Source organism: Lutjanus erythropterus, chromosome 21 (genome assembly GCF_056507025.1).
Source record: "Lutjanus erythropterus isolate fLutEry1 chromosome 21, fLutEry1.hap2, whole genome shotgun sequence".
In the NCBI taxonomy this organism is placed as follows: domain Eukaryota; kingdom Metazoa; phylum Chordata; class Actinopteri; order Lutjaniformes; family Lutjanidae; genus Lutjanus; species Lutjanus erythropterus.
The window spans coordinates 3978967-4123145 of record NC_139337.1 but is presented as its reverse complement, the minus strand read 5'-3'; the positions used below and the strand labels follow the sequence as shown (position 1 = coordinate 4123145).

At 39.7% G+C, this 144179-nt stretch overlaps 1 protein-coding gene across 1 annotated transcript; it reads right to left on the bottom strand.

Moving 5' to 3' along the window:
* Window positions 1-30277: 30277 nt before the first annotated feature.
* tgfbr1b (transforming growth factor, beta receptor 1 b) lies at window positions 30278-125211 on the bottom strand. The gene is made up of 9 exons (XM_084747184.1): window positions 125125-125211; window positions 75803-76054; window positions 65597-65866; window positions 59891-60121; window positions 57385-57552; window positions 53239-53395; window positions 43738-43862; window positions 43363-43493; window positions 30278-31960 (listed from the first exon to the last, which is right to left on the bottom strand). Exons 1-9 carry the CDS (start codon window positions 125186-125188, stop codon window positions 31835-31837), a joined length of 1524 nt encoding a protein of 507 aa, XP_084603310.1. The 5' UTR covers window positions 125189-125211; the 3' UTR covers window positions 30278-31834.
* Between the last annotated feature and the right edge of the window lie 18968 nt (window positions 125212-144179).

The window sequence follows — 144179 nt, the reverse complement described above, 5'->3', positions numbered from 1 at the left end:
TGTATTGATGTTTACCAGCTGTTGAAAGTGAATAATGGTATGAAACGACAATAAAGAAAGGGTTCTGATAATCCTATGCCTGTATTGTAATAACTGAAATTTTATCTGGGAAGGCCTTGACTTAAGACCTACAGCGAAGATAAATGAAAATGTAAAAAAAAAAAAAAAAAGCCATATATTTATTTTTTTACAATGCCACAAGGAGCCACTGGAGAGGGGCAAGAGAGCTGCATCAACCCTGGGAAACCAATTTTCTTGAACAATGTTCTGCCAGGTACCAAACTTGCTCATCTGTTATGAAAGCACAGAGTTTAGGAAAGGTCAGCAGACTACATTTATCATCTGCACTGACCCATCAGCCATGTAAAAAAGTTTTACTTTCAACAGGAATTTAACACTAATTTAATTGAACCTGTTAATCCTTGGTAGTCCTATACTCTGTAATGAAACTTCTGTTTATAACAGCAGAAATACATTATTAACATCCCCAACATTATGTCTGGTTCCATCTCAGAATAATTTGGAAGTTTAGAAGGACGTCTGTTGTATGTGAATACAGGCAGACATTATCACAACACCTTTTTTGCTTTTCATGAGCTCTGAAGTTAGACTTGAGGTTTGAGGATTCAGTTGTACCACCGTTCTCAGCTTCCACAATTTTTCTGTCAATGACTCCATGTATTTTTAGATCTTGTAACCCACAACAACAAACAACACCAACAAAATATACCATTACAATGATTTGAGCTGCTGTAGTGGTATGAAATGTCTCTACAAAGAGCACCTCTTTCCCTAAAGTGCATCTCTTTGTTTCAGCATGATTTTACAGTAAAAAGGATCTTTGTGCAGAGAAAGGAGAAGGGGATTGCAACTCAGTTTCCTTCCCAGGGATCAATGGAGAACAATCAATTTTAATCTGATTCTGACCAATCCAATCAAATGGCAGATGGGTGGAGGAGAGGCTGAGGAAGAGGAGGAGGAGGGTGGATGACAGATGAAGGCCTTTTACATGGCAGGAATGTTGGCATGTCACAGCAGGAGAGGGCAAAGTATAATTTATAACATTAATAGTGGCTGCATTCCATTTCCGTGAGCTAGTCCCAGGCTCATTGTATCATGCATGCTGACTCCATCCTATCATTTGTAGAAATGGAACGGAGCCATGTCACATGACATGACAACTGACCACAGTCCACAGTCTGTGTTGTGATACAAATTCAAAATATGTGATTGTGGACGCATTCATCTAACACTGATGCTGTAATGAACACTGTGCATCTCGTCCTGTGTCCAAATTCCAAACCGCAGCCTAATTATACACAGTATTTACAATATTGATTGCTTAATTGATTAAAAAGTCATTATGAGCAACCCTTCCTTTACAGGAGTTCTCTGGTTACAGGAACATACAAATAAGAAGTGTGACAAAAGAACACACACTCTGTACTCAAGTAGAAGTACAGATACTGTGTAAAAATTACAAAAAAAAGGCAATCAGTAATATGCAATTTGCAATTTGTTTCACTTTTTCTTGACACTTACTACTTACTTATAGTTTGAGTCTAAAAAATTGAACAGTATTCAGCTCATAAAGAATTTTGTCAAGCTGTTGTGTATCACACTGAGTTTTTAGACTCAAATTTCAGTCTGTAGTTATACAGAGAAAAAGTATCCACACATTTCAGCCTATCCTCATACACATGTGTGTGTCCTCATTGATTGATCAGTTGATCTGAAAATAGATAAATAAATTCTTTGCCTTATTTCAAAGAGGTGATCAACTGAGTTTACCCTCAACGGTACCCTTGATTACATCTACTGTGAACAGAAAATTCACCTCTGATCTTTCATGTGAAGTCACATATAGAAAACTTAGCACACAATGACATTCATGATTCCTGTTCATTACTGTCACTTGGGATATTATTTGCCAATTTAGTAGACACCACAAGCATAACTTTTCATAGGTGGAATATACATGTCCGTCTGACAGGTTTTGATCACTGAACGGATCATTTTGCATGTGACAGCTCACATGACCAAACAATGTTTAGAAGTAGAAGCATCAGAAGTCTTAGAAGTCTCAGTGTCGATGAGCAGCCATATACAAGTGGTCATTGTGCAAATATTTTCTTACTCTTTTGAACACATGATAAAATGTGTGCAGATGGCTTGAATGAATGAAAAATTCAAATCTGCTGTGAACAACATATGAGTTGTTCAAAGATTTGAACTTTATGTTTTGAAAAATGGAATTCTCATTTAAGAATTGAGCCTAAATTAATTTAAAAAAAAAACCCTGCTGTACCCATTTTTGCATGTGTAATTACTACATATTGCTTCTTTAAGCTGAAAATGCAGATGAGTGCTCCTGAGATAAATTGCCGTTTTCTTGAGAAACTGGCATTTTGTTTTCTCTGGATAAAAAGAATGAATTAACCTCTTATTACAAGAAAACAAACAGCATAATAAAACAATTAAAATGCGATCTCCAGAGAGCAGTATTAAAAAAAAACTGCAAACACAGCCGTTCTCAACTTCTGTACACATAACACTGCCACCAAGACAGAAATAAAGAGAGTTTATAGGTTTTTAAACGGTACAGTAATGCTCAGTATAGCTGCACCAGTAAAGAAATGAATGTCACTGTGATGTACTGCAGGAAGTCTGCTGCTTTTAGGAATAAAGGTGGTGCATGCATACCACCACTCTGAACCAGAGAGGGCAGTGAAGCACTGTGCTTAAACACTCAATATTCTGTTTTGCTGCTGTTCTTTTCCCTCCAGTATGTGTACTGAATAACAGCACAGTCAAAAATCAAGTCTGGTTCTACTCTGCACACCGACTGTTTTAAGTTTTTGTCATTCTGTCACTTTTCCAGCCTGAACACACTCCGTACTTTAGAAGTAGTGCAGAATTAAGACACAGCTTTGGTCTTTATGAACCGTTTCATAATAATGTCTCATGGACTGTTTTGTATGGACGCCCATGTTCACTAATGTGATGGGAGAAAAAGATTCTGTAAGTCTTTATGATGTGAAACATTCTCAAAATAATGTGTCGGTATCATAAGTCATTACTTTGATGTTTTTTTCATCATAGTAATGGAAATAGTCGACTTGGCAGCAATGTGAACCCAAAAATGCTTCAAAGTTTCATGTCAGAAATGTAAAGTGTCTTCAACATTATGAAACTGCTGCATGCAAACCTGTACATGTTGGGCAATCTGCATAATTAACATTAAGTAGCAACTGCTTGACTGATTCTTACAATACTAAGCATTATTAGAGTGGTTTGGGGGGTTATTTGGGACGCTGAGTTAATTTCTGACATTTAAAATTCTTCAAAAATGTTAAAAAGGTCTCTGCACACCTGAATGTATGACAGGTGCGTTGGAGGAAGATTATTATTATTATTATTGTTATTATTAAATATACCTGGTGAAGGTCGTCCAGACTGAAATGTTGTTGGATATTTAATAAATCAACAGAAAGCGAGACAGTGTGCTGGAGTGCTTTCTGACATTTAAACCAGGAGTAGTTGTATTCCAGCTCCTGTCGGGACGATCTTGATGAAGTTTCTGTTATGATTTTACAGAGACAGGGGAAGAGGATGGACAAAGTGGAAGAATCCTGGTGGCAAAGTCAGAGAGAATGGTAGCAGGGAGCGGAAGCAAGGTTTTGGAGGGGAGGGGGTAGTTGCTGGAAAGTGAGCAGGCAGGTTGGCAGGCTGAAGCTTCAAGTGCTTGGGTGCATGTGGCTGCCAGAGAGGGCAGGCTGACTGGTCTGCTGAAGGTGATACTGAGGCACAGAGAAACAAATACTAGTTTCCAGCTGAAAAAAAAAAAACACATAACATTCACAACTCTAAGGCGGCTAAGAGGCAACAATCTGAAAGAGCAGCTGCTGGACTGATGAGTTGATGGATAGCAGGCGTCCTGATAATCAGACTGGAGTGCAGGTGGTCAGGTGCTCTGGCAGCCACGAGGAAGAGGGAGAGCCACGCCTAGAATACACACACACACACACACACACACACACACACATACATGCACACACACACACACACACACACAGAGGCCCAAGTCCAATCTGGCCCTTACACACTCCAGTTTTTGTCCTTTTTCTGAAAAAGACAATATTCCTCCTATGCTGTTTACATGGCTATTGAAAATGAATATCCCTTAAATATTCCTGTGCATATTGTGTTTCTTTCATCAAAACAGTATTTTTTCAAACGGTATTTTTTCAAAGTCTTCCACTGCTGACAGATTTGTTTGACCTTGCAAACACAGCCTCCCTCTTTCATTCATTTAACAACGTTAACATTGTGATATTTGTGCAAAATAGAAAAAAATCAAATGTTTAAAATAATGTTTAAAAGTAGGTTGGTTTTTCCCTCCGACCACAAATTTGAGATTGCACTCATCTCTGCCTCAGTCCTGCAAACTGTTGGCTTGTTGGTTTGTTAACAGCACAGAGCAGAAGAGGTTGTGTGTCATAAACTGCTGTAAAAAACCCAACAGAGATGTACATTCTGAATTTACATGTCCAGAGAATGATCCTAAAACCAGAATAATACTAGTGTATCCCACATGTCTAATATGTTTTATTTATTAATTTAATCTTTTTCTTTTTTTGCAAGCTCATGCCTCTTACATCTTTGTCAGTGTTGTTTATAAAATTTTCATTTTGATATTTATTCAATTACGATCTCCATCATGATGAATGTTCCAGAAGAGCGAGGGCTTCACAAAGCTTGCCGGTGTGTGACTCCACACCGGACATGGGGAGGCCCAAGGATTAAACACAACAACTGATGAATGATGGGACTGCACAGATATTTACTGAAATAACAGAAATAATTTCAACTCTGTTACAAATTATAGGATGTGTATGAACACAAATGAAATTTGAATTTTATTTAAAACTTAAAATGGCTGTTTAGCCATATTTCAAATCCTGGTGGGATTTAGCAGTTTTTGTTGATGCTGAAAATCAGTTGAACTTATTGAAATAAGTGAAAAATATAACCTTCAACATGGTTATAAATTGTAAGATCTTTATGAACACAATTATCTAAATCATGCCTAACATGCACCACCCATTACACTGTGATGTGACTCACAACTGGGTATCAGAGTTGACAAAGTAACCAAGTACCACGCCAAACTAGTATAATGTGACTAAATGAATAATATGAATATCCTCATTTAAAGAATTAAAAGAAAACTGTGTATAATACAAGTAAATTATGTTTAATTTGTAGAACAAATGAGTCCTGGCACAGGTTTAAAAACACAGCATTACCTTTGGGTAAAATGGAATTCCACATTTATGTAGATTGTTTTGTAATTGGGTGCATCTTCATTTTAAGATTAGCTAAATCAGGAAAAATATGTATTTTTCTTACAATCATTGCTCCAAAAATCTTTTGACCAGAAAAAAAAATGGAAGAAACCTCAAACAGAGCCGCAGAGGAGGAGAGGAGGGATCCAAGTGCCACTTCTTGTAATTTCAAAATGAGCCTCTTAATTGTGTTTTACAGCTGGCAGGAACCCCGACTATGTTGCACAACAGCAGTGAGGTTGCACTTGATTATCTGAAGTGGCTGCAGATATTCAGCTTCAAGTCTAGTTGATTTTGATGAAAAGGCTTCAGGCCACGGCTGGAAGGAAGTAAAACTGTCTAAAATCTGACTGAAAAACTAGTTAAGAGTGATGTGAGATGCACTCGGTGTAGTGTTAGGATTAAAACAGGCAGAAATGCTTGGATGGTCTAATAAACGCTCACACACAGTGATGTGATGGACAGCAGCGCCCCCCAGTGGTGAATTCCTGTGACTGCAACGAGCCGACCATGAACCTAGTGACCACAACAGGTCAATACTGACATGTACAGATTATTAACAAGCCCACTGACTGAGCAGAACAAAAGATATACTGGTAGCTGATGATGTTAAATCATAGTGAGAATAATGGAGATGAAATAATTAGTCCATTATTCAATTAAGTTCACTGGCAGAAAAAAAAAAGTTTATTTGCATTTGCTTCCCATTTGAATTTGCTTTTCAATCGTGAATATTTTCTGCTTTTCTTCTGTCTTCTATTATGGCTCTCTGAAGACCTTTTGTTTGTTATCAGACAAATCAACACATTTTAAGATGTTCACTTCCCTGCTCTCACAGAGTCAGTGCAGGAACGTGTTGTTGCAACTGACAAGTGAGTGTTACTGCCAGGATGTTATTTTAAATGTCGCTGCTGTGTTGTTCCAACATTTCCACAACTTTCTGGAGATTATTTTTTAGCAACGTTGCAGTGATGTCATTAATTAAACAGTCCCTCCAGGATTTCACAGGCCTTTTTTGTGATTGTTGTGGCCTAAAATGTGAATGATTTCACAGCAGCTTTCCTAAAAAACTGCAATGCACTCTGCAATGTTTTTAGGATTTTTTTTTGCAATTTTTTGAAATTGTAGGACCAAGTGAAAATTGCAAGTTATTACTTTTTTTTCTTTTTTTGTATAATTTATTGAAATGAAATGCACCCACACACTGTTCCGGGTGTTCTTTCTAACCTTAATGAAAAGGTTTAGAATGACAAGAAAACTTAATTTTATAAATGAAGTGCACACAGAGGGTATTCTACAAAGAAGCAGAATCTTTCTGGAGCTCAAACTGAGTCAAAACAGCCAAAATTCTAAAATGAAAGTGCCCAGAACATTAATAAATGTCAATGACAAAGGTTGTGTTCTTTTCAGTACTTGTGACAAAATAAAAAAACATATAAATCCAGAAAAGTAGTGAGTCGGTTCACTGAGATGTACATGTATGATGTTTGCACAGGGGACTGCTCTGATTGGTGGATCTTACAAAAAGCTACAGTGATCGGTCAAATTTGCAGACAAAATTACAAGGTTGTAAAGAATTCACAGGGATTGGTTAAATTTGCTGTTGCAGTCACAACATCACAGCCTCCTGAAGGAACTCATACGAAGTACTGGAAAACTGTCATGCAGAGGATGTTGAAAAGGCGTTGCAAAAATACCACAGAATTCCTGCTATAACATTTCAACAATGTAGCAACAACACACCTGCAGATAACTGTAATGTTGCAGAAACGTTATGTCACAATCACAATATTGCAGGGACGTTCTGTGTTTGTAGAGTTAGGCTCAGGGAAACTGAGATGATTATTTTATATATTCTGACAGTTTCTAAAGCAAATAATGAATCAATCAAATAAGAAAATAGTCAGTTGAAAAATCAGTAATGAAACTAGAAATTAGCTGCAGCCCTCGAGTGAATATTATTTTTTCTCTCACTGACAGTCCATTAAATAATCACCCCTGGCTATAAGAAGCCCCGAGCTCAGGGCTGTTTCAAGCCTTTTTGGTTCACTAAGTGTTCCAGAGCAGCTCCTGTATATCACATGGTCACAAAACTGTCCACCTACACCTACAGCAGAGGTTCACAGCCACCAGGACACAGTCCTGCCCTGAACCAGAAAACATTTGCTGCAGGGACGTGACGAAACAATTCAGCAAACTGATCCAGCTAAAAAAAAAAAAAGATGAATAATTATATAACTTTTAAAGCTAGTTTTTCTCTAACTGTCTCAGTGCTGCATTTTTCCTCATCAGCCCCCAACAGCAACATATTCATCACCTGCAGCACTGACACACAAAATTCGCTGAGGCCTTCAAACTAAACTAAAGGGACAGTTCACCCTCAAATCAAATATATATCGATATATACAGATATCGGCTGTAGAGATATCTGCCTTCTTGTGAGATTGTTGTAGTTGATTCAGCTTAACACAACTTCACTTCATATGCACACATCTACACAAAGAAGTAACCTTACATCAGTTGCACACCGCTGGAGTCAATTGGACTGTACCTTTCATAGATAAATCTAAATACAGCAGACAAGTTAGACAATTAATTTAGTTTTACTAAACTTTCTCATACCATGCCACCTTACATGATATCCATACGTTAACAAATCAAAACAGACAAATGATATAATTCATTTACACGTCTGGTTTAACCTCATGATGTCACAAATGATGTCGCTTATCACACATGCTAAGTGACAAAGAAACAGTTGCTGTGAATGAACTCATGCACTACAGACCCGATGAACTTGACTAAACTATACTGTGTTACTTTAACCAGAATGTCCATGTACATGAACTGTAACCAAATATAATGCAAAACACAAAAACCCAGGATAGCATGTAATTGCAAGTTACAGATGAATGATGAAATATGGCTAAAACAAACAATTAATATGCATCAGTCTGAATTATAGGAATAACTGTAACTAATAACCCACTGTTTCACGCTTCTCTTCGACATAATGGATGCAAATGACACGTCTGGGTTCTCTTACCTGCCAAGGTGAGCAGCAGAAGTTTGTGAACACATCGACTGTTTCACCTGATTTCATCATTAAACTAATACCTGCAATATAATAGAAAATTGTGCAATTTTGGGAGTCACTGAGTGAGGAGAGAGTTGATAAACTGTTGTATGGTCACAGCAAATTCTGAATCATTTCTAGTAAAGTCAACATTAAAGTCCGTTAACGGTAGTTTGTTACAGAATTGTTGTGCTAGTGGCTTCTCTGTGAAGTGCATCTACATGTTAACATTTAGAAGCTGTTTAACTGAATCACACTCAGTTTATGAAAGTCCATAAACATGACGCGCCATGTGTCTTTCTCCGGTCAGTTGTCATGGGAACAAGACGCTCTGATGGTGGTGCACATTTAGACCATAATACATCCATGGTTTGGAGCAGAGACAAAACAAACGTGTGTGAATATATAAAACGGAGCTAAAGAATGAAACAATAAGTTTACACCAATGTCAGGCCCCTTTGACCTCAAAGCCCATGTGGAATACAGCCCAGTTACTTCACTGTGAAAGAAGACAACATTTTATTTGGGTAAAAAAATTTATAAATGGTAACCAATATAGAGAAAGTCTCCAGAATCCCTTGAAAAATCGTGCAGTTTTGCGAGTTGCTCAGTTAGGAGAACTGTTATAAACTTTTACAGATGCTATTTATGACAGATTCTTAACTATTTTGGTCCTCTTGTACATTCAGCAAATGTTATATATTAAGATATTTATTTCTATGAATAAAAACATTGTGTCAGTTTGTCCCAAACTGTGCAGGTGTGTTTACTGTCAGACAGAGCACGGAAGTGAGATCCAATCAAGTGGTCACTCAAGATCACTTGATCATATTTACTTCTTTTAAACCTACTTTTGCTAAACTCTGATTAGAACTCATCTAGGATTAAACTAATCTTTGTTGATGCGAGTCATTCTGTGTGTTTTAGGCTCTTGTCTAGTGTGTGGCGATGCTGTAAGCCAGATGAGAGCCACAGGAGAGTAAGAGCTGCTGTTTCACTGTAATCATACCGCCCTGCTGTTATTTAAAGGAGCAATATGTAGCTATGGCACACGCAAAAAATGAGTGGCTGATGAGTGAAGGCTGATTAATAGGAAATGGGCAAAAAAAAAGTCATATTTTCTTGATCTCTGATGACATATTATGGGTATTTTATGATTTATTACAGTAAATATATTACAGATTCCTCCTTTAAAAATAAAAAAAGATAATAAAAGCATATAGTAAGCATGTACAGTATAGGGTGTATAATTTTGCTTCATGCCATCTTAAGTTTTCACTTGACCTCTTGAGTACAGCACACACACTGCTCCATCACAAACTGTATGTCACTGCTTTAGTTCAAGACAAATACTGTAAACTGATGAAAGAGTTTGATCCTTTCATTTACAGGAGCTGTAGCCTGTTTTTGCAGAGCCCTTATATCTTGTGTGTTCATCAACATCTTGAGCACACAAGTTCTTCACCTTGAAGGAAACTTCTTTTGTTGTTTTTGTTTTTTTACCCCTTTACTCAGCTTTACAAGTCTCACATGTTTCTGTATTAAAACTTTCAAGGAACATCTGAAAGAACTTCAAATTAATTAAGGGCACTTTAAATAGTTTGTCGCTGACCAGAAATCACACACTCTGTTCTTCCAAATTATAGTTGTGAATAAGTATTCACTTTAAAATGGAGTGACCTTTGATTTTTCGGGTGTTTACATTCACTACTCTTCTTTTGTGTCAACCCACCCTCTGACTGGATCTGGTGACTAACCAAAACTAACAATGTCCTCCAGCCTTCACCGTCTGCGGATCTCAGAAATAACCATGTCTATGTAAAAGGATGTTTTTTTTCTTCTAGAGCCATTTTCCTCCAACACTATATAAGCTCCACAAACTGACACACAAACAACACCGACTACTTCAGTGACTCTTTCAGTCCAAATGAGCCCAGCAGTTCACTTCAGCTCACTTCAGTTCCAACACAGAAGAAAAAAGACACTGTCACCGTCCTCTGGCTCTGGTGGCTCAAACATGTCTGGACATGTCCAGAGTGTCCATGTTTCAGATCAGTCACTAGTCGTAGTGGTGTTTGAAACTGAGCCAGTGGAGTCAACACGCCCCCAGTGTTTCAGAGCAGAGAAAACTGCTCTTTTTCATGATTTTAAGACCTAATTTTATAAACCTAGCCATATTTAATCATTCATATTTGTCTGTGTGGTAAATAACACTGTCTCTGTGGGATGACGAACTCAGAACACACATTTATTGTTGCTTTACACAGACTTAAACTTTATTTAAGTTACATTATTGTTGTAACAGCTGTGCTGACTTTTTAAATGAGTTTACACTTGCTCTGATATGATAATCCAACAGTGCCTTTAAGTAAAGCAGACTGTATATTGACTGTGATAGATTACACAACTCCAGCAAGAGTTTTCTCATTGATTTTAATTCTGCAGGGGAATGATATACAACATATAGAAAAATGAACCCCAAAAATGAAAAACTGCTATATAGCACAGTGCATTTGAATGTGCTCAGCAAAAATATAAAGTATAGATGGTGCAGAATCATATTTGCTTCTTCCTGGATTCTTTCTGACAGCACAGGACTCTGTTATTTCTGAAAAAGAAAATAATCTAGAATAATTATTAATGCATTAGTTGCACAAACATCTACATGATTTATTTTTCATAACTGTTGCAGCGAGACGTCAGGCCTCAGCCCTTCGGCTCGCTGACAGATGCTGCACTTTGTGTGTGTGTGTGTGCGTGTGTGTGTGTGTGTACAGCAGCAGCATCAGGCCAGCATCCATACATCACTGTCGATCTCCACACAGCCTGTCAAGCTATTCTTAGCCTCTGCACAAACAGAGCGAGGAGGAAAATACAGGAAACTTACCAGTCCCCAGCCCCTCCCTGAGGCCTGTTCAGTGTTGCAATGCAATGCAGGTGAAATATCATCATTACCAAAAAGTCCAGCGTGAAGGCTGCCGAGCTGCTGGAGGATGATTCAGAGTGTCAGAGCTCTAATCAGACCATTTGGGAATGATTTATGGGTGTTGCTGCGGCCAGCGCCCCATGAGGAGGAACTTGAAATGGTTAGTATTAGCAGAGGACGATGGAGGAAGAGCATGCAACATCACGCACTGATGTGATTACTTCAAACACACACACACACCCAAGCAGAGGAGTGTGTTTCTGCATGTTATTACATACATCTCGATGCACACCACGCTCATGCAGAAACCTGCTGCTGCAGCACAGTTTTCATGCCCTCCTGGGAACTCAGCCTCTGCAACACCACACACACAGAATATATATGTATGTGAATCCATATGCCCCCCCCCCCCAGGCTCAACTGTACTGTGCACTTTTCTACCTGCTGCAGTGCTCAGTGCTCAATGGCTCCTGGGCAGAGCGTCCCACCGCAGCGCTGCAGTGTAGTGTCGGGGCAGCAGCAGCTCCTCGCCTAATGATTCACTGCATCGATTTCCTCATTTTGCTATTGACCTTTCATTTCCAGTGCTTGCTCTGAGCCTCGACTGTGACACACTCACAAAAACGCACAGACAGAGAAGAGAGGGAAAGACACAGCATGGCTGGGCTGCACCAGCAACCCGATTTAAACCTGAGTAAATCATGGTTTACCTAAACTTTAAGTTATATTGCATCAAACTTTTAAAACTATCTTAAAATTCATGTGGATGTCTAGTCAGTGTAGTTAATAATTTCCTCAGTGCTGCTACACTGACCAAGAAAACTGAGCTCTTCTTCTCACAGAGCTCTGCAGCAGTGTCTACGTGTACCAGAATGCATTATGGGCAAGCTACAGATGCTCACACCCATGTCGCAGTGTTATCACCACCCTAGCCTATAGCTATTACTTTGTTTGCCAGAACATAGCATTAGATAACAAAAATACTAATCAAGCATGTCCCCTGGCTACCCAGAGATGATGAAAGCCTGTAGGTCTTCCTTAATAGAACTAGTCCTTATTTTAGGCTAAAATAATCCAGAATGAATCAGGAATAACTCCTCACCCATAAGGCCTCTATGCAGACTTCTGCTCACTTTTGATAGTTAAGAAGCAAAGGGCTTTGAATCCATTGCATTTAAATATGTTTCTATTAATATTCCACAGTCAAATGAAGACGAACTAAAGAAAAAAATAACATTTTTATCCTCACCTAGTAACCAGAATTTCAAAGCAGTATCACTTTTCTAATCAAGTTCACATAGCCAGTTGTGCATCTGATTTTTTTCTCTCTTCTAGACTACAACTGTAACTGCAAATCTGATGAAAACACACTGAAATACAACAGTTTCAGCCTCTTTATGTTGGCTGTTACTGTGAGTTTTACTCAGTAACATGATTTATTTTCATGGAACCAAGCTGCAAATCACAAACCTCCAAAAAACATTGACACACAATGAATGCAGATGAATATAGATATATAGATGAAACTGTTTTTAATTGTGCAACAGACTTCTGCTTAATTTTAAATCTGAATTTTAATTTAGCTTTGCTAAATTCTGATTAGAACTAATCTTGGATTAAATGAATCTTTTATACAACCCAGTCTGTTTTTTAAGCTCTTGCTGGTTGTGTGGAGACGCTGTAAGTAAGATGCGAACCAATCTGGGCCCCGTTTCCCAGAGCCTTCGTAACGCTACGTGTGTCGTAAGTTGTATTTTAAGGTCTCCCTTAGGGTTGTCCCAACTCTGGGGAACAGCCCGTAACCTTAAAGGAGACCTTAAAATACAACTTACGACGCACGTAACGCTACGAAGGCTCTGGGAAACGGGGCCCTGAACATTTCACTTGATCAAGTTATTCATGGTGATCTCCTGAGTGCAGCACACACGATGCTCCATAATGTTCGTTCCTGCTGTAGTTAAAGGAAAACGCTGTAAACTGATGCTTTCGTTCACAGGAGCTGCAGTTTATTTCTGCAGAGCCCCCACAAGTTATTCACCTTTAATTAAACTAAGTAAGATAAAAACTTTGCTCAACTTTACAAGTCTCACATCTTTCTTTCTTTTTCTTCAAACATTCAAAGAACACCTCCATACACTTCAAATTAATTAAGGACACGTTAAGTAATTTGGTGCTGAAAAGAAATTCCACACTGTGTTCTTCCAAATGTGCTGAATTATAAGAAAAAAAACATGTTTGTCTCTGTTGTAAGAAAGGCTCTGTAAAGTGTTGGTGGCTGAACATAAAAAGAATCCAAGGCACTCGGTTCTGTGCCAGAAATTTAAAAAGCCTTTATTGGTTCATGGTGAGACAAAAAAACAAACAAACAAACAAAAAAAAACATGTTCCAGCTCATAAGCGCCTTCATCAGGGTGCTAAGGTTGTGAAAATACATGTCATTATATAGTAACATCCATCAGCAATAGTAAAGTATACAGGACATAAAGAGAGCAATATATGAAACTAGTAAACACCTAATGAATAAAGAGGAAAGGGAGTGTGCTCAACATTATCCCTGCTATATGGGAATTTCTTTATCTTAGTCCTCGGGGAATCATTTCCTCCCTCCGGTAGTCAGATAAGAATAATACGGTGCAATTCCAATTTCTTCTCTTTCTCTGAAAAATCTCTGTAGATCAAGATAAAGCTTCAATAAATCAGTCGTCTGTGTTAGACTCTGAACACAAATATGCAATACATTTTAAGAATCCTCAGGACCCCGTGGATAATCTTTTTACAGCAGGTTGTCCCTGAGCAGACAGACTCAAACACCTCCTCCAAAGGGAGACCCCTAACCCTTACACCCTGGGTACAAGACACTTGTTTGTTTACATAATTCATATTCATTCAACTTGTCTCACTCTTTATTTCTCCCCTGCTCCCCACGCCCCCCTGCAGTAGCTCTGTGCCCCCACAAAGGGACCCGCCCCCCATTTTGGGAACCACTGCATTAGGCTATTCTCTTCTAATTCTAATTTAAACCTCATTTTTTACCAACTTTGTTTCAGAAATTAAAGTGTTACTGTCCTGAAAACAGTAAAATAGTCCAATCAGTTTTTTTTGTTGTTGTCTCTAGGCAGAGAAAGGGTCGAGCTGAGTCACTCATTGGTTAGAACCTCATCACTGGGATAGAAGTCCACAACCTGTGTGTTTGTTTAAGAAGTAACAGGTGAATTGTTTGCTCAAAACCAAGCAGTCAAGACCCACATTGTTGCTAAGTGGCTAATTTGATAGCGTCACGTTTTTCAAGGTGGACTTTCACAGCGTAGTGAAGGATCTGCAGAGGACTGAATTATTTAGGAGACTGAAATTGCACTCGACCTCGAGTCTGCTAGAAAACAATTTTCAGACACTTGAAACTTCTTTTTTTAAAGCTCCTTCCAACAGTGCAGCAGCAGACAAAGCTGAGTTAGTAGACAGAAATAATAGAACTGGAGATCTATGCTACATGTAACTGTGTGTGTGGTACTGAAACAGAGAAATAAAAATGATAAAAACAAATTCAGAATGATTCATATAGATTATTACAGCTCTTCGTATCAAACATAATACAATTATACAAATTATCCAGACAACAATAACAGAGTAAATGATAGTTATTTACTGTTTAATACAGTGGTTCCCAAAGTGGGGGGCGAGGGGGTGGGCATGGGGCACAGAGCCACTGCAGGGGTGGGCGCAGAAAACCAGGGGAGATAATATGACCTATGAGGAAATCAACAAACAAGAGTTTGCTGATTCTGTCCTGTTAAACGTTATTTAACGAAAATTCAACTTTTGAATCCCGTTTTTTAGTATCAGTTCCAACCCCACTTATTGTTAACGATTGCTAAAAATTGTGGGGGTGGGGGCTGAACCTTTTACAGCTTTGGAAGGCGGCGGGGGGGGGGGGGGGGGTTCTGCCCTCTACTGTGTTTTTTGTACATGGAAACTACACACTACAAACACGTCACAAGCTACCTGCTGCTTATTCCAGGAAAATCTTTTTCCATTTTGCTGCATTTGTGGTGTGTGTGTGTGTATATATACACATATATATTGTAGAAGCAGGTCATTCTCTAATTAATACTTGTATGTGATAATGTATAATCCTGTGTGTGCTCTGTATATACTGTGAACATTTATTTTATATGTTTTTTGTCTCATTTAACAGTTAATGTTTAAAAATTTTCTTTCCAGTAGGAACCTATTTTTCTTTTTCTTTATCTCCTGTATACTTTTTTCAAATATTTTTGCTGATTGACATCTCTATATAATGACATGTTTATTCACGACCTTGGCACCCTGATGAAGAAGGCTCTTGTGAGCTGAAACGTGTCGGTCAGTCTGTGATTTTTTTTGAAACTTTGTCTAGTCATGGAACAATACAGGCTTTTTAAAGTTTTGGAACTGAGCAGAGTGCCTTGGATCCTTTTTATGTTCATCCGCCAACACTCTGCAGACGTTTTTTCACAATGGAGACAAACAATTTTTTTCTTATTGCTTCATCTAACCCTTCCCAAAGAGCACCTATTTATTATTCAGACTGAAAATATAGTGGACCCACGCAGCACATTGATTTTTAACATTAGTTGTTAATAAGTATTCGCTGTAAAATAGAGAGACTATTGATTTCATACAATGTATGAATGTAGTTCAACCTGTCCTCTGGCTGGATCTGCTGAATAACCAAAACCAACACTGTGTTCCAGCCTTCACTGTCTATGGATCTCAGACATGAGCTCACTGGTTCCTGCTGCCACATATACATGGTTTCAAAAGCTGGTCACTACACTTTTTAGCAAAGGTCACTCAAACAGGATGAAACAGTCAATTAAAGGTAAAGGTCAACTTCATTATTTAGGGACTATTTTCAGCAGCAAATTAATCCACATTTAGGTCATTCTACAGTTTAACACGTGCAGATTTTGGTGCTAATTCCATTATACACTATTTAGACCTGGTTTGTTTCCATCAGGACACAGAGTTTGATTTCAGGCTTTCATACAGCATTCATACCATCATGCTGGGAAATAAAACTAAATAGAATAAAAAGTCTTCATAATGCTATATAATTTAACATAGATTTTAAAGGATTTAGCAGCATCTAGCAGTGAGCTTGCATATTGCAAACACCTCAACTCACCCTCAAATGACAATATACATATATGATACATATAATATCAATTATTATTATAATATAACAATTAGTATATATATAGTATATATAATTCTTATACACAAATGAAAACATACTGATGAATATTCTGTACCTTTAACAAAACAGTGCAGTGACTTTTAGTTGCACACAGGGTGTAGAGGATTGCAGAAGAAGAAAAAAGACAGACAGGAAAAGAACAATGGATGTGCAGAAATAGCAACAAAAAGGTAAAAATAAAGTAGGAGTAAAAATAGAGCAGAAGAAGAAGAAGCAACCAGTAAAAGTTTCATCCTCTCCAGCTAAGATGAAGGAAGTGTGTGTGTGTGTGTGTGTGTTAAGAAGTTCAAAGCTGTAGACGAGGGCCTGTCTCTGGCGTCACTTTGTGTTTGGTGGCCTGTACATCAGAGCTGTCAGCCGGCTGCTGTTAATCAGCTGTGTTAGTGCGATCAGTGCAGCTCAGTCTCAGCCTCACTGAGCATCACAACAACCTGCAGTCAATTCCACTCACACATGAGCTGCTGGCCTCCAGTTAGTCAGTGTCAAAGGAATCGATACGTGGATTAAATGCCGGTTTTAATGCTTCGGTCCGCTAATAAACGCATATTAACAGTTTATTCAGAGGTAATAGGTGACAAATACCTCTGCTTACACAAAGGAAGTCACTCTGCAGCCTCCTCACTGCTGCTGCTCTCTAATAGTGTGGATTACAGTCACTCACACCTTTATTTATCCTGGCAGGAGACACGTTCACACCTGGAAGGTACCTTGTGCAACTACAGTCTGGTGATGTTGTTCAGCAGTCATTCCTGAGATCTGGGACAAAACTGTAGACTATTTTTAGGGGGGTTTGATTTTTACTCTTCAATTATGCTGGAAAATATTGTAACAGATCAAACTCTTGGTTATTAAACCTTGTACCGTGCAAACCTCTGAGTGATTTAATGTATTAAATAGTTTTTTATATGCCTGAGGACTTGACTTTTGTCAACCCTGTCAGGCACAAAGTCATTCAAATGTAACAGGTAGTGGCAGGATCCAATTACAGCACCCAGGAGACCAGAAACAGTTGGTCATGACTTTTAATGTCAAACTTGGTGGATACACGGCTGAGCAGCTAAAGCAGCACACATCACAGTTCAGCACTCGCGCAATGAGTCTCCTCAGAGTCTCCGTTTATCTGGTTAGTCTGGTGGGCTGAACCAAACCCAGATACAAGTGAGTGGGTGACGACATGCTGAAACACAAATGCAGCACAGTTCAAGTAAAGGCAATGGTACTGGAGAGGAGGCAGATCCAGAACCAGGTGAGGGAACAGTCCAAGCAAACAAACCAGCAGGAGACAGACGAGACAGAGCGTCAAGAAGCCAGCAGGTAAGTGCTCCCAGGATGCACGCACAAAGGCATGTGTGGCGATGTGGAGAGAGTCCCTGAACCACGTGCAGCCACAGGTAAATAGACAGGAACACCAGGCAGCCACAGACAAACAGGAATCAAGGACACTGAGGCAGATCTTGAGTTTGGGGACGGAAGGCTGGTGTGTTTGCTGTGATTCAGACACGACACGTAGGTGAGAGGCAGGAAGGGTCAGCAACAGGAAATCAGTCTTGGAAAAAGTGCTGGGGAGTCTTGCATGAGCGGCGAAAAACAATCTGGCAGTGAGTGACTGAGGGAGCAGGAGCTTGCTTGGTTACTGATGAGCTGCAGATGTGAGCACAGGTGAGTGGAGTTGGGCTGATGAGGTGGGAGCAGCTGACGGGTAGAGTGGAACAGTGGCAGAACAGTGGAAAAGTACTGGTTGAGGGAGAGCAGGGCAAACAGAACTCTGTCAGTAACACAAAGAACACACATGAGGTGTACCATGAAATTTTTATGTCGACATAAACTGATTTTTATGAATCCTTATAAACATTTACTGAATGAATATAGTAGAAAAAAACAACTTCTCAATGATGGAGCTGACATACAGGTGTGTCCAGATTTTTTTGACTGGGTGGCCCAAGCATTTATTATGATTTTTTATCTTAATTAAATTGAAAAAGCTAAATTATTCAGTTATTACAGAGATTGCCTGTGAAATATTGAAGATCCATGTGGAAACCAAAAAATCCAGCAAAATAATCAGTAAATAACACAGCAAAACCAACAGCTTTCAAGTTTGAAGTCGGGTCATGAACAGCTGATATCGATCCATTCTTGAGTTTCAACTGTTAACAGCACTCGAATCGCTTGTCAAATTTTATAACGCATTGATTCATTCCTTTAACGTGCTCTGCAGTGTAACGCAAGAAAAAATAACAGCCTCATGAAAAAAAGAAAAAACCTGGACATAGCAGTTGTGGTTGCTTGCCATTCTCTGCAGTTGGTCTTGTCAATAGTGTGGTAATTTAATTTTGGGGTTATTGCGACAGTATGAAAACTCAGCCTTCATGCTTCCCTTACATTCTGTTGGTTCCTTGAGTTTGCATTGATCACTCCCTGTGTTCCACTGGCTGCTCTGGAGTCATCAGACACTCACAACAAACTTAATCACATTTTAACTGTTCTCAGTCAACTTTATATTCCAGCATATGAGTTCTGTGAGTGAAATGAAGCCCACTGTCATCACCCTCCCTGGTGATATTTATCCTCAGTGGTATCTGGGCAGTACCTCAGACTCAGGCAGCCTGTACACACCAGTTGCTGCCACACTGCTGTATTGTCAGCTGCCTGTTGGGCACTTTTCTCTGCCCGGCAACCACCTGCGGCCTCTGTCTCTGACATTCCCTGTGGGGGATTTGTATCGATCGCTCCCTGTGCTCCCATCTGCTGCTCAGCGTGCTATTCTCAATCAATACCAAGCATCTAACTGAATGTATCCGCTCTTTTTACACTATATTACTCTGATCATAAATAGAACTAGAAGAGGTCACACAGTCGAGTGCAGATCCCCTTCAAGCAGAAGGTGGTGAAGTCTTTACCTTAAAATGTAATGATTTTTGTTATAGGAGCTTGTGTTTTTTTCCCCAAAAAGGTCTCCACAATGCGACTATTATATAAATATAATGTGATGCTTACTAAAATGTTCTGTAGCAGATGATCTATGACAGATCAAAAAAAAAAAAAGCGTATGCATATTCCTTTTTTGCCATCGAGTCCAGTGCCTGTTGAAGAGTTTTTGGATGTGTTTAACTCTCTTCTCCAAAGTACTTTTGAGCCATTGTGTGACATGTGACCTGCAGTTTTGAGTTGGCTGCAACCCCAAATTTATGGTGTACTGATATACAGGGAAGGGCGGGTACTTTTTTGTATTTTCCTCTTGACATAGTGATGTGTTCATTTAGAGTAAACATATTTTAATGTGAACAACATACGCATGTCCTCTACCAATACCAAGATTCTTTTTTTTTATTTTGGATAAATGAGTCAGACTGGAAATTGCACGTCGTTACTTTAGTGTCCTCTGTCTGGACCAAAGAAACAGGAAGGAGACGGAAGTATCTGTTGGATAAATCAACCACAAAAAGTACTTTAATTTTTTTTTTTTTTTTTATATTTACAGTCTTTAATGCTTCAGTTAGTCCTCCAACCAAATGACCATGTTACTCTCTCATCAGTGTATCATGTTAAATGATACAGTTGGTCCGATGCCTCAAAGTCACCTCAGAGCATTATCACCTCTTACAGACTGTCTAACACACCTCTGGACTGCTGAGACCTCTGTTGGTCTTCCTCACCCTAAACCTGAGCACTTTCTGCAAATATAATGAGCAAAGAAATACATCTTTAATAAACAGAAAATGAAAAGTATCACAGTGTTACTTTTGTGCCTCCACTGTCTCTGGCAACTTTACCCTGGCCAGTATAATAAGTTAAACCTTCACTGACACTTAGCCTATGGATACTTCTAATAAATAATATACAGGTACACTTTTCAATAAATAAACATGACATTATTGTTTTGTATTTTTAACTTTCTAAGTGAAAGTGCCGTCAGAAGTGCAGTTTTTCTGATGTGTCTGGCAAAACTTTTGGCCGTGGACTCAGATGGGATGTACATTGTGTGGAAGAGAAAAGGTCCATGTTGCAACCATCCCTATTACTCTCATCTCATCTCATAGTGAAGGTAAGTATTCACAGGTAATGCACAGGTACATGTTTGTATCAGTGCCTGCTGTACCGCTACACAATCTGTACAAAAACACAGTCAAGTGTTACCAATTTCATTCCAAGCAGACAACTATTTCTGCATGACACTTAAGACAGCGTATTACCTTCAACCACCTCTTGCGACACCAAGGTGGACAGTCCTCCCAGGATGTTGGGATTGCAACAATTAACACAAAGTCAACCAGTCTCCTTGAAGTCTGCATGACTTTGTGATCCAATCACAGCAACATTTCCCCAAATTTGACCAATCGTCGCTGCTTCCTGCAAGTCCCACACATCATAGCAGTTCCTTGTGTAGATGTCATACATGAACTTCTCTGTTTTCTTATTAATTTTTTGTATTTTTTTTTTTATATTTTGTCAGGTGCTGAAAAGAACAGTTTGTCAGTTACTGACGATGCTCTGTGCACTTTTATATTTTATAATTTTATTCATGCTGTTTGAGATTGAGCTCCAAAAGTTTTTTTGCTTCATTGTGGAATACCCCCCAAGTGTACTTCTTCATGTATGAATAAAAGCATAATTTGTTAAAAAAAAATTAATACTGAGCCTTTTTTTCTGAGTACAGAAGAGTGTGTTTTTATTCTCCCTGGAACAAGTTGCCTTTGATTTGTAGAGAATTATAAAGACACACAAACACACTAAAATTTTGTTTTGTTTTGCTACTTTTACTTGCTCCTACAATTTCATTGCAAAAAACACTGCAACACGCATCACAATTTTTTAGAAAGCTGCTGTGAAATCAAGCATTTTAGGCTGCAATAATCCCCAAACAAGCCAGAGAAATCCTGGAGGGACTGACTGGACCAGCAAACACACTTCTATTTTTCCTGAGAGACTGAGATGCAGGCATCACTGCGAGGTTTGCAGTGACTAACAAATGAAGCAGACAAAACACAAATGCTGTAGTGAAACTTTGTTTCTTTATTCACACCATTTTATACTCCAGCTATGTTAGAAGTTAACATAAGTGTCAATCCTCTATTCCTATGTTGATCTCTCATTCATCTGTACACACTATATAAAAAAGTCAAGATTATAATATGTTTAGAAATCCAAGAGGGTCGTGAGGTGAGGAGGGTTCAACAGTTGTTGAGGGGCTCTCGCTTTACAGTCCCGCCCCTCACTTCCAGCCTCCTCCACCTCCGCTTTGACTCGTTTTTTTCTTTTTTTTTCATTAAACAAAAGAACATATTGAACAAGGCATTTGTACCAGAGCTCAGAAGGGGGCTTGGACATTTTGTAAAGCGCTTTGACTGTACAGCTCACGCAGAACACAACCAACAGGTCATATACAGAGCATGGTAAAAGAGGAATAGTATACTGCTTGGGCACAACACAAACACAATACAATGCCATCTGACAAAAAAAGTACCATTGAAAAGAAAATAAAATTATTCTCTTCAACTTTTTTAAGCATTTCATAGAAACAAAAGAGAAAGATAAATTGCAAACTTGGAGTAAACAAATCGAGAATATATATACAGTGAGGTAAAACACATTGGTCTTTAAAAGGAGGTATTTTCTTTTTGATTAAGTGACCTTTTTAATATGTTAATTATGCTTTTTAAGATACTTCTCAGCTTTTGGATGACATCTATAAAGCAGGTAATGCAGACATCAATGCAGACACACAATCACATGCAGTCTTGTCATTCAAGGTGAAAAGTAAAAGAAGTCTTGTCAAACTTAGGCACCAAATAAAACATGATAAAGCTTTCTGCTACCCTTGTTGCCACAAAGGCCTCACTGCAGCATCGAACCGGAGAAGAAAACTGTTCAAGCCGAGCAGAGCCTGAACCGCTTGGTGACCCAAACCGCTCCCCGCATCAACCTTAACGTTCGACCGCTGCACACAGCAGCTCTCTGAGACCATGGAGGGCAACCATGACGGGAGTACGTGATAATCCTTTGACCCTAACGCATTAACATCACAGTGTGTGGATCATGCTAGCATAGATAGGTCTTTGAACCTGTGTGATCCAGAGGGACTGAGTGGGCAGACGTGATTGGCCCAGACGTTGCATAACAAGAGAAAAAGACAGAGATAGAAACAGACCCGTGCGGTGGATATTTGCATGCTGCCATGACCTTTGGGCTGAGTTATGCAGGTTGTGCTCGGATTGGTTGGAGACTCTGAGAGGGCCGATACATTCACAGCTGTGGGAATTACTCAGTGCGTGGTTTGAAGCGGTAGAGCTGCTGGCATAGTTTATGTTACCTCCCTGTTGTGGCCCTCCATCAATGCACGCAGAGCAGAGCAAGCTGCCCGTTTTGTACCTTTCTTGGCGTAAAAAGAATGGCATGAAAAGGCTGCATATTTGACCAAAGAACAGAGTTCAACTCATTTGTTGGGTTTGAGTCACAAAGCGGCTCAGACATATCACTGCACCCATTCGCGACCTTCGACCAGTGAAACGAGGTTTGAAATTGCATGGTGGCTGCATATCAACAGAGTAGAGTGACCTCCTCCCACCTTTGATCTGAGCTAAGGACAGAGAAGGCAAGGTAAGATTCTCAAAGAAGAGGTACAGCGTTTTCTTCAGAATTTTTTTTTTAAAATGGGTCATGGTCAAGATCGTGGTTGAATTACCAAAGCAAAAACTGCTCGCCAAACCCAAGGACCCGACAAATGAAGGAAGGAAAAATAGGATTTACAAGTTCAGTCCCAATCTTTCTAGACAAAGGGAGGGACAGCCTGCAGTTCAGCCCCTTTCATAACCCCAAGGCCTTTGGATGTTCCAAACAGAGTTTGTATTACGGTCATGTCCAAGGCAAAGGCTGTTCAAATGTGTCCACGATCAGAGGCAGGGTGAAGAGCCTGCCCTCAGAGAGACAGGGCACACTTTCAGAACGTCTCCTCAAAGACAATTACGGTGTTTGTTGTCATTGTTGGATTGGTGGTTTCAGAAATGTGCAGACTGTTTCTGTTGTAGCATCAATTTCAAGGTCTAAGGACACAGTATGGTCATCCACTCAGGACAGTCCTTAAAGGGCTCTCCACCAATTTTACACATTAAAGTGTGTTGCCAGGTGTACTTTCCACATACATTTTGTCATCAGAGGGTTTACGCCTCAGCTCTTTGTGGACATCCTCCTACCTCCATTTTTTTGTGACTGCGTAGGCTTGTCTGCAAGGCCACTATGCTATAACAAACTATGGAACACAGCCTCCAAATGGACTCAACAAAGTAGCACAAAAAGAACTAGTTCTGCAGCTGTCTATGTATGTGTCCATTTGGGAGGATATTCAGGTCTTTACAAAAGAAGTGAGCTTAGCAGAATTCTGTAGCCCTCTCTTCATCTGTGCTTAAGGCTAGCAGCTTCAGGCCACATTCTCCACTACTAGTTTAACACATACAAATCTCTGACTCAACAGTCTGTGGGTGAGTTGCATTATGGGTGATGTAGACAGCAGGAACAAAAAGGAAGAACGTGTTGAAGAATTGTGGGTCTGACAATTTTATGGGAGTGCTACACTAACCTTGGACATTTCTAAAGAAATTGTGGTGTGAATGTTGCTGAAACGCTAACGCTGAACTGCACTGCTGACTTTGAAAGTTGAAAAATATCATTAATGTATGAAAGATGTGGAATATGTAAAAAATTGGTGAAAAGGTGACACTGAATGGAATTGCAGGTTTTTAATGTGTTTGGAGGAGCGGCTGAAGGAGTATGAACAGTTAGAAAAGTTCCTAATAGTATGAATGGGATTTAAAAGTTGAATAAAAGTCACAATATATGAAATATGTGGAACATTGTAAGGTTTTAATGGAGTTCCTTTTCCCAAAAGGTATGAGTACACCAGGGTCCAACAATTTTTGGAACTTTCTGAAACCATCAATCTGATAAAAACACATCCACTTCAGCGACTTACAAGGTATGGTCAGGTGAGAAAGTTTGAACTTTCTGACTAATTCTTTTCACAAACTGACAGTTGTTCTGTGCACAAACATGAATGTCTTTGAAGAGAGACTGTCAGGAAGTGTGAGCCATTATTCCCTATTTGTACGGTTTATTGCATCCCACAAACTAGTTCTGTTTCAAACATGGCTCAGCCTTCAGGATCTGAGTTTAGAGGGATATAAAAGTAGGCAGGCATGGATGTGAGTTGGTTCCACCTGGTATAGAGCTGTGATGTCGGGGAACCAGCTGCAGTGAAGTGTGGCCCTTGTAGCTAGATATCTGTTAAGTCAATTAGAGAACATGGAATGACAAGAGAGAAAGGCAAGATTGAATCAAGGACAGAAAGACTGCTGTATAAAGACCACGGGAGAAGAACATCTGGGTGCAAACATGTCTTTTTACAGTTAAGTCATCTTGGGTTTTTGAAAAGAAAAAGTACAAGGCTGCTGGTGACTTTAAGACAGAATGAAGGTTGTCCTAGTAGAGGCATACCAGAGGTGCTGTTGAGTTGAGCTTTTGTTGTTGCTAATGTCCCAGAGAATGACATTGCTAATGGAATACACATACTATACAGTCCCAATCCCACCCAAAGGCCCAGCAGGGCTAGCCAGGGCTTACTTAAAGGGATACTTTTGAGATTTTGAAATTTAGTTTCCCCACCACCATCAAAACCCCCCAAACCCACATGGCTTAGAAAGATGGATCCTTGGCCCTGGTCTTCCCTGGCAAGCCCCAGTTTTCCCTACTAGTTTGACCACTTTTGTACACATTAAACATTTAATTCAGCATAGTCTGTCACCCTTTTTGTATTCAACATAGCAGCGATATCCACTTTACTTTCTTCAAATATCAGGATAGCTTTCTTCTTTTTGTTTACTCCACGAGATATTTACAAGGCTCATCTGCCACCGCCGACCATTTCTACAAAGTTAAGAATACTTCATTCACAAGAACGACTCAACAGTGGAACTGTAAGGGTGGGTACATCACAACCTGTCTGCTTTTTCTCAAACTTTGTTTTTTTATGTAACAAAGGACGACAAGGGGATCACTGAATAGAGCCTGTAGCAACTGATTATGTAATTTTAAAGGAAATGGATTTGTCACATTGGAAATGTTTTGTACAGTTTAAAATGCTACTGGATATTGCTGGTGAGATGTTTTTTTTTTTACTTTAGCCAACTAAATATACAGATTCTGTCTTGTTCTTCAAATGTAACAGCATTTATACATCGAGAGACCAGCAATTCACTCTTCTTTTACGGCAGTGTCTTTCAAACACTGACTAATTTGGAAGGATTTTCGAGTGCTGCCTGAACAGAGGTGGAAGGAATTTGTGGCTAAGTGACGAAGAGGCACAGAAGTTACTGAGGTGACAACCTGGAAAAAATGCAAACATTAGCATGTCAGGCGTCATTCCATCTTTCCATCACTTCCATATAAATACCCCTGACTACAGCAGAGTCATTTGACCCAGGAATAAATGCTGATTGTACCCTTTTCCTACTGAAGATATAGGCAAGACATTAGTGTGTATTAGTGAGTTTTCTGTTCAGTGGGAAAGTAGCTTAAAGCCCCAGTAGGGAACACTGTTTTGGTATAATTGAGAAATAATTTCATAAAAACCGTTCAGCAAATTGTAAATCAGGTGTTTTGGGAGAGAGCTACACTTCTGCACCTCCTCTAGAGGCTCGTTTTCAGCATTTAGAGAATCTGCCCTGTGACGGTAGACTTAAACCAATCACAGGTCTTTTAGGACTTGGGAGGCTCCTCCTACTGGTGCAGCTGTACATGCACGTTCCCTTAGTGAGACTCTGAATCAGTGACGGAAACTGAAAAGAGCCAGGGAGCTCTTCAGAGGAGGGTCTGCAGCAGACTGGCGCTTCTGGAGGAAAAAAACACCCGAGTTGCTGTGATGAGGCTACTTTACTGGCAGAAAAGGAGCTCAGGGTGTATATTTCAAACTTTTGGGATTAAAAAGAGGATTTATCTTCACTCCTTTGTTTACAGGATAAGTAAATGACACCGTGCTTTTGTACTGACAATTTGGCCGCGCGAGTCAAACTGTGTTGCCACCGAGTTGCATTTTGATGACCGCTTATATCGCGGCGAGCTGCGCCCGACATGAACTGTGAGCCTGACTCACCTCCTAGAGGGCTGCAATTACGTTGCACTGACTGTGGCCCAACGGTGGCGAGCCTCATGTCTGTCTGTCTCTGCTTGCTCTCGGTAAACTGTTCCTTGCGCTCATGAAGGGCGTGCTACTCGTCTAGTGGGAGGGGCTGAGGATGCAGAAAACAAAACTCAGATGAGACTCAAGAATCAACCGTTTTCAGGCTTTCTACCTACTGCAGCTTTACATTAGATCACTAGATGTTCAAATTGTACTTAATTCTAAGCACTTTTCATCAGTAGCGTACATAAAGACATCAAACATCAATGCTGTACATCTCCTACATTCACATGATGGTCCCTTCCACGAGTTGGCTGACTGAACTTCATCCATCTCTAGAACAAGCGAGTGAGTAGACCTTGTTTCTGAGGTCAACAACGAACTGCTACACTAAAACATTCCTTTGTTTGTTTCAATTTGATTTGGAGCGGTTTTGTTTTATTTCACTGTTGCTGTGATTAAAAATTCAATCAACCAAAGCCAGAATTGATATTGACAGATAATTAATAATTAGACAGACGTGCCAGAAGTGATGAACTGTTGACTAAAAGAGCAGCCTGCAGAATGACAAGCAACCATTGCCTTAAAAGAGGAGCACTGGAACTGCTGTTACATCATCTGCAAATTAAATGCTCAAAATTCTGACATTTCCCATTTGCTATTACATTATCAGTTGCTATAGGAGCATCAACAGGGTTTTTTTGTCTTAGAGAGAACAAGCATTTTTCACTAAATAAACCACTACCTCAAAAATAATTGGGTGTATTTGTTCCCCTACCCCCTCTTCTACACTTGGGAAAAATAAGTCTCAATGCATTTCCAACCGTGTTTCAAGTGTGGGCATTGAAGTAGAGAGAACAAGCTACTGTGGTGCCCATCGATAGATTGGCACCGTGGTTTTCAACCATGGTCCATGGAGGCTGCAGCTTTCCATTCTTAATGGAACACTAAAGCAGCTGACTGAGGAAGAACTCATCACTGACATGAGCTGCTGCAGTAGGTGGTGGGCTGGGCTCCTGCGCTTCCATGGACGCTGGCTGACAACAACTCTTGAACGCACTTCAGCAAATCTTCGAGAGGACTGCCTACCAGATGACGATGGGCTGGATTTGCGTCAAAGCAACATGGCACAGAATGATCAGATTCAGGCAATCTGAGGATATTTACATCCAACGGCAGCTCTCACCTCGACTCGGAAAGCGAGGTGGACAACTAAGTAGCAGCACATCAATACATTATGTATTCATAAAGAAAAGCAATGGAGACAGACGGACTCACCGACATCCAAATTGCCACACAGGTAAACCCCGCAGTGGTTCAGAAGTGCACTTATTGCTGAACAATCAAGAGACTCTGGGATTTCTTTGCCAAATCACTGTCAGCCGGATCTAATTTACCAGATAAAGTGTAACTGTTTGCACTCTTTGAGCATTTAAACTGCACGTAATTATGAGACTTGTTTTTGACCTGTGTAGTAAAAGACAAGTGCTTTTGATGAACACAAGCCGATCTGTAAAATACCAGTAAGATGAAATGGGTTTAGATGTATGGCAATTTTGGCAACAGGACAAACACTTGACTGAAACAAACTGTTAAATCAGGTGCTACATAGATTTTTTTGTCCTTTAGATAGAATAATGACACTACCTTTATCATAGTAATCAATTATATATATATATATATATAGATAGATATCTTTTTTCTCATAAAAAACAAAAACAAACAAAAAATAAGAGTAGATCCTGACTCTTATGCGTTGGTCCCTTAAGGCTTGCTAAGCTGAAATGACAAAATTGTCCATTTGACGCATATTTTTTTCATCTTTTGTTTGTCGTAAATGTACATTCTAGTAGAAAAAGACCTTGCCACAAAAAAAAAAAAAAAAAAAAAAAAAAAAAAAAAAAAAATACACGACCTGGAAAACCTATGGCTTAGTAAATATCCATTTGCTATATTTAAATGAATGTACCTCATTTTTGTTGATTATCCTACAAAGAAGAAAACGCTTGAAAGGTTGATTCGCGCTGCTGCGCTGTCAACGGCGCAAACACGTGAGAAGAACAAAAATCAGATATCCAAGAGTTTACATTTATAGGGCAACATCAGTAATGCTTACAAGTCTTTTTGTCTCTTTTTCGAAAGCCGCTGTGAGCTTTTGTGGCATCGTTTTTTTTTTTCCAACTAAACACAGTTTCGGTGCTGGAGCTCAGTTTCCAGACTCTGTCCACCGGGAGGAGAAGCTGTACGATGAGTTGTTGCTGAGGTGGTCGGGTGTTCAGGTGAGGGGGGGGGGGGGGTTTGACGAAATGGCACCAGAGAGTCGGCTGCCTTGTGGGTGCTGTGACGTGCGGTGTGTGTGCCCCTCCTTGCTTTCCGTCCCTTACTTCTTCTTGGGTGTGCATAGTACGAGCTTGCTGTGTGCTCGGCATGGCTCCCGCGGGCCTCCTCTGACGCACACACGTGCACGGAGCTGCATACACGCGAGAGCAAACGCACTCCACGGCAGCCGACATGAGAGGAGTTGGGTTTTTAAAGCACTGGCACTTTCCGGTAACAGCTGGCTTGGAAGGCATGGTGGCAGCTGATTGTTGGTGTTGTTGTTCTTGCTGTTTGTGGTTTAGCAGAGCAGAGTATAGAAAATAGACACATTTATCTACTGTATATTGCATATGTTGCAGCATGTTCGCCAAAAATGAATGAGGTCATCATGTCCAGTTTAGTTTTGCAAAAAAGATCCCCTGCCACCAGAAAGAAAATTCAAAAACACAATAAATTAAACTGACCTGTCCGACTCCCTGCCAGCACGCAGGGAGACGTGGAAATACAACAGTAACAAATGAAAAAAAACAGGTGCAAAACTGTTGCAGAGATGAGAGATTCTGCTTACAACTCGACTAGATGAAGAACAGATGAAGCCATTGTTTGTGTGGACCCCACAGGGCAGCTCGCAGACTGTCCCAGAACCCCCAGGTCCTCGTTTCAGTTCCCACAATGCTACTGTAGCACGACTCAAGAGTAGGGCTGCAAACACCTTCACATCACAATCATTTTCACTACTACTATTCATGTTAGCTGATAATACTTTTCATCACAGCTGAGCGACTGTTAGCTCAGAGATGAAGAGGAATTGTGTCAAGTAGCCCTGCCAGTGACTGCACACCAACAGCCATGAAATCAATAACTGCTTTCTGTATTTGAAGAAAATGTGCCGTGCAATGTGAGAAAATGTAAAACATTTTATCAAAGACCTGTTAATCATCCATTCCACGACATCCAATAATCTAATACAGCTGTTGTAGAAGCCATGAAGGGCTATTATAACAACAATTTTATCAGCAACCTTATATCTTCATTTAAAAATGTATGCTCATTTATGAAATTTAGTCCCCACTGATTTGATAGCACTGAAACATTTTACTTTGAAAATTATATCTGAACTCATGTGATAACTTCATTTAAAAAACAAAAACAAACGTGTCTTTATCTTACAACTTACAGAATGTAGCCTGATGGTGCTGGCAGATTTTTGTTTCTGACCCAGACGAACCATGTTTCATGTGTCTGCCATCATTTAAACTACTTTTTCTACCCACTACTACTTTTTTCCCCCAATTAAAAGTTTGACTATACTCCAATGAATCAGGCCCTTCTCTCCTGCAATTAGCCTGTTACTGACATTAACAGAGCACTGAGTTGATGACCCCGCTGAAACATTTTTTCCAATTTTATTCACTCAGATTTGCTAAGTTAAAAGCCGAAATCTGTTCATTTCAGTAAATGTAACCACGTTTTTGGTTTAGTCAGAAGTTACACTGATAAAACAGAAAACTGGGTGTGTGTCTTCGTTTTATTGGATGGATGATTAAACCCCATCAGACATCCAAAATCAAAAACCTGGCCACTTTTATGAGGATCGGGCAGGTTTCTGTAAGCACTGAAGCTGACAGGACAGGTCCAGCAGATTTCATCCACGCTTGGTTTCTAACCCTTCATCTTCAATTTCAGTGGTTGAATTTCATCAGTCCAGTTTAGGTTTCCTCATCTTTTTAGGAAAATTCAAAAAACCTCAATTCAGACAGAAGAGTTAAAATATTTAAGTGCTACCAATTAAGTGGGAGTGAAATTTCAACATTAACTATTCAGCAGTGGTTAAATTTAATAATTAGGTTGTTCCTTAAGGCATTTCTTTGCTCTCATACATGTACTGTTACATGGATATTTAAAGAGGAAAGGACCAGTGATGCCTTCCAGTACATCCCTCACTGTAAGGAGGAATGTAAACTCCAGTAATCATTAACCTAAAAACACGACAGTGAGCGTGGTAACATTCACCACTGAATGTACTGGGCTCATGACAGGTTGGATTTTTCTAAAAATGTCATCTTAATTTAACACATTTTTGTGTTTGCAGTGAGAGGAAATTCACAAAATGATTCAAAGATGTAAACAAGCAACTTGCAGCCCTACTGAAGAGTAGCTTAAATCTCTGAAGTGAAGAATGAAATGCTAATATACAGATGAGAGGGTGATGATGATGATGACAAGAGATGAGAGCGAAGCTCCGGCAGCTCAGAGCCCCCCTCCAGGTGATTCCCTGTCTCGCCTTTTGTTTACCTGATGGGGTCTGAGCTTGTATTGTTTGGGTGTGTGATGAGCGGCGGAGGCGGGACTTGAGATGGACACTGGTTGCCCCAATGGGTCTTTCAGAGACTTCATGTGATGGCGGTAGTAAAGATGGAGGATAATGAGTGGAGGCTTCCTTTAACACCTCTGTTATCCCCTTCAGGCACAACCATCCCCTCACTAGATCCATCCATCCATTCATGTGTGTATGTCAGCCCAGTGCAACACACACATACACACACGGCTCCTCAGTTTCAGCTGCAGGACTGATCAGTTTGTCAATGAATGAAATGGGACATGAAAAAAAGAGCACAAGGGGGAAATAAAGTCTTCACTCCCCTTCAAGCCAAAGGGGAGGAACAATTGATGAATAATAATGAAGATAATAATGCTGTAATGCTAACGATATGGATGCCAGTCAGAGGTGTGTGTGGGTGTGTGTGTTTGGTAGTTGTGTCTACATCTTGATCCCCTCCTGTTGGCTGAGCTGAGACAGGGTCTTCTTGATTCGCAGAGCGGTGAGTCGGGCGGCACTGTTGGCATACCAACACTCCCTCATTATCTTCGCCATCACCCGCAAGGCCTGAAGAGGAGAGAGACACGAGACAAATTACTAGCACTTCATTCAAACATGATTTTGGGACAGTCTGATGTCTTATCCTTCACACACAGCACCTGTCAGTTTGACTGTCCTTAAGCAATATAATACTATCATATTCAGTTTTAGGTATTTGTGAATCACTGTCTGTATTTCACAGAACTGGATTGACATTTTTATTTTGATCTTCATTAGCTGTCATCAGGACAACAGCTGCTTTTTCTTGGCTCCACATAATTTGATGAATTTAAAACATGTTATTTAGTAAGCTAAAACAGTGTCTGAGATTTTGTTGGTATGTCCAAAACCAAACGAATGCCAGATGCACACTATTTTCAGAGAAATATTACAGTATGCAAGTACTAGACACTACATAGACCTATATATCCTACAATGCAATGCAACAGTGATGACAACAACAACATAACAGACAATGGCAGGCGGTTAAACGGATAAACATCAACAGAGCTTCAATTCAAATGCAAGTAAGGGTCCACACATGTCTCTAACCAGCAAGGAGGCTCTCAGGATGTGATGTAATACACACAGCACAGTGCCAGTATGTTGAACAACAGTGTACATATTGGGTATGTAGTGCCTAGTATGTGATTTGAGATGCAGCGTTGTTGATTCTGTGTGAGTTAACTGGTCTCTGTAGTCTTCACAGAACCTTTAATGGTTCTGGATCCCCTGTTATAGAACAGAGGGTGACGATAGCAAATCCTACTTGTTTAAAATCTTATATTAATATCTATATTTTCAAATAATTTTCCCAATTGTTGTAACTGTGCTGTTTTAAGTCTCTTTTTCCACTTATTGGCTTACTTGGAGTCCTCCAGAAATCAGGCAAAGACATTTTTAACATATAAGAAGAGTACACTTGACTGAGCTTTTTGACTTGAAAATACTTGATATCTTCTTCTAAGCCCCAAGATTAAAAAGTGGTATTTTAAATGTGTGAATCCACGATTTAATTGATTTTGCCTCATTTTCTGAATCACCTAAAATTAACACTATTCGATGTCAGCAAGTCAACACTTAATTCTCCAGATCCACTTGGTTTGAGCCAATCCAACAGCATCCAATCAAGCTGTAGAAGAGAATCATGAAGAACTATTGTTATATTACTGAGCTCCAGCTGGAAAAATATGATACCAAAGATTATTTTGCTCCTGTACAAAGAACATGTGGTGGTCAACAAAAAATTAATTGCAGTATACAAAATGACTGGGTCCAAAATAACAGTGTGAGACACAACAATTGCCAACTTTGTTCGATATTTAAAGTTAGACAAAAGACAGCAAGCTGAGGCTCTGAAATTAAAATGGCATTTCATTTGTTGAGGAATCAAATCTCAAAGTTTAGAACTTCGGACTTGTTTGCAAAGACTTGTGACCTTGTCCCTGCTCTGCTTTAAACCATAATAGAGTAGGCGTGCTTAGTTGCATCAATTAGGCTGATGATTTCCCTTGCCTTAACTGATCAAACGACTGAATATTACTGAGAAAAAGACATGAAAAAAGCTGCTGGGTTCTTGAGTGTTCAATTAATCTGGAAATTAAACCTTAACTTTTAGACTTTAGGTGTGTAGGTGTTTTTAGAATTTTTGGTGGATATAAAATAGATCCAGGAACGTGGCATTTTTGGCTAATTTCTTTTTAGGATTTGTGCTCCAGTTTTCATTAAACTGTAGAGGGGGAAACAATCCATCTTGATGTTAACTGGGACATTTAACCAAATACTGTCTTATTATAACTGTTTCTATGGCTTTTTTCCTGAATCCATTCCATGCCATAAGGTTTTTAACAAGTTCTTCTTTGCATGGTTAGGGCTACAGCCTTATGACACAAGACTTCTGATCCAAGAAATGTTGTACTTCCAAGGTATGAAACTAATTAAATGAAAAACAAAAACAAAAAAACATTTCATCTGAAATTTGTCAGCTGACACATTTACTTGCTTCCGCGGATGGTTTTAAAGAAAAACCTAAAGCTTGAAACAGTAAATGGGTATTTGCCTTTTTTTCCAGTCAGTTCCAGTCAGTTACTTCATCATTGCTTGGTTTGATCTTTTATGTTCTGGGAAATGTGGTTGGATCTAACTTTTTTCAAAGGAAAAGTTTTTCCTTTTGCCTCACTGAGAGGCTGGTCCTTGCAAATAAGCTTTGAAATAGGGCTTGAGCCTCCAAAGTTTACACTAATCCCTGGCAGGGCTGTAAACAGCATCTGGTATGTATGAGTCAACATGTCTGTCTCAGCTCCAGTCTCTCACAGATCTGCTGAGATGCTAGCACTCCATCTATGGAACTTCCTACAGTGCTCATTAAGACAGCCGACACATTCCAAACCACTATTCATCAGGTGGATCAGGGCCAACTCTACACCGCCACGGACAAACAGTCTGCCACACACACACGCACTCATCACATTACCACGGTCTCCAGAGCTAGCTGAAGCTCATTTCTTATGTAAAGGCTTTCAGATTCAAATGCTCTGAGACACAGCTTCATTTACTTTAATCTGCCATTCTGATTTACGGGCTAAATGGTGAGCAGAGTGAAAAAAAAGTCCCTTCTGGGAACGCCACTATTTAAACCAACGCCTTGAACAGTAATAACAGAGAAACACCTCTACCAGACTTGACTCTGAATGAGTCCGTCATACACTGGGGGATCTTAATTTCCTGTCAAGGATCCTCAAACAGACCTAAGTTCAACCCCGTGGAGTCTGACTTGAACACATTTAGCCACAAGGACCCATGTGGGAACATTTCAGTTGTCAGGTTTTATTTGTACAAGGTCAGAGTTATCCTCAGTACCTCTAGCTAGGTAAATACTGGACGTGCAGGCACACACTCATGCCTACAAGCTTAGCTATTGCTCACACTACTTGATGTCTAGGGGGGTGTTATCTTGTTATGCAGCATGGAGGTTTGCTAGACTAGACTTACCGTAAAGTCAGTGCATGTAAGATTATACTTATTATTTATCTATCTAATAACTTTGAGTCAAGTCGTGCAAATGGTGGCATTTTTGAATAGTCCGCGGTTCACTGCATTAATGCCATCAGTATTGTTTCTGGGTCTTTATCTGGCATTGTAGAAAAAAAATTCAATTATTTTAGTAGAAATATATATATTTTTTTCTTTTACAGCTGGTGCTCTGCAAGTATTTTGGCATATATATGTAAATGCATGTCCTATGACAAAACCATATTTTGAAGCAGTTTTGATTTTTACTCTTCAATTATGCTGGAAAATATATCTTACAAAAAGATCAAACTTTGGGCTACGTTTTACAGAGTTGATAAAATGTTACACTTTTTCATTTCACAGCAGAGTTGTAGTGAGCAGCCATTTTATTTTTCAGTCTCAGAGTCTCTTAATACTAATCAAAATACACATTTTTAAACCATAATTCTTATTTAGCTTTGATTTAGAAGGACTAGTTGACATGTTATGGTTGAGACACATCTGATAGAAATATTATTTAATGAATTTGTCTACAAGTAGAAAGTTTACCAGCATTTGAGCAGTATTCCTGCCAGGAACCAGGAAATGAGACAGGAATTAGAGTGTTGGGATTAATAATTTTTTTATGTTTTCTTTAAGAGGACATGAGTGGTCCCACTTCTCGAGAATGTGTGATAAACATGTATGTGTTTTGTGTACAAATATATGTGTGGCAAATATGAAAGGTTACCAACATAACTGCAACATATCAAGTGATTATTTTATGTGTGTTTTCAGCACATATAGTACATAAACTACTACTCACTTTTCTTTAATCTCTAAATATCTATATCACTCTTATGTTTGAGTTATGAGTTTTATGAGATGGTGTTTGTCCCTTTGAATGTTTTTAAGTGATTATCTGAAAATATCAATAGACCAATCAGCGAACAGTATAGTGTACAGTGGAGCTAGTACAGTCTGACTCGTGTATATGTGTAGAGATTAGAAAACGTTTTGTTGCCTGCATTTTTCAGTGTTCTGTCTTGTTAAAAGCCTGCAACATTTTGTACACACTATTATTAGAAGCCTATTACTTTACATGACAGGCTCTGATTATACTTCCTCAACGTCCTTGCTGAAGTCTGGTGGCTCATTAAGAGTTTTTGTTGCAAAAGGTCACAATCGTTTTTGGCAACAAAAAATATTCTGCAAAAACAGGTAAACACTTGACAGTGCATCAACCTAAAGAAACAGCGAAAATAAAAACCTGCCAAGTCCTGAAGTTCTTCAGTTTGGTCAAATGTTTGGAGGGAGCAGAGTGCCACACTCTCCATTATTATGCTAATAATAGATGAGCTGGGTTTCCAAACACTCCCCAGGTCTGCATCTGTGGCTACTGTCTAGTTCAAACTTGTTAAACCTGTTGGTCTGTCTGGATGGATATAATTGCTGCAGTCTGTGGTTCATTGTGCATCGCTGCTGTGTGAACAGCTGCCCTTTTTGTGTGTGTGATGAGTGTAAGTTTACCTCCAGACCAGACAGTGAAACCAGACCCCAGCTTCATATACTGTACCAACAACGTCTGGAGACAGTAGTGACACAGAGGTTGGCCTGATGACAACTGCAGTAAAGATGAAAGGCTCTCCAAACAAAGGTCTTCACTTTGGAAGAGTACATGCACACGGTCTATTTCATGATAATTCAACCATTATTAAAATATACTTAAGTCCTGGTTTCAAAGGGTTTTGCCCAACAGTGGTGTGAATGTGCACAACAGATTTCATACCACTCTTGCCATTACTTTGTGGGCTCACAGACAGACAGAAGCAAACTTCAGGCCCATGAGGTCAGAAAACAACAAGCTACTCAAAGTTTATTGATGTGTTTAACAGAACATATTAGAGGTGGAACACAAAAGCTGAAAGTGGGCTGGGGCTACACCAGAAGTAGCTGGAATAAGTTAAAACTTTGTTTAATTCTGTGTTTCATTACTTTATATTCATGTTCATTCATCTTATGTATGAACTGTACTTGGAGGTGTGTTTATTTCCTAATTGATCACTCAGACAGGTCATACAATCACTGGTTCAATCTCATCTTGACTACTAAAAGTGTAAGGCTGAAAAAATATCTAATTGAGGTAACGATCATTTTTACATCATTCTTATTTTGATTGAAAAAAAAGTTAAAATGGCCATTTTTGCAAGAATCTGTACCAAATAAAGATGAAGTCTGTAAAATCTGATGTGTAGGACAGGCCTTCACATTTTCCCTTCAACAAATATTGCACCTGAAAATTTTACAAAGCCATATTGCGATTTTGATAAAATCTCGATTAATTGTGCAGCCCTCGTCAAGTGTGACTAAAAAAGATTTTAACAAGCTGCATGCATCATTTTCACTCCTGGCTAAAAGTTGAGGATAGATTTTTTTGTATTATGGCCATACCTACATATACTTGAGGATTTCATACATTTCTGACAGACACAGTCAGACTACCAGGTCACACAGTAGTTCCTACAAAAAGAAAAAAATCCAACTAGACAAAATTGTTTCAAAAACAAATAAAACGATCTACTCTTTCTGGACAAGTAAAGAAATAGTTTCTGCTGAGACTTACTTGCTAACTGTGTTCAGGTGTATCTTGTATCTCTTGACTTTCTTTTTGTGGTGTGGTGTGATGTTCCTTGGTTATCTCAGAGCTCTATCTTCCACTCTAAGTGCTTTACTTACAGGTGAAACAGAGCTTGGTTTCATTGTATTTTATTTTTAATTCACAATTATTTTGTTTTGGCTGAAGTTATCAGAATCATTGTTGTTGGTGTATCTTCCTTGAATATGGCTGGGGAATATATTGCTTGAATAAATTATATTGGTATTGTTAATACCAATATTGATGCTGATATTTTCTGCCACTTTCCATAATTTTATGCAAAAGGGTTGTGGTAATCTTTTGAGCAAAGGAGAAGCAACTTGTCACTAAATGTGAGTAGTTGGTCCACCTTAAAGGTCAGCCCACCTTAAGTACTGTCAGTCAGTGTTGAAGTTGTTGCTACTTCAGAGCTAACCCCCTCCAGAGGCATTCCAGACACGGGAACTTGGCTTGGATCTTGAGGAGCTGTGGCATTTATTCACAGACAAATAACCTAAACTGCCCACACGCTGCACTTCACTGCTACAGTCACTCTCTGTCTCTGTCGTCTCGACTGCACACTTGCAGGGCTGTATTAGCAGGAGGGGATGCCAAAAAAACAAAACAAAACACAGCAAATGCGTAGGAAAAGAGTCAACTTTTGGAGAGACGCAGCAACTGTGTCCTTGCTTGGTTTATTTCCTGTACCCAGCTTTGACGTCCGTGTCTGGCTGCAGTTTGTGCCGCAAAACAGGGACACCAAGAAGCTTTGTTTGGTTTGTGTCCATGTGTTTGAGAGGGAGACAGAGGGGAACAGACTGAATGCTGAGAAACAGAGAATCAGATAAATAAAACCTTATTTCCTGAGTTTTTCACAGCAGTTATGTTCTAAGAACAAATAAACACCCCCCCACACCACCGCACAACCCTGCAGCTGATCACTGCAACGCCTCATTCTGTCTGAATTTGGCCTTCAGAGCAAATTTGTGCTGCTTAATTACTGATAGCAGCACAGTTTGTCCAGGAGCTTATCAATCATTTGGTAACGATCAATCAGAGACTGATACCAATTTAGTAGCAGCCCTCGATACCCTCCCTATTTATACTGAATGCAGCAAAGCAATTTACTGCTATTTACTAATGTTATTAGAATAGATATAGTCTTAGATATGTAAGGGTTGATGTGGGGGTTGTGGGTAGTCGCTGTGTTCAAATATGAGAAAGCTACAGACAGATGCAGAGGATGAACCTCGCTGAATATCTGAATATTGAACCTAAAGCGATTAATATGTCCATTTGTAGCTGATATTTGGTCACATTTTGGCAAATCTCCACCATGAAAAGTCAAAGCCTGTCCCTGATGGAACTGTAACCACGGATATGATGCTGGGTTTGATATTGAAGGTAACATCTGAATTTGCTCATCTGTAGTTCTAAGGAGAACCTTTCTGTACAATTTTTTCAGTTGTAGCAGTGTGAGCATAGTGTCTGTGTGTTCTGATTTGTTTTTGGCAGTGATGGTACAGAAAAACTGTGCCACTGGTTGTGAGACATGTTAAGTAAGTAGAAAAAAACCTTGCTCTATTTTAAATGCTGTTCACATCAGAACTGAACACATCAATTATGTATTTGTATTCTGTTCCCTCTCTAAATCCAATTTAGTTTAGAACAAAAAAAAGGAAAAACATGTCATGCTGCATCTTTTCAGAGTTATAAAAGAAACACTCCACAGAGAAATACATAGCAAACTGAAAGCTGCTGGAACAAAAGTGGACCCTGAACATTAGTTATCTATTGACTGAGAGGATTAAACATGGGGAGAATAAAGCCCTTATTGGTTTAATTAAAATACAAGGTAGTCATGTTGTGAAGCTCACTGGGCACACCAACCGCTGGTGCAGTTTCAGAGACAGGGGACTGCCCCTCAACTCAGATAAGTCTCATTACCCCAGAGTTGAGGGGGTTGTCTTCGGTTACATGGTCATTATGCTACAGAAGAGGCTTCTGTATGAAACTGGAAGTCCAATCAAGATATTCACACTTGAGGAAAGGCAGATTCACTCCAGATCACAGCTGTCTGGATGCTACCAGACACTAAGGTAGCTCAGGTCAAAGTATACAGCAGAGTGTAAGTTCTAATATCACAATACACAGTTGGCTGCTAATAACAGAATCTGTGTTTGTAAAGTGGTCTGGTTTGAACAGCTGAGAGGTGGAGACTATTTGTTCCCGTCCAACACAAAGCAAACCAACTCGAGCTGGGGCTCCATCTACTATCAGGCTACTTGACTCGGCAGTAGTATTTATGCCGACAACAAATCACACAAGGACAAATATTCAGCACTACTGGACATGACAGTCACTGAAGTATGAGCGATTTAAAAGTACAAACAGGAAAACCGTTGTTTTCATAGCTGCGCTCTAGGGCCAAATGATTTTGGAAAAAATATCTAATTGCCATTATTTTTACTGATATTGCAATATTGGAGGGAACGATAATTTTTGCATCATTATTCTCATTTTCATTGCAAAACATATTAAACGCTTGATTTTTGGGGTAATCTGTACCAAACGATGCATAACTGCAATGACTTGTTGATTTGTCGAGTAGTTGTTAACTATTAAATTACTTGACAGCAATTTTGATTGATTCAATAAATCAGTTTGGATCTTTTTCTTTTAAGAAAATTGTTCACATTTTCTGATTTCAGCTCCATGAATGTGACAGCTGTCTAGTTTCTTTACTCATCTCTGACTGTAAACTGAATATGTTTGAGTTGTGAACAAAACAAGACATCTGAGGACCTCATCTTGGACTTTAGGAAACACTGATCAACATTTTCTGACATTTTATGGATCCAACAACTAATCCTAAAAATGACTGATGAAAGTAATCATTAGTTGCATTCCTACAAAGTCTGTCTGTAGAATCTGATGTGTAGGCCAGCACGTCTCTGGAGCACCACAATAATTTTACAAACAATTGGTTTTATCTGAAGATTGTAATAGACCATGTTGTGATTTTTAAAAAGAAAAAAGATCAATCGTTGAGCCCTACTGCGCTTTTAAGTCCGGTTAAATCAGACTTTGTTTTTTTTTTTTCACCTTTGTGCGATTCATTTGCAACCCCACACTGGTGTGGAACTAAACCACACTAAGAAAAATTAGAAATCAAACAAGGTATTTTTTGTATGATGAAAAAAGTTAACATAAATACCCTGCAGATGTTCTCTACACCTGATGGTCATGTCTCTGCCTTCACACAGTGCTGCTGATGATATTTACCAGAATGATCTTAAATTAAATTGTAATGACTCCCAATGCAGTAAACAAACCAAAACCACAACTGTGTGTCAGCATGTGTGTGTGTGCGAGAGCCTGGTAAGACTGAAACCAGAGACGGCACCAGAAACAACACACACGCTTTCTCCTCCCGCGAGCTGAGTGGTTGCTTCCTCTCTGGGGACTGTGGCAATGAGCGTGTCTGTGTGTGTGTGTATCATATGATTGAGCAGCGTTATTGAGAAGGCCTCCAGGGCTTCTAGGCTCAAACTTACTGCTGGATACAACTGGACTGCCTAGACTGAAAATAACACAATTCTGGACACCTTGGCAGACCAACAGACTTCTGTATGCATATTTTAAACAAAAGACAAGGGGTGGTGGAGTTTTTGCTATTCATAAAAACAGTAGAGGGATAATAATGCTCTAAGTCAGTGGTTCTCAAACTGGGGGTGCAGAGCCACAGCAGGAGGGGTGTGGATGACCGGGGGAGAAATACAGAGTGAAACAAAATTAAATGAATATGATTCATATGGGGGAAATAAACAAACAAGAATGGTGATATAGCTCTACCTTCTGCAACTACAATTCGCAAAATTCTTTGGGGCTATAAAGAGGATATATAGAGGGGTGCATGTGACATCACAGCATGTGGAAGTCAATTTGGTTGCACCCACTGAGCGGCAAAAAGATGACAGAGTGGAAGCATTAGCATTCAGCCTAAATGCCTCAAAAACACATCTAAAATAGGAAAGTGCTGCTGCACGACTGACTGAACAAAGAAATTCAACAAGAAATCTGAGTGATCTTTTTACAGACTGCTATAGAAAGCTAAAGAAGAGCTCCAGCACTCAGGCATGTTGGATTTCTGGGTAAAATAATTCCTTAAGTTATATACTGTATTAATTAATGTTGATTGTCAATGACATATTTAGCATCTTTCATTTAGATTCCATGTAAACTGAACCTTTTGTTCTACAACCATGCATCCTCACTCTGGGCATCTCTGTCTCTCCAATAATATCATAAAATAAAAACATCTGTTCACAATGATTAGTCAATGTAGTCGACAAAACATTAGCGACCTGGCAGGGACAGGTAAACAATCCACAGCAAAATGGCTAAATTCTGGGGGCACTTCACCCTCAACACAACAAAGAAAAGGGTGACAAGATCAATAAGGCAGACCTTGCTTATCATAACAGCATGTCGGTAATGCACAAACATTTGAAGAGGAGGGACATGTGGACGATGCAAACTCAGACTCTCCTCGGTAAGATCGCTTGTTAGCTTGCTTGCAGTTAAAAGCCAAGACAACTTTGTCTGTACCTGCATGCAGGAACCCAGAATCAAGAACAAAAAATATGGTCTGGATGTCATATTTTCATATTTTATAATGTGTTTCCCATACATTGATTTATTTGTGGCGATCTGACACATTTAAAACATGGGCCGACCTGAACTGACCTTCTAATTTTGGAGCTGTGCTGCTCTCTCACGGTCGTGTCCATTGTTGAAATCAGTTGGATATAAATGTCAGGAAACCCGAATCCTGGCCACAAGTCAATATCTAACCACCTTTGATTGAAGCAGATAATCGTTTGTTTCACTCCCAGTTATGCAGTTTGCCCTACTAAATGCTGCCACGTTGCAAGATGTTAGACCAGTCAGACTGTCAAAGAGGGCCTGCTCCAGTGATGTCAGTGCATACCATCTATAATGCTGCCATACAATCAATTCCTTGTCTTGTGGCAAAGAACTTGAGCCCCATTTCATTTTACAGGCTACATTTTTTTACATTTTGGCAAATATGGCACCATTAAAAGTACGCTGAGTTAGCCATTGGCCATTCCTGTTTGCAGTGTGCCTATGGATGTACAGACAACTATCACTGAATTACTAAACTGAAGAAAATTGATCCTCGGGAAGTGTAAGTAACACTGAATCTAAAAATATGTCGATATCAGATCGATGTGTTCAGATTTGACTGACTAACGACTCAGAGAAATGTGATATCTGATGCAGATAGTGGCAATCTGGCACCAAGGGTTTCAAAGTATTTTAACTGCCTCCATGAGCTGTGTGTCAGCCACTGCTGCTGCAACTGCCAACTGGACAGGACATAACAGTGAACCAAACTGTAACAGCTAACCTCCTGCTGTTTGGAGAACACCAGTATGAACCTGTTCCTTTTATCTCACGCAGTATCTTTGCTTCATGACTCAAACTCTGTGCACTCAGGGGGAAACGTGCCTCAGTTTAAAAAGCTTTGATTTGCTGAGGACAGTGCAGCTTGGTAGTATCGTTTGGGAGACATGTAATTAGCATTTAGCAACCGTAGGTGAAGTTGAATAGAATGATTGATAGCTGGTGGATGGTGAAAATCAGTCATTGGTGTTTAAAATGAGTGGAAATCAGTGTAAATGGACTGAAGCCTATCTAGAATCTCAGCCCTGCCTCTGTGTTGGGGGAAAGGAATTAAGAAAAATTTGAGACTGAGATCCAGTGACACGTTTCCTACCTCACAGCTCTGCCAGCGGTTGGGAATGTTGGGCCGAAGCTTCTGCTCACACACCACCTTCCTCATCTCCTCCACTGATGGATCTGACTGAACCAGGTCGTAGTAGGGCAGCTGGTAGTCCTCATGGATGCCTGACAGAAAAATAGGATGTCAAAATGGCTTCACATTGAGGTGGCCTGCATGTTACATGTATGCATCAGTGTGTCTCATCCTCCATCTATCCATCTATACTGGTATGTCAATATTTCCATAATTAACTCTCTTCCTCTTCTGCTCCATTCATCCATCACTCCCCTCCATTAATCTGTCAACCTCTCCCTCCTTAAAATAATGAATCACCCCCCCCCCCCACCCTCCACCTCATATGATCCTCACCTCCCATAGAGCAGCGGCTGGCGATCTCCCAGAAGACCAGGCCCATGGCGTAGATGTCAGCTCGCTTGAAAGACTCAAAGTGTTTCATGTTTATGGAGTCGTCCAGGACCTCTGGCGCCATATACCTGAGCAGAAACAATGGATCGTTATCAACCTATTTGTCGGTTATGCCATGGCACTTCTTGTTACACAAGTACACTGTAAATTATGTTATTTTTTTGGTATGTTGCTCAAATAAAAGCACACACTTTTTAAAGACGGGATTAGTCATCCAGCCAGTACTGAGCTTTAATGTCCAGCACCCACTTTTAAAAAAGATAAGCTGGAACAAAGTGGAAATGAAGATAGGGGCTGGAAAGATTAAAGACTAACAAAACATGCTATGACAAGTTTGTATTTTCTGGATACTGAATAGCACTTTGACTGTCAGTCTGCTATTTTCTTGTCCAGAGCACTGAATTTTGCAAAGGTGATTTTGATTTATAGGAATAAACTGGCTTTTAAACTTTGGTCGTGTGATTCTATCTTAATGGTTTGGTAACCATGGTGGTGACCCGATTTAAGAAGAGAACTGTTACAGATGAACAGTTGCTGAGTCAAGGTTCCTATCCTAACTAAACTGTATTACACAAGCATCCCAACTTGCCAAAATCTTAAATGAAGTCTCCTAACTTTTGAATTTTTCTACCAGGTACTGTTAGCCTGTAACTACTTTTACACAATAGATGTCAGATACAGTGGAGACTGTGTCTGCTGTCTTACCCCGCTCTCTCACTCTTATTTCTCAAGTGAACGTGATTGTAAATTTCCCAAAAAAGAACATCTTTGGGTTTCTCTACAGATGTTATCAGCACCTCTAACTGTCTAAGTCCACCTCCAGTCATGTTTAAAACATAAAATGCTCTGCAAGACAATACCTTGTTAAAGTACCTCATATATAGCTCTACACCTTGCCTTCACTTAGTATGAATTCATGAATATGCAAATAGTAGTTTTAAAGAAAGACATGCTCAGACATGGTGTTTACTGCTTATTTAGCTCCTGGTATGTCTTGTAACACATGAAAAACACCACAAGGACATGTTAACAAGGTTAAACACATGATTTTCACTGGAGGGTGTCTAAGTGCCTGCTTTTTTTTGCTCCACTTTTGTATGTTTCAGTGAAGAAAAACTAATGGTTAGAAAGTTGTTTAGCTCAGTAAAATGGAGAACAGTATTGTAAGTTGCTAGGTAACTGAGATAAAATGGGATTAAGTAAGATAAAATGGGATTCCTGAAGTTAGTTAGGATTTGCTTCTGTAACACCAAATTAGGAAACTTTAATCTACCATAATCTTAAGATTTATGAAGATATTTTGGTGGTGGTGGTGGTGGGCGGGGCATTAAGACTAGACTAGGTATTAAGACTTAAATCTTGAGACTAAGGTGAAAAATCAATTTTAGACATGAAAAAACAAAAACAACTTAATACATTCTTAGAAATGATTGTAGATTAGGTGCATCAGAAGCAGCTATGTAGCCCACACGAGGAACCACAAACTACATGTTTCACTGCAGTCTTAAAAGTCTATATTTATACTTATAAAGTACTATGATGACCAGTGAAGCTCTCTACACAGTGCTGCTCGATGCAAAGTGAGTATTACTTCAATCTGAAGAGAAGCCCCAACCAAACACAAACAAAATCATGAATTAAACAATTACTGACTTCTGCCATGTGTTGCATAACCTCTCACTGATTCAGATCTGCCAGTTTCTGTCGACATCATCCTCCCCTCACTCTTCTTTTCATGAAATCTGCTATCGTCCAGACAGCAATAATCACAGTAATGACTTCAGCACTTTGATGGATTTCTTTCCTTTTTTTTCCCTTCTTGGTTTCATCAAAGTGAAGGATCGTTATCTATTACAGCCTGATTTATTAATCTCCTCTGTCTGAAATCCTGCCTTCCTGTGTTCTGCTACTGTGTGTATTCTTTGAAAGACAATTTCCATTTGTGTTGAAAGGTCCACAGAGGATTTATAGTCTGTTAAAGGGAGTCCTGCTGTAAGTATCTATGGAGTAGGTTTGATTTGTGGTTGAGCATTGGATTTCATCTGCTGATAACACCACTGCAGAGCTAGACTGACTGGATCGTTCTGTAATTACATCCTCTACACAGACTACGTTAATATTCTTTAATTGACTTCATGATATAATGTGACTGTAGGTTACACACACACTTATAAAACTGGAGTTATTTCCAGGTTACTTATTACCGACTACTGGTGTGTAATTATGTTCATGTCATTCCTTCATACAGAGCAGCACATTACGCTATTCACTTAAAGTATAACTCCGCCTAAATGAAGAATGTTTCTGAACCGTTTTTATTCATGAAAATAAATCATGAACCACAATGGGTCTGTAATAAACTCTGACCTCCTTTTAGGCTATTTCTCATAGATGTTAAAGTAACATTTATACAATAATTAAATAAACTTTCTTTAATGAATATAATTAACGGTGCTGTTAGATTAGTACAGGTGCTGCCTCCCTTTCTGTGAGACAAGCCACAGGGCAAACAGCTCTGTGACTGCAGTGAAACTGTTGTTTTTGAAAGGGTCTGGAATTATCTGAAATGTTTCACACACACACAAACTCTGTTCAGCTCCTCTATCAGCTGTGCCAGTGAGTCTAGTTAAAAATACAGGTGAAGTTTGCAGATGTTGCAGCTGAATCTGCCCATGGATTTTTTTAACAGATATCTTGAGTGTGTATGTGTGATATTTATTTAGTTTGGGAAAACTCAGGATCTCTAGAATTGACTTTACCTCAACATGGCTGCTGACTCAACAGGGACGAGAAGTCGTCTCTGTTGCTGGTTGTTACTAGGGGTTGGACTGCTTGCTGGAGGAGTAAACTAGGTTTTATTACACATGAGTTCTAGTGACAAGACTGATTGTTTTCAGTTATTAGTCAGACCCCGTGTGCTTACATGGAAACAGAAGTAACATTCTCAAAAAGTTTTTTTATTTTGGGAGTGAATTGCCCCACAAAATGAATAAATCTCATACATTTTGTCTCTAACCTGTTGTGTAATTGCAATATTACATGAAAGGGTGAGCTTTAATGTGATTATTAGCACTTCAGTGTTGTGTAAAGATCTGACCGCATCATGGTCATGCCAGTAATCATTTTACAGCACACCCTAAGCAGACCCTTTATGCACATGTGTAATCCATCTTAACACAGAAATAACGACAGAACAACATCCAAATGAAACTGTCACAGCTTGATTGGGTAATTAATTTATGATTAAGACCAACATCTGCATCAAGCACTCATATTTCAAATATCTGGACATTATTCAGCACATTTCTAGGCACACTGTCCAGCCCTTTCATTTAAATAAGAGTCATTTTGTACATATTTTCTCAGATTGTTTTTTATAATATTTATCATTTTGCTGTCAGTTTCCCATTTCCCTATTTACGCTCTTTGTCTTGCAGTATTTTCTTTCATCGTTATTTATTTTTTTCTTCTACTGTGTTTTTGTTATGCACCAACATACCACAGAAAATTCTTTGTACATTCTCAACTGAACATGGTGACACAAATATTTTCAGTATAGCGCATGGATAGTGTGTTCAGCAAACATTAAGAAGCTAAACGTGCACCTGCTCTTATGTGCTGCTTTGGGTAACACTCTTTCATCTCTAATATTAATAGTTAGAGGAAAACAGGTGCTGTGTCTGTCACCTGTGCCACGTCACCTGACCTGGCTATTAATTTCTTAATGAGTTTCAATCTCTGCTCATGCAGAAATCAGATAAATCTAGAAGAACTAAACCCGTGGGCACTGATGTGCACACAGTCTCTGATGATCTGTAATGAGATGGATTCAACAGTGTAATCAAATATCTGCCACTCTGGGCATAAGAGAGCGAGTCTTAATTGAATTCTTTATGGAAGCCTCGTTAGCAAACTGCTGCTTGAGATAAATGAGAAAGGGAAACCACCATGCCGAAAACAAAAGACATGATCCATCAATATTTGCTAAGAAACTCAGAGGAAGTCAGAGGAAGTGTAATTATGAGCCAAACAGCAATGGGGTGAGTTAATCAAATTTAAAAAGCCAGCTGTCTTTATTTGCATCTATTTTTACTAATCTGAAACTGTAGGCGAGGATTTTTAACAAGATTGTGTTTGAAGAAAATCAGCCTGAATATGATCAACTAAAGGGTACAAGCTTGAATTCATCATTCTTTAGACAAATGCAGAGGAACAGTCTTTCTGGTTACTGGGATTCTTCAGAAAATGGCTTTTACTAAGATACACTGACTGCAAACATACTGGACTGTTCCTGCCTTGTTTCTTCACCATTTCTAAATGTACGAGATGGAGCATGTGAGACTGAGGTCACTCTCAAGACTGGAGTTCAGTCCACATAGTCTGGGCCAAAAAAAGAATGAATCGTTTCCTTTTAGTTATGAGTTCATGTTACATACAAAATAATGAGGAGTAATGGTCCCATGGACTGACAGGTCAGTCAATCACTGGACTATTTTGATGATGTCATCCTGCATGAAACTACAGTGGGAAGTCAAGTTCATGAGCTCATGAGTTCTTTGTGCAGTAGAATTTACCAGAACTAATTTCTTTTCTACTTTAAAGAAAGTATTTTGTACATGAATCTGCTCATAACAAGGCCTGTGGAATATCCTCAATAACCAGGTCATGATTTTTGGAAAGAAACACTGGTTTTGAATTTTTCAACTGTATTTTTTTTTTATTTTGAGCACCACAAGCCGAGTGCCATTTAGTCCAATTATATTGGAGAGAAGGCAGACATCTCTATGGACAACACTGCACAAAACTCTGCAGCTCACACCAGAACAATCTACATGGATAAACAGCAACTACAGGCCAAAAACATATGTATTTTTAATTTTGAGATGAACTGTCCTTATCCTTAAACACCCCCTTCAGTGAAAATCAGTGGTTTTAACCTTGTTAGTATCTCCATATGGTGATTTTCCATATGGTGTTATAAGACATAGCACAAGTGAAATAAACAGTAAACACCATATCTGAGCATATCTTCCTTTGAAACTGCAGTGAGCAAGGGCCGTCTCAAAAAACAGATTCAGTCAGGCTGGGTATATATGATGCATTAACCTAAGAAAACAATCCTGTTAATGAAGGGGGTGCTGCTGTACATATTATTAGCAGCGATGCCCGGCCCACAGGAGAAGCTGGATGTAGCTAGTTAGTGTGAGTAGCTCACAAAACAGAGGAGAGACCAGGTGCAGCTACTCTGGGGTAGGGGTGGGGGTTTGGGGTGTGGAGAGGGTGAGGACTCTTTGCATATTCATGAATCCTTGACTACTAAATAAGGGTAAGGTGTAGAGCTATATGTGAGCTATTTTAACTTCTTTTGCCAAACAAAAAAAAAAAAAGAGAAAAAACAAAAACACATCAGACACAATTTATTACATCTTGACGTGGTTGTACATTCCCCCCCCCCAAAAAAAAAACATTGTCGGGTTTCTCTACAGATGTTACCAGCACTTCTGCAACTACAAATTAAAGTAAGAGAGTGGTCTAAGATAGCAGACACAGTCTCCACCATATCTGGCATGCACTGTGTGAAAACGATTAAAGAGCAGCCGTATGGATTAAACAAGGTGGCTAACAGTACCTGGCAGGAAAATACTAAAGTTAGGAGACTTTATTTAAGATTTTGGCGAGCTAAGACGCATGCGTAATATATTTTTCTTTTATCTCGAGTCAGGAAAGGAACATTGACTTAGCAAATGTTCACCTGTAATGTTTTTTTTCCCCCTACATCAGGTCCCAACCCTTATTACCATGGTTACCAAACAGGTAAGATAGGATCTGCAAGTTATTCATTTACAGTTTTTAATATAACAACAAACTGACATTTTTTGCAAAAGTCAAAATGAACTTTCACCCTAAAGCGAGACTTTCACATGCTGTTTCAGTTCAGCGTGTTGAGCAGGAGGACAGAAGAGCTAGCATAAGCTACTGGTCACACTAGACCAAGTCATTTTGTACCAGCAAAACCTCTAACCACAAACCTCCAATATATCGCAGTGCTCTCTATTTTTAATTTACAATTTCAGAGAATAAATGTTCTCTTTTATGATATGTTGGTGATGCAGTAGATCAACAGTAATCTGCAACCCGATCTGACTTCTCTGGAGCTAACATAGAAGATTCTCCTTCAATAGAAAATGGAGATCAAAGTATTTCTAACAAAGTACAGGGGATATCATTGCTCGCACTGCCAACAGCGCAAGGTATCAGTGTCTTATTGTTCAAAGTCAAACAGCTTTAAAGTTGCACAAGGCTGCACTGCCAGAAAGCACGTTTCAGCCAAGGCCAGAGTCTCCACTGACCCGAGGCTTACTGAATCATTTAGTGGCTCTGTAATACGCCCGCAGCATCAAACCACCGCACAGAGGAGGCGGCAAGAGAAAGCCGTAAACAAGACCCAAAATACAGAGAGGGAGGAGGAGAAACAGAGCAGGGCGGAGGCTGTGCTGCTATCACTGTGGGAATGAGGAAGGGAACGACTGTCGGAAAGAGTTCTGCTGCTCGTGGCCTCAATGTGCTGCTCACTTTCCAACCCCGCGGCGGGACCAGTCTACATAATAGAACAAGAGGACACAGACTCACAAAAGAAAAGTGAAAGTGAGAAGCCACCGGCAGTCTGGACAATTACTATCTGGGTAGAAAGGAAGGAAGTAACAAATACATATTGACTACTGTAACACGGCAGCATTCATGAGCTTTAACAAAGTCAGGACTTTGGACTGTTATTCAAACTGGATTTGGCTGGATTAACAAGCTTCTGCTAGGGCTGAGACAGAATCTAATTTTCATGCTACAATTATTAAAAGCAAAAATTATCATAGTTATATTTGGATTTCACCAGATTTGAAAAAAAAAACCCAAAACACTGAACTATTAACCATATACTGCAACTGTGTGAGACTTCTGGAGACAAAATACACTGACAAATAGTAGCCAGTAGCAACAAAAATAAAGTCACTACAGCCAATACTTGGAGATAAAACTTTCATTTCTCACACACTTCTGTTGAGTAACACATCTTTTGGTGCCTTCATAGAATTAACTGTATAATCCTGACCTGGTGACTTGTCCACGTTGTACCCAGTTGTGCCCAGTGCCAGCTGGGATAGGCTCCAGCCCCTCCGCAACCTTTCAGGATAAGCGGTTGCTGAGAATGGATGGATGGATGGTATCTTGTGTATGAATGCCAACAAAACCTACAGATTGTCTTTACACTTGGGTAACATGTTTGGATACAGATCACATTTTATTACAAGGTTAAAATGTTGAAGTTTTTCTTAAGCAAGTTTTAAGCTGTTAGGAATGCAGTTACCCCTCCTTCTCAATCTCTCCCTGACCGTTGCTATAAGTTTGCAGTGTTAGGATTGAAGTCAATCTCTACTAAAATAAAATCTCCTTTTCACTGACATTCTTCTCTCCAAGGAAATATTTAATTCATTCTCCCCATTTGCCCTAACTAATATCAAGACCTGATTTTCATCTTTTTAAATCTGTTACTGTCCAACCACTTATCAAAAAGTCATCTCCTGATCTTCCACCCAATATATAAGCTTCCCTTCCTGACTAAGATTTTGGAAAAAATAGTTGCTATGTAACTAAAGTGGTCTTACGAATGAAAACTTTTTGATAAATTCCAATCAGGTGTCAGGGTGGGTCACAGTACTGAAACAGCACTTTTTTAGCAGCTTACAAAGGTCAAACCTCGGTTTTATTGCTTTTAAATCTTACTGCAGCTTTTGATATGGTTGACCTTTTGATTTTACATCTTAAGCATTTGTTTGGTATAGCTGGTGCATGTTTAGATGGGCTTAATTCTTCTCGTTTGCCAATAGAAAAGTCTGTGGGGTCATTGGTGATTTTGAAATCGTCCACCTCAGATTTTTCTATGCAGCACATCAAGGATCAGTCCTTGGACACATATTATTCTCAATCTATATGTTACCATTAAGTGGAAAGCATGACATTAATTTCCATTTCTATGCGGCTGACTCAATCCTGTCTTACTGAAGTTAAAAATGGGCTCATTCTAAACGTTTCCAGCTAAACTCAGATAAATCATATGTTATTATCATATGTCAAAGCGTCTCTCATCTTGCTTGAGTTCTCTGAGTCACTGCAGAAATCTGGGTGTTATATTTGAAAATAAGCTGAACTTTGGTCAACAACTTGGAAAAATCTCAAAAGTTTGTTTTAATCCATTAAGAACCCATAAACCATCTCCCACACTTTCACTACACTCTGGTTAGACTATTGGAACTCAACACAACCTCTCCAAACTTCAGCTAGTTCAAAATGCTGCAGCAAGGCTACTCACAAAATCCAATAAGAGTCCACAAATTTTAGCATCTCTCCACTGTGCACCTGTACCTTTTCAAAGTGATTTTAAAATTTAATGATTACTTTTAAAGCACATCTGGGATTGTCCCTGATTATATTATTGAATTACTAACTCCTTATGAAACTGAATGCAGCCTGAAATCCTCCAACAGAAGTCTGTTAGTATTTCCCAGTTCAAAGCTAAAAACCAGAGGAGAGCGAGCTTTAGGAGTCAGTGCCTCTCGACTCTGGAACGACCGGCCAGAGAAGATCAGACAGGTTTGTGCTTCTTCTTTTAAAAACACACTTCTTCACAATTGATTATACTTCTTCTGTAACTTTACTTGCGTTTACTGTATTTTTGCAACTACCTCACTGCCATTTTTCCTGTATCAATTTTGTTTATGATGTAAATTCTTGTGTTTCTATATCTTTGTAAAGCACTTATTTTTGAAAAGTGCTATTTAAACAAAGTTATTATTATTATTATGATGTGGGACCTTAGATTTCACACATGCATATATGTTTTCACATACACACACGTTCTGATTTGAACCCCCAGGTGCTTGTTAGCAGAGGATTCATTTCAAGGTCCGTGATGTTCTCAAGTCCTGAGTGGCCCTGTCTGTCAGCATAAACACAAAGCTATCGCTGCTAGTTTGAGCACCAGCTGAGTTTCCACCCTCTGGAATGACCAGGCTCACCCAAACTGACAAGATGATTGATGTGTAGCAGAGATGAAGTCCTGATAAACCTGAGAACTGAAATAGAGTCTCCTCTTTGAGTTGAAACGGTGGAGGCAGAAAGCCTACCTCTCTAACGACCCGGCTTCTTTATTTACAGCCCCAATTCACTGTGAGGGCTTGTTGTGAAGCTCAGAGACGTGCTGTGAAACACTACAACCCTCACTCATAGTGACAACAACGCACCTGCCTGCACAGTGAAGCAGAGGGGAGGTTATCTCAAAAGAATACTTGCGTCACGATGAAAGATTGCCTGAAATGGCTGAACCAGAGAGTTCCAGTTAGCTCCTGACAGAACCACAGTGGACACAGAACAAGGGGAGGATGCTCCCTTTACCTTTTGGTTCCCACTCTGTGGTTTGGAGCGATGTCGATGGTGTCAGTGGCCGAGTCGTGGCGGACAGCCAGACCCAGGTCAGCGATGCAGCAGGTCCCGTTCTTCTTCACCAGGATGTTCTTTGACTTCAGGTCTCTGTGGGCGATGGCTGGCTTCCCTGGAGACAGAAAGTCAAACACTCAGCAACCAACTCAAACTTAAGAGGAATAACTGCTATATGAGAACAGTATATATAGAGAAGAAAAAGAGATTTTGCCTTGACACTTGGTACTTTGGCTTCATAATACAGCTCAGCTGAAGGACGGTTGTCTATGAGGTAAAATTCCAATCAGAATATCTTTTCAATTTTAGTCAGTAACAATGGGAGTGGGAGTTGAAGTGGAAGCAGAGCACCAATATACTTTAGATCAAGTGGAGTTAAGTAGCTTGCTTTGACCCCAGATTAAAAACACTAATTTACACTTGACACGCACGCATGCACACACAGACACACACACACATCTGCATCTGTTATCCCAAATCTAATCACAACCACCTTGGTGTTCTCAGCTGCAGCAACAGTGTGGCTGGCTAGATAACAACTAACCATCAACCAACACAAATGCATGGATAGACTGTTCAAGACTATTGAAGCTTTTTAATACCAGCAACACTACACCCATTCCAGCAAAAATATTAAAGAAATTCTGGAAAATCAGAATAGATTTTAAGCCCTAGACAATTATTTACCAAGTGCTTGAATTAAGTATATCACTATAATACTCATAATGTCTGAAATGGCTTTAAACCACTTTTATATTGGATTCTGCTCCCACTGCTCTTTTTCATGACTAAATAATTACTTTTTTAAACGTATATGATTTTCAAAGAGAATAAATTCAGAACAGGATTACATTCGACTTTTCCCACACTTAAGTTGTTATTAATAATTTTAATATCTACATACATATAGAAACGTAGACAAGCAACCCCAAAAAAACACACAAAAGAAAAATATTTGTTTGGGAGTTACATTGTTAGTTGTTAATCCTTTCACCTAGTGCCTTTGACTAAATCAGTCGCTCCTGTCTCTAGTCTTTGTCACTCTTTTGGGTTCTGAAAAATGTCAATTTCTCCCAGTTTTCTTCCAGGTATGTTTCTTATAGTTTCAGGTGATGCATCATTTTTTTCGTTGTGTAGATTTCCTCTACTATCCCTATACAGTTCCTGACATGGGGGATCCATTTCTTACTAGCTATTCACAGTATTTTGATCAAATACCTATCCCTTATTCTCATATTCTCTTTAGTACGGTTAAAAGGTACACTACCATGTAGCTCATAGGGTTATCACACTTCAGTATCTTTTGTACAGTTTCACGTACTATTTTCCAAAACCTTTATATTTGTGGCATTAAAATTGAGTATTTTAAAAATAACTTACTGTTGTTTCTAGAGCAGCAACAGTGATGTTTACAACAGCAAAGCCTTTATATAAGCTTATTAATATCTAACTGGAAACTAATCTAACATGTCAAAATAAATAATATTACTGACATTAATATAATGGGTGAAATTTATAAAGAATGAAGAACACAGTCAGTGTTTTCATCCTGTCCTCTGTCCTTCTCTGACGGCACCGCTGGGAGAGAGGAAGGGCTGCTTTGTCTCATTCGACAAGAAGGTTACAAGAATTCGCCAAATTTTAAGATCTGTGGCAAACTAAACAGTCATTCAAACAGCTTCCATTTCAGCTTGTTTGTAACAATTTGCTTGTGTAAAATAAAGTGGAAGTGGATGAGAGACTGCAGGCAGAGCAGACTGACACATCGCCGCCTCCATGTTTACGTGTGTTGAACAGATGTATTGATGAAGTATCAGCTTTTTACCCACTAAGTTCTAATGCATTTACTTACACTTACAAGAGTAGTTGCCGTCAACTCAAATAGGCTAATCTTTGTTCTCTGTGTGTGTTTGTGTGTATGTGGAGGAGCAGGGGTGAGGCTGCAGCATGATAATAAATTACACCAAAATATATGCATTTGATTTATAAATCCTATGAAAGGACAAGACAAAAGACATACGTTAACAAGAACCAACACTTTGTAACAAAATTCAAGACTTTCAAGGCCTTAATTTTCTATTTTTAAATGACTACTTTTTAAATACTTTTAAAATTCAGCAGATAGCCTGGAGGAAGACAAAGGTTTTGCTCCTCACAGTCTGTCACTAACACTGTTTCCTCACTCATACCCAGGTCATGGAGTGAGCACCGATCCTGGACACGCTTTCTGAATCCATGTGGCTGAGGCTCTGTCATATCAATTTGGACCACATGCAGTTCAAAATTCATGACTGTGCTGACCCATCACGAAGGTGTGTGAACAAGCAGCGTTTGCAGACACGCAGTGTAGTTTAAATAAAACCACATGCTCGTCTGCTGTCCACGTCCACTTTTGCACTGTACTTGACACTTTTAAGCTACATTCAGGCAGACATGCAACACAGATTCCTAGTGGATCAATCTGTAATGTGAATTTTGGATTTCTACTGTGATGATCTTATTAGTCTTAAAATGCATTTATCTGTTACTCCAACTGGACTTCCTGGATCATATTTCATTGTCTCTCCCGTTCCTTAAAAACATGTTCCAGCCAAGGCGTTTTCACGCAGGGCTGCTTTTTGGTCTCACACCCACTTACAGGCCCAGTGTGCAGGATTTAGTGACATCCAGCACTGAGCTTGTAGATTTCAACCGCAATTATAACTGTCTCGCCTCGACCTCCCCTTCCAAGGTCGAGGCGTCTGGGACAAGGCTGTTTTCTGGCACAGGGCAGGTTTAGAATTTAAAAAATGTAAGCAAACCAAAACATTACACTTAAAAATACATTTTCACCAAAATTACAAATAGATTGTTGGTATGAACAGTTTTTCGTAGGACATGATTTGTCTCAATTCTCAAGAATGGCTGACATATAAAGGGCTCATTCTTAAGTAAAAAAAAACAAAAAAACAATTATACACTAATGAAAACATACTGATGAATATTATATTCTATTTCAGTCATAATATGCCACTAAATCCCCCCAAATCTCACACACAGGACCTTTCAAAGATCAGAAAAATGATACAACAGTATGTTTTGTTCCCCTTAAGCTACTTTCTTACTGTTGCTTAACTGTGATACTGAGTTCAGTGTATTTTCAGTGTCACTTCCAGTGTCCCAGGGGACAGACTCTGTAGAGACGATCCACACACGTCACTTACTGATGTACTTTCTCTTAGGAGGAGAAGAAACTGTACGTGACAGATGGATGCATTCACACCACTCCAATTCTAGGCTCCAATGTGTCACTGATGTCTACTGTGTGTCTCTTGGACGGATTTACATTTGGCTTCTTTTAATATCAGATAGTGAGCCGATCCATCCCAGACACATCGAGTGTCTTTTGGTCACAAGCAGCAAAGGGCGAGTTCCTAGACACGCTTCCTGTGACAACCAGCCTTGCCTCTGTGCGCTCAGACTGATGCCCACAAACCCCAGTCTCACTTATGTTCTTCCAGGCACTCCCTGTACATCCACACAACTCAGAGAACCTCAAAATGTCGCTGGAGCTGACATGTCTCCAACTCCGTGGGACATGTGTTCCTCTCAGCTCACAGCACAGAGTCAGTGTGTTCATCTCTATTTGTGTCTTTCTACTGGATTTATTGTTTCATGCTGCTTCCTCTGAGTGTTGCTTCTAGCTGTAAAAGGCAACTGAACAGCAGCAGTCAACATGCTCGCTTCAGAATGTGTCCAATTAAGGTCAGTCTAACCACATTGAGACATTTGCTCTTCATATTTAGTCACTTTATTCTTCAGTTTAGTTGTATAAAGACGTAAATCCACTTGCTGAATAAGGTGGTATTCATTAAAGTGTATTACTGATATTGAAAGAAAAACATTGAAACTATCATGGAGGTTTTATGGCTAGCTCTATCTTATTGTGGTGAGGACAGTTTGATGGAACATCAGCGACCATAACGTATACGCTGGTACTTTTACTACTGTATCTGATTATCAGTTGAATAAACTAAATGGTTAAATTAAAAACAGTTTATGAAAAGTATCCCCGGGAAGGCATGTGGTCTACAGTATGTGTGAATATGTGTGTGTGTTTCTCACCTTGCGTGCCCACTATCTCCATGTGGAGGTGGGCGAGGCCGCTGGCTGTGGACAGGGACAGTTTGATCATGCCCTCCACAGTGACTGTATAGCGGTTCAGGTAGTCAAACAGAGAGCCGTGTTCGTGGTAATCAGACACCAGCCACAGCTGAGTCCACGTCCCGTTATCTGCACACAGAGAGAGGGAGACAAGTGAGGACATGAAGCTTACTAGAACCTGACTGATTTCATGTCATGTCACTGTCCCTACATGTTTTAGTTCTGCACACCATACTGTATATTGCTATATTCAGAAAAAAAATGATAGTGTCTGAAACACTTATCCTTCAGTTCATGGAATTCTTGCAGCGCCTGAAGGCAAAAGGAAATGTTGATAAATGGTAGCACTATTACACACAGCCATTAAATGTGTTGACCATCATTAAATCAGACTGATAAATTATAACCATACAGACCCCTGAAGACACCACTTCATATTCTGCTTTTTATGAAAGACTAGAGAAGACACGAGAAGTCTTGATATCAGGACTTATTTCTTTTCAAACTTTCTTTTTTCCTTGAAACACATTGCAGTACAAACACTGTTGTGTAATAACTAAACTATGTGACCATGTACAAGGTGAGATGCATCAGAATTATTGCTAAAGTCTGGGCCCAATGTGATCATCACTAAATCCATTTTTTTATATTTTATTTCAACTGTTAATGCAGATTTGTGGTTATGTGTGTTAATGTGGTGACCTTCTGAACCATCCAGACATGTTGGACGTTATTATGTTATACTGTCAAGTTTGAGGGCCATGGTAATTACAGGAGTTTGTCAGGAGAAACAACAAAACAGGATGGAGATGAAATATGGGAGAGACCTGTGGAAAACAAGTGTTGGCAGGTATGGATTTCCAAGGAGATTTACAGATGATTGTCTGTGGGAAAAATGTGTATTTTTGCAAGCACCTGGCTGTCAGAAAACAGCTCGCAGCCAAAGATCATGTCGCTGATAGCCAGGGCAGAAAGTGTGATGCAAAATCAGTGTGGTAGAGGGCGAGAGATTCAAAGAGCTAGCTGTTGTATACAATGCCACTGAGAGCTACTGTGACTAAACATACTGGAAAACACTCTGAGGAGAAGAAGGATGAGCTGAAAGCCAGAGCAGACACGGTATCTCTCTCTCTCTCTCTCTCTCTCTCTCTCTCTCTCTCTGACAATTTCCTGCCAATACATTAGTGCTGACTAGGAGATGCAGTCCAGTGTGATCCAGCTGCAGACACCACAGACTCACTGTAGTTCAGCATCTCTGGCCACCACAAGTTGTCTGACGTGTGCCATGATATGATGGGAATAATGGGCGGCTCTTGGATTTCAAATCATTTTGTGTTTTATTTTCCTTTAAAATGAACTAGTTAGTTGCAGATTAAAGGGATAGTTCACCCAAAAAATAATCTACTCGCCCTCATGTCGATTGAAGGGTCGTGTTTAGTTTTTCAGCCCACAAAACACTGCTGGAGTTTCACAGGAAACAGTTGAAGTGAATGGTGACCAGTTTTCAAATGTAAAAAGAAGACAACCAAAAAGAGGAGGACTGTTTCGAAGGGCTGTTTCGGCGAGGTGTGGAGGGGCAAATGGCATTTTTGGCATTTTGAGGCATTTTGATTGTTGTTGTTTTTTTCTGAAGTTTTTTACATTTGAAAACTGGTTACCCTTCACTTCCATTGTTTGGGAGATTCTGCAACACTGTTTTCCTGTGAAACTCCAGCAGTGTTTTGTGGACTAAAATACTAAATCTGACCTTCAGTCAGCATGAAGCTGAGAAGATAGATGTGTAAATGTGTAAATTTTCATTTTTGGATGAACTCTCTCTTTAAGGGGTGTTGTGCTTTTAGAAAAAAAAAAAAAAAAGAATAGAAACCGACATTCCTGAGGAACTGTCCTTGTACATTTTCCTCAGACAGAACAGAGCAGGTACCACTATAACTTTTTATCAAGTTCTTCTATCACACAGATCCACACCTGCAAACCCTCCTGTCAGTCAAACTGTAATGAACACACTAAATTCATTTGCTTCTGCGCTCGTGTGTGTGTGTGCGTGTGTGTTGCTGTTAAGACTGTGTGCTGCTGAGTGCTTGGCCTTCACTGTGAACTGTTACTCCCCCACACTGTCTACCAGTCGGTCTATTCATTGTGAACACTCACCTGCACTGTCTTCACCTTTAGCAGAGCTGCTTTCTGCTCCACAGCTCAAGGTTTACACAGGTGGTTAGAGCAGCCCACACTGTCATACGCAGACGATGAAGGTCTATTTTACACTGTTTATAGACTTGGTACTCTTTAATCAAAACCTCACGACTTTCTCATCCGTCTTCCTCACTTTCATTCACTTCTTTATGTGAGGTTATTCTTGGATCTATGTGCTGCCTTGAGTCTTATCTATATTCTATTCTTCCTCTAGCCTTTCCCCACACCTACAGTATATTAGCAGCCTGATTCATCTCTTCTGAATGTTTCTCACCTTTGTTGTCAGCAGCGATGAAGCCCAGAATGTTCTCATGTCTCAGCATCACGGTCTGGTAGATCTCAGCCTCACGGAACCAGGAGCGCTCCTCGCGGGAGGAGAAGATCTTCACGGCCACCTCCTCGCCGCGCCATTTGCCCCTCCACACCTCGCCGAAACGGCCCTTGCCGATGCTCTCCTGGAGGATGATGGTCCTGGCGATGGTCCTCTGGACCAGCAGCGGCAGTCCTGGAGGAACAGACAGAAAGGAAACATGTCAAAAGCTGAAAGCAATGTGGTGAGAGAGAACAGATTTGTTTAGGAAAAAAAAAATCTCTGCACACCTGAATGTGTGAGAGATGCATCACAAGAAGGTGCAATTTAAAGACAATGAATACATTAATATACTGTATATATAAATAGAAAACAATAAATTGACATTTCTGTCTACTTCTGTGACCTTCATCAGGTATGAATAGTAATTAAGTATTTAAAAGTACACAAATGGGACTTGGAGCAACCAAAAAAAAAACAAAACACACACACACACCACGAGGTGTACGGTAATATTATTATTATTATTATTATTATCATCAAGTCGGCGCATCTGTCCATATTCACAAGCTCTCTCCCTCCCTCGCACTCTAGTTTTTTTTTTTTTTTAATCTCCTTTCAAGTGGAGCTAAAGCTCAATCAGCACTCGCTCCTTGCGTCCATGCCTTGTTTATTCCATTTAACTCTCCTGCAACGCCAGCTGTAGATAAAAAAAGCCCTGATCCTCATTTGACGCTCCAAAATCGAAACAAGTTCGGAGGGTGAGTGTCAAGTCAGTTTGATGTGCGTCAAGATGCTTTCGGTGCACGTTCTGCCATTTAGAACAATGGATGCACTTCAAAACGCGAGCGTCAGACGCCTTTAGTGCATTTTGGCCTTTACTGTGAGTCATAATAAATAACATTAATGACACAGGAGAGAAGGATTCTAAATGAATTAATTATTACTGTCAACTGTTTATGGTCATAACACTGTGACACTAGCTTTGAATATTACAGCTGTATTCTCTGTTACTAAAGAGCACCGTTACCCTCTCTGTCTGTGTTTCAGCCTCATTAAGGCTTAATTAATACACTGCGCAGTCATGCACTATTCATAGAACTGTAATTACATACAAACACTCATTTTAATGTCTTTTAATGTCTGGTTGAATGTAGTATTGTCTTGTATCTCTGGATTTAAATATATCTAAAGTAGTGTTTCCCTAACCATTCCCAAAATATTTTATTTGTGTTATTTACCTAATTAATGTCCACTTGTATAAACCTCCAGACCCCAGCAGAACTCTAGAAAGGTGCTGCAGCTCACTGAGAATACTCATTTACCTACTCACCCCAAACAAACAGTTCTATCTCAAAAACAGGAAGAAACTGTCAATCAAAACACATTTTTTTTTAATTTGATGCCAAATATGTGGCTTTTGTAGCATTTTAGAACAAGTTTGATTCAATATATTTCTAAAATCACCAGACAAAATAACAAGTAGCTGTAAATAGCAGTGATGGAATGAATCTCAGTCTGCTTGAAAGAAGAAAAAGTAACTTCAGGTCAATTTTATAACAAATATGATCTCTCGGTTTGCTTCCTGAGGCATCATTTCTGAGTCTGACAAAAACAGATCATCGCTGGATAACACCGGGCTTTCAAAATAATACTTTACTCCACACAACTATGTTATAAAAACAAGCAACAGTACTGTGGCAGCAGGTCGTGTTTTTGGCAACCTTTGAGAAAAATTGTTAAATTTCTGTTTAGGGAAGATGTGACTCGATCAGCTACCAACTCTTTGTTGCCCGCCCTCCCGAAACAGCCTCCACCTCGGGCAGCGAGAGCCGAGTAGCTGCTGCTGTTTACTGATGGTGGTTACGTGATTTCAGACAGAAAACTTGTGATGTCTTTTGTGTCATTTGATGTCGTTTGCCACATTGTTTTAGGTCATGTTTTTGACAACTGTCATCAGAAAAATCACTGAATTTATATGTGAAAAAGTTTCGACCCAATCAGTTGTCCATACCAACTCTACATCACGCTTCCCCCCAGAGAACAACATCTGCATCTGGCGGTGATAAGAGAGGCGCGGATGCAAAATTCATAAAAGCTATTGAGAGCTAAACGATTACAGATTTGAATAGAAGAAGTTTGTCTTGTTATGAATTTTTACATATATATTTATTTTAGGGCTGCAACTAATAATTATTTTCACAGTTGACTAATCTGTAAAATGTCAGAAAACGGTGAAAAATGTCAATTAGTGTTTCCCAAAGACCAAGCAGCTGAAATCAGAGAATTCTGACTCGTCTTTCTTCAGGAATGACTCAAACTGATGAATCAATTATCAAAATAGTTGGTGATTAATTTAACAGTCGATTAATAATCGATGACTTGATTAATTGTTACACTTGTTAATTGTACACATTGTTACAATTGTTACAATCATTAATTACTTTTTCCTCACATAATGATTTTGTCATGATCATTTCTAAAATCCTCTTTTTTTCCTCCTATCAAATGTGGTCCTAACCCATCATCATACTTCTATGACTGTGGAGTGGCTTGAATAAAAGCACAGATGTTCTGGTGGGAAGATGTTCTGTTTGTCATAACCAGTTTGGGTGCTTGTTTTATCTCACACTTTTCTGAGCAGTGCATTTTTCATCTCTGATATGTAACAGATGATATTTGATAGTTTAGAGGAAATAAACAGAAGGTTTTAATCTTCAGAATGTTCTGATAAAACTGCACATTCGGTGCAAAAATACCGTCTTCAGCCTGAGCATTTAAAAGTGTGTTTGGTGATGAAGTACAGTAGAGTTTGGACAGTTACATTTCCAACAAGCACAAACATGAAATACTGTAACTACAGTAACTCTGTCAGCTCACTGTTCTGCCAAACTGCTGATGAGGAAACAGAAAATGATAGCGGAATGAGATTCCTCCTCCTATTTCAAACACACACACACACACACCACAAATATTCTGACTCAGCAAAGTGATTAAAACGGCCCACACACTTCTGCTACATGCACACACATAGACAACACAAACACGCGCACGCACACACACACTGTATCAGTGACACACAATTTCATATTGGGCAATATGGTGTAAATAGCTAGAAAAACTGAATCCAAGTCCTTCATTGGCAGAGGGTTGGAAGTGCCAGCCTCCACAGAGAGGTGCTAATTTATGACTAGCATCAAGAACAGCTTTTGCCAGTGCCGTGTGTATGTGTGTGTGTGCGTGTGTGCATGTGTGTTTGCATTCATTTCTGCAGTTAAACAGCCTGAATCTGGACCAGCCAGTCATTATAATAGACTTCTACTTTAAGATATGTACAGCTGCACGGTCTTACTGCTGTACACACACACACACACACACACACACACACACACACACACACACACACACACACACACACACACACACACACACAGGGAGAGTGTATGCTGATTAATGAATCAGTCAATCGAAAGAAAATTAGTTGCCAACTATTTTGATAATCCATTAATCATTTCAGTCATTTTTCAAACAAAAATGTCAAACATTTGACACTTCCAGCTTCTTAAATATGAGGATTTGCTGCTTTTATTTGTAATTTATTTATTCATGTATTTTATTTATTAGGGATGGACAATACACACTGGAGGAGATAAATTATTGGGTGATATTGGCCTTTTCAGTTATATTGGTCTATACTGGTTGATAGTAAGTCAAAGCATTTCATTTGAATTCTGTTAAACTATAATCCATCCATCTTTGCTCACTATAACTGGGCCTTTCTTACCCTCAGGTGTACATAAACTAAAGGTTATATTCATTTCTTTATTAAAATGTAGAATTATCAGTTATCTCATTGAAATCTGTCTTGAGAAGCAGGAAATTGTCAGTTATCAGTATTAGCTGAAGCAATCTGCATCATGCATCCCTATGATTTATGGCAGCTTTGGGAAATTGTGATGCGCAAGTTTTTGACATTCTATTGGCTAAAAAAACGTTTACTTGTAAAAGTAATTGGAAGATAACTATTAAGTTAGTTGCAGGCTGACATGCTTCAGAATCTAGTTACTCACACTAAAACAACATTGAAACATACCAATTCAAACTTTTCAGACCATTTATATTAAATATTTCATTTTCTTTTACACAAGGATACATATAAGCTTACCTGATACAATCATTCCTTTAAAACTTGAAAATATATACATTTGTTTCAAGATTCACAGAAGTAAACTTTTAACTTTTGTTAAAAAGTCAGCTTTTATGAAGTAAAGACAAAAATCTGGTAACTGGTAAACAGCAAATTGATTCTTGTGTAATTTGAGACAAATGCACATTAAGACCCAGTGTGAGCAGACCAGAGCATACAATGTGATTAACCTGAGCAGATCAGAGCAGAGAGAGAGAACAGGAACACAGGCAGCAGCTTGATGAGCTTCTAATTAATGAGAAGCCACGGCTGATGTAAAACTGATACTGACTCTCAAAGCATTTCACTGTTCAAAGTCTTCTGAAGTTTTCTGAAGTGAAGATGGTCAAACCTAATAGAGAGTCTGTTTGGATCTACTTACTACACACACTGACACTGACCTGAGAGCAGCAGAATACAAACAGGTCCCTGAGATGACCCAGTGTGACTGAGTAGATTTCAGACCTGACTCAGCTCAGGTCAGGTCAGGTCTCGGTTGCTCAAGACCAAGTCGGCCTGTGGAGACCCACACACAGTTACAAATACTGTCATTTGAGCCACGGCTATATAAAGTGACGCACTTGAACTAGTGACAAAAACTTGAAAGTGTAATTTCCTTCATCTGCGACTGTAATCACTGCTCTGCTGCTCCAAGTACGGTTACAGTTTGACCTTTAAATGTTAACAAACCATGCTGTGAATGAACCATCCTCAATCATTACTCAAGTATATCAAATAAGTCTCATTCCACAACTCATAAAAACTATTTCCTGGCCTGGCGCACTCTCTTAACGTCACTATGAAGTTGCTAGGCAACCACCTTGTACTTTTTACACTTTAGTCTTTGTATGTAAAAAAAAACAAAAAAACAAGGCATGATAATACTATGATACTATATTTATTGCTGTATTATCTGGGTGAATACTTGATTCTGATTGGGTGCAGGGTGTCCATTAATTCTTAATAAGGGACACCTACTAAGTGTTGTTTTTCCTTTTAAGTTTAAATGCTTCTGTTTAAAAGTAGCAGCCATGACCTGTGCAGAGTGATTCTGTTACCTTGCAACAGAGCCAGACTAGCTTCTCCATTTCCAGTCTTTATGCTAAGCTAAACTAACCATCTCCTAAGGGTAGTTTCATACTGACAGTGGTCATTATGGCCTTTCATCTAATTCTCAACAGGTGAGTAAAAATATCCCCCAAATCTATTCCCTTAACTGTGCCCCAACTAATAAACCACAACAAAGCCATACTTGCCTTGAAAATCAAAGATTCAAAGCATGCCTAAGTAAAAACACACATCAAGCAGGGTAAAAAATGGTGTTAGCACACTGCTGCTAACTAACTGCAATCATCCAGTTAGTCAGTTAGTGTCCTATTAGCTGAATTTAGCCAAAATGGGATACAGCCTGAGATCAATGCAGGCCAGTTTAATGACAGCAGCTTTGTAACTTAGCAGCGTCACCCCGGGGTGAAGTGTCATACCTGATCCAGAGCCTGAGGTGGTCATGTCGTAGATGAGGTCCTTCAGCGTTGTTCCAACAGTGATGAAGGGGTGGTCCATGGAGGGGTCCTCTTCGTTGGGCACCCGGTGGTGGTGGTGATGATGGGCCCCAGCTCCCCCAGCCCCCAGACCCCTGTGGCTGTGGCAAACGTAGAACGCTAAGACCAGCAGCAGGCAGAGCACGCAGACAGGGCCGGCGATCACCGCTGCGAGGGCAACAGGGCCCAGAGGAGGGGTCTTTTCTGGGGGGACTGCAGGACAGAGAGGACACAGACACGTGGAAGAGATTAGAACATGAGACTGATACAGTAAGACTTAATGTTTGACCTGAGTCTGAAGACCGACATGTGAGAGAGGGAAGTGAGGCGGCACACTGTTGGAGAGGTTAACACTGAGCTGGCAAGTGACAGGGCTAAAGTGCTAGCCACCAGCCAGGACACAAAGTGGCCAAGTGGTGCGGGGGCACATTCCATCTGCTCTACTGATGGGAGATTTGGCCTGTAGCAAACACATACACACACACACACACACATACAACACACATGGTCCAAAGAGGCAATGTCTTCATCCATCCACTGAAATGAATGTAGTGAATGTAGATAAAAGACATCTGAAGACAAGGGGAACAGATTAACTAGAAAACCTAAATTACCCACTGGCACAACTGTCTGTGTCCTGGGGGTTTTCTTGCCTCTGACGCATTGCAAGCTGGGATACATTCTTGTTCCCTATAACCCCAAAGGAACAGTTCATCCCCAAGTAAAAAAACACATTTTTTCTTTCACCTCTACTGCTATTTATCCATCTAGGTAGTTTTGGTGTGAGGTGCAGAGCTCTATGGTGCTATAGAGACATCTTCCTTCTCTCAAATATAATGGAACTAGATGGCATTCAAAAAAACCCCCAGAAAGAAATGTCTCTTTTTATCTTTTATGAAATTATAAAACAAACTCTATCTAAACACTGTATTACGGTGCAGAAGGAAATATGAATCTACTCATGGATGAGAGGCTGCGGGTCTGCGGAGGAGGACACCAGTAATTTTAGTTGCATCTCATGCATGAGCCTCTCATACATGAGTAGATGCACACTTCTTTCTGCACAGTAATACAATTTGTGGACGGTATAAGGAAGTAGCTCTTACTGTTCACAACAAGGTCTGTGGATAGTAAATGGGTCATGATTTCTGAAAAGAGATACTGGTACTGAATATTTCAAATGTACTTTTTTAATGCTTGGGCCACAACCTCCATTATATTGGAGAGAAGGCAGACATCTCTTAGGCCAATATCTCCAGACAGTTGATTACTGTGTGTGTTATGTAGGGATGAATGATTACGAAAAAAAACATATCCAATTGTGATTATTCTGACTGATATTGCAATTGCAATACGATTTGTGATATTAGAGGTAATGATTATTTTTACGTCATTATTCTTATTTTGATTGAAAAACATTAAAATGCCTATGGTGTGATTTTTTTGCAGGAACCTGTTCAAATTATGCGAAACAAATATTCCACCTCCTGTGATTTGAAAATTGCAGACAGCCATGTTGCAATTTTGATAGAAATTCAATTAAGTGTGCAGCTCTAGTGCGATGGATGACTGCAGGGTAGTGAATTATTGTAATGTTATTTCAAATAAAGAAAACTGTAGCACCGCTTCTAAATGACTTGATGCAAAAGTTAGTTACAGTAAATCATCACTTACCTGTAGTAAATAAGTCTAAATCACAAGTGTGCTCCCCCACAGTCAAGCAATTTGACACTAGATGACTCTGACTCTCAATACGTTCTATTAAAGACAACATGGACAGCTTCATCTACAGCATCTGGCTCTTTAAAACATAACAAATGTTCCACAATGGCTTGATTAAACATGACAGTGCTGTTACAGAAAGAGCGGTGATGCGTGCATGTGATATTTGTTATATCTGATGAGCAAGAGACACCATGTTTACACCTGGTATTAAAATGTAATTTGTAGCAGGACTCGTTAATATCCAGAGGGAAAAACACATGTTAATGCAGGTGTACATGTGTCTTGATTGGAATGTGATCTGACCTGCCTGACAACATCTGGAGGAGGTCTGACTCGCGTTGTGTTTTGATCTTAGATGTAAATACAATCCGTACAACACAACACTGATACAGACACTTGTTTTAAGCTAACATTAAATCAAGGTTTTTCTTCAAACTGAGACAGAGAGCAAGCAAGAAGGCTGCAAGAGACATCCCTTTAATTACTGATTACACATATGAAGATTAATACTCAACAGATGGTGTGTGAGAAAAGAAAGCAATACAGGTGGGAAATGAATGATATAGTAATGACTGTGTGGCATGTGCTGCACTCCAAGAAACACCATTTATCTAGTCACAGAGCAGCACAAAGAAAGAAATGACTTTGCCAAATTTACAAGAGGGAACAATTAATTAAGAACAGTATTTCATTAAGCTTATAAAGTTTCCCCAAACTCAACAAGTCACAAAACTCTGAGTCTGGGGGGGTGATTTGCTGCCACATCAATTAAGAAAAAAAAACAAGAAAAATAGTCTGTACACTAGATAACGTTCCCACAAATATTTAATAAATGTGATGGGGTTTTTTTTATGCAAACCCTTCTTCAGAGCCTGAGATGTCACATGGTGGTGTATCAGAATATGTTCATGGAAGCATCATCCAGTGTGCCAACTCTGTATTTACGTTTTTGACATGTACATCTGTCCAGCATCTAGTATTAATCATTTTTGTGGTTTTATAAACCTCCACAAGCTATAATTTCTCTCTGGAGAACAAAGATCAGATCTAAATGAGGAGAACGAGAACAGATAAAAAATATGTAACTGTAAATCCAGATAAAGTTTTGTTTTGTTTTTTTTACAGATTTACTAGTGCATGGGGTGAAGGAGTGGTAACAATACTGCTGTTAGTGCTTTTCACAGTCAAGAAAAAATATTGAATATTTCGAAGTGAAATGTTAGGTTATTTGCAGGTCTTAAAAAAGTGTTGACCTCAAAAAGTCAGTCAAGGCTTTCTCTCCTCTTTTGCCTGGCAGCTGCAAGGTAAAAACGATAAATGAAAACATATTTTAAGGACTGCTCTGACAGCCACAGAATGATTCTTGAATGGTCTCATTTGATTTTATTGTACACATGATAATACAGTCACATGAAATGAACATCCTGGCAGGTCAGAGAAGCAGCTGCGGCATCTGGCTGATCTCGCGGCACTGGAGGAATCATTCTAACAATCTAAGAATATATCTCAATAATACTGATTTTAGACCAAAATTTGCGCCAATATGCAAGTTTTTAAAAAGCGATTACAACCTGTGAAAAAATAGGCGATTGGACATTTTTTTCATTTCCAGTAGATGACAGTGTGTCTGTTTTTCGTCTGGAAAGCAGAGACTCAGCTCATGTGTGATCAGGAGAGCAGAGACAAAGACATTTTTTAAAGTTTTGTGTGTTCTGTTCAGTGTTTGTGTAGCTGAATCTCTGTGCTTTGAAGTTAAGTTTCACCATGTCACTGTTTTTTACCCTCAGATATTTGCTTTATTTTACCCTTTCATCTTCACTTTCAACTGTATAGGAGTTGGACAATAGGGCTGCACAATATTGGAAAAAACTGACATTGCGATTTTTTTTAACCCTGTGATATATATTGCGATATGAAAAAATACAGGCATTTTGACCAGATGACTTGAATAGCATTTAATGTTATGCTGCACTGCTCCCATCTTGTGGACAATTAACCTGCACTGATCTTGCGACTCGCTCCATATGCAGGGGCGTGGTCTGCTTTGGCAAACTGATTAAGAACGATTGTGATTGGTGGATCGCTGCGTGCAGTGTGTGTCAGGTACCCTTGAAATTAGATGAGAACACGTTTAGTTCATTTGCTTCCTACATCGCAGGACCTGCAATGTGACTATTGCGCACATGTACATTGCGATGACGATGCTCAAACGATATATTGTGCAGCTCTAATGGACAATAAAAGCTTTTATATAAAGTAACAATCAACTTTCATTGCGAGGAATTTATTGGAAAAAATTGACAAGAAGAAGTGAGGATGAGTGCATACAGTTAGACAGATACGTGACTGCCTGTCTCACTGCCTGCCAAATTAACATTTTGCTCAGTTTAATAATAATAATTTTATGCCCGGTTCGGGGGAAAACTTGAGCACAACAAGCAACTCCCCTCTTTCCCCACTCCCAAGGATGACCAGTGCCACGGCAGATGCAGTCCAACAAAGAATGATTTATTCATCACTCACATAGGAAGACATGGTGGTAAAACGTCAGGGTGAGCATGGCCCAAAATAACAAACAAAAAAATCTGGGGTTAAATTAACAAACTTACCTACCCATAAAGTAAAGTAACAGAAATACAGGTATCTTACCTGGCTCCCTAACATAAACAGGAGAAAAAGGGGTTATAAAATACCACCCCCACCACTACCAGGACTGCTCTCTGTTAAGTATTTACATTTGAAAAAGGCAACACATTAATCACAACGTCAGCCTTCTCAAGGCCACACGGCACAAACGGACGACGTGGCACGGTCTGGTTGGGAGTCTGGAAACAAAGGAGGCGGTCTGACGCTTGCAGGTGCTGTTTTAAAGTAGGCGGCCTCAGCCTCAGAGCCAATCATCAGCCAACACCCATGCTGAGGAAAGAGCACAAATAAAAACACAACACCACCCTCTGGCAAGGAGGGGAAAAACAACACTGACATGACATATTGCCATACAATAACACTCATCACGTCCTGGGTCATAACAGAGAGTGAAATTTCACTGTTCCATGGCTTTCATGTCAAGTGAAGCGAGTATTCCAACTTAACATGTGTCCTAATCTCTGATGGCACGTTGTGGTCATTTTATGATACAGATTTATCCTTAAATGTAAAGACATTCAGTCATTTGTGACAACACTGAATGCAAAGTGACAATACTGAATGCAAAGTGATTTCCAGCACATACAAGAGGAAGAGATGAGATGTAAGTTTTTGGAGCTGAACAACGGGGAAAAAAGTACAGTACCACCATGCTATTGCTCTTACTGCTGTCTTCTACTTAAGCCACCGTGTTAATCCTTGTATTAGCAGCCTCACTGATGCTTCATCCTTCCAGCTCACAACATACAAACACAGACATCAGTTGCCTGTTTACAGGTTTTTATTGACTTGTTGGAGTGATTCAGCTTCTCAGCATTTAAGTGCAGCAGAGTGCAGGAATAACAGGAGAAACACTTTGAAGGCTTTTGCCACAGAGCTGCTGCGACTGGCAGAACCTCTGTGATAAACCACCACCATTAACGAAGGTGTGAAAAAGCCAGCGGAGGAGACTTGTGAAAAATCAGAGTGGGAGCTACAGCAACAGAGATGGAAAGAGCTCGTCCTAATGAAAGTGGGAGATGAGGTAGGTTGTAATGTTAATCCATTTAGAATGGTTTTAGAGGGACCCAGAGACATTACCCATCATGGCATTCAAAACCTGTTGTCCTCTTCGCTGTGGTAATAGTGACAAACAAGCAGCTACAAGCTACAAAGGGTCCTTAAACATTTTCAAAGAAGTGAGCGCTGAGGATGAATAGCATGTCTTGAAGAAACCTCTTCAGTAAGTATTGTCAGGAGCCTAGTCTGTTGACTAGAGGCATTGCTGGAGGGATCAGTTCTTCTGCTAAAGGGATCACAACACAATACAAGTTGTTTTCCAACATCTTCTAACATTTAACTTTGGCAGCATCTTCAGTAAACAGCACTTTGAGGGCTTTTCAAAGAAAAATGAATAATGATACCAAAATTATTTCTCAGCTCTGAGTGCTGAGCAAAGAACACCAGAAGTGACACAACAAACTATTGTAAATACTGTTACTGTGTACAGGATTCATCTCTTCTGTTATTATTTACTCCTATATACTAAACTCATGAGCTGAAGTAATACTTCTAAAAAATATTCTGTGCACAAACAACGTGTATTTCTCTCAAATTTCATTCACAGATTTGATAAAATCCATGTTAGTGAGCACTTCTCCTCCGCCAAGATAATACATGTGGACAGGTAAGGCATACACAGATGCTTATTAAACAGCTGGATTATTGCACAGCCAATAATCTGACCACAATAAAATGACAGTCTAAAATGTGACATTTGATCTTGACAAAAGACATTTATTAGACACTGAATTATGGCTATTTCACAGAGGACTGCAAGTGCCAAATTCTATCCCAGGAAGGCAAAGTCATGACCCACCCTACTCTGCCTCTGATTGGCTAGTACTTGTTGCCTTTGTTGGTTGGGTTGGCTTGGTTTAGGTATGTCGAGAAGTGCTTGGTTAGGGTTAAGGTAAGAATATTGGGGTTAGCCAAACAGAGGCAGAGTAGAGCGGGTCATGACTTTGCCCTCCAGGGAAAGAATTTGGTAACAGTGGCTCAATGTTTAGAACCTAATAAATGTCTTGTTTTTAAGCTTAAATGTCACATTTTTGAGGGACCTTTTATTGTGAAGAGTCCAAAACACACCTGTGCAAGATTTGAAAGAAACATTTGAGTGAAATAAACCTTTCCAGGGGTTTCATGGCCTACATAACTCAAAGGCGGGGCTCCTTTAATTTACTGGCTGCAAACTTTGTTGAACTTTCTAACAAAAATGCAATTTTATATTACTTTATATCAATATTTTTTAATCTATATCCAGCATTTTTGACCCACCCATTGGTACCTGTTAACTCCTTACATTACAAATCTCTCTTCCTTTGTCATTCTACACTTCTCCCATCAGACTCTGTGCCCTTTTAATTTATCAAAAACAAGAGAGCCAGGACAGTGAAATGTGCTGAGATATACTGCACAATCTGCAAGTAAATATGTTTATGTTAACTCCTGTGCTGAAATAAACACTATCAGTCACAATATTGGTTTAAAATTTAAATCCCTATGGACAGTTTGATCTCTAGCCTTTTTTACCATTGCCTCAAAAGGAAAACCCTGCTTTTGTGTGCACAGAAGAAGTCTGAGATCATTTACATCAACACATGAAAAATGGGAGTAAAAAGTAAAGTGTTATAGTTTTGTTGAGTATGAATCAGGCCTCTATGTTACTGAGCAACAGAAGATAATCTGCCAGTAAAAGTAGGTTATCTTGAAAAGAAGTCAAAGTTGCTAACTTGGTGGTAGTTTTTGGCTGTGTTTACAGTAATTCTGCTGTATAGCATCATCTGTATTTTTATTGCAAGCTGTATGTGCTTCTCTATATGAACTGACAGTGATGCATTTTTGAAATACATATGCCCCACTTTCAAATGCAACTACAGTGTAAGAACAACAAAAAGCTCTCCTCTGTTCGTTTCCAGCTGACTTCTGTTTGGCCTTCAACTTTTGACTGAATTGGGATATCGACCTGAATACAAGCAGTCGGCTTTCTATCCATCAAACCTTGCAGCTTTGTTGTCCTCGGAAGTTCTAGAACATCAGCTTTGTTCATATCGGAGTTAAAAAAAAAAAAAGTTATCATCTGTGCGCTGAGGGAAATTGATTGGTACACTTGCAGCTGTAGTTGGATTGCAGACTTATTTTGAGAACACAGAACTTTCTTTGGTAAACCAGCAAAGACGACTCAGCAGGAGAGGACAGGGTGGCTGAAAATGTGTCAAACTTCTGATGCAAAAACTTCAAATCAAGAACTTCAAATTTCAAACTGCCTACGCTAATTGACGAGTACTGCACACTATGTAAATATTGCCTATAATGAGCTGTTCTGTAAGACCTGGTCTTTGAATGGAGGTATCTGTGTCACTATGTGTGCTGCTCAAACTTGCTGTAAGATCAGTTTTGTTTTTGTCACAACCAGGGACTGAGTGAAAAACAGATGTCCATGTTTTGTCCTTTTTGTGTTTGCTTGACAACTACACTTATGAACCAGATGTAAAGAAGCCAGTGTGATCTAATATAACCTCCATGTAACAAATACTACTTTTTTAATCAAACTTCAAATGCTCAGTTGTGGATGTGCCAGAGAGGTGCTGACTATTCCTTTTGGTGCCTGTGGTTTGTTCTACTGGACTGCATTTAGTGCTGAGTATTGGTACTCAATACCCTAATGCGTCATTCAATTTAATGCGACTTGTGATTGGCCCACTACTGCAACAGTGAATTTCACGGACTTGGCATTTCAGCGTGCTGAGATGTCACCAAAACGTTTTAAAGTATAGGTATAGGCCTGGGCAATAAAACTTCAAAGCTTCATCAACAGCAATTGGAAAATTGATCAGTAGAATGTTCAGTAGTTTCATGGAGGTTTGCATTTAAGTGAAAGCACATAACAAATACACTGTGGCTCATAAACAGCCTGTCTGACATGTGACACAACAAAAGAAATGTATGACTGACAACTGAGTGCACACACTGAGGAAACTGTTGATAAAAAACAATAGGTTGGCTCATAGTACAATATTTAATGTACATTTATTTATTTGTGCAAATGTATTAATTTGTGTTTGCTTTTCATTGTTGTGTTCACACTGACACTGCCATCTCTGTGCCTTGATAAATAAAGTGGTGATAAATGTTTGAGCTATATTGGCCAGCTGTGGTCTAATAAAATTAATGTGTGATGTGTACAGATCATTTTAGGAATGTTTCACACGATGGGGATCAAATGAAGTAGGAAAAAAGGTGGGCTTTAGGAGACTTGGATTACACCAGACATGCAGCATGGAGGCATTTTATCTTTGTTATTTTCTGTTTGGAAACTGGTAGGGCTGAGCAATTTATCGAAATTTCAATATGGTCTACTGCAATTTTCAAATCGCTTGGTTAAAAGCAAAAACCATTTTCAACGTAATATTGTGGTGTCCTGGTCAATACATTATTATCTAGACTTCAGAAAACATCTTTGTTTAGTACAGATCCCTGAAAAAATAACAAACCATAACTGTTTCAATGAAATTTAGAATAATGACATAAAAACGATCCTTTCCTCCTGCAGTGTTTTGTGAAGTAAAAAAAAAAATACCTTCAATCAGCATGAGGCTGAGCAGTTTCATTTGTGGGTCAACTATTCTTTAAGTTTGTGTGGTTCATTTTATTATGTTAGTGAATGTATTTTAAAACAGTTACAGTTAATATATTGTGCAAGTTAGAATATGCAATGAAAAAAAGCATTTTTTTTAATGTCACTGGCCATAATTTTTTGCTTCTGTTTTTTTTCTTCTTCTTTTTTTTTTCCAAGTATTGGTTCAGGCACTGGGAACATTTTTAAAGTATCATTTTAGTGTCGATATCTGATAAATCCCAAATGATACCCAACAAGGTTCTCTTGATTTGTCTGTCTGAAAAATACCACTAGAGCATCATATTTACTTTAGTGACTATGGGGCAAAATAAAAAACAAACAAAAAATCAGTCATTATACGCTCAGGTTCACTTCTCCCATTGATCCTGCTGCTGGTCCTCTAAAGGGATGGCCCAGTGGACACATTCATGTTACTCAGATAAAGGGAAGTGTGCCGTCTCCTTTCTGAACAGTCTCTGGTTACACATACACCTGCAGTGAGCAAGTCGCTTCCTGAAAGAATTCACACACTGTCAGGGATGTCAGACTCTGCTCTGTCCGCTGCCTGAGATCCTTAAAGGGACCGTTCAAAAATTAAAATTCAGTCATTATCTACTCACCCTCATGCTGATTAAAGGTCGGGTTTAGTTTTCTCAGTCCACAAAACACTGCTGGAGTTTCACAGGAAAACAGTGTTGCAGAATCTCCCAAACAATGGAAGTGAATGGCAACCAGTTTTCAAATGTAAAAAAAACATCAGAAAAACGGAAAACGACAACAACTGAAAAAGGACATTAACTGCCTCCATACTGCTCATCTGGTGTAATCCAGGTCCTCAAAAGCAACAGCTTGCCAACTTGACTTGAAAGACATAATTTGCACCATGTTTTCAGCCTGAATCTTCACTGTAGATCCTTAACTTGGAGCCACATTCTCATGCACACTGTCTGAACTGGGTGTGTGTGGTGTGACAGTGTGTGAAATGCATGTTGAGGCATGACGGTGGTGCACCACCAAAGCCCTCTAGAAAAATTCAGACAATATAAGCCCCTCACAGGTGTATTAACATAAGTTTGTGTGTGTGTGTGTATGTGTGTGTGTGTGTGTGTGTGTGTCTTTACCAGGTAGCATGTCCAGGTTGGGCTCCTTGTTGCAGTAGTCCTTGGTGCAGCACATTGGGTAAATGCCGGTGTCAGGTTTGACAGACGGGGCACAGATGAAGGGCCGGTCTCGCGGGATCAGTTCGTTTTCATGGACACACTGGCGCTGCTCCATGGTGACCCGGTTGCCTGACTTGCGGACGGCAACGAAGCAGACGCCATCGGTCGTGCAGCTGGAGTTGGCACTGCAGCGGTCACAGTAACACTGGAGGGCTGGAACGGAAGAAGAGAGAAGGAAGGGAAGAAGAGTTATAATTGAGGCTCGACTTGGTTTATATGTGAATGTCAAAGCCGGCATGAACAGAATCCAACAAAAGGTCGAGTGGGTTTAAAACATTTAATCATGCACTTTTCCCATTTCACAGACAAATCAGTAAAAAGAGGACTCAACTTTTTCATTTCTAAGATCAATTTTTTTTGTCATCTTTTACACTTTTCAATTCACGATTGCACATCTCATGGGGGAATTCATTTTCCCCTGCCTGAGTCATTAAACCCAGAGTGCTGCTTTTTAACAATATCAAACCTCAGACTGTCCACTGTGCTGTCAGAGTTGGCAAACCAATTTACATTTTTTAAATCTATTATCTGAGAAAATGAAAACATTTAAAAAATAACCAACTTCATACATACTTTTGTCACTTTCCTTTGTTGAAAAAAAAACCTTTTAAACTGTGTCTGAGCTCTGTTTCCCACTGAACTCCAACATGTAGCTGGCTGTACACCGCTTCCTTCCTGATGTGTGTGTTTGTGTTTGTGTGTGTGTGTCTGCGTGTGTGTGTGTGTTGTCTGAGATCGGGAAGGAACTCTCCCTGAGGGAATGTGAGACATTACATCACTCCAGTCATACTTTACACACGCACACTTAGTGACTCATTTTCCTCAAAAAGTTTGCTTTGTTGCTGGCAGGAGAGACAGAGACAGACAGACACAAACACACGCTCACAGCTGTAGTACAGCTGGAGAAAACAGGGCTGCAGAGAAAGGCCAAGAATCTGATGGGAATCAAAGTCAGGCTCTTCAGCAAACATCTGTCTGCAGTCAGATCTTAATATTGATTACTAATATTCATTTGCTTGCTGGTCACAATAGACAGGCAGTGTCCTGCCAAAATTCTGGGCTAGACTTTGTTATAAAATGAGCTTGGCAGAGTTTTAGCAAAAGATACATTTAGTCAAGTGCTACACTTTGTGCAGCGACTAAAATGCTTTCTCTTTCTTGTTATTGATAGCAAGAAAAATATAGAAAAGAACAACCCTGATCGTTTAAGTTTCCTTCTTCTTAGTAAACTGAAGGGCTACTGCAGAATGAACTGCTGAGCATGCATATTCTTACAATGACCGGAATCTTTTCAACTGATTCCAGTAAAATGACTGATAATTTCTCATTTTTGTATTTGGAAAAGAAGTTAATATAATCTGCAATTTGTGCCTGCATACCAGTAAGAAATGCTCAGATGTAGTGAGCAAAGATAAATTATTTAATATTCCACAGCTCTCACCAGGGCTGCAACTAACAATTATTTCCATCATCGATTAAGATGACGATTATTTTCATGATTAATTGATTGATTGTCATACAAGATGTCGTACTCAAATGTCTTGATGTGCCCACAACCCAAATATATTCAGTTTAGTGTCATGGAGGAGTAAAGAAATCAGAAAATATTCACATCTGAGTTACTGAAATCAGAGAATTTGGCCTTTGTTTCTTTAAAGACTGAAAATGATTAATCATTATCAAAATGGATAAATCACTCCAGCTCTAGACATCACTATTACACTATTACAAAAAACAAAAATAAAAGAACACTTCTGACTCTTTAAATGTTCAATTATTTTTTACATAAAAAAATATATATTTCAAATGGCTTTTAAAGAGCATTTTGTCTGAGATTTCAAATGAAATGCTTTGACAAAATGTGTCAGACTAATAAATAATAATTTAAATTGCCCATAATCAGCCCCAGGATCTATCATGCTTTAAGCATTCTCATCTCTGCAGACAACAAAGTGACACAGGTGAACAGGGGACCTACTGTATGACTCACGCTAGATGTGACAGCTTATGTTTCCACACCTAATACTTTCAGTTTCATTCATGTGCTTTATTTCAGCAGAAATGGAAATGTGAGTGAGTTACATAATGTGCTATTAACAGAATCCCAACTTTCCATCAGTACATATTAAAGATTTTTTTTTTTATCAAATGAAAAAAAAAAGGCCTGTCAGAAATGAGGATATCATTATTTCAGTCACAGGAATATTTTTTCTTCCATCTGATACACTGACAGCATATCTAATATTTGACAACAGCTTTGAAGCCAGCTGTCATTCCAACACCTAGGCTAATAATATAACATTCATACTCAAATATCACATATTATTTCAGTCTAATCCAATCTCCTTAAAAGGATAAAATTCCATTGTTCTTGACTTTATGGCTATCATATGATTTTGAACTTTCAGTGATGACAAAGTTCTCCTGATGTGTTTACTTTCATCAGTAGAAGTGATCTCCATCTTGCAACTGTGTGAAAACTGAGCCTGTGTGTAATTTCTTTTCTGTTCTATTCTACATTGTATGACAGAACAGAAAACACAGACGGAGAAGTTGTCTGAAAGAGGAAATTACAGTTCATAATTGAAGTTGATAAAGGTTGTATTGTGCATTGGGCCTCAGGCTAGCCAATTACATAGTCTTATCTTCTGCACTGCTAATTAAAGCTAACCACTAAGTGCTGCATCCCACAGTCCAGTCAGCCAGCTTAGGGAAAAAAACTCACACATGATGCTTTGACAGGAATTCAGGTTTTTTGGTTCATTTGGAATATTTTAGGCTATTAAAATTTATATTTTTTTCATGTTTCAATTCAACTGAACTCTTACGCAACCCTTTCAGAGACATTTGGAGACTGTGTTGTTACCATGGCTGTTTATCTTTGCTAGAGCCACAGGTCAGGACATCTTTAATCACCTTTCAGCAGTCGGAAACAACAGGCCAGACAATGTGTCTAATGTAAGGAAGTCTGCTTAGCAATCCCTCAGGCTTCAGCCCATTAGTAGTGGTGTTATGGAGTCACAGTGCTATGAATAAACCAGGTCATTGTCTCTGTGTGTCTCTCTCCACAGTGTCCTTGCCCCTAACACAGGGCACACAGACAGCTCACAGTCTGTCTGGTATCATTGTGCAGCTCAAAAACACATCATGCATGGCTGGCCAGGTTAAAGCAACACACACCTTCTAAGACAAGCCCTCTGAATAATTAAGAGGGCAGGCAGTCAGACACACAGTCTGTGGAGTGTCTGACATCCACACACAGCCAGATGGTACTATCAGTATGAAAGGTACACCGGTGGAAATCTGCCCTGTAGTGTTATATCTTCACCGTGGTAATGTAAGGATTTAAAGATGATAAATTATTCAGTAAATGCTGGCAAAAGTGTCCAATACATGAATACTAAGAAACACACTGCCAGTCTGAGAATGTCAGAACTTTATCCAAGTTTTAATCTAACAGCAGACTGCTCGCTGGTGGAATTCATGGAATTGTCTGGGGGTGAATTCCAGACAAAGTCAGGGAGGTGCATCCAGTCATAAGAGCCAAACAACAACAGCAACTGTGCGTGTGTGTGTGTGTGTAGTGCAAATGGCGGTGTTTGCAGGAACAGGGGAAAAACAGATCAGTGGACGACAGTAGACAGCTAAATAAAAGCCAGCTGATACTGGTCTCGTCCGACTTATCTGAGTCAGACATGTCTGTCACGCCAATACACACGCACATATACACATACTGCTCTGCGTCGGCAAAGTATGTGTCTGATGTCTAGACTACAAAACAACTGAAATGTTCCACATGTATTGAAAAGTACCTCCTAACTGAACTGGTGGCTCAGAGTCCTGCTGTGTAGAAGAAGGTTGTCCCAGTGGAACAGCACTGACTGACATGCTGATACTTACTCATATATCACATGTAGACTATTTATTGAAATAGTTTTGGAAGCCAGATTCTTGTAGATTTTCCCCTGGCCTGCAGTGTTATTTATCCATCTGGATTTTTTTTTTAGTTTTGGAGATATCAGCTGTAGAGATGTCTGCCTTCTCTCCAATATGATGGGACTAGATGGCACTTGGCTAGTGGTGCTCAAAGCGCCAGAAAAATATATTTGAAAGATTCAAAACCAGTGTCTCTTCCCAAAAATCATGACCCAGTTATTCAAGAGTAGACAGAAAGTAGAAATAAAGTAGTTATTGGTGCATTCTACTCGACAAAGAAAGTAGGTCATGATTTTTGGAAAGAGACATGAAATAAGATCCAGAAAGTCCTGTCTGAGTGACAGATCTATGACTGTGAAGGCTCATTTGGTCTGGACTATGTAGACAAAATCAAACATCAGTGTTTCCCCTATAGTGTATTTGGCAGGGCGCCCCGCCCTGCCAACGGGACGCCCACACAGAAATTCAAGTTGTAGATTTTTTTTAAATTCCATTATTTAATTTATAATTTAAAACGGCGTATAACGTGTTCTTTTTATCAAATAAAAAAGCTAACTCTAATTTGTGCGATTTCAGAGTCGGATGCGTTGCTATCATTTCATTACATTCATTACAATGCATTTCTCCTCTCCTCTGTGACGGGCGGGTCTCCCTCCTCGCTCCTCTCTCACAGCACACACCCATACACCGGTACAGACACACCCACCCACACTCAGAGAGCACAGGACAGAGAGTTTTCCACCGTTACGATAAAAAAAAAACACCAACAAACAAACAAAAATTGTAAATGGACGACTGGAGGTTCCCCAGCTGTTCACAAAAATATCGGCGTTTTTTAAACAAACCGTACGTGGCGAGGCGGAAGCACAGGTAGCTCTGCGGCCAGTGTTAGCCAGAATGAGAGCATCTCTCCCAGCCCCGACCACAGCGCTGTCGATCTCCTGCCCCTGTTAACGCCGCCACGACTAGACCCAAACACACCTGTTCAGCCCCCCCACCGAAGCACGCAGTAAAAAGCTGCAGACGGGTCACCACCGTCAGTCTGACTTTGATCCAGCATGGCTGTCAGACTGTAGATACTCCGCATGGCTGTACAAGAGCGAACTTGGTGAGTGAATTGACTAATGAAGATGGATGGATGGATGGATGGATGGATGGATGGACGGATGGATGGATGGATGGATGGATGGCAGGCACGGCGCCAGGATTTTAATTTTGGGTGGGCCACGGTAACTTCGGATGGGCCTTTTAATTACAAAAGTTAACACTGTTTCCAACTGGTAATCTCACTTTAAACTTTAAGTTTATATGTATTTCAAATAGCACAGGATATCTCCTTATCTATGTTTTCACTATGGATCAGTATATCAGTTCATTAAGAAAACTGTCATTTTATTCCTTTTAATGCATTTTCATTTAATCTGGCTGGAGTACTCTTTAAATTGATTGTAAGGAGAGAGAGAAACGAAGCGATCAGAATAATGGGTGAGCTACAATGACTTTTAACAGGAGAGAGAGCGCGCGGTAATGGGGTCCTTACCACGCGCGAGAGGGTCCACGCTTCAGCCATATTGCAATTTTGATGAAATTTCAATTAGCTGTGCAGCCATAGTATTGCGCTCATCCAGGGTTGGACATTAACCATGTCCTGACAGCCTGTGGTTACATAAAGTTAGTCCGTGGCTACCAAATATCCCATGAAGGTAGCCCCCTGCAGCCAGCACATTTTATCTCCATACTGTGAGCCTTTGCCAACATGTTACAGCTGCATAAACACGCTCGTTCCTTCATGCCTTTTACTGTCAGTAACCAGCAAGCTACCAATATGTTCGGACTACTGAGGTCTGGGTTCACAGAGCTGACCCAAACTGCTAATATGATCCTTACAGGAGAAGTAGAAATACAAAAAGTGAACTATGAAAAAACAAAACCGCAACAAAAAATGTAGGAGAGAATGGAAGCAGGAGTTTAAGTGGCTAAAATCTGACACATCTGAGGGCGTCATGTACTGCCATCGTGTTTTCCCTGAGACAAATCTGGTAAATGCTGGAGGACACACGGAGGATGTACAGCGTACAAAGTGTGCTTAAGAGACAAAAACACGATTTGACAGATGCAAGTGTCCACAGGGATTTAAATGTTATACCAAGGAACAAGCATGGAACAAAAAGAAAGAAAAGATTGTGACAAATGATATAGTTTACTTTGGCACAGGATTCAACATAAAAACACTCAAGATGCAGACTGTGCAATTTTTCTGTGAACACTACCCTCTCCTGGCTCTATTTTTTGGATAAAAAGTCAAGAATGATGAAGGAAAAGTACGTTCCAATGTGAGCAATGAACAAGTGCCAACAGGCGGGTCAACAGATGCTAAATCTCAATAAAAAATCTCAATATAAAAATCAAAGAAGCTCTAAAATCCAATTAAAGTAGCGCCCAGTGTAGTTGGCTGAATAATGGTTGGTACTGATTTGGAGTTACTGGGTCACAAGTGATTGAAAAGAAAACTAAACAAAAAAAAAATTAATTACACATTAGCAAAATAGGTGTGCTACACCAAATTAGTAGTTTTTTTTAAATCCTAAATTTCATTAATATGGGACAGTCAGCAGGTGGCAGCCAATAATACAGAGGTGGCCAAAAGTTTTTATCAGAAACGATGTCTTCAGGAAACACCACATCACAATTCATGGGAAACGTGTGTCACAGATAAAAAAGGATGACTTTAAGTTGTATTAAAGTGCTTTTTCAGTATTGTTTTTACTTAGATTATCATTTGGGCCACCAAAAATGTACTTTGGCCACTAAATTTAGGGATTTGGTGGCCCATGAGTCAGTGTTAAAAAATATTGGCCTTCATCCCCGTCATCTTTTCCCTGTTCAGCAGTGCGACAGGAGAAGCCGTGTGTAGATCCTCTGTGAAGCACGTACAACAAAAGGCTTCACACAGCACACAGGTTCTGACATGCAGATCACAGCGATGACTAATGAAGACTGGACCCGATTAGGGCTCTTCAAGCAGATCATGAATCAGTGTGCACAGCTAACCAGACTGACATGTCTCTAGATGCAGACAGCGGCTGTTGGTTTTTGAGTCAACAACGCAGATGAGTCAGCAGCAACAGACGAAGAGGAAAACAAACAAAAACAAACACACCCATGACTTCTGTTATTAAATATCCAACAATGCCTGAACCAATTATTCCTCTGTCCTCTTCTTCCTTGTTTCAATTCCATTTTAAAGTTGGCAGAGGTGCAGCCACAGTTTGAGGAATTTTTTTATTAAAAAGCAGACACATGCAGAGATTTTGAATTTCAATGCCCAGCAGAAGTCCAACTGAATGCTTTTATGAAACAAATGAAAAATACTCAGAATAATAACATGCCCTGAGCCTTTCTCCCGACGGTGCAGCCTCATACTTTTGATTAAGACTGCACTCTCGCTCACAGTGGTACAGCTAGTGTTTCTCTGTGTGAACAGCAATTAGCACCTGACACATCTGCAGAAAACTGTAGGGACCACTGGGAGGTGGATTTAATGCAGGCTCAATTCTACTATTTAATATAAAAATTGATGCTAGTTGAGTCATTTTCCCCACATAACCCTGAACAACACCATGGAGATCAGTTAAAAAAAAAAAAAAAAAACAGAACAAATACCCTTTTTACTGATAAGCTGTGCACCGGATAAAAGAAACAATTTGTTAAAGACACACAATTTAATGATAAACTTCTTGATGAATGTGTTAAGGTTTTAGAGGTCAGTTCAGGTCCAGATACATGTCTCTGAGATGTCGGTCCCACAGCATTGAAAAATGGTGAGCACAGATACTGATACTGACTGCTGTTACCAGTGACACAAACTAAGGTCCTGTTCCATTTAGTGGAGCAGAGCCAACATGTGCAATAGCAGCACCCTGACTCTGTTTGACCTGAATGGAACTGAACCTTAATTAGTATTATTGGGAAAATCTGTGTTTACTACTATTTCATATTAAAATGGCTGGTGTGAAAAAGGTCTACTGACAGTAGTTTCCATGGGGACTATTTCTCTGAAGGAAAGAAGTTTTAATGAGAACAGTTGACTACTCAGACTAACAGGGACACTAGGATGGGAAAGACATGAAATTGTCAGCAACTTTGATATCTCATTAATTGCTTCAGATATTTCTCAAGTAAACTTAGCTATGTAGAATTAATCAAACATTCATCTCACTCCCAATTATGGCTTCCCAGAATTAAATAAACATGATCGACTGTGATATTGATGTTCAGCGCTCATAGAAAACTCTGCTGCATATCGAACCAAGTGCCCCCTAAACTAAGATCCAGCCACCCTGCAGCAGCAGCAGCCTGTGCAAAATGTCCTGATGTTGCAGCAGTGGTGCAGAGATGAAGAGAGCAGATGGGCAAAACGGAAATCAAATGTCTGGAACAGAAGGCTAGCAGCTAGCCCTTCAGACCAGATCATCCGTTGTTTGGAAGCATTTCAGATTTAGGCCAAATGATGAGAAGCAAGAACAAATCATATGCACCAGAGTGCATGAGACTTCTGTCTGCGCTGCAACGCAACACAACTAACTTGTTCCAGCAGCTGAAAAAAGCACCACAAACTGTAGTGCAATGAATGCATGGAGGCCAAGAAGAGTAAGGTCGCTGACATTACCTCACCAAGATCCCGTCCTTGTCCAGTTGCGACATCCATAATAGCAATGCTTCACAGTGTGTCAGCATTTGAATTAAGGCTACAACTAAAAATTTTATAAGATCGATTAATCTGTTGAGTATTTTCTTGAATATTCAATTACTTGTTTGGTCCATCAGAAAATGGTTGATCAGTGTTTCCCAAAGCCTGAGTTGAGGTCCTCAGAATTCTTATTTTGTCCACAACTGAAAGATACTCAGTTTGCTGTCAGAGTGGAGTAATGAAATCAGAAAATATTCACATTTGAGAAGCTGATGTCAGGGAATTTGGACACTTTTTCTTAAAAAGTTAATCAACACAATTAATCATTTATCAAAATAGTTGGCAATTAATTTAATAGTTGATTCATAATTGATTGATTAGTCATTGCAGCTCTAACATGAATGTAGCGCAACGCTATAAGCAATGCTGTGTTGATTTAATTTTGGTTAAAAGTTTGGGTATAAATTTAGTTCTACTCCTTCATGCTACAGGACTGTAGCACAGCATGGAGGTGAAAGTCATGCCTCATCAAACGTTCTATTGTCTCTGTTTTATATCACTGTAAAGTGAATAGAGTTCAGGTCTGAACTGTTGGTTAGATAAAAAAACACCTTGCAGAGTTATCTTGGGCACTGGATAATTGTTAAGGACATTTTCCAACAATTTTTGGATGGAAATGATTGTTAGTTGCAACCATATTCATACATTCTACAATGTAGTTTAGGCAACATGCATTCAAATACATACTTAGCAACTCTTTGTTTGTTGCCATCTGTCATTTTAAATTTTGCTGACAGTCCCATCATAAACTAGATAGGATTCATCTCCATAATGTTAAGGTGGAGGCTGAAGTATTACCAAACCTGCACAAATGAAACCAAAACTATCTTCATGGAGGAATAGCACTACAGGAAAGTGAAATAATTATTGTGAATTTGTGTGAACTGTCAGTCTGAACAGAACAAAAGTAGTTCTCAGACAAACATACATTACCTTTGGCTAACATTATACATATGATTGTGTATTTAAACATTTTGAAGTCACTGTGTGAAATGAGGATCATTTGTGATAAAAACCTGTGTATGTGGTAGAAAGTCTGTATTGAGGACAGTGTGTCTAATTAAGTCCTATAAACCTAAAATATTTGACACTTTAAAAAGAGTCTGCTCTAATAAGGACAGTTACAGTGTTAAAATGAGCACTGGGACCCAAATACACACACACACACACACACACGCACGCACACACGCACGCACACACACGCACACACGCACACACACACACACACACACGCACACACAGTGTGTCTGATATGAAAGAGGAACTATGAGAGAACAGACAGACACAAGGCCAGGCTCTTGCTTTGTGGTCAGGCAAATGTAGAGACGCTGCTTTAATTGACGCCAGACAGACAGACAGACTAAACAAAACAACATGGACCAATCGCCTGCCTCGTTGCTCCCAAGGCTGCTCTGGCCTATTTTAGTTTATTTTAGTGAATTTGTGCGTGTGTTCCTCAGGGAGGTAGAGGTGTAGTTACACAGCATGCATCCGAGAGAAGTCTCTGACTATCAACAAGTCAGTGAGGTGTGAAGGCAGAGCGTTGTCACTCCGTGTGTGTGAATAGAGTGGTATCTATGCAAGCATGGAATGTAAGCTGTTATTAGCCTGTGTTCCTATTCTGCATGTTTGATTCACCATTCTTCTGTCTCATCATCCAAACACAAGGCAGTAATGTAAAGAAACCTGGTCACGCATTAAACTGGACTAGTTGAAACCATCTGTGCATCTGTTGTTAATGTGAAGCTACACCTGATGTCCACTGGATGCAGCTGTGTTACATCCTGGCGGCCGGAAAAGATCCACTGCCGCTCCAGCTAGTGTACCAGTGTTAACAGGACAAGTCCCATGTGTCTCTTCACACGAGCTGTGACTCAAACTTCACGCAATGGTCCATGATTGCCTAACTTGCAGAGACACGGCCACAGCCACAAAGTATCCACCAGATCAATGAGAAATGAGCAGCAAAAGTGTCTTCAGTATGCTGCTAAACCACAAACAACACTGGAAACACAGTGTCACACAGTCTGTTAACACTTGACTCAGTTATATTAAGGAGAAAGGAACAAAATAACACAAACCTGGCAGCTAAACAACAGACTGCTTGAAAATGCTCAGGTACTGAAATGCTAACACATACTTGACGGAGGCATTGTACAGCCATGGCACAATAGAAGCAAATTTACTGAGCAGGAAGAGACTAAAGACAGGTAAAGTTGCATCATGGGAAGCGTAGGATCCAGCATTTTTGGAGCTTGGCTCAAACTACGGACTAAAAGTCAGGATATATCTGGGTTTGGGCACCGAAATCCAGTGCCAACTAGGACTGAGCAATTAATCAAAATTTTAGCGATATCACGAAAAGGTCTACTGAACTTTCCAAATCCCAAGTGCCCTCTGGTGCAGACGTTACAGACACATCACCAAACGTGCCTGGTTAACATGACAGCAACAATCACTCAACATGGCTCTCGCAGCAGGTGGCCTAGATAGCAGCCATGGTAAACAGGGTTAGAATGTCCAAACTAAACCGTCTAAAAGGTGGCTGTATTTCACTCAAAACAATTCCAACACTGGCCGTGAACTCCCAAAGAACACTTGTGTGTAAACAGGGGAAGCATGTGGTGACACATGGAGGGCATTTTTTTTCCACACCAGGATGGTGAAGTCATCACCTGTGGGGAAAAAAATATTGTGGACAGGACGCACTTGTGAGCCAGAGACAGCCCCAGAGATAGAGAGCATAGATATGAAACACTAAATCAGACATGTCATGAATTTCCATTTATAGCTATGAACGAGAGACTGATGATGATGACCGCAGCCTTCATCAGGTTAGAAAATATGATCGTATTCTTCTAATCAGTTTGACACTGGAATTTCTATCCATTTTGCTATCATCAGTACTGTAACTTATGTAGTGGCAATTACAATTAATTATTCTATTTATATATTTAAGTTAGTATATTAACTGATAACAGTTTAAATTAAGTGTACTCGTCTTCCATCGCAGATTGAAAACCCATCTGTTCAAACTGCACCTTGGCACATAAGAAAATATCTTATCGTTCCTAAATGGAGCACTTAAAGCAGTTCAGTATATCTGCTGAAGCTGCTATATTTGCCTAATTTTTGGGGTGTATCCTCATGGCTGAATGCACACACTGGAAGTCGCTTTGGATGAAAGCCTCAGCTAAATAAGTGTCATGTAACAATTTCATGGAAGTGAAATTCTAAATTGGTGAATCAGACGTTTAAAAGTTTGGCTGAGGTGTAGATCTGTCGTGGCAGGTAAACTCAGGCACTATTTGGCCCGTTTTTTTTTTTTTTTAATCTCCATCATCAACAAAATACTGAAATTCAAATGCAGTTTTCATCTGACAGCAGCACATCAGGGCAAATTAACTAAATAATATCAAAACAGACACAACTACAACTGTAGTGGTGTTTTAACAGAGTACAGTGGAGCATTTGGAAACATATTAGGGCAGCACTGATCAACAGAGAGTTGCCTTGATCAAGGATAATTTCATCTTCAGAAACATCACTGCTCCATGCAACCAGGTCATGTATTATGGCTGACTGAGTACTGACTAAATGGCATAAGTCCTGTTGTGCTCCAAGCACAAAAATACATTAAACCAGTGTCTCTTTCCAAAAATCATGGTCAGGTTAATCAAAATAATCCACAGACCTTGTTGGGAGCAGTTTCTTGCAGGAGCTACTTTCTTTCTGCAGTAGGATCTACTGGAACATTAAATATAATTTTTGGTGCTTGGAGCAACAAAGGACTTGTGCCATTTAATTCCATTATATTGGAGAGAAGGCGGACATCTTCATGGCTGGTATCTCTAAAACTCTACAACTTACACCAAAAAAAGAAAAATCTAGCTGAATAAATAGCACTTAAGGGCAGGGGAAATGTATTTTTGATTTGGGGGGTGAACTGTCCCTTTAAATATGAGGATTTGTTGCTTTTGTTAGTGATTTATGACAGCAAATGAAGAGTCTCTGAATTGTAGACTTTTGATTGGACAAAAGGAGCAATCTGAAGATACTACTATGAACATTTTTCACAATTTTTCACACTTTATAGACTAAACAATTAATTAATTAATTAATTAATGGTGAATATAATACCTGATTAAAGAGCGGTTGGTCTGGGTGTGTGTCATGTGGCACCAGAGATCAGGAGTACAGGTGGTGCCCATGACATTTAGTGCTATAAAATTTGAAGGCAGCAAGAGAGGCAGAAAATGTATAAAGAAAGAAAAATAAGCTGCACTGATCCCTGCGTGTTGCTCTTCACAGCTTTCTATCCCAGAAAGAAATCAAGCCAGCTTAGTTCTAGTTTTGATTTCTCGTGTCATCACCTTAAGGAGACACCTCATTTATTTTGAATTATTCTTTGTGTAGGATACTACTACCTACAGGTCTGGTGGAGGTCAGGCAGGTCAGACCTCCACCCACAGCCACTGACCTGGTATTTGCACACAGCGCAGTATTTGGCAGCTTCTGAAAAAACAGTCAGTTCTATTTTGCATTGAGTATTCTGAAGCCCTTAAGCCCACAACAAGCCAGACTGAGCGTTTTTGCCAGCTCCTCTATCCCCTTCATGCTTAAAGTTCACTAGGCTGTGAAATAGACTAGTGCAAAAAAAGTGGGAGTGGGAAGAGTAGCAAAGTAGGCCAGTTTTTCATTCTTGAAGTGCAAGCCAGAGAATTGTAAAATAATTCAGAAAATGGCTCCCTCTTCGCTTGGTTTAGGTCTGAATCTTGATGCTAAAAGGCATTTTTCTGCAGTTAGACCAAATACTATTTCAGGCTAAAAATGTATCAGCGGACATAGTTTTTATCAGTGTACATGAACTCTGAACACCTCACAACCAACAAGTACGCTGGTAGTGAATAAACCAAGCTTTTTGCAGGGCTCATGCTGAGATTTTTGCTACCAGTTCTTCTATGTCAAAATTAGATGTGTCTACAGACCATTACTTCTGTATATATAGTCATGATCTTTACTACTAGCTGTCATGGACTCATGGAAACTGATGTGCTTAAAGGGACTGTTTGGGAGTTTTTTTTTAGTGTGGTTCTATGAGGTACTTATCCATAGTCAGTGTATTAACTACTGTAAATGGCAGTCAACATGCCCCCAGTTTGGAGAAGCAGCAGGAGTACCAGTGTAGGAACCTAAGCAATGTACTGCTATGGACAGGGTCAGCAGATAATTGTACAAACACTGTCATTTTATCTCATAGAACATGGGATGTGCTGCAAATCTATGATCAGTTAAGTCTGTTGTTGTGTAGCTTCAGAGTTACCTGCTACCTGTTTAAAAAATCAGAATAAAACAGTAACACAAACATACTAACCAATAAAGGTAGCAGAGATCTGCAGCTCCTGCGTTCTGCAGAATGTAAAATATGTGTTGCTGCTGATCCTGTCCACAGCAGGACATTGCTTACCTTCCTACACCAGTAGTCCTGCTGCTTCTCCAAACTTGGGGTTTAAACTATCAATTTAAAAAATGCAAGACATAACTATAAGTATGGAGATTTGCCTATTTTCTTCATTTATTAATATACTAATATGAATATTGTTGGATTTTAGCCTCACAAAATGAGACATTTTAAAGATATCATCTTGAGCTTTGGAAGGACTTTTTTCATATTTTTCTGTCATTTTATAGACACTGCAGCCCAAGACATGAAAATCAACTTTAGTCTTTATTATCATTTCACAACTGCTTGTACAAAAAAAAATAATAAAATAACCGTGAACCCTGCTGAAGTCCCATTTTACAGACTTCTCTTCTAGAACTTTCACATTACTTCTGGCCTTAATCAAATGAAAACTGAGCACCTGAACAACTCTGACAGCACAAAAGCACTAGATGCTGATAAGGGTCACGAGAAATCAACTAACTGTCTTCTTCTTTTCTGATTTAGAACTTTTGTCGGACTACAACATCAAGAATGAAACTTGAAGCCCGAAAATTAGATATTTTATTACTTGTATTCCAATTTGTTAACTGTAAAAATATAATAATAATAATAATGAAAATAACTGAATCAACATGGAGGTGAATGCAAATCAATTGCAGCGCCATCTGGAGGTTCAGTGTATGCTGGACTCATAACCAGCCAGCACTGCCTCCTGTCACGGCCACCACACTGACCCATGGAACACCATTTTAAAGGTACATTGCACATTTCACGTTGTTGGCTGTGTAGTAGCCAGGCAACACAGGAACAATACATTACAAATCCACCCGTCAGCAGTTAGGGGCCGGACCACGTTTATCCCTCCATCCACCCCTCCTCTCTCTCCCCCACCTCTTATTAACATCCCCCTCCTTTCACATCCTCCCTCCTGCGTTCCTTTTTCTTTTTACCCTCTTCCTCCCCCCCCCCCCCCCCTTTCTTACAACAATAGAAGGGAAAACGCTGAGGCGAGTGTCAAGAACAAATAAAATAAAGGAAGCTACAAGCTGCGGACAGTGCAAGTCAATATTTCAGGATACAAGCATGAAATGAATTCAGTGTAATCTGCCTGGCTGTGCTTGTGTTTGCACCAGAGCCCAGTGTGGGATTCAAACAGTGCACATGCTCAAAGCGGCTAGGTAAAGACATTATTCTGGAGGCTGTGCTCACACCTCTGAAGTTCATGCAAATCACCATCTGCAGTGAATGAGGCTGGGAGATTGGATGTTGGATTCTCAGTGGCCCGCTGATGGGAAGGATTTAAAAAGCATACAGTGCTGTTTGGAACAAGTAAGCTTTAAGAATTAAGCGCATGTCTTATGTTTAAATTGCATTTGTCTGAAACTGTGCTCTGCAAAACAAACTTGTTCTTGGATTTGATACCTTGAGGTAAAGATGGCAATCTGAGAGCTACCATGCATCAACATTTTTAATTGCTTTACATGTGTATGTATATATATATATATGTATGTATGTTTGGTCTTACATACAAATCTTTCCATTAAATGTCAAGACAAGCTAATGGCTAAATTTGCACATATTGAAAGCAAAGAGATAATGAATTGGCAAATGACAGATTTCACAGAAACCAGAGTGGTGTTGTGAAACTCATTATGCACATGGTGGTATATTGTTCTTTACTTTAAAATGTATTTGAAAATTGTAATAACGTCAGATTACTGACTTTTCGAGACAGAGCTTAATCTTTCACCGAGGTCTGATGACGGTGGTGACGGATGGTGGGTGACAGTTCAACTTCACCAGAGATGTACTTCTAATTTTGCTAATGTTCTAAACATTCAAATACAATGTTATCTTTATTAGCTGCTTCATTATATCAAACGATGTCCGCTACATCATTTTATCCAAATTTGTCTAACAAAGCATATCATTTCTTTATGGATTAAAATGGTTGATTTGCTGAATTTGAGTTTTGTTTAGCTTTTAAAAGCCTCTAAAGCTTCTTAATGCTGCAGATGGGCAAGTGAGAAAATTATAATAATTACAAAAAATGTCTACTAATAAGGGACTAATTAATACTGTTAGATGGCCTGTTGTCCATCTGGTGTCAAGGCAGTCCTGTAAACTGTGATTTGTGCACATTATAACATTCATGCTGTAGTTGCTCACTATGGCTGTCTGACTGTTCTGCTATTTTTACCCATCAAGTCTTCACTTGCAGCTGTATATTTATAACTGTTTAAATCTATTGGCATCTGATTCAAATGAATACTTAAAGATGCATTTCTTTTGTTGCTGACAGTCTTTATATAGACTGTGCTGGGGCCTGGGGCTGGTGCTGACCTTACAGAGAAGACCTTTTCCACGGAAGACATTTGTGCTTGTCAAAGAAGGAAAACCACAGATATAATTGGCAACAGTCCTGGTTTTGTGCGTGCTGACTCACTGTCATGGCTTACATGGGGACTTAATGGAACTGTGCCACTGGTGACTAAATTTGTTTTGTGGTTTTCCTGCTCTGATGAGTGAAAATGTCAAAGTAACACTCAGTTAGATTCATTAAGGGATGCAGCCTCAGTTTGCATTACCAGTGGTGTGTTAATGAGCTTTGGAATGGTAATTAGTAGTGGCTCATACCTTGACCTCGGTTGAGGTATCAGGAGACAGAGAGTTCTACAACCTTCATTCAAATCAGGTAATCTCACTGAGATCAATTTCTCTCTTGCAAAAAAAAATAAACATCAAACATGTCATTACTTGAAGTCAGTGAAGCATGAGAAATAATGCATACATACAAAAACAGAAAGTTGAGGTAACATTGCTGTCAAAAATATCAGTATCAATACTGAACATTTGAACATCTGAACATTTCAGTTAGAGCTGCAACAATTAATCAATCATTCAATTAATAGCCAACTATTTTGATAATCGATTAATCGGCTGGAGTAATTTTCTAAGGAAAAAAAAGTCAAAATTCTCTGATTCCAGCTTCCTAAATGTGAGCATTTTCTGTTTTCTTTACTCCTCTCTGACAGTAAACTGAATGTCTTTGGTTTGTGAGCAAAACAAGACAATTGAGGACATCATCTTGGACTTTGGGAAACACTGATCAATATTATCCACCATTTTCTGACATTTTATAGCCCAAACAACAACTAATCAACCATTAGAGAATACAGTCAACTGATTTATCGACAAGGAAAATAATCGTCGGCTGCAGCCCTACTTTTACTTACTTACTGCACCAGAGCGAGTTCACACGCCACTGCGGTGGCTACATAGCCCCACCTCTCAGTAACTTAGAGCGCTGTCTTCTTCTCTGCACTCATCTCATTTGCTCTGGTTGAATATCTGTTGTCATGTACAACCTTGCTATATTTGTCTTTTAATAAAAATCAAAAATAATGTGTCGTCAATGTTGAGCCAATATTGAAAATGGTCTTGAATATCAATATTTTTCAAGATATTGTATCATAATTAGAAATTCCAGTATTTCGACAACACTGCTGTGGACAGTAATTAAAGTAAGTGGCCTAAAGCAAAGCCAAAGTATCTGTTACCACAGTGATTAAAAATGAGCAACAAAGATGTGTTCAATATACACAGAAAGTGTTGGCTAAACAACTTGCAATATATATTGCAAATGTGTCTGCTTAAAAACAAAAGACTGCTTCAGATAATCCACTTCTCAAACCTCCACAGAGACGGAGCCAACACAACACAATGCAGCATTTGTAGTGGACATACACAAATTAGCCAGCTATCATATCAAAATTAAAAAATATATATTGTTCGTGATATAAAAGAATTAGAATTATCAACCAGGTCCAAGTCACAATTACAAATGCAGTCCTATCAGCTGCTGCTGTGACGAAACGTTCCATTCATCTTCAGACTTCAGTGACACATGATGGGAACTAGTTCCTGGTCTGGAGACAATGAAAGTGAAGCCAAATGATTCTAAAAAGGCCTGTTCTTATCTAGCCTTCTCCCTAGCCGGTTCTCCCTCTGGCTCTCCCTCGCACACTTTTCATTAGTCTTATCAGGGCAACTTCAAGAGCCGTTTTAATGATTACTGTGCCTCTGTGCGGTTCGCTCACTATCTGCTTCATATATGGCAGAGGGATGTATGAGAGAGCCAGAGGCTGAGGCATTTAAACAGGCTGGGTGAACAAAATTAGTCTGCTGGATCAAAGTTTGTATCAATAATTCATTAGAGTTTTTCTCCTCAGGATTCTATCTTGAAGCAGGAATCCTTCAGCAGGAGGAGATATTGATTTAAAAGACTCTTCCTGCTGCACTTTAAACTTGTCAGTCTGGATCAGGGCCTCTGGAAGTTGGAATGACCGAGTGCAGATTTAGAGGACGAGCAAGTGATTGAGGAAAATCCATTAACTTGATCATGATGGTATTTAACATTAAATTCCTACAGCATAGGATTCACCTGTTTGCAGTTTTGGCAGGTCATTTATCTGCCCCAAGAAGTCTAATGGTGTAAGAGTTTTCTTTTTCTCCTGAAGCATCTTTTTCTTCTCAACCACACAGCATTTTCTGTGGTGGCTTTTCCATCTCACTTCCTCTGCACAAGCATTTATGAGAGAACATAATTCCAGCATCATTCAAAGTCTACAAGTTGTCATTCCTAACATTATATATTGAATACTGAAATGGAATAATTCAAATATATTGTGTGCATTTCATGTCACGTTTGAGGGCCGCTCAAAATTTTTCCATTGGCCATACCTTAAGAACTCCCAGTCAACAGATCAACAAATGTGTGCCAGTTGAACTGATATGTCAGAATTTATGAGTTCCCAGTTGCAAATTTCAACTGGAAGGTGTCCTGAAGTCAGATTTCCATCTCAAAGAGATGAGGAAATTCACCAACCCTGACATCAAAATCCAAGATGGCTGCTCCACAAATCAACAGTGATGAAAGCTTTGAAGTGCACAAAGTAGAGCTGCAACAACGAATCAATTATTAAACTAATCACAAACTATTTTGATAATGAAGTAAATTGTTTTGGGTCTTTTTTCTTCCATTAAAAATGTCCTAATTCTTTGATTTCAGTTTCTCAAATGTGAACATTTTCTGTTTTCTTTAGTCCACTATAACAGCAAACTCAATACCTTTGTGTTTTGGAGAAAACAAGACATTTGAGGATGTCAACTTGGGCTTTGGACAACAGTGATCAACATTTTTCACATTTCTTGTCATTTTACAGACCAAACCACTGATCAATTAATAATCAATTAATCATGAACATAATCTGCATTTTAATCAATAGTGTAAATAATTGTTAGTTGCAACCCTAGAACAAAGTACTGTCCAACTTTAATCTGTGACATGTTGCTATGGTGTTTTTATGCTTAAAATATTGTGCAAAACATTGTTATCAAGCAAAGCAAAGCACAGCAATTAATCACAGTATTATTAAAAATTCACAAACGGTGAATAAGTGCAAAACGTAAATCAGAAAAAGAAAAGATGTGTGAGAAAACAGCATTATAATGAGGTACTGTGGTGAAGCAGAGATGCCCTGGCCTAAAAGTCTTCAGATATAAGAAAACATGTTTGCTTGGTGCAGCAAATATTATATCGTCATGATTTTAAAAAATAATCATTCCCCTAATTGTAACACATATTGCAATTTCAGTCAAAATCATTGCAATCTTGACTTTTTTACCACGTTGTGCGGCCATAGTTTTCATGGAGGTGTTCATGTTTGTTTTTCGACTTGTACTGGAACATGGTTAACTTGAGTGTGATATAATTCCCAGCTCCGACCTCCGAGGTAAATGGAACACAGCATAGGAGGTCTGGTGGCAGTAACTAGACCTGCGACCCCCCTGGATTTTGATTCAGTCTAGATTGAACTTGTCAGTGCTGCTACCATGGGAACAATTCGGTCTGTGATCCGCTGCCATGTGACAAAGTGAAATACAGCCGCCACAGTGAGTCTCATCCATTGTGTTGGCTCAGATATCTTTCAATTCTGCAACACAATCAGAGTAAGCACGCTGATTAAATCACTCTTTGAAAGCTGAAACTCATTACAACATTTCATTAATGTAGAGGTTTGCTCCTGCTCCTATGGTTTATACATCCAGCTCTCAGCTGCAGCCAAAATATCATGTAGTAAAAATGATCAGAAGTTACTTCGGCCTCAGAATCCAAAAAAGCCCATGCCCACATATATATTCAAGGCCTACCAGTGGTGTCGCCGCAATTGAAACGGCTCCAACTATGTCTACAATAAAAGACAATGACAGGGAACACAAGTTCACACACGCCACTAAATCTAACATTATATGTTCAAACATTCTAACCTCAAGCTTCACTCGCTTTTCCCAGACGTTTCATCCACCGCTTTAGATAATATATGTTAGGCTTCATTGTGCACTCCAACAACCATTGCAAACTGGGAACAGAGCCGCAGATAACCCTACAGTTACTCCAAAGTGCTGGGATGATCAATCTGCCTACAAACATTTCTTAATGAGTTCATATTCATCTGTTTAATCTGCACTGAACTGCTCTCTGCCATGTATTAAATATTTAAAACATACCACAAGGAGTTTTTAACTGGTCGTAAAACAGTCTCAGTTTAATACTGATGCCTCTTTTTTTTGCCATATAGTTATTCTTAATGCCTAAAATCAGATGAAACAATCCCATTTTTATATTCTCACAGGCAGGTAGCATGTTAACCAGTTAAAAAGATTTTTATTTATGCAATTTTATTTTTGACATGTCTTGTGGATATAGCAGTAGAAGCACAGAGTGCTTTTGTCCCCAGTGGTCTCCAAAATAAATACAGTTCCTTGTAGCAGCTTTAAATGTAGATTCACCAAGGACAATATGAAGCACATTTAGTCATATTATGATGCAGACTGGCAGTTATAATGAACAAAAATATTCTTAAAGATAAGGCTGTGTGATTCAATACTTCTCTTGTCAATAAATTAGAGCTACAACGATTAACTGATTATTAATCTACTATCAAATTAATTGCCGACTATTTTGAGAATCAATCGTTTTGAGTCCTTTCATCATTTTATATATTAAGACTAATATTCTCAGAGCACAACATACAATGGAAGCAGTCCAAATAATTCATCAACATATTTTTGCTATCATCCATCTGCAATATGTGACAGGTTGTCAGTTAGCTCTGTTATTCTTAAGGATGAAGGTCGGCGTAATGTGAAGACAGCACAGTATTATGGCAGAGAGCTGTGGGATACGCTGCAGGCTTCACGGGTTTAAACGGGATTCACTTTGGAATCTATTACAAGACCAACAACTGGTCAGTAAGCCCTAACAGAGAGCCAGAAGAGGAACAGCCATGACCTGAGATAAACCTGCCCAGCACAGTCATGTTAAAGGATGGTTATCATCTCACATTCATGAAGAAGCTCTCCCTGTTGAGAGGAGTGACAGATAATCAGTGTATATGGGGCAGGTGTGGTAATTTGAGATTAAATATAGCATTTAATTGTGCAAGGAGGGTTACAAATGGGCTGGAACACCATTTTGCCAAAGGCAGGGTGAGGGTCCATTTCAGCTGCAGTTTTGAAAATTCAGGCAATGTTTTTTGGAGAAACCCTCCCACATGGCTGCTCTGCCCTGTCTGTAAAGTGTATGCATGAAACCGTGGATGAGTTCTTGTAGTAAAGGCACCCTATGTTCTGCCAACACTGCCCTTACAGCCAAATGGAAGGCATTGCAGGGGAGAATCTGCTACTACTCAGTCTAAAAATTAGAAAATTACACACTTAAACTCATAGTAATGTATTTGAATAGCCTACTTTTGTCAAACTTCTAATGAACTTCACTTTGTTGACACTGTCTACTGTGGCTAGTACTGATTCACATCTGTAGTTTTTGTATTTGGTAGCTGAGTAGACAGGGTGAGAACATGCTTTTAATTAAGTCAAAGGAAAGCACAGCAGCTCTCAATAGATGTTTTGCAAGTGGCTCTCAAAGCAAGCAGTTAGAGTTCTCAGGTGTGCGATCAAGATATAACCTATAATTTTAAACTGGTTTTCAGCTCATCTTGATTTGAAGAGCAGACGAGAATCATGTACAAGATGTGTCTTGCTAAAAGTACGGTTTTCAAAACAATGACTCTGATGATGTCACTGGAATCTGCAAAATTGTGAGGCATATTTTTCAGTCCTTTCTGACATTTTTTAGGCCAAACAATTACTTATTTTCCTAATTTGTAACCCCAGTTACACCTACAGATGGGATCTGGCTGATTTACATGCTGACTGCAATGTGTTCTGCACACATTTATGAATGATAAACACAAGTTTCTAATGTCCCAGAGAATTAAGAGGATGAATGTTAGTACCAGGTATAAATCAGGTCTTACTGGGGCTGTCAAAAGTATTGATAATTCAGTACTTTTTCAATACCATGTTTAAAACCATGCAACATCCATTTATTATAGTGTCTAAAGTATTAAAAATGATCCAAGTAGAGCTGCAGTGATCAGTTGATTAGTAAATTAATTGCCAACTATTTTGATAATCAGTTTGATGTTTTAATAAAAATAAAAGTCCTAGACTGAGGGACAGCTTCTTTCCTCAGGCCATCTGACTGATCAACAGATCAAACCCACTACTCCTGCCCCCTCACCCAAAGGAAGCTCACTTTGCACACAAAACGTTTTGCACACACACTCAGTGCACTCTGAACATTCATAGAGGTTTACAATCATGCTGCTCATATTCACATTTTATACATTATTTCTGATAGACTTTTACATCTATACTGTTTAATTTCTTACTATTCTCTCTGATATTGGTTATTGTATTTTTGATACTTCTTATTGCAATTGCACGTTTCTCAGTTTCTCCCGATATCTTTATTAATGTCTCTTGTATTTCTATATTTTATATTGGTACTTTAAAATTTTTATACTTCATATTTTTCCTTCACTTTTATATTAGTGTTTCATTCTTTAATGGTGTTCAGAGTGGAAGGCAAAGAAAGAATTTCATTGCACAGGGAAACTTGCTTTTAAACACTTTGACTTAATACCTTTGGGTTGTAGGCAAAACAAGACATTTGAGGACATCACCTTGGACTATGGACATTTTTCATCATTTTCTAACTTTTTGCATTCCAAAAAGTACTAATTGTGAATGTTACTGACAGATTCACTGACAATGGCGATAATAGTTAGACGAAGCCCCAGACCCAAGTGCTCATTCAAGACCTCGGCTCAGGTCAGTTTTTATTGTCCTGTCTGATTTGTTGGTGCAAGCTGGATTTCTTCACCTTTTGTACCAGTACTGTGTGCAGGTTTAAATAAAAACAAAGATAAAAGGGATCCTATTTTGTGTACCTAGAGCATTTTTTTGCAGTGGAATCTTAATAGGTATCAAGTTTAGTTTTTTAAATATAGTATTGTATCGAAGCTTGAAATTCTGATATTGTGACAACTCTAGTCTCTGTATATAATTCTATGTTTTAGCGGCAAAGTATATGGAACTTAGCAGCAAACTGGAGTTTGCTAGAGGTGACACGAAGAGATAAACCTGTGACAGCCACCTCATATAAATGGATCCACCAAAGCTGGAACATATGCTCTTTAGTACAAACATGAAGTTGAACCTTGAGAATATTCTGAAAGCTGCAATGGTCACATTAAGATTCTTTAAATCTCACCTTAATACTCTAAAGCTGAGTGCTGAATGTTGCCAATCACACTGTTCAAAGGAAGCGAAGTGAAGAGGTATATGCTTAAAAGCCTTCATGAAAGAGACACATTTATTACATCTCAATTGGCCTGTGTGCTCAGCGTAAACAGGCCGGCAGCCAATCAGAAAGCTGCTGTCCCAGGATGAGTGGAGCCACAAGGCCAGTGGAAGGTGTTGTGTAGTTCAAACCTAAGGTAAAGTGCATTTCAAGAGCGATGTGACACCCACATTAAGTTTCTCATCAATCACATTCTGTGTTTTTAAAACTACAACAGTAAGTGCAAAGTTACCCAGCTCTTTTTATCTGAAGCAGGTGACACAGGTTTCAATAGACAACAGTAATCATGTCTTTTTTTTTTTTTAAAGTGATGAACATTTGATAATGCAAACAGCAGAATTACACTGCTTTGTATACAGCATAATTAAACAAGTGACACTCCAACAACCAAAAATGTGTCTGTATGCAACGGAAGTCTACTTCTTGTCAGGCTACACAAACACACGTCACACTGTGCAGCAGAGTAGGAAGTGGAGGAAGAACGTCATATAACAAATGCTCCCAGACACCAGCATTTTGGAATTATTCCAGGAAAATAACTGTACAGCTGCATCAATTAATTGATTATTAATCTTATATAAAAGTAATGGCCAACTATCTTGTTACTGATTAATTGGTTTGATTTTTTTTAAGAGGAAAATCAAAATGTTCTGATTTCAGCTTCTTAAATGTGAATATTTATCTTTTTTCTTTGCTCCTCTCTGACGGTAAACTGAGCATCTTTCAGTAATCAGTTTACTGTCATAGAAGACAAAGAACCTGGAAAATATTCATATCAGAGACTCAGAGAACTTTGACTTTTTCTGACATAATGACTTAAACCGATCAACCAATTATCAAAATAGTTGGCAATAAAGAGCTGACATTAATCAGACTAAGTGTTGCAGACATAACATTTTTAACTGTACAAACTATCCTCAAATGTCAATTTTTGACAGATCTACCTGTAGGAAACATTGGACTGGAATATTTCCAGGTACAGGCCAGAAAACATGCTGCTGTAATTAGCTATTTGAATAAAAGAAATAAAAAAAAAACATGGAGGACCATGGTGGTATTAAAAGTCACAAATTCTGCACATAATGGCTTTAATTACTCAACAGAACAGAATGCTCAGTACAGTTCACAATGAATTAGCTTTGCACTGCAGTTTGAGCTTAAGGTTTGACTTCACTGCTTGAGTGCAACTGCTCAGCAATTATGCAGAAAGAATGACTTATCAAATAATGGTTTTTAATAGACTGTCAAAAAAAAGGCCCCTTACAATTTTACACAGTACAAATTAAAGGTCTTGTTTTGTCCAACTAACAGTCTTAAATCTTAAGACATTTGGCTTAAAATCACACAAGACAAAGAAATTCAGCAAATTCATATTTGAGCTGGAACAAGCGACTGACCAGTTCACTAAATAATCATTTCAGCTCAGCAAGGTTGACTATCAAAACATTTGAACCTTTATGATGGTCAAATACAAATGCTGACACTGTTCTGTGGTGTGTTTATGAAGTGGAGTGTGATAAAGATATGCTAAAAAGCCAGACCTTATTATAGTCAAACTGTTGGAGCAAAAGTAAATACAAATGCAAAATATTGAATTAAGTACTTGTTTGAAAGTGGTTTCATTAAATTGTGGGTTATAACATGCGTAGGTGGAGAGGAGTAAAGACAGCACAAGCATATTGTGAGCAAAACCACAAGGAGGTTTTACATTGAGAGAGCTGGAACCATTTCAGTTCAGCGCCACGGCTTCTACTGTCGACCACATACCCAGTGGAATAGGGAAAATGTGCTACCAAACAAGTAAATTTGACTTTGTTCAGAAACAGGGGCGATTTCTACTGCAGCACAATACACAATGAACAATGATTAACATCTACCAAGACCTCTAAGGGGATCCAAACCTCAGCTCAGACACAGTGTGAAGAGCAACCTGTCTGCATGTATCCAGATGCAAACACAAGGTCTGTAAAGGTCCTGGGAGGCATGTAGTGTGCAGTCAATGAACATCTACACTTCCTCTAAATGAACCTGATGCCATTCTGGACAATCTGATTATGGCTAAATAAGCCATTATCCTAACACTGTGGGGAGAAGGGTGAGAGGAGAGAAAAGTGAAGGGAAGAAAGAGAGATTGCCGTGGCAGGGCTTTCTGTGGCTACAGCACAGCGTGGAGGAAGCCTCGGGAGACACTCAAATAAAAAGAGAGGATAAAGTTTAATCTAATACATCGACTTACAGCAGAGGGCAGGAGGGAGAGAGAAACTGCATAAGACAATGGCTTCATATTGCACAAATCAATAGCAATTCAATTCCACAACCCCTACGCAAAAACCATAGAGTTACACATACCTGGGCAAACACACACACACAGCCTTGAAATGTCCAAGGCAGTAATTGAATTATCTACTATTCAGGGCTTGGGCTCTATGCAGCACAGAGGAAAAGAGGATGAAGTGCTGCAGAGGAAAACAGAGACCAATCCTCCCAGCTCCATTCATCTAAACTCTGCTGGGAGCTTTATATTGTTCACAGCACATTTAATCACCAAACAATTAGGAGTTTGTTTTTCTATTAATGTTTAAACATTTTAGTGTTTAAAATGTTCAGTTCAAAACACTCAAAAATTAACTGAAATCATTGGATCGCTCAAGTCAGACCCTGTCTCTATCACCTATACGAGTCACACAAGTTGTCAAAGACGGCTATGCAGCAGTTATGACTGGTTAAGGTCCAAATTGCCATGTCTCTCAGCTAGAGGTGCAACCATTAATCGAATAATGGATTTTTAATCGATTAGTAAATTAATCGTCAACTATTTTGATCACTGATTAATCGATTTGAGTAATTTCTTAAGGGAAAGACAAAAAAGTCAAAACTCCCTTTTGGCTTCTTAAATGTGAATATTTTCTGGTTTCTTTACTTTTTGAAGACAGTAAACTGAATATTTTTGAGCTGCAGAAATATCTGGTCATCATTTTTCGCCATTTTACAGATGAAACAACAAAATCGACAAAATAATCGACAGATTAATCAACTATGAAAATAAGGGTTAGTTGCAGCCCTACTCTCAGCCAAGTCACAGAAAGAATTTATGACTATGAACACCTAATCCAACACAGTGGCCATTACAAAAGTCAAAATAATCTTGTTGTCTGACTTTGCATTAAGAAGTACTAAACAACAACAACATTCAGCCTAATAAGATGTCAGCAAACAACTATTATAAGTGATTGTGGAGTACTGACTTCCTAAGCAGAGAATGGCATCACACTCCCTGTGATTTTGTTGTCATTTATTCTTATCGAGTGTGTGCGTGCTCATGCATGTGAGTCCCTCTTGGTCTTCCCTGCGTCCGTTTTCAGCATGGCAGCCTGCTGAATAGCGTAATCATATTACAGCTAAACAGTGCTCTAAAATAAGTTTCTGAATACATTTTAGGCACAAACAGGTGATGTAGTAGCTAGGGCTGGGTGTCAGTACTCGAGTCCTGATCCGATACTTCAGCAATGCATTAATAACAAGGAAAAAAGAGAACACATCCACATTTCCACCACGCGAAATGCCCAATCTGCACACATTACAAGTGGCCATTGCACTGCCTACACTGTCCATTTTAAAACATCTCCAAACTGCAGACATTTTCACTGTCCCGAGGTGACAAGTTTGCCCTGCGTTAGCCTACTAACTACCAGCTCACTACTATTATGTTGTCTGAATTCCCCACCTGCCGTAAATTGTGACGTTTATGGTGTTGTTTCCGTCTGTGAAACACTGGATGAATTTAAAACATGAACATGGCCATGCTTGTTGTTTTGCAATGTTAAGTCCAATAATTTCCACCCGATTCTGATCATTTGAAAATCACGTGATCGGCCCCAATTTCCGATCACATGATCAGATCGGGACATCTCTAGAAGTAAGTAGTATCGAAACTTCTCCAGTCAAATGATGCCTGCATTCAGTCCTTTTGGTGCCCACATCTAGAAATAAATGATTATTTGTAAGGTTTTTCCTTGCAGTTAGTCACCACAAGTGTTCATCATAAAGAACTTCTACGGGGAAATAATGAAAAATTTAACAAAAATGAGTATCAGGGGTTAGGAGCAAATAACACAAACTTGACTACTTGATTCTGAATAAGCCCTCTGTCTTTTAAATGAGAACTAGAACAGAGGCTGTGGCTTCGGGCCCCAGACCCTTTGTGTCCCCAAGCATGTGCTGAATTGGTCAAGTAAACCATCCTTGGGCCCAGAAAATATTAAAAATAAATAATCACTGTGGAAAAAGTAGATTTTAAACCATTACTAAGCTACTACCATGCTATTTTCTGTCTGGATGATTAAGCTACTTACAACTAAAATGGTCGATTTCTCCTTCCTGTGTGTGGAGGAAAATTGTCTGTGGTGAATAATAATCTTCGGAAATGTTCTGTCAATAAAACAGAATGGAGGCTGCACACTCAGTGTGTGGGCTCTACTAGCAGTCTACTGGAAGCTGGGACTGCACTCTGTGAGCCTGTCATTCTGCTGCCAGGCATACACTATCATCTGCATGTCTGAAGCACAGTCTCAGCAGACTGAATGCTGAAAGGTGTGGGAGTCTTGCCATGTGATGTCGAACCACGCTTTGCACTCAGCACACCATGCTTCTTACTACTACACACTAATATTTAAACTACAGCCTACATTTACATCTCTGTAGTATCGTTAGCATGCCTCTCAAATCCCAGCAATCTTCATCACTGACAGTTAATGAGCTACCAGGTTTGTATGTACCTGAGAGCAGGTGAGGCTCATTATCCAACAGGGAGGATCAAAACACAGATGGTACATAGTCTTACAGATCACCTGGGTGGCAAACTTGAGCGTGTTGTGGGCAGTTGACTGATGCCCAATTACTGGCATCTCATGTGACATATAATTATCAGGCATGCCATGTTTATGTCTTGTCAGATTTACTGTGCACATGAGCTGTCAGCTGGGAAAACTATTAATGTCAGCCGCCTGCTAGTGGCAATTACAGCAATGACTCAGGGATTGTTAAAAGACTCTGTTATCTCCCCATTGATATTAAACAGCCACAACCATACACATGTGCTGGCTTGGCTTGAGTGGGTGCGTCAGCCCAGCATGGCAGGGATTTGCTCAACGGGGCCACCCACTTGAAGGTGTGTCTTTAAAAGCAGGGAGAGCAGTGGTGAACGAGAGAAGAAGGGGAGAGGTATTACTGAGAACAAAGCAGTGAATCACAGGAGTAAGGCGCCATTTTCTGATTGTTTAACAGCAAATACATTGCTAAACACAGCCACAGGAAGGTGCCACATAGCCAGATTTTGTCTTGTGACGTTACCACAACCCACTTGGAGGGTGGTCAGGCACACTTTGACCCAACTCCTGAGATGGTCCATCTTGAGCACAGCTCAGTGCATGTCAAGTGATAATGGAAATACAAATCGACACAACATGGTTTGACTCAGTACAGCCAAAAGTGCTGATGGAAAAGCCAGCATGTCAACACAAGTGGCAAGTTATTTCCTACATGGAGGAAACTGGTGTGATTTGAGTAACTATTCACACGTTTAATTTCTAATTAAGTTTCAAGTGAGAAATAGAGTTGGGGAATATGTTAAAATTTCCAAATGACCACTGTCAGCCCATCCATCGTCGATTGGCAATATCCCTGGGAAATTTTACACATGAATATCAGTTTATTAGTCATGGTTAGTATGGTTCTGCTAGTGCTTTCTGTACTGTGGAGGATGTTTGTTCAGTCTTAGAAGATAACCCTGAGGATGTCACAGTAATGTCAAACTGGAGGCATAGGGCTGAAAGATGAGTGGAGATGCATTATTGGAAAAAAGAGGATCTAGTATTTGAAATTTGATCATTACCAGGGACTATATGTCAAGATACCTCAGCCTTCGCTCTTCAACACTGACCACTCTTTGACCAATTACTGCTGTGCTGCTTTAACTTCATGTATCCTTGACGGTTATGTAAATCTGTGCTGTGTATTCTGTTTCCTTGTTATTGCATGAAGAACAGCGTTCTCCAAAGACCAGATGTAGGAAGGTATTTCGACTTGTATTAGTGTTCGTTATTCATGTGTCTGACAAATAGGCCCACATCCTTTTTTTCTTGTGATCTCATGCATTCTTGATTCACCCATTTGGCCCACATGGTACCAGTCAAAACAAACCATGCCCCCAAAAACCCAGGTCTCTTTCATCTCTTTAAGGGCATGAATTCATTTATGCTTTATGCTGCGCGTCAGGGGGCGAGAAAGTAAAACTATGATGACATGAAGAGATTTAGCTTCATTTCAATAGGTGTCTGCTTCACAGTATAACTGTTCTCGAATCTGTCTGGATGTCAATGAAGCAAATACTGCATGTTTTCAAGTACTTAGAGCCTCGTCTCCCTCCAGAGAGAATGTTTCTCTGTATCAGTTCGGAAACAAAGTCCTGTTTCCAGGCTCCACAAATATGAAAGAGCCCAAGTTTGACATGAGGCCCTTTGAAAGAGCATCAAAATGTTCAGTGCTTTGTTTTCCCTGGGATCTGTGAGAGCCACGCTGGTAGATGTTTCAAAATGGCCGCCCTGAATTAAACAACAGTCCCAACTGAACTGTCACCCAGCTCATATCACAGCCTCACTTCATCTGCAGCCAGGACGCCTCTGAACTTGACAAACCTTTTAAAGAACGCATCGCCCCTGCAGATGAAGCTGCTGTCAAGTCTGCCAACAAAGCAAGAGTCTTTTTTATGATTAAACACAGCAGATGAAAGAGAGAGAACTTAACAGAAACTTTTCTCCAGACATAAAAATAAAAACAATCCATCATTAAACTTGAATTAAGTGCACCAGACTTTTTCAAATGCATCAGTGTATAATGCCTTAATTATTGCTCAAAAAGCAAGCATTTAATGTTGATTTTGAGAACTTAGAGGTACCCTGTGGAGCTACTGACCACAGTGTTTTGATGAGTGCTCCTGTCCTCTTTCATGTGCACAAAGATGTACATTTTAGGCCTGGGCGATAAATCTATCATTATAGTGAAATTTCATATCAGTTGTTATTGATAACTATCAATCATGTAGCTTGTGACAACGTGTGTATTCCAAAAGATGGAAGCTGTACACAAGTCTGTTGAATTACGTGAAGCTATTTCTGCATTTTACACACAACTAGGGCTGCAACTAACTATTCATTTCAGTGCCAATTAATCTGTTGATTAGTTTCTCAGTTAATTTAATTAGTTGTTTGGTCTATAAAAAGTCAGAAAATGGTGAAAAATATTGATCACTAGGGGTGTGTATCTCACTGACTGAGGCGATTCGATACATATCTTGATACATGTTCAACAATACGATATATTTTATAAATCTTTAAATGGCCAACAATTCGGTTCGATACAATTCAGCTCTGTCACAATACGATATGATACAATGCAATACAATGCAATACAAGACAATGCAATGTGTCAGTCTTTACATTTTGATTAAATTAATGCTACATTTGTAGAGTGCTGTTAGTTGCCAAAAAATCCTGATAGTTTTACTAAATATAGAAGGAGACATTACAGTGGTGTTTATATCTTATTATGAGTCTCATGTGTAAATGAGATGAGTTAAATGAGATAAATGTTAATCTTTACAACTGTTTAAAATAGTATTTTTGCAATAAGATGATGCGCTGCTCTGTTTCATATGAAGAGTGCTGTAGTTTGGATCAGTGTGGAGGAACAGTGATATGACGTGTCTGTGGTCAGACTCGTGTCTCTGTTCTCTGCTGTCAGACATGTTTTGCATAAATGATCTGCAGCAGTGTTTCTCATCTTTCTTATAAAACAATGTCACTGTCACTGTTTTGAGCAAATGAAGAGGAGACACAGGAGAGGGAGGAGGTAGCGCTTGTTTTGTGTGATCACGGCAGCAGACGTCCAGCGAGAGCAGTGCAGGCGGAGACAGCGGGAGAGAGAAGACGGAGGAAAGTTACAGTGGCAGCTCCCTGATGCCAAAATTAAACGTATGCACATCCTAATGAGATTTATCAATTTGCTAGTGCTGCATTGATTTGTTTCCTATTCATGTTCAGCTTTTTACCGATGCAGGGCCGTCCAAACTGATGCACTCGTATCTAACACATTAAAGTCCGATGCATCAGGCGCATGAGTGAATCGTTACACCCCTATTGATCACCATTTCCAAAACCCCAAGATGTTGTCCTCAAATGTCTTGTTTGGCCCACAATTCTGAAATATTCAGTTTACTGTCATTAAGGACTAAAGACATCAGGAAATATTCACATTTGAGAAGCTGAAATCAGAGAATTTTTTTTTTCCTTTAAAAATTACTCAAACTGATTAATTGATTATCAGGATCATCAGCTCTTCCACCACTGCTGTCTCCTTTCTACACAAAGGAGCCAACTGGTTATACAGAGTTTGAGTGAAAAACACTGAATGTAACATAACTTTTTTGTTTATACGTACATTCAATATTTCATATTTAGTTGTTGTAGTTCAGGTGTTTTACTGTGGAAAGACATCTCTACAATAACAACCTGGAAACACCAATGTGGCCTAACAGCGTTTTAAAATTTAGACATTTTAATTTAGACATCATCTTAAACTGTTTTCACATACAATCACCAAACAATATGCTGAAAATATGATCAGGATATTCTTGGAATTTGCCTTGACACACATGTAGCACACAACTGGAGACTCTTATGTCCATTTAACACAATTAGTGACATTCATGTCAACTTACAAAAAGCAACAAAATTATGATTCAACTACTTTATGAAAGAACTCAAAATAAACATCTCTTAAAGACGCTAATATAGGTATAGATAGTCCAGATAGAGGTATCATGACACCCCCAGTTCTTACATGTTGGAAATACTCTGAAACTATGGTTTTTACTCGAAGGCTGGGCCCTGCAGAGCATGCAGCAGGAGGAGGAGGAGGAGGAGGAGAAGAAGGAGGAGGAAGAGGACTCATCTGTACCAATGCCTGTTTTTGCATTGATATTTGAACTGCAATGATTAATATTAATCATCATTAGCTATTTTGATTACTGATTATTCATTTTTAGTTAAAAAAAATCCAAATGATCTGATTTCAGCTTCTTAAATGTGAATATTTTCTGGTTTCCTTACTTCTCAGTGACAGTAAACTGAATATCTTGGAGTTGTGCATCTTTTGGACACACTGATCAACATCTTTCACATTTTTCTGACATTGTATGGACCAAAAAACTAATCGATTAATTAAGAAAATAACTGAAAGACCCTTACTGATATCAATATAGTCTCAAAATGAACTAACCACGAACAAAGAGTTTAAAAAAATCATGACTCATGTAGGCTGATACTGATCAGCAGATGTATGAAAATGAAACAACCAGATAGAGCGGAAAGTGATATACAGACACACACACACACAAAAGAAAAAATAGTCAAAGCAGCTGCACACTGTGCAACATCATCAACGCCCCCACTTGCTCCGGACAATTACCTGCTCTATTCATACATGTGGCTCACACTGACTTTGGACTAGAGGTCTGGCAGGGTGAAGTCCAGGGCGACTGATGTGGACATTTGCGTTCACACATACAGCTCCTCCAGGTAATGTCATGATAAGTGGAGACGTGCAGTGCATGTGCATGTAGAACCCTTGTTACATGTTTACATGGTCAAGAAGCAATCTAGCCAGGGAAATCAGGTTTCTCTGATTCAGGTCTCTCATTTAAATGACATTTAAGATATCACTTACTGGAGTAAACTAAGTCTAACCCAGCTGCTTAAGTGCATGTAGAAACACTGAAAGATAGTGACTAGTCAAAAGCCTGCGGTGAGACTCTGGGCCCGCTATTGGGTTTCACTGATGCATTATGTATATCTACTTCAATTATCTGCTGAGTATCTTGGATGAAGATGGTAATGACAAAAACATAATGATGTGTTTAATAAAAATGAGAAGAAGGGTACAGTCAGTCCCTCATCCTTCATCAATACTCTGCCCCCTGCCAACAACAATCTCATTCACCTAAGGCATTCTATTATCTGCTTTACAAGCAACACCTTGGTGACTGTGCAGTCACATGAACGCATCACACCTCTCTCCTCACCACAGTCGTGCACTGAATTAACTACTTTTATCACCATGGCAACCATAATCTCTGGAAAGAGATTGTCTCTCCTATATGGCATAAGACTTAGAAAGCCTATTGTTATTATTATTCTTTCATTTAAATGTCAGTATTAACTTTCATTATTACTCTGTGGAGGCCTGCTCTAATAGTGACTGACGAGCTCACTGGTTTTTCAGGTTTGCTTCCACCATTTCTGCAACAAAGGTGAAAATATGAGCTCCACATCATGAAAACTGTGTGCTATCTGAGAGTTTCACTGTATTTTAGAAAAATAAAGCAGTGTTCACCCTGAAACAGTCAGGGAGGATGTGTGTGGGGGATTTCTGATTCAGTTGAGCTACCCTGCACTGCAGGCTTCACCAGAAGACAGCAATTCTGTTAAAAAACAAGACACACAGGTTCACCTGTTTATCTCTGAAACAGCAGCACTTGCCTGATTGATTTGGATTGACCCTGCATTCACCACATAAGATGACTGCGAGGTAAACAACAAGATTACAGCAAAGATACAATAACTACACTTACATGCATACTAATTTCCCACCATTATTCTGAATATGATAATATTCTGAATTGAATACAGCTCATGTAAACAGAATATTCCATTTGGATATTCTGAATTAGGCCTTACGCTGACTGTAGTGTCTTCGGATTAAGATAAGGTTTTAGGAGCACTCTTTGGACATGTCTACTGTGCATTATGCATTTATGTCTCATTTGAGGTTTTTAACAGCAGTTTGAAGCACACAGCCTTATGCCTGTTTATTATTCGCTTCACTCACCAGCCAAAAAAGAACTGCAATTTACTGAGTGGCTGGTAAAATCTGAACATTCACTAAGACACTTGGCTAAAAGAAAATAGGCCCAAATATATGATACGAAGTATGTCATTCTGTTTTGCATATGCACAGTTGCATGTTAATGGGAGTATTATTATTTTCATTTTTGCAGCTGTGTCATTGAAATGAATGAGAGAACCGTTTCTGACATACTCATGCTCAAAAAGAGCCCACCACATTTAGTTAAACTCTATTTTGTTCACGCTCAAGAGAAAAAGGAAAGTAAGTATACCAACACACAACCATGGGCCGACATGTTACCGTCCACGTTGCCCTGCCCCCCACTCTGTTCCTTAGATCTTTTGCCTGTGTATGTGTGTGAGTTGATTCCCCCTTATTCAGTGGGACCTTTCAGCTCACAGAGTCATTTCCATAGGTCATGGCCCTGCCCGCCCCCTTCCACCCTACCCCCCCAGTCCGCCCATCCAGCTCCATTATGCCCGGCCCTTTGTCCATACCAGATGTGCTCTCTGTATGTGTGCATGCATGTGTGTTGGGCGAAGGGGCCCACTGCCCCAGACCCGGATGAACCTCCCCCTCGCACAAACACGGAGCAGACCAGAAAGGGTGCAATCTGCCCTGCTGAATTGTTTGTCCTTGTAGGTCGAAGCTGGAGCCGCAGCTCGTCAACGTGCTGTAAACCAAACTGTGGCTCGCACTCTGACAGATACAACACACTGTCCTGTCCTTGACCCTGTGAGACTAAACTGGAGATCAATCGCCAGGTTTGGACAGGAAACCTAGCTTGGAGAGTTCAGAGGTAGCTTGAAAAGCCTGACATGGGAGTGAAGCAACATGCTACACTCCCACTAAAATCTGCACTGACCAGTCTCAGAACAGCGGGGCATGATAGCAGTATTAGCCTAGTATTTCCCTGGATGTATGAGCATTGATTCTTTAGTAATATTGGGTAACGAATAATGCAAAATTTCTGTGCTGAAAATGGACAAACTGGTCATTTCACACTTGTTTTCACTATGTCGCACTGGAGAACATTTGGACATACGCAGTGTTTGCCAACAGCTGCACCGACTGCAACACATCCTTATGAAAACAATGTGTGTGCCACACACCCGGCCTGTTTTATTACAAAAGATGAAATAAAGCTGAGGCAGCTTTTTGTTCCTACAAAACAAAGAGGAAGGTATGGATGGCCATACAGATTGAGAATGGGAGGGGAGGAGAAGGCAGTACATCTGTCTGAGCTGCTGCTCTTATAAATATGCAGCAGCTTGATCTAAAGGTTAGACAGCCTGTGCCCTGGCAGCTGCTCCAACACAGACACAACGCACAGACACACACACACCGCACGCACATTTACGATAGACAAGAGTTCAAGGTAGAGCCCTTGATCAAGGAGGCCAACAAAAATAATCACCACCTTTCAAACGTCCTCTCCCTCTTCAGTGTTTCCTACAACAGATGACTTCACTAAACAGCATTTCTCATGGAATAAGTCTGCCAGCTAGACAGGGCAAGGCTGAGTCTGTTGTTGCAATGAGGCTCTGCTTCAGTGCGAGTGTAATCCACTCCAGCAGAGACCATAGTCCAACTCATCATCATGGTACCACAGAGAGGAGGGCTTGGTTTATGCCCGTGTATGGTCCCACATGGGTGGAGAAAGATAAGTGTGAAATAGACCAGCCAAAAAGTGACATTTCAAAAACAATCTCCAAAACAGACGCACATGAAAACAGGATATCAGCATGGAAAATCATGCTTAATGCAGTGATTTGTGTTCTGTCATGCTTAAGCTGAATAGCTCATTTAATTTTAATGGCAAATTGCATATTTTTTACACACCCTGAGAGGTTCTTCTTTGTTTATTCTTGTCTGCCAGCTTCCTTTTCCTGCTTTCAGTGTGTGTCTCAAACAGTCATCTGGTGTTACAGTTGGTGGGTTACACTGACAAACAAATGCCTGGCTCCCTTTTCAATCCATGTTTACAGAGACAGGGCAAAAGATGAGACAGCAACTCCAGGCTAAACGTTTCATCTTCACTCCTTTATGGTTTTTTTTCTAAGGACAGGTTGACACCTTAAGTTCCAGTTCCTAAATCAAACCAATGTGATGATGATACATTGTTTCAATTTTCCAGCTGGTGTGGTTTGTGTTCACAAAGGCAAACCTTAAAAAGAAATGCCACGTGGTGGAAACGTTGTTCGATCTGTTGTTCAGTCTGCAGGTAAAAAAAGCAACAAATGGCCTAATTTCTACCTGGATGTTGTACATCAGGGAGCAGCGTCAGGTTCTGTTCATATCAGCCAGAGCTACGACAATTACTCGATTAATCAATTAGTCAGCCAAAAAAAATTAGTTACCAACTATTTTGAGAATTGATTAATTGTTTCGGTCATATTCCGAGCAAAAACATTTGCTGGTTCCAGCTTCTTAAATGTGAGGATTTGCTGCTTTTCTTTTCTTTGTTACTTGGACAAAAGAAGCAATTTTAAGCAGGCTACAACTAACGATATCAAATAGTTGTTTGGTCCATAAAATGTCATAAAATGGTGAAAAATGTGGATCAGTGTTGTCCAAATCCCAAAGTGACATCCTTCAGTGTCTTGTTTCATTTGTCCACAACCCCAAAATAATCAGTTTAGTGTCAGAGAGGAGTAAAGAAACAGAAACTATTCACATTTTTTAAGTTAAATTAAAGATCTGACATGTTTATTAAAAAATTACTTGACGTGATTAATCAATTATCAAAATATTTGACAATCAATTAATTGTTGCAGCTTTAATTCTATTCTTTTAACATGTCACTTTGAGCATTTTACACAACAATACAAATAAATCAATTAACTGTGAAAATGATCAGCAGGTTAATCAAGAATGATAAAAATATTAGCAGACTTTAGAGGATCACACATGGGAATGTCATGAGTCACTTTGAGTTCAGATTTGTCCTGTCATTCCACCTTTTGGTAGCAAACATGCTACTAGTTCACTAGTCACCAAATCAAGAAGAGAAAATGTTTTTAACCAATGAAATGATACATACAATAATATGTTTCTGTAACTGGTTCAAATTGTGTTCACATCACGAATGAACCGCTCCAGAGTTGACTTGACAGCAGCCCGAGACAACCTCTTTGAGATGGACCAGAGAGCAATTCTTTGTTCGAGTTTGAGTCCAGCGCTCACACAGACCCAAAAGCACCAGTTGGACTGAACCTGCCCTAAAGCACAAGTTGATCCATTGATATTGTTTGATCAGATCCTATTTTAATTCTGGAAAAAAGTGGGTTGATTAAGACAATCAGTTTGGACATCATTGTCCTCACAAATCCCATTTCACCTGAAATTAACAACCAAGCACGCCTTCTGCTTTCACAGTGTTGTGTAGGCTGGACAGTCCAAGCAGCAGACAAATGACTACGTCACTTCCAAGGCAGGCGCACAGACACATCCAGAGAGAGAAACCCTCCTGAGTGAAACAGGGATAGTGGAAGAGGCGGGGGTGGAAGTTAATGGAGGCCAGAGAGGGGAGTGCTGTTTGAAGCAGCTGACTCACGGCTCAGACTCAACCGGCTGACTGTCTGGTTGGCTGCTCCGGTGCCTGGCCCCCCGTCCTACGTCCGCAACACGCCTGCTTATTACAGGCTGCTCTGCTACACTGCCGCCAGCTCCACATCCAAATAACTCCCATGAGAGCACTTTCATAATGTGTTTGTTGTTCAGTTTTACTTTCCAGCAGCACACCGTTATATACATTCAGATTATGTACAGTCACACAGAAATGCAAAGCATTAGGTAAATGCAGTATGAAATGAGACAATTATGTAAGAAATGTGAAGTGTAAGAATGCTGACTGTGGACGTGTGAAGGACAACTGCCTTCAGGTGTAGCTATTAAATTAAAACGGGTACAAAATGATGTTGAGGTTGCTTCATTAGTCTGTCTACCAACTTTAACAAGAGTAAGATATTATTGATGATAGGAAATTCTGTGTGATGTATATGCCACTGAAAGTCGCAGTATTTACCAGACAAAAACATATCTGACAGTGTGACTGACTGAATGATATGATGAATGTCTGACTGAAGGTATGACTGAAATGTCAAGCTTTTGTATTTTCAATAAATGTCCTTTTCCTTTAACACACCAAATGCATCAAATGTTTGTCTTTTTGGGCTGCATCTCAATGTTGCTTTGTTGTTCAGAAATGTAAGACAAGAAATTACATAAGATTATATTTGGAATAATGTGAGTGAAATAATGGTTTGATTGGCCAGGCTAAATTACTTTTCTCACCAGCAGCTTGCTTAATTTTCAAAAACAGACACAGAATCTGAGCAATCAATCAGATTCAATTTGTGTGGAAGAGTCTCTTGTGGGTTTAAAAAGCTTCAAATTGTGACCATCTGTTGTGTTCTGAAAGGTCTCAGCTTTGGCAGAGATGACCAGCAGGACACCGCATCACCTCTTGCTTTTGCTTTCCTGGGAAAAGTTACCAAATCGTACCTGGCTTCACTGTTGTCATGATTTTGTCTCTTCCTCCAACACAGACATTGCTATCTTCACACACTGTCCAACAACACAGATTCTGTGAGATATGTTTGCTCCAGGCGACAGTTTTATTGCTTTCATTCATATGAAGAGTCAACAAACAACCTCAGCAGCCACTTCACAGCCAGATCTCAGAAAAAAATCTGACTGGCTGTTTGGCAAAAGACTGAAATGAAGAAATTGGCATCTGGACCGGATGGACAGACCTCCATAGACACACACAAATCATTAAACTTTCAGTTACACCACAATGCACTGACCAAAAACATATAGAACCACAACAAAGACCTAGTGTCAACAAAGGCAGACTGATCCATTACTGTGTGACCTTTTCAATTAAGAAATATATAGATATTAATAGACTTGCACCGATTTCAACTTTCTTAGCCGATTCCGATTTCCGATTTTTGAGGGGTCTGACCTACCAATTCCGGCCGGTTCCGATTTTCAGTCTTTCTAAGAACTGTAATTGACAGCATTCACAAACATTTTTGCAACTTTTCTTGTAAATATGTTCATAATAAGACACTGACTATTAAATATTCATTTAATACTTTCTCCAAAATCATCCAGATTACAACCAGGCCTTTTGAATTGGGTGAACGTGATCTCGCGATATCATCTCGCAGGATTTCGTGGGACGCAATTTCACGTGATCTTTTGTGGAAGCGGATGTAAACAAACCGGAGACTAACGCGGTGCAACAGTTTGAAGTAAAACTTTGCCGTGAGAAAAACAAACACAGAAGTTAAAGGAGTCTGGATGAGAAAATGTTTGAGGAGACACATCAACACAGGTTGTTTATTCTTCAGCCAGAACAGGAGGTGAGATTTGAACTGTCCCTCTGTGAACAGCAGTCTGCTGCTAGCTTGCTAGCATTAGCCTGAAGTGCGAGAGAGTTTACGGCTGTTCTGCGTCATTGTCAGCTGCTCTGTCTCGTTGTAGACTGTCTTCTCTTTATCCTGTTCTTGGAATCTGTCTCCGACACCAGCTTCAAGCAGACGTGTGTCTGAGTGTGTAGCTGTTATCAGCGCTGTGTTGACGTCACGGTCAGGTTTGTGATATAATTCTAATAAGCAGGTCTGAGACCTCAGTATTTGATTTGAGTTTCTCATGTAGGACCTTGTTTCTTTCGCTCGCTTTTGTATCTTGGTATGTTTGCTCCTGACTTGTCTTTTTTTGTTGTTTGTAGTGTCTTATAAGCCCATGAGGGCTGGGCACCTTTTTGGTGCATGACACTTTGAAAAATAAATTACCTTACCATACCACACTAAGCTAAGCTAAAAAAGCTTGCTGGTTCCATCTTCTTAAATGTGAAAATTTGCTGCTTTTCTCTCTCATTTATGACACTAAATTAAGAGTCTTTGGGTTCTGGACTATTGGTTGGACAAAAGATGCAATTTAAAGACATCACTCTGGGAAATTTTAAAATTTGACATTTTACAGACTGAAGTGTTAGTCATGAAAACAATTGTTAGTTGTAACCCTACTTTTTAGCATGTGAAAATAACTGCAGATTGTCCAGATCCAAAGCTATTTGATAACGTTAAGTCATACCCCTGAATCTACAATCGTGTGATTGGCTGAAATGGAAGGAGACATCTCATAAGCTACAGATAAATCCCTGCTGAAATTTGTTTGTAAATGAATTGTGTAGATCAAACTCAAGGAAATAGCACCAGTGGTCAGGAGGAGGTAGATAACTCATCATACACAATTAATGATAACATGACACCAACTGCAATTATTGTTAATTTCATAAGCTTAGGGCACAAGGGAAATATTTCAGTTTCCTTTATTGCTTTTAGAATGTTCTGCCACATGCATTAAATGCTCATCTTACTTACTGGCTATTGTTTAATTAAAATGTGTACCATGTAGCCCATCCAACTACGTTCCAGGCTAGTCAGGAGTCTGCATTTGTAATCTGAGATGCTGCAAAGAGACTACCATTTTACAGTTTCCTGATGTTTTCTATGTTCAGAAGGCAAAGTGACAATATGTCTGCTGAAAGGCTGCAGAGCTTGGCTTTCCTCTGCTGTATACCAGTGCTGTCAGCTTGTGGTTTTCCTCTGGTAGATGAAAAGAAAACGCAAAACATGAACGATAAAGTGAACCACAATATACAGTTTATTCTCCTAGACTGTAGAACCAGTCAGACTGTTGTCTCCGTTATGACTGTCTCCACTGCTGATTCAACGTGGATCAGGTCATCGGAAGAATTCAGAGAATGCATTTAAGTTTACTGTAATCACCTGGTACACACCACTTTTACACTGAGCTGTAACCTCAAAATTATTTTTCAGACTGTCATATTGTAAGTGTATTAGTGAGATATTACACTGTAGCTTTTTTTAATCAGAACATTTGGACTGATGGTGCAGTGAGAATACAGGCTCTAGAGGGAGATCACACTGTACACTGTGAGCATGTGTCAGACAAATAACCTACTGTTCAGCTGCGGAAGTCTGCTTATTGAGACTTTAGCTTAGCTTATTAGTTTCTTTTAAAGCTTCATTTGGACTTTGAATTGAATTATTTTGGATACAAGGTTGCACTTCTAAGCCCTTTGTACAGGTAAAAGACTCACCGTGACAGCCATTCAAACTCTTGAAAACTGCATATTAAGTCTCCCTGTTAGAGCCCCAGTTAAATAGTCTATACTGTATACCACATTTAAAAAAATATTAGACCTCAGGTTCCTTTATCGGAGATACAGCTAACCATATAGATGCCGAAAAACAGATTTCTGTCAATCCATAACACCAATAACACTAACAGTTTAATCTGACATTGCACAAATCCTGTTACTGCAGAAAGCATCCAAAATCTAAAAAACTTAAGTGCAGTGGTAGGCAAATAGTATCCAACAAAAATACAGTTCTTGGCCCCCCATTGTACAATGCTGGAAAAAATGAGTCAAATCATCTCATGTAACAATGCCAGAGAAGAGCAAAACTCTGGAACATTATGACCTTTACAGAAATACAGACACTGACTTCATTTCTGCCCCCAAAAGAGGTCTCCTCATTACAGAGCCCTTTTCAAAATACTGCCATTTCACTGAAACAGTTGCTGGAAAACATCACATTTATAATACAACATATTTTATAATCCCCTTGGGGAAAATTTTCTCAAGCTCAGCGTCACTTAAAAAGGAGCAATATACAACTTTCATCTCACGAGATGTTAGCAAACAACTTCTTGCAATGTAAAGATATAGTACAGTAATGGCTTTCTGAGCAGAGAATGAAGTCACACTCCCTCTGTGTGTGTTGTAATCTGAGCTTCTCTTTGCTTTGTTTTCATGGCCAGTCCAGTCACATGTGCATATTAGGGCATGTGAGCATACATGTGGTTAGAAACTTTCTTGTATTACAGTTAGGCCTAATCAGCACATCAAAATATGTCTCATTTGAGGTGAGAAACAGACAATGTAGAGACAGAATCCGATGGTCTGTCTGGTCTGACATGCTGATGCTGTAATGTTGTGGCAGTGAATGTGGCATAAAACACTATTGACAAATGTCATTCTACATTTTAGTACATAGTCATGTGATTACTAGATCAGCCAGAGTTCTCCACCAAAACACACTCTGACGTTGATGCCAAGTTCCTCCATTTTGTTTCTGAGTGACCTGACATTGCACAGTATCATGGAGGGCAATGGAGGTCTATTTCACATCATCTGAGGTGCTGTCTTACCCGCCCTCATCTGCCTCTTCTACACTGACACCTACATCATCCAGGCTGTACTTCCACAGCTTTGGCCAGCTCCATGATGGGAATAGCAGAGAGTGACAGCAGTGTCTCTCGCTCTGTTTATCCCTAACTCTACGGTGACTGCAAAACTAGCAAAAAACATGCAAGGCTGAATCAAAAAGTGTTTGGTTTGTCTGTTCTACGATATGCATGGTAGTTCAGCATGTTGGCTCCATGGAAGAGGACCTGCTCATTCATTCAAGTGTTCATTCTAAGGCAACAAAAACACAACAAATCCTATTTTCAGGTAATTATACACTAATTAAAATACTCTTATGAATAACACTTCTACCACATTCAGCCAATAAGTCCCCCCTGAATATTACACACTGGGCCAAATGGCTTCTAACAACTATTTTAACTGTTGATTAAGCTTTCAATAATTTTCTCTATTAATTGATTAGTTGTTTGGTCTATAACATGTCAGAAAAAGATGAAAAATGTTGATCAGTGTTTCTCAAAACACAAGATGACATCCTCAGATGTCTTGTTTTGTCCATAATCCATAGATACTCAGTTTACTGTCATGGAGGGGTACAGAAACCAGAAAGTATTTACATTTAAGAAACTGGAATCACAGAATTTGGATTTTTTTTTCCTGAATAGAATTGCCCAAACTAATTAATCAATTATCAAAATCTACAATAGGATTAAACATAATGTTGCTTTTATAAAATCTAATGAACAATGGTTAAAACAATCAAGTACGGTACTAAAATACATTAATAAAATGACCAAAATGCAGCAGCACATGAGCCGGAGTCACAACTGGAGAAATGCTACCAGAAAAGGAAAAAGTACTTCTTAAGAAGAAGCAAACGATGGGGTACTATGCTCCAGCTTGGTAGAGGACGTTTGGGCGGAGGCGTCACGTTTAAGATGCAGGCCTTTTTTCTGACACAAAGCCAAGTCTGGAAAAGAAACGCTCTGAAGAATTGTCTTGCTGCTACCTTGACTCTGTGTTTAATTCAAAGCATCTCACTCTGACACCAGGAAAACGATATTTCACTTTACTGAGCTGGGAGGTTCTGGCCCGTACTTTCAGCTCAGTAATGGGGCATTCAGTACGAATGGCAAAAACAGCGTACCAGTTTCTTTGTGGGAAGAATTGGTGACCTCATGCACACAAATACTATGAGGAAACACAGCTCACTGCAGCTTTTAAAAAGGGGGACTTCAAACTAGTAGTCTGGATATATCTCTAACAAAAGCTGATCAGGATAAACCAGTCTACAGAGATTAACTACTAATACTTGGATTTGTAAGTCATATTCCTGCCTGACATGTACAAGCACAACTTATTCCTGTCACAAACTTCGAATCAGCAGTAGAGCTTGTGATTCCCTTGCCTCCCCATGAAGGAGAGCAGAGTGGGGGGCCATTCATTAACGCATTGGTGCCTTTGAATCCGATGGCCACTGGCATGGCTACAACCTCTCAAATTAGTCGTGGTTCCTTGGGCCGGGACAACAGGCGTCCAGGGTCACCCGCATGCCTGGCATTCCTCTACTGCTAGTACTGACAGCAGCAGCGCACAGCACCCAGAAAAACAACGCTACACAAGCATTTCGCAGAAACACACAACAGACACAAGAAATGGCCCCCAGCAGTCGTGGGGGGGGGGCATGGTGCAGATAAAAGTAAGCGTAAAATATCGACTCTGCGCAATCTCAGTGGAATTTCTGCTGTATCAAGATGAAAAACAGCACAACATATCTGTTGAACCCTACAGAAAAGAGGAAGCAGAGCTCCCACAGTGGCCTTGATCAAAGATCCCATGACTGTTGCCTTACTGAAAAATATTTCTTCCTGATTTGTTATTCTAAAGGAGTCAACATTCTGGTTTCAGTCACATTCGGGCTATTGAACAGTTTTGGTCTAATATAAAATATGCATCAATCAATTTGAAAAACACTTTTTGCAATCCCAGTGGATGGTAACATCCCTTGGGCATTCAATGAATTTTACTGCATTGATTTAAAGTTTCAGTGACTGACAATGATCCCCAGAGGGCAATTTAAACTAGTTCTAACCTACTTGGAGTGGTGGTGGAAAATTATAAAATTAAGAATGCTTCACAACATGAGTGTGCAGACTAAAAATTGCTTAATTTTGAAGTGTGGAGTTTTTTTAATCAGGTATGTCTTGATTCCTCATCTCACCCACTCATTTCCATAAGGACTCAGAAACCTCAGCAGCTGGCGATGAACAATGTTTGCAAAATGCAGCAGAGTTCAGGCAGCCAGAAACCAAACCCATCTGATCACCGGTAATAGAAGACAAAGTGTGACAATGCAATTTAAGATCTGTATTATCAAATTTAGGCTTAGCCTTTCTTTCAGCCTGTTGGTCATCTAGATTTCTAGGGATGCAAAGTAAGTATAGGGGATGAAAAATGGTGGAAATTTATATTATTTATCATTACAACAATTAATTTATAGCTTATAAATATCAGCTAAATTAAAAGGCATATCTGATTAGACAGATTATGTCAAAGCATATCATTTAAATTCTTAGGCAAAATTCTCTATACAAGCCAAAGTGTGTTTGTAAAGTTTAATATACTTTACAAGAGAAACTAAATGAACAGTCAGACTTTAACCCACAACATATAACAGGTTTCTGTTGAAGTATTCTTATAGCTGACTAGCCTGATCTGGCAATTTTCTCTGAGTTAGTTTTATTTCTAAAGTCTTAGTTACTCCAAACTCCAAGGTGACATTTTTAAATGTCTTGTTTAGTCAAACCAACACATAAGTGAAATACTAATTAGGCCTAGTTTTCAACTATTCAATTAACTATTTATGATAATCAATTAAGGTTTAGGATAATTTGTTTAGAAAAATGTCCAAATTCTCTGATTTGAATACTTTGAGGTTTCTTTTCTCCTTCATGACAGTAAACTGACATTTTCTCACACTTTATGGACCAAAATCAAGAAACTAATCTTACAGGTTAACCAATAATGAAAATAACCTGTATGTGCAGTCCTAGATATAAGTGCGCATATACACACTGTCAATAAGGAGCTGCTCAGGCCTGAAAAGAATGGACAAGTTGTGGACACGGGTGAGACAGCTCCAGAGACATCTCTAAAACCAAGCAAATAAAGTCATAAATCCCAACACTGTGTTACCTTTTTGTAACGTTCCAATTATAAACTAGAAGAAGTACTCTAATGACGCAGATTGTTGCAGGTTCACCACATGCCTGGTGTCATTTCCTGTTAATTTCTTGCAATCAGCCAAAATACTGTAACTTCCCTAACATTCATTATGTACACTGCAGTATGAAAATGGGACACAATGTGGCATTTACACCTTACTAAATGTCTCGGTATTTCAGGAATTTCATGACCAGTAACAACCCCCTGGAGCAAGAAAAGCTGAGATAACCCCCTAAACTGATTCCCAACATCCTCTGTTGTCAGGGACAGTCACGATTGATTTGGAGTCTCCCTTGACAGTGGCTCGCATTTGACTGAGAGTGCTGACACAACACTCATCCTTTATACCGACCACTCCAGCTAAATGTGGCCCGTTTACTTAGTACGTGGGGGGGGGGGACGAGGAGAGGAGAAAACGAGTGACAGAGCATGAGGACAGAGCCTATTAGGCGGGGAGGATGACTGAGTCTGCGAGGATGAGGAGAGTAATAGTGACACCACCTAATTTAGCCCGCTGCCAGCACTCGGATGTGTGCGGATGCTTTGTGTGTTGCACGCTGCTGGATGGGAATGCTGCTAAAGCAAGTGTGTGTGAGCTGCAGGGGTGTGGTCCTGAGCGCTGAGCAGCAACGTGACATGTAAAGGTATCAATGAAGGTGCGCTCTGGTTAAATCTAGCCTTTTGTGATTGTGTAAAATCTAATATACAGCCTTGATATTCATGTTCAGCTGAAACATGCACTGGTGCACTGATTCTTCTCCCTAATCTGTGGGTCAGATTATCTGCATCTAAAATATTGGATCCTTTTCTGATGTAAATGATGCAGCTCAGGCTGTGGACCCACGCCATGACAATCCTATTGCTGCTGGACAAAGGAAGCCGAATTCCCACCCTTCTTGTGTGTCCCTGAGCCAACATATCAATTTAATAACTAGCCCGCATCTGAGGCAGCGATGGGGTATATGAGGACACGATCGTGCTTTTGGCATGACTAGATTCTGATGAGATCTTTATGTATGCCATTTGAAAAGCATGCTCCTCCACTCACGATGAGGCTCTCTCTCTCTCCACACACAAAGGAATGTGACACAAAGGAAACGCGTGAGTCTGCCAGTCAATAGGAGAAAAAAAAAAACACACTATCGGCTGTTTGTATGTGTGAGAAAAGCCTTCTCCTTTTGCAACATGCTGACCAGCGGAACAAAGAAAAAAACAAGCAGGGATCCTCTGCAAAACGAAACTAAAAATCTCTACACAACAAGAGCAAGCATGCACGGTAGCAGCAGCGGTGACTGCTTCTCTAATGAGGAGCTGTAAATGCTGAATCCAATTCACAAATCTTGCAGGGTAATTCAATACTGCTTATCGGTAACCATAAACACCCCATTACACACGACTCAAGTATCTTTAGGAGACTCTAGTCTATTTGGCATGAATGAAAGAAGCAGGTCTTTCTTTGCCCACTTCAGCTGCAGTCTTCCTCTGCTGCAGTTCACTGAACTGAAAGTATCACTGCAAAGCTATTCACAAAGTCGAGTTTTAGTGAAACGCTGTGCCGTCTGGAAGTGTGTAAGCCAAATGCATCAGAAGACTTAAGCAATACGAAGCAGCTTTAAAGTGGTAGGTATCTGAATGGAGTCTGGTGTGCCCAGGTGCTCTTAAACTGGGAGGGTGTAGAAGCAGAGAAAAAATAGTTCCTCATCTTTTGACAGCAAGCTGTTTAACCATATGTCTGAACTAATAAGACTAATGCCATCATTTATCAAATAAAAAACTGTAAATTCTCACACACTGAACTGAACCATGAACATGTAAAAATGTTATTGGCTGCAGCCAGAAGCTAGCAGGCTAACGTGTTGGTGCACAATACTTATACTGTAGTAGTTAATTTTTCAGTCTATACAAGTCAGAAACTGGTGAAAAATGTTCATCAGTTTTCCAGTAAAGAAACCAAAAAATTCATATTTAAGAAGTTGAAATCAGAGAATTCTGAATTTTTTTCTTAAAGAAATTAATCAAACCGACTATTCAATTATCAAAATAGTTGGCGATTAATTTAGTAAGTGATTAATAATCGATTAGTTGTTGCAACTCTAGTTGAAACGTTCACAGCAGCTCATTAACAAACTAACTACTTACACAAGAGGATAGACAGGTTAGAAAACTAATTTACCAGGCTTATTAAAAGAGAGTAGCCCGACAAAAAAACTCATGAAATTAGTTGCTCACTTTAATTTAAGCGTCCAATCATCTCTGAGTAGGCACGTCACTGTCAGCATCTGAGATGAGAAAATAGTGACTGACTGAAGTCAAACTGTGCCACACCGAGAGATAACGGTCACCTGAAACACGACAAAAACATTCAGCCCCGAGGCAACATAAACTGAACTTGTGCAGTCAAGTATGTGCCCCAAAAAATCGGCTTCAAGCACGAGGTAAATGAACAACCAGCGCGTGACAAAGAGCAAACATCCCCTCAGTGATGCTGCCAACTTTGTATTTGCCAAACTGAGGACTGTTCCTCCGGACAGACTCCTCGGTGCTCTTTGTTGGCGGAGCAGAACCACCAAAAGCTGGAGCAAAACCTCGCCGAAGAGAGGCCACCTTTGATCCTGAGCTACAGCCGTCGGCCCTTTAGAACCCAATGTGACTTTTAGCTCCCTGCTCCTTTTTTCCCCCCAGACAATAAACATTCCTGAGACAGGCAGCAGAAGGCTGGCCACCGACCCTGCGCCATCTTAGTTACACACACTCCGCTTCTTCAGGCTTCTTCAACAAAGAGCTTTTCTTGCCAAACTAACCCGACACGAGGCTGCAACTTTCGAGAAACACGCGAGAAACACAAAACACAACTCCGTGTCGTCCGTTTAAAGCCACTTACCGGTATTTTCTTGTATCCTTGTCCAGAACAGGAGGACGAGCAGAAGGCATGGTATTGCATCCATCGTGGCTACGGACCAGACTGGCTGCCGACTGCTAACTTCTCCCAGCGCTGAGGAAGGGAGAAGATGATTGGCTACTAGAGCCATAAGTCCCGCCTCTTCAGCGTTTGCACGGGGAAAGGGCGATGCTGATTGGCGGAGAGGCCTGCCACACCCCGCCTCACTAGAGCAACTCTCCCACTGCTGTAAACAAAACACTGTTGCTATTCACTATAATGACAAATTTATTTAATTTATGAGGTTACACTCATATCACCTCCAGAATAAAAACAAGTTTTTATGAACAACTAGTTCAAGTATAGGAAAGCCCATTTCTACTAGTAAAGTTAAAAATATATCCCCATGGTAAGTCATGATAATAATTATGAGATTTTTATAAAAGTAGAAAATATGAAATAAAACGTGGAAATAAGAAGATTTAACGTTGAAAATTTAAGTTTAAGTAATAATTATGAAATAAAATGAAAAACTTTTTGAAAAACTTCCTCCAACTTTTAAATTAGTGACTTTTTATCTCATAATTCTAACTTTTTATCTTATACTGCCGAATTTTTCCTCATAATTAAGCCCTTTTATCCCATAATTATTCCTTTAACTCATGACCTTTAACTCATAATTTTGCCTTTTTTTGTTTCATAATTCTGAGTTTTTATCACATACTTCTGACTGATAATTGACCTTTTATGTCATAATTGTGACTTTTTATCTCATAATTTCACCTTTTTATGTCACATTCTTGACTTTTTGCTAATAATTATGATTGTTTATCTGATAATTATGACTTTTTATTTAATATTTTCAACTTTTTTTCTCATATGACCTTTTATCTCATACTTATGGTGTTGTATCTCATAATTGTGACTTTAAATCTCATAATTATGATTTTTTTATCTCATACCTTTGACTTTTTCCTCATAATATGACCTTTTCTTTCATTGTTTTGACTTTCAATTTCATAATTTTGCCTTTCTATCTCACAATTCTGACTTTTTATCTCATAACTATGACTTTTTATGTCATAATTATGACTTTTAATCTCACAATCATCTCATATGTATGACTTTCTATTTATAATTAAGCCTTTTTTTTTTTTTACCATGGGGATATCATTTTCTTTCACTGGCAGAAATGGGCTTCCATACTAGTATAATCTTTTAATAACTACCTTAGAAACAAAAGTAATAACTCCTAACTCCTGAAACAACTAATCATTGCATAGTACTTCTATACTTTTAACTTCCTCAGTCAGGGATTTACTGCTTTCCAGCCTGAACATGTAGGAAAACCTCTATATAGTCTAAGGCAATGGAATATTTCTCTATGCATCTCTCATACAGCTTGGATTTAAATAGAATCCTCCACAGAAAAGTACGTCTTTGTGATGGAAGAAGTCTTTTGTGGCAGAGGAATGTGCCACTCGTGATTTAGTCAGACAGAAAGAACGTGTCACCATGGCTCTGACAGAGGGAACATATCATAATAATAACATCAGCAAACACAGATAACATTCTCACTGCTGCAGCTCTGCCCAGATAAGATATCCTCAATGACATGCTGTGGCTACACCCGTGTGCATCGTCCATATGTCAGTCTCTCTCTCTCTCTCTCTCTCACAGTCACACACACACACACACACACACACACACACACACACACACACACACACACACACACACACACACACACACACAAACATATCCCCGTAACCCTTCCTTTGTCTCGTTCACATTTACTCCATCTCTTGACTAGACACACCCACACACACACTCTTGAACTAGCCCTTCTTCCCCCTCCTTCCAGTGCACACACTCACACTCACTCACACACACACACACACACACACACACACACACACACACACACACACACACACACACACACGCACACACTTTCCCTAGTCCCTGGAGAGTGTGACAGAGATTGATGATGGCCTATTATTTGATGTCCAACTGAGCCCTGCACGGCCCTGCATGCACGCACGCACACACATGTTCACTCACACAAGCACACACACACACACACACACAAGCACACACACACACTGGTCAACTCTCATGCATATTTATTGCAGTTGTGGCTAAAAGATAGAGATTAAGATCATACTGCAGGTTAAGCGGACAGAGTAACATAGATAGATGAATCAGGTGATGCAAAAAGTTTAAAAAAAATGTATGCGATTTTATTGAAAATCCTAAATGTTATATTCACTTCAACAGCTGTGGCTAAATGCAGAGGGACCTCTGACACCCCATCCCCCTAAAACACTCTCGCACACATACAATGAACCACCTGCTCTTAGCAGTAATCAGATGCTGTTCATGTTTTAGTGCCTGTACCTGTCTCATTTGCATTTACAATTTTGGCATTTAGCTGACGCATTCATCCACAGTGACTTGCACTGTGTGCAGCGGTAAGAAAAAAAAAGCTCAGATTTTTAATCACAAAATTACAAGAGACCAACAGTAAGTTGTGTAAAGGTCAGTGACGATATTGCTGTAAACACAGAATGATGTGCCAAAAAAAAAAAAAAAAAAATAGTGCTAAGAAAAGAAGTGAAGGACGGAGGTTTTCAGAACAAAATCACCCATTAGGGTGGTGAAAGTGGTTTCAGTAAATACTTTCTCCCCCTCTCTGTGGTTCTGTCTGGAGTGAAGGTCAAAGGTCTCTCCATCACTGGGAAGGACAGGAGGGAGTGCAGATGACTGGAGCCCTCTTTCATTAGTCATTTTCCTCATTCACTTCCCGTTGGCATTCTCACTTAGGAGAATCTCTGCTGCCATCTGAAGTGCTGTTCCATTAGTCTGCAACCTCGACTCAACTCACAGAGACCCAACCTTCAACTGGCCATGTGTGTGAGTCAACAATAGTGAGGCAGTCAGTGATGAATATTGCCCAGAATGCATTCATACACATTCATTTATTATTTCCACAATCCTACAGAGAATATATTAAAAAGACATCTGCAATATTTTTCAATACACTAGCCATGATGTAGGTGTTCCTATTTTTTCTTGTTTATTATGTTTTTGGTGGTTTGGTTTTTAACCTTGTTAATGTGTTCACATGGTGTTTTTCATGTGTTACAAGACATATCAGCTTCAAAATAAGCAATAAACACCATGTCTGAGCATTTGTTGCTTTGAAACTGCAATGAGCAAGGGCCATCTCAAAAAAACAGACCCAGTCAGGCTGGGTATATGATGTCTTAAACCTCAGGAACCAATCCCGTTAATCAAGGAAGTGGTGCTATACATAATATTAGCGGTGATGCTCAGCCCATGGGAGAAGCTGGATGTAGCTAGTTACTGTGATTAGCTCGCAAAACAGAGGAGAAGCCACGTGCAGCTACTTAAGGGTGGGGGTGAGGGTGTGAAGAGGGCGGGAACTATTTCCATATTCATTAACCCTTGAATACTAAATGAAGGCAAGGTTTAGTGCTATTTGTAAGCCATTTTATAAGATATTTTAATTTATTTTGCAAAAAAAAAGTTAAAAATTTTATTACTTCATGCAGAACATTTGATATTGTTTAAAATATGACTGGAGGTGGATTTTGATTATAATCTCCACCAGACCTTAGCCCATGCATTAAAATTCAAAATGGCCTCATATGTAGACAAATACATTGGCCCTGACGTAGGTGTTCTTATTTTTTTCATGTTTTAGAAGGGATTTTGCTTTAAGGACTTTATGTTCTTGTTGAAAACTAATTAATTACTTTTTCACAGCGTTCATGATCAGACAGTGAATGTCTGTATCCTGGAGGACACATTGCTCTGATAAGGGTACAAAACAGGGATAATAACCAGGGAAACAGATATGCTTATGTTTTGAGGACCGTACAACACCCCCACTGCAGTATATGCAGTGGGTCTGCAGGTTGACAATTTGACAACCAGTCTAGTAGAGGCAAAAGGCAACACAACATTAAAAGGGTTAAAAACACGATTTATTATTTATGAATATATATTAAAATCAACAGAGAATGGTCAGTTTCTACTTGTCAAGAAGAGGGGGAGAGTGGGCCTGGTCAGCTTTGCTGCACCTAGGTTGCCTCTACTGTTGTCACTTTGTCGTCACACTTAAATGTTACTTGATGGTAGACTTCTGAGCTGACTAGGCATCACACTTCAGCCTTCAGGATGCCCAAACTGGCCTTAGGGCTGCAGCATGTAGCGTGGACCTTGGCCTACAGATAGAAACACACAAGAGAATGAGAGACCAATATTCACATAGTTAAATTTACATCATGCACAAATAATAACTATCATTCACTTTAAGCAGCAGTGTTTGCTGCACGTGGCTCCCAGCCAGTGCCAAAAGAATGAAGGTGAGATAGTGTGAAGGTGCTGATACAGGTCTACCCTGTTACAGCCATACTCTACAGATTATAAAATAAAAATGTGAGATATAGATTACCCTCGCCAGGTGTAAGCAGGGAGGGGATCATGTAATCGTTTCTGTGTGTGCGTGAGTGCACTGGATTGGAACTACCGTAATTTCCGGACTATAAGCCGCGACTTTTGTCACACGCTTTCAACCCTGCGGCTTATGTAATGATGCGGCTAATTTATGCATTTTTTCTAACGGCCGCCAGGGGCGCTCGAGCAGAAAAGGTAAGAGTGAGACAGGTGGAATATATGTGTCGAGGAAGACGCAAGTTTAATGTAACTTCGCTGTGCTACCGTGTTGCTGCTATGTTACTGCCGCGTCTCAGTGACTTTTACCGGTATGTTTTTTTAACCAGCCCTTTTAGTGCTGTGTTACTACCGTATTGCTGCTGTGTTACTGCCGCGTCACAGGCACTGTTTGGAAAGAAAAGCTAAGGTATATTATTAAAACTTTGAAAACTCTTTCTGTGTACCGTCTTTCTTTGTAAATATCTCATGTTTCAATGTGGGCACATGCGGCTTATAGACAGGTGCGGCTTATGTATGTACAAAATGGTTTTTCCTTTAAAAATGTACTGGATGAGGCTTATAATCAGGTGCGCTCTATAGTCCAGAAATTACGGTACTCCTTGTCCGCAGCTGATGTCAAATACTACTGGATCAATCAGAGTAAAAAAAATTATGACCTTTATGTATTGATATTTTTATGGTCAGAGGTATGATATTTTCAGGTCATCCCTTTCTAGTGACTTGACACAAATGTTCACTTGGACTCAGAGATTAACTGAGTAGATTTTGGTGGTTCAAGGTCAAAGGTCAAGGTCAGAGTAATCGCACTAGACACATTTGTAGCTATAACTCAAGAGTTCAAATGCTCATTATGACAAAAAATTTCACACAAATATCTAATAGGAAATGATGACATTTTATATCCAAAAGGTCAAAGGTCAAGTGACGACTCCATGTTTCTACCTGCACATTATTCTCTGGACTCACACATGTACAGTGGGAGCTCTCAATTTGCCAAAAATACACTTAATACTTTTCATTAAAGTCCTTCAAAATTACAGCACAATATAGTGGTAACTCACTCTTCTTAACTGGCCACTATCACTGCTTCAGTTTCTAATCCCATTTCAGCTCTGGACAATGAATGTGGAGGTCATGTTTGTGGAACTTTGCAAATCTCAGGTTGCATCTGGTCATGGTGGTGGCATTGCAGTAGGTGCTTCACCATCTGTTGCCTGGTGGGGGTCTGCACTCTACTGAGTGACCTCCAGTCGTGCCTGAGTACCGTCCTGTCTGCAGCGAGTCTTTCATACTGATCCCACCAGTCTAATATTTTTTGTGCACTTATATGACTGTATGTTCAAGGGCATCTTGTTGTTGTGCTGATTTACAGTTTTATTGACTGCTCTGTTTTATACCACTGCTGACTCCTCAATCCTCCTTAAAGTCATTGCGAGGCCACATTTTGACCTTTGTTGTGATTTAAAAACTGACATCCATAGAAATATTTGGTCTCATCGTGATCCAGAGTATCTTCAAATTAATTCCACACCTCATATGTTATCATCCACTAAAGTCAGGCATCATATGAGATCAATCAATCAATCAATCAATCAATCAAATTTCATTTATATGTCCCAAATCACAAATCACCATATAAAAAAATGGAGGAAACCTCAGGGAGAGCTACAGAGGAGGGGTCCCCCTCTCAGGATGGACAGACATGCAATGGATGTCACATGTACAGATGAGCAAAATCTGAAGAGTTTGTTAAACATAGAGTTAGAATATTGATGTGAGGACTGTGATTCCAGGAGGATGTCAAACAGCACCCGGTGTCATACGACCTCCTCTCCACCATGGAGACCAGGAAGAGGACTGGCCACAGAATCACATTAAAAATTTGCTAACAGAATTTCTGATGTATTAAATAATTAAATATATTAAAATAAATATTTAGAGGGGTGTGGATCCAGGAGTAGGCTGAAACCACTTCAAGAGACACCAGTATGACCTCCATGGAGACCCATAGAAAGTAGGAGAAGCACTGAATAAATCCTTGTTTTTGTTATCTGTGTCGGAGTCTTGACTGTACCTCAGTGGCTGCTGCTGTATGTCGCTGCTATGTGTCTGTGCGGCTGCTGTATTGGAGAGGTCCTGATCTGCTATTGAACAAATGTGTACTGGACGCACACATCACTATAAAAAAATTTGGTTTGTTACAAACATAAGAAATTGGTCATGATAATTGTAACTTGTTGGACTTTAACTCAGTTACTGAGGGACGATATAATCAGCTCTATGCCACAACTTCCACTGGAACATGCAGGCTGCAACCTATAAAGGGGCTTATCAAGTGTCAGTTAATTAGAATTTTAAGTTTTGTGAGTTTCTCCAAAAATTTAGATTGCTTTATCCAATATATAAGGCTGCCTGGTTGTTTGTAATGTTCTAAATCAGTGTTTTCCAAACATTTTTCCTGAACCCATCTTTTAGTATTGTCATTGTGAGCACGCTGACATCCTCTTTAGTTGCCTACACGTCTGTGCTAACTCCTTTTCTTTTTTCTTGCGGTGAATATGCAGCTGACCTTTGTGCGACTGAGAGGGATGACTCCTCAGAGGTCTTCTTTGATGAGATGTCGCTGCTCATTCAATCAACTTTCTTTCTTCTTTGCCTTGTGTATTTTAAGCTCCTCAGATCTGTTGCTGCTCCCGGGACTGGGCCTGCAGCTGCCATCATCCGTCTTCCACGTGCAGAGCATATCTGATTCAGTACATTCTCCTGCTGGAGACACAGCCATATTTAATGAAAAATTAATACAAGCTGAAATGACTGAGGGATGATGAGAGATGGAGAAATTTCAAATCAGAGTCAGACGATTGATGTTTTGATTGAAGTTGATTCATGCTTTTAAGGATAAGTTCTGCATCATTCAACTTGGACCCTATTTTCCCATGTTTTTTAAATTTATTTATTTCATTCATTTAGTTTAATTTAGTTTACTTGACAGGGAACATGTAAATATAAATATAAACTTCACTTCTTGAAATCTGGTGTATGGGGTATATATACTGAAATCAGTCCAGTAGTGATTGAAATAACTGCAGCCGTCAGCTACAAAATGGTCTGTGATGTAATCCTCATGGGTGGTTGACCTTTCCTAAGTCCCGCCCCTTTTTGCTCTGTGCTCCAATAACAGTAGTCTTGTATAGCTAGACCTCTCTGCTCAGTGGTCAGCACTGGAGAAAGGTTTGACTCCACACAAACATATTCTGCTATAGGGGAAAAAAATGCCCCACCTTGTTTGCATATATATATATACATATATATATATATATATATATATATATATACTACTAATATATATTACTTTGGTCTCAAAATCCTGAAAAAATGATCAGTTTTCTCTGCTCTGAAACGCTGGGGGCGTGTTTGCTGCATTGTCTCAGTGTCAAACACCACTACGACCTGAAAACCACCTGAAACATGGGCGCTCCACCTAGCACCTTTATTGGACATGTCCAGACATATTTGAGACACCAGAGCCAGAGGACGGTGACAGGATGGTATTTTTTTTTCTTCTGTGTCGGCTCAGACACGTCATATATCTCAGCTCCGCCAAAAACATCCTGAACACGGAAATTATTAAACAACAGTTTAAAGGTCTAAATCCACTATTCATCACTACATAGTTCTTAGCGTTTTCACATATTTTCAGCAACATTTGGAAGAAAAATGCCCATATGTACAATCTATGTCACATTTACAGCAACATCTTCAAAAATGTGTTTCTTTTCAACACAGACGAGCTCCGTATTAACAGGAAAGAAGAAAGTTGTCACCAGTTGTCATTTTATCATTGTCACTGTCATATTCATTGAGCTTGACAGAAACAAAACAACTGTTCTGACAATCACCAATCTTCAACTTTTGCTTGAAATAAACCCTGAATTCAGCGCATTAGATGTGAAAATATTCTGACTCTACATGCTGTTTTCCCCCGCTGCTTCTCTGATGTCTCTCACTCCTCTCCTGAGTGTTTTTTTTTTTTTTATAAAACTGAATGGAGCAGCTCTTCAGTTGAAATCATCAAAATACAGAACATGTTATTTTACCTTTTAAATTTTTTTTGAACAAGAGAAATAAAGAGCAGCCTTGTGGACTACAGATCTCGGTCACAGCAGGTCATTTTCTATGAATGCTTCTCAGTTGTTCAAGCCCCAGTCCCGGTTAATAAATAAAGAGTGAAAAAGCATTTAAAGAATAAATGATGAGGCTTCAGTCAGATGAATGGATCACTCCAAGTGTCAAACCGTTGAAATTGTTCTGAAAAACCTCATCAATCTATTCTGCCCTCTGTCCCCGCAGTAACTCCAGAGTACAGAGTACTTTCAACTTTAGTAATTTTAACACACACACACACGCACACACACACACACACACACACACACACACACACACACACACACAGTGTTTAACTAAAGGGAACGGACTGTGCCGTGTCCTGGGATCACTGTCGGACTCCACCCTGATATCTGGTGGTGTGGATGGAGCTCTGCCAGTCATACCACTTCTCTGCTTTTATTTTAGACCCAGACCCGACCCGACAAAGGACTGTAACGTCAGCTGTTAAAAAACAAATGGAACATCCACCTCACTGCTAGAACTTCCTCTCCTGAGCCAGACACTGAACAGTGTGGAATATTTGCTCTCAGCAGAGATATGAGAAATACTCGCTCCTCTGACAACAACGCCACAGTCGTGTTGCACCCCACTGATATCTCTGTTCTGGGCTGGAATGACTGTTTTTGTTTTACTGTTTCACATCAATCAGAGTTCAAGTTAATGCAGAATGTTTGCTGAATGAGTAAGTGTCTGTTTATGAGTTCTAAGAAGTTTTGTAGAAGGAGTAGATGTTTATAACAGTTAAATTGAGCAAAATGTTAATGGAGTTTGGCAGGCAGTGAGACAGGCAGTCATTTAACTCAAAGTCCAGAGTGTGTTGCTGCTCAATTAAAAAAACTCAAATTAATTAAATTATTAATACCATCACTCCAATTGCGTTTTTTGTTGAAAATGCAATCTTTAAGGATTTATATAAGTGAAATATAAGTAATTTCTTCAATGTTTTGGTTTGCTTTGTTGTTGTTCTGTGTCAGAAAACAGCCTTGTCCCAGACAAGAATTCACATCTTCAAACTATTAAAAAAAAGTATTACAAGCCTTCAAAATCTAAAACTAACAATGCGTAAAAGATAATGTACAGTGAGCAGATCATTATAGTGAATAAGCCCAGACAGGGTGATGCAGGACCCCAACGCAAAGCAGAATCACCCTGAATGACCTGCAGATTGTAAACTATCCCACTTATTACATGGTTACTTACCAAAATAAATCAATAAATTGACACAAAATATTGATTTCAAAAAGGTAAAATTGCTCTCCAGAGTCTATGATTGGAACTGTGTCCATAACAAAGGCCTGTTCCTCATAGCATGGACTGCTACGGAGAAATAACAGACCTTAGAATATTGCAACTGACCAATCAGAACTGAGTATTTAGCAAAGCCAACTACCAATAACATAGGTATAAAGGTATAAAAATGGGCTATTATAATCATCTTTGTTTTAATTTCTTTTTTAAATGAAAATGTTGTCCCTTTGTAGTTGTGTTTAAACAAATTCATGAAATAATATTGCTATCAGGTGTGTCTCAACTCTGTAGCTCTTCTAAATCAAAGCTTAATCAAAGAATTATGGTTTAAAAATGTGTATTCTGATTAGCATTAAGAGAACTCTGAGCTCACAGCTCACAGAACTCTGAACTGTGAGCTGTGAAATGAAAAAAAGTAACATACTGTCAACTCTGTCAGATAACAGAGTTGACGAAATGTGACATACATTTAATTAAAAAAATAATCATTAGGAAGTTGGCCCATTAAAAAATTACATCATTCCAACAAAATTGAAAACCCCCTCAAAATACGGTTTTGTCTCAGTTCTCAAGAATGAGTGGTTTCTAAACTCCTTCAAATGTTACCAAAGAATTTACAACTTACATGCAGTTAATTTGCACCAAGTTAATGTAGTCAGTTAGTTTGAAGATAAGGAATTTCAAAGAAATATTAGTTATAGGCCCTTTAATGTTCATTATGTCTGATAAATACTGTTATTTCTGCATCAAAGCAGGTTGTCTCCCTGCCTACTTTACCGTGTTGCTTTCAGTCATATGAATGTGCATTCTGCTCACTGTTGCAGACCGTGCTCTTTACTGAAAAACACCCCACTGCTGAGAGGCCGTGTGTGTAATCGTCAGTGGGAAAAATGGAGAAAGATGGAGCTGTCAGTTCTGCTGTATACCAACACCGAAATCTGACATTTACAACTGATGTTTCGGATACGTGAAATGTTCTGTCATCAAGCATCATTCCAGCAGCTGGAGAAAATGTGTCATGTCATAAATCTGTGTTTGGACATTTCATCCACTTTCATCAACTAGCTACACCAACAACCTAATGGCCCCAGAGATGCAGACTACATCACGAAGAGCTGCTGAGAAATCTTTCTGAGGGAGAAATGTTTGTGTCAGCTCTGTTAGGACCTACAAAGTAAGGCTCAGCTTCAGAGACAACTGAAGATGACTCTTTTTGGTGACCTTCCTACTTGTACTGTAACAAGGTTATCATTGAAAAAGTACAAATAGTCTCTTTAAAACTCTTACAGCAGAGGGAAAACAAGAAAAAAACCCAACCAGCTGCTTTTCTTTATTCTTTCACTTCTATTTAGTTTTGTCAAAAAAAAAAAAAAAAATCACTGTGATTCAGAAATATATTTCAAAAGAGAAAAAGATGACTAAAAATACTTGTAGGGGGCCAACCGTCATCCAAATGATAATATTAAACCCTTTCAGAACATCAGTGGTAGATTCAGGTTGTCTGAAGGACAAGGGGTGAAAAAAATGGTCAACAGTTGTATGGGGCACAAAAAATCATGATACTGGAATGGCACTTCAGCCACCCCAGACGACATTTTATCTAATTTTATCAATTGGAAGGGCACTCTAAAGGGCAATTTAGCGCCTTTTTCTCCACTGGAAGGACATTTGTGGGCACTTTATCACGTTTTGCCCACTGGAAGGACAGTCTGGAAGGACACTCTAAGGGAGACTTTATCATGTTTTGTCCACTGGAGGGGCACTTTAAAAGGCACTTTATTACATTTGGTACCATGGAAGGACACTCTAGGGGGCACTTTAACAGGTTTTGTCCACTGGAAGGACACTCTACATAGCACTTTAGTACATTTTGTTCCAGGGTCGGGGTGGGACTCATTTTCAGCCCGGGGATTTCACCAGACCAGCCCTCATGCACGCGCGTGCACGTAAAAAAGCGTTTTTCCGTTTCTCCGATGCGCCATTTTTACTAGAATAATGGCTTGGTTTTTATGGCGCCGCGGCCGCCGCGGCCCGAGAGCACAGCGGCCGTTGGGTGATTTCCCCGGTACTCCCTATGGCCACCCCGAGCCTGTTTTGTTCCCTGGAACAGCACTCAAGAGGGTACTTTATCACATTTTGTTCACTGGAAGGACATTCTAGAGGGCACTTTATCATGTTTTATCCACTAGCAGGACACTCTAGAGGGGGCTTTATCATGTTTTGTCCACTGGAAGGACACTATGTGGCACTTTAGTACATTTTGTTTCCTGGAAGGACACTCAAGAGGGTACTTTGTCACATTTTTTTCACTTGGAGGACACTGTAGAGGACACTTTATCATGTTGTCTTGGACTACCAAATGAGCATCCATGTTAATCATATTATCACCACCATCTTGTTGCCAAACACAAATTCAGAAAATGGACCACAGAATTATTTCCTATGTGTGTATATAAATAATATATATATATATATATAAATAAGTTTACGATTTTTATAAGTCTAACCACAGCTCTGACAGCTCTGAACCACACTCTCCCAAGTGAAAACATTCTCACACCTTCACACAAAGACTCAAGGCCTGGCTTTTGAAAAGTCAGACATGAATATTTCTGACCTACATAATACATTGCTCATCTTAACATTAACTTACAAGATCAACTCTGCAGTCAGTCCTGGCCGAGGAGCTAGCTTAGAGCTGGAGGTGGTCCCTGGTGTTGTCCAGTAGATGCCCACTACTACTACTGATACTAGGATGGGATAAATGTGGAGACTGAATCTCATTGTGTAATTGTACATGTATAACTGTGTATGTCATGATAAAGTTGTGCCTTCACCTTTATTATTGTTGTTATTATGTGGATAACCTGTTAGTAACTTGTTCTATGTCGACTGCTTGTTGCCAGGAGAGCAGATTTGCAAGGCTTGAGTATGCAACCTACTCTTACAACTCATGGCTTGTGTGTTTGTGTGTGATACCATTCTACTAAACAGTTACTACATCTACAACATTTCAGATCAACAAAATTGCTGTTACATGTTATTAAACCTTTGAGTATAATTTGATGGTCGAAAGTCACTGTGAGTACCAAAACATGTTTTTGGCCATGACTCAAGAATTTGTACTTTAATTATGACAACATAAAAATCTAACGGGATAAAATGATGAGGTGATGACATAATTATATCTAAGAGGTCAAACCTCACTGTGGCATCATAACGTTCAGCTCTCTATCAGTCCTCTGTACTGCAAGGATTTTCAAAAAAAATTCAACCTATATTCAGCTGAATATAGAACAAGATGGAAAGACACTCAGTCAGTGTTTGGGAACTGAGGACACTAATTACTGAAGTCATTCTCACTTGATGTACGACTTCAGGTGCTCTGTTGTTATATTTTGTGCTTCATAATGCACCACACATTTTCAATGGGAGACAGGTCTGGACTGGACCCCCATACCATCACAGATGCTGTCTTTTGAAGTTGGTGCTGGTAACAACCTGGATGGTCCTTTTCCTCTTTAGTCCATGATTAGTGAAAACAATCTGAAATGTAGACTGGTCAGACCACAGGACACTTTTCCACTTTGTGTCAGTCCATCTCAGATGAGCTCTGGTCCAGAGAAGTCTGCAGTGTTTCTGGATGTTGTTGATATATGTCTTTCTCTTTGAATGGTAGAGTCTTAACTTGTATTTGTAGATGCAGAGACAAACTGTGTTTACTGACAACGGTTTTCCAAAGTGTTCCTGGGCTCATGTAGTATCCTTTATACAATGATGTGGGTTTTTAATGCAGTTTTTAATGCAATTTTTAATGCAGTGCTGCCTGATGGGTCAAAGGTCACAGACATTCAGTGTCGGTTTTCAGTCTTGCTCCTTACGTGCAGAGATTTCTCTGGATTCTCTGGATCTTTTCATGATATTATGGATTGCAGATGATAAAATCTCTAAATTCCTGCAGTTTTGTTTTGAGAAACATTGCTCTTAAACTATTTTCCCACACAGTGAATCTTGCACCATCTATGCTTGTGAATGACTGAGCCCCTTTAACATCCGATCAGTACTAAACAACTCATCTGTTTAAACAGGTGTTTTGTGAGCATTCCACAGCTTTCATAGTCTGTTGTTGCTCTTGTCTCATCTTTTTTGAAAAGTGCAGCAGGCATCACATTCAGAATGACTGTGTATTTGCTGATGCTGTTTTTATGGTGCCTTTGTTTTGTGAAATTTATCATTTTATAGGTTTCAAAACATCTCGCCAGAGAATGGAAGTGGAAAATCAGCCTGCTGGCTAACACTGGTACATTTAGAGTAATGTTGTTTGATGTGTGTTGTCCTTATCAGGGGTAGGAAGTAACTATGCACAAATATTTGTTACTGTACTTAAGTAAGTATTTTTAATGATGATAATAATAATAATAATAATAATAATAATAATAATAATTCATTATACTTATAAAACGCTTTTCAAAATACTCAAAGACGCATGACAAAAAAGAAAAGAGAAAGGAAGAACATACAACAATATAGCAAACAACAAAAAGAAAAATAAACAAGCAAGGGATGAGGAGAAGAAACAATCGATGTTTGAAAGCAGTGTTTAACAGGTGAGTCTTGAGCGATTTTTTGAATATGGGGAGAGAGGGCGAGTCACGGATGGCTTTGGGGAGTGAGTTCCAGAGGGTGGGAACAGCAATGGAGAAGGCCCTGTCCCCCCAGGATTTGTGCCTGGTCCGGATGGGTGGGGACAGGAAGTTATCGTCAGCAGAGTGGAGTGCACGGGTGGGAGTATGTCGGTGAAGAAGTTCAGACAGGTAGGGTGGGGCCAGGTTATTTAGGATTTTGTATGTGATAAGGAGGATTTTGAAATAAATTCTCTAGGGGATGGGGAGCCAGTGGAGTTTGTGGAGGACAGGGGTGATGTGGTCACGGGTGCGGGTATGGGTGAGTAGTCGGGCAGCAGAGTTCTGGATGTACTGGAGCTTATTGAGGGTTTTTGAACGTGAGCCATAGAGGAGACTGTTGCAGTAGTCTAGACGGGAGGTGATGAGGGCGTGGAGGAGAGGAGGAGCTGTGGAGGAGAGGGATGGACAGAGATGGGCGATGTTTTTGAGGTGAAAGAAAGCTGTTTTGGTGATTTGTTTAATGTGCTGGTTGAAGGAGAGGGTTTGATCAAAATTGATGCCAAGATTACAGAAGTGAGGGGAGGATGATACTGAGGAGCTGTCGATGTTGAGAGTGAAGTTATAGGTGGATTTGAGCAAGTGATTTTGGTCCAGTGATGATTATTTCGGATTTGTCACAGTTTAGTTTGAGGAAATTGATTTGAAGCCAGGATTTTATTTTAGTGATGCAGTTAGTCAGGGTAGAGTGGGTGGCAGTGGAGATTGTCTTGGTGGAGATGAGGAGCTGGATATCATCGGCGAAGCAACGGAACTGGAGACCATGGCGGCGGATAATGTGACCAAGGGGGAACAGATACAGAATGAAGAGGAGGGGGCCGAGAACTGAACCTTGGGGGACACCTTGGGGGAGGGGAGCAGTGGGGGATTTGCAGTTGTTGATGGAGATGAATTGAAGTCTGTCAGAGAGATGACTTAAACCAGTTTAGGGCAGTGCCAGTGATGTTGAAGACTGTTTCAAGTCGAGTGAGAAGGATGGAGTGGTTGATGGTGTCGAAGGCAGTGCTGAGGTCGAGGAGGATGAGGATGTTGAGGTTACCGGTGTTAGAGGAGATAAGGAGGTCGTTGGTGATTTTGAGGAGAGCAGTTTCAGTACTGTGGTTTGATCGGAATCTGGATTGAAATGTTTCATACATGTTATTGGCAGAGAGGTGGTCTTTCAGTTGAGAGGCAACAACACATTCCAGTACTTTTGACAGGAAGGGTAGGTTGGAGATTGGCCTAAAGTTATTGGGGATGTCAGGGTTGAGTCCAGTTTTTTTTAGAATGGGGGTGACAGCAGCAATTTTGAGAGATGGTGGGACAACACCGGTAGACAGGGAGGAGTTTATTGTTGCGGTGATTAGTGGGGAAACAGCAGGAAAACAGGCCTTGACAAGACATGAAGGGATGGGGTCCATGGTGCAGGTGGCAGGTTTCATTCCAGTAATGACCTTGGAGAGGTCTGTAGGGGAGACTGGGGAGAACTGAGACAATGGTTGGCAGGACAAGGGGGGGCAGGTGGATAGAGGGGGAGTAGATGCAGTGGTGGTTAAGTTGCTGTAGATGTTGTCTATTTTGGTTTGGAAGAATGAGAGGAAGGAGGTGCATTTGTCGGCTGTAAATGACTGAGAACTGTTGTCCAGAGGGTTGAGGAGTTTGTTGATTGTGGAGAAAAGTGCTTTTGGGTTTCCGGAGCCAGAGTGAATCAGTTGAGAGTAGTAGGTGGATTGGGCAGAGGAGAGGGCATCTTTGTATCGCTGCAGATGGTCCTTGCAAGCTTCTATATGAACTGTGAGACCTATTTTATTGCAGAGTCTTTCGAGTTGCCGGGCACGAGTTTTCATCAAGCGGAGTTCGGGGGTGTACCAGGGGGCAGAGTGGGTGAAGGAGAAGGTGAAGTTTTGGTTTTGAGGGGTGCAAGCTAGTTGAGGCAGGAGGAGGGAGTGAGGTTGTACTAGCCTGTGAAGCCTGAAGGGCTGTGGAGGTCAATGAAGTGAGAAGCAGATATTTTTTCAGAGAGGGAGGATGAGAGGAAGGTAGGGGAAACAGAGTTGAGATTACGGAAGGTGATCGTGTGTTTTTGCTTTGGCAGTGGGGTGGGAATGTCAATGGTCATGGTAATGGCTAAGTGGTCAGAGATGGTGAGGTCGGAACCAGAGAGATGATACAAGGTCAGTCCAGTGGAGCAAACAAGGTCCAGAATGTGACCACGGTTATGAGTGGGAAAACTGACATGTTGAATGAAATTAAAGCAGTTAAGTATTTCAATGAAGTCGGTGGTTGTAGTGGAGTCTGAGGAGTCAGTGTGGATACTGAAGTCGCCAAGGAAGAGGATTGAGGGGGAGGAAGAACAGAGCTGGGCCAGAAAGTCGGAAAAGTCAGAGAGGAATGATGGGTGAGGTTTGGGGGGGCGGTAGACGACTGCCATAACTGTGTGTGACCAAAGAGTTTAAGTAAGAGATGTTTAAATGAAGGAGCAGGTGAAATGGAGATGGGACAGGTTTTGATTTCCTGTCTGTGTATTACAGCAATTCCACCACCTCGGCCCTCAGTGCGTGGTTTATTGATGTATGAGTATCCAAGGTTGAGTGATAAATAATCCAGTGGTTGTTGCCAGGTTTCAGTGAGACAGAGGAAGTCCAGTTTGTTATCAAGAACTAATTCATTTAGAATGTGGCTTTTATTATTGAGGGACCGGGTGTTGAACAGAGTGAGCTTCATATTACTTTGCATGGCATGAGTGGACTGAGGAGCTTTTTCCAGGGCTTGCAGACAATGGGCGCACATGTGTGTATTGTTGTGATGACGTAGACGATGAGTAGCGCTCAGTTGACCAGAGAGCGGCGATGGAGTGACCTGACTGAAAGTAAACAAACTTGCAGCCAGAGCCTCTGTGGATGTATCTGGGTCGTCATAGAAGTCCAAGGTTTTTGATGGCAGGAGTGGAGTAGCAGTTGAGTTGGAGAAGTTGTGAGGCGGAGTACTTCAGTGCCATACCAGTTGGGAATGACGGAGCGTAGAGCCTGGAGAAGCTGGCCAGCAGCCACGGGCTAGCTGACCAGAGCATCCAGGACAACAGGATAATCCAGTGCATGGCATGTGAGGAGGACTGAATGATGAAGATGGGCAGCTTGAGAATTTGCTCGTGAGAGCAGAAGGCTTGCAGGCGGAAAAGGCAGCCGGGTAGCTGGTAGCGCCAGCAGTTGGCAACTTTCATGCAGCTTGATGGCTGCGATGGTGGCTACCAGGGAGCTAGCCAGCTTTCCAAGGTAACCCACCGAGGAGCAGTCCAAGCCTGCGAAAGGCCAACCACGGCAGGACAGGTGGTGAGATGTCCAGAAGTGGGCCGCAAGCAGCAGTGGAAGAGCTTGGTCAGATAAAGCCGGGAGGATCGATTGAAGAGCAGAGGAGAGCTGGCAGAGCAGCAGAACAAAGTCGATGTTTCAGGTGTGTCAACAGGTAAGTAAACACAGCAACAACACACGGCAATCGGTGATCCAGGCAGCGGTTTGTAGAGTTCAAGCGGAGAAAAAGAGCTTAACAGGGCTGCTTGGCCCGAGTTTGCTATTACTGCTGAGGAAAGATAGGAAAATGTGATTTTGTCCCGACGGAGAAGCAGCGAACAAACAACGCCAGCAATTTTAGGTATCTTTACTTGAGTATTTATTTTTCTGACAAGTTTTTACTTTTACTCCCTACATTTGAACACAAATATCTCCCTACATTTTCAAAACAGGCTTGTTACTTTTGTTTTAATGCTTTTGAGAGGAATTATTGATTGTTTAGACTGATTTCAACCTAAATGGATGAGACAATCACACATAGAAAAGACGATTACTTGATGTATCTACATCAGTGCATATCCCATCTGACGTACAAAACGATGAAAATGATGAAAGATGGCGATTAGAAATGAAAGAAAAGCCATAACAAGTTGAAAATGACATGAGACAGTAACCATGTAAAAGACATAACAAGACATCAGACATAAAAGATGTAACAAACAAAAAAATGTAACAAGACAAAAAACAACTTAAAAGATGTAAAAAATAAACAAAATCACATAAAAGATGTAGCAAGATGAAAAAATGTAACAAGACAAACAATGTAAGAAATGTCACACAACTACTAACAACTAAAATTTCAATGATGTTAATAGCACAAACCAAGACCAAAAAAAGTAACTAGATGAAAAACAATGTAAAAAAAATGTAGCGACATAACAAGTCCAAAAGATGTAACTAGATGAAAAACGATGCAAAAGATGTATCAACACGAAAACAGACCTAACTAGACAAAAAAGTTAGAGTTAACAACATACTGTGTAAAAGACGTAAGAAGATGAAAAAGATGCAGAAGACATAACGAGACAAAAAAGACGTAAGAAGACAAACAATGTAAAAGATGTAACAAGCTGAAAAACATGACGAAAAGCAACATAAAATATGTACAACAAAACAAAAGAGACATAACAAGACAAACCAAGTAAAAGAC

Excerpts from the sequence above, each read along its gene's own strand:
- tgfbr1b (XM_084747184.1), bottom strand. The coding sequence starts at position 125,188 with ATGGATGCAATACCATGCCTTCTGCTCGTCCTCCTGTTCTGGACAAGG. Across the intron at positions 53,396-57,384 it reads GGAGATAGTGGGCACGCAAG|GGAAGCCAGCCATCGCCCAC; the intron begins GTGAGAAACACA and ends TTCTGTCTCCAG. Across the intron at positions 43,863-53,238 it reads CACAGAGTGGGAACCAAAAG|GTATATGGCGCCAGAGGTCC; the intron begins GTAAAGGGAGCA and ends GTTTCTGCTCAG.